This window comes from Poecilia mexicana, unplaced genomic scaffold (assembly GCF_051168715.1).
Source record: "Poecilia mexicana isolate PSO_F unplaced genomic scaffold, ASM5116871v1 scaffold_17, whole genome shotgun sequence".
NCBI classification, from domain to species: domain Eukaryota; kingdom Metazoa; phylum Chordata; class Actinopteri; order Cyprinodontiformes; family Poeciliidae; genus Poecilia; species Poecilia mexicana.
The window spans coordinates 18,732,341-18,837,440 of NW_028263386.1; the positions used below are offsets into that span (position 1 = coordinate 18,732,341).

Here is a 105,100-nt window from a genome sequence, read left to right on the forward strand (position 1 = left end):
TGTTTTGTAGGCAATCACAAGCTTTTATGTGTTTTATTGGCGTTTTACGTGATAGAGCAACAGGAAGCGGAGCATTCAGTGAGAAGTGGAAGGACAAAATGATGCTCGGCTGTCGGATTTTGTCGAAAATAAATCGCATAGCAAATTTCTATCTGGAGTCAGCTGAAAGAGTAAAGTAAGATGAAACCTATATTTGTAGCCAGCGTGCAAAAACATCGTTTGTGGCAGAAAACTAAAACTAAACCATCGTCCTGAGACATGGTAGTGGCAGAGTGATGCTGTGGGAAATGTAAAAAAAAAAAAGTTTAAAGAAAGATGGATGGAAGTAAACACTGCTTGCAAGTTTGAACTATTTTGTAAAGAAACATGGACAACAATTTCAGCTTCCAAATGTGAAAACTCGCTCCCAAAAAAAAAAAAAAAAAAAAAAACCTCAGGCGGGCTGGTTGCCAACGCATCCAGATTATTGCAATGAGGAATTTATAAATGTGGAGAGAAAGAGAAGCCCACAAATGTGATCTTCGCAGTATTTATTAACATCTACTGTGGTCCACTTGGATCACTATTGGGAGAAACACACAAGTTTTAAAAACCATGCATGTTTTCCTTAAAACTTCACACATACTGTCCTGTCACATAAATTTCAAATGCATATGAATATGTTGAAAGTTTGCGGTCAAAACTTGAGAAATTTTTTTGACTTTGCAAGGCACTGTACCTCAAGCTTTCTCCTTTTTAAAAATATATTTCATTATCTTCCATTAGCGGTAAGCTCGACAAGTAAAAATATAGGAATGATTTTACTGCGAAGGAGTGCAAATTCAAGTAGGAAAACACTAGAAGATGACCGTGGCAAAGCTTTCGTCCTTAACATTAAGACGTGGCGTTTAACAGCAGAAGCTCTGAAAACGATGCGCGGGCGTCGAGCAGCGTGTCGAAGAGAAAAACCAAGTCTGCGTAAGGCAAAGGAAAACGTCAAAAAAAACCGCAGGAAAAGACCTGCAGATATGAACGGAAAAATACACCGAACTGAGAGAGAAACATAGAGCTCACGTCCTCTGCGAGCATCTCTTTCGATAAGCCACTGCTGAACCGACACGATGGGGGGGTCGGGGAGGGGGACAGACGTTCAAGAGGGAGCAAAGATGGACGATGAACACGGACGATAGCAAACAGCAAGCAGGACCTATTGTTGACGAGGAACCGCATTACAGGTCCGCTTTCTGGACTCGACGGGCTCTAAATGCGACCCCCACCTCCCCCCCGGGGTCAGCTTTAACCGGGCGCCGACGACTCTGGGGGCCGGTGAACAAGGGGCGTGACTTCTGCTCTGACTGGTCTGTCGTTGTGCTGGGTAACAAATAGGAGCCATGCCTCCTTATAGGCCACAGTTCTCGCTTGCGCTGCGCGGCTTTGTCTTGGCACTGTGCATCTGGTGAACGAGCCACAAAGTCCTCGGGGCTGACGGGTCTTGCGGACGCCCCTCCAAGTCGACTCGCAGACACAAAGAAATGTTCACCTTGTTACTCCTTTAAGTACATCAAACTAATAGATATAAAGTTGAGGATAAAAAGCCCATTTAGGGTGCAGCAAATATCCAGGCTCTGTTTTTTTTTTAATTTTTTTTTATATGTTTTTCTCTTAGATCTTTTTTTTTTTGTATTTTACACACATAGAGTAGCGTAGCTCCTGTTCGGAAACCTTTTGTATTTCACTGGTTCATACTTGAGATAGCTGACCACAACACATGTATTTATACGTCCTTCACACTGGAACACTGAGGTAAGTATATGGATTACACATGGATAGTCTCTTCGCCCGGCGGGGAAAGAGCTGGCGAGCTCGGCCGCTGCTAAGAGAACTCTTGATGCTGTTTTTGTCGCTAGTCGGTGCAGAATTGGTCTTTAAGTCTCGCTTCCAGGAAAAGTTGAATGTTGTCGCCGTTTTTCGGACCACCCCCTCCTCCCCCACTCTCTCGTGTCGTTTGTGGTTTTGTTGAAGCAGAAAGGTGGATGTGTGGTTCTCTCTCTCTTATGTTGCATAGTGGTCAAAGCTACCCAGGTACTCCAGAGCGGCCTGGTAGCAGAACTGGTACTCATCCTGAGGAGCAGACAAAGAAAGCAATCAAACAACTGTGCATTAAAAAAAGACACTGTCTATTATGTTTCTTAAGTATATGTTTGATTTCAAAATCCCACAGCTAATGCCGATAATAATTACCGATCATTCAAATTTTCAGACTTCTAAGTCATTCTTAGTCATTATGTCATTTATTAATTAGAAAACATGGTATCAACAGGCAGTCCAGATCTGCAAGACGCTTTTTTTTTTTTTTTTTTTTTTTTTTAATCTAACCAGATTATCTAGGTTTGGTGACCAAAAAAAAAAAAAAGGCAAAAGAGAAAAAAACACTTTTAAGTGGAAGATACTTTTCACAGTACTAACCCTATTGCACTTAGAAGTTCCCAAGACAGCACTGGTGTTTCAAAAGCTGGACCAGCTGAGATCTTTTTTTTTTTTTTCAATAAAATAACTTGTCCTGCTATAAAACTGTTGAGGATGGAGTTGCTAAACATAGTAAAACTTTACGTTGCCGCTCCGAGTGCGGATTAAACGGGGGGGGGGGGTCACAACTAAAACACGCGACTGCCAAGTCTAGTTTATTCATATTCTGACTCAGAGAAATCCTCTCTCTCCTGCAAATGTATGAAGTGGAGAATAGTTGTCCAATTTCTTGCGAATTTGTTGATTTTATGCTCTGTTTTTAGTTAAACCGATTTATGTGTTTTTTTTTTATGACAAGACGATGTTTTTAAAGCAATTTAACATGAATCTTGTACCAGTTAACTTTCAAAGTTGTGCTTTATCTTCATTGTATATTTAGCAAATAAAGAGTGAATTCCTTTTAATTTGTTTTTCTTTTTAAATCAGCAGCCACAATAAAAGAAAGAAAACCTTTAAAAACTTGCAATATTGTTTAAAAAAAACAAAACAAAAACACAAGCCTTTGCTAAACATAATGTTTCCAGATGTTTTCAAAATGGCATTTGAGTCCAAAGTTTCAGTCGATACATGCTGCTCTCGTAGAGCACCGTCTACATAAATTCACTTTCCAAATCTTACGGTTTGCTCTGAGCGTCACACTCCACTCTCTCAATCATACAGAGCAAAGTAGCTTTTAATTGAGAGGCTCGTCAGATGATTTGATCTTAAAGACCCTTAAAGTCCCTTTTTTTTTTCCCTGCTTCATTTCGGCTGAAGCCCGTGTAATAACCTCGTCCCGAATGCGCCTCCACATACGCTCGGTCTCCGACGATTTCCACTCTGCTCTGGAGCCGACGCGGAGCGTCCGACTCGCGTTAACCTCAGGAAAGCGACTCTGCTGTGCGTTCTGCTATACACATCAGGTCACGACGCCGTCGTGTCCTCGAGCTCACCTCGGTCTGCACCATGGCCGGTCTCTGCGTCCGCAGCATCTTGACAGTTTGGAAGATGTCCACTGCGCCCTCGTAACGCATTCTCTCGAGGACGATGCTCAGCGTGATGAAGACACCTGTCCGCCCCACACCAGCGCTGCAGTCGGAATGGAAAAAAAAAACAAAACAAAACATGCCAGAACAGATTGAAGGGCGCCAGACTCCCCGGCGTGACACTAAAGGAATATATATATATATAAAGGGATATAACGATGAACTTCAGGGAGGACAGCGGCTGGCATACCTGCAGTGAACGGCGATCGGTCCGTCCTGGCCAAACTGCTCCTTGGTTTTGTGCACTTGGCCGATGAAGTCGATGAAGCCCTCCCCGGATTTCGGCACGCCTTGCTCGGGCCAGTCAGTGAACTGGAACTGACGTACCGTTCTGGACTGGCCGTCCTGCGGGAACGGGGCGGATCGGCAACGATAAGAGACGTTTTCACCAGAACACCTGAGTGATTTAAAAAGCCGACGCGGTTTCTCTTTTCAACACACTATGCTTATCGTGAAAGCAAGCAGTCGCTGCCGATTCATGGGGATCATTTCAGAATTACTATTTCCAGACTTTCTTGCTGTATTGACTGAGAAAAGATGCTCTGCCGGGCAACATCCTTTTTTTTTTTTTTTTTCTCCCTTTCTAATCATTACTGTTATCTGACCCGGGATCAGTTAGCTGTGGTTAACTTGAAGCTGTAACGTCAGTACATCTGCTTCTGTCAGCCACTCAGTAGGCAATTACATCTTTTCTCTTCTGCTCAGCCTCTCCGACTCCTCCTTAATGGAGATCAATAGAGCATCTGTCAATGTGGCGTCACTGCAGGACAGGCTTAACTGGAGTTATCTATGACTGGCACGTGCACACGCTCACACACGCACACACACACACACACACGCCCGTGTTGTCAAGATAATCTGGAGACAGCATGGTTGAATGCATGGCCTGCAGCATCTTGTCAATACGCGCAAACAGGCCGTGTCGCACACACACGCACGCTCGCATACAAAACACTCACTGAGCAAACACACACACTCCGGGTCGATAGGACACGCTTCGCGTCGCTGCCCCCCCAAACGACACCGAAGGAATAGACAAAAATCGAGGAGTGCGATATCACGCCGCCTGGACTCAACGTACAGCAGCGAGGAGTGTGTGATCGCAAACCCACCCTGGCGTCTGTAACTTTGAACTCCCGCAGGATGTACTGGGGCATGTTGTACTCCGCCATCGGGTCAACCACAAAGTACTGGTACCTGGCGGAGCGCTCGGCGGGCCAGTACTGGTGACACTTTTCCTGAAAGAGCAAAAAACACAATCGGACTCTGATGAATCGTGAAACACGGGGTGAAGGGGGTCGGGGTGCCGGAAGGTGTGAAGTGTTTATTAATATTCAGCAGTGCCTTGGAGAGGATGCTTATAACGCTCGACTGTCTTTATTTGTGTAAAATATGACAGACCCACACAAGTAGAGCATGAACAAGATGGGAAACGCGGGGTTTTCTTTTTCTACACGTGAAAATCGGAAAACTGAAGCTTCCGTTTTGATTTAGCCCGTCTGAGTTAATAGTTTGTAGAAGAACATTTTGGTGTAGTTACAGCTGTCTGTGTTTTTTTATCGGATGCCTCCAAATGCTTTGCACATCTTGAAACCGGCAAAGCTCAAGCTCAGTCAGACTGAAGCTGCAGTCTTCCTACCCCAACACCTGTTTATGCTTTGATCTGAACCATTTCATTGTTAATCTGGATGTATGTTGAGCATTGTTGACCTGAAAGGTGAGCCTGCCCTTCTGTCTCACTTTCTGCAGCCCCTTAGCATGTTTACACCAGCATTTCACCATATTCACCTTCACCCTTCCTCCCTTAAAACTCTCAACATTTTTCCTGCCCCTGCTGAGGAAAAAGCATCCCAGAGCATGATGCTCTCACCCCCGATGTTTTACTCTGGGGATTGCGTGTTCGGGGCAACGGGAGTTTTTTTTCTTGCCCATCACGTTTCGGCCAAACAGGCCTCAATGTTTATTCTCCGTCTCCTGTGACCGCAGCAGCCAATTAGCTTGCAAAAAGCTGAAACTATGACTTTTTCTTGACACTGTTCTATAAAGTGCCAGATCTGTGAAGAGCGTCACCATCGGTTTTCTTGTTGACAGATTCTCCCACTGGAGCTGTTGGTCTCTGCAGCTCATACAGAGTCACTGGAGGCTCTTGGCTGCTTCTCTGAATACTCCCTCCTCGCCCAGCCTGTCAGTTTAGGAGGACGGTCATCTCTTAATAGGTTTGTGCCGGTGGTGCTGTACTTTTTCCTTTTTCAAATGCCGGTTTGAACGGTTCTCAGTAAGATGTTTAAAGGTTTAAATATAAAACTTTATAACCTCTTCATCTGTCTGCTATGTTCCTTGATCTTCATGGTGTTTGTTCTCCATCAACCCTCTAAGGTTTTTATTATTTATTGCGGTCTGGTTGGACTATATTTTCTAATTAACTAAGTTCTGAAATAAAGAGCTTCCTTTTTCTCTTACCTGTGTGCCACAGAGTAAAAAAGCAGGCAAAAAAAAAACAAAACAAACAAATGCATATATTTCAGAGTTTTGTTTGCAAAAAATTTTTGATGATGATTTGCAGAATTGTAATTCCGTCGTCCTTACCCGTCCCATTTCTCTCAGCTTCGTCAGCATGACCACGATGGTGGAGTTGTGCTCCCACAGCATCCTCCAGAAGTCCTCCGTGGTCTCGGCAAGCGGACCCTGGGTGGCAATGTAGCCTCTTTGCTGCCTGCACACACACACACACACGCACACACACACACACACACAGGAGCACAATATTATTATGAAGCCTCCTCCCTCTGTTCTCTCTCCCCCCCCATTTCTTCATCTGCCAAGCATCTCACTAAAAACTGGGTCAGGCTTCAGGCGAGACACAGGGCAGTCAAAACACGCGCGTAGAGCCACTTGGAACGGCTGAATCATCAGGAAGCCCTCGCTGTCCGTCCCCATCGCGGGGACCGAGGCGAGCGCCGCGCGGCGAGACTAATCGTGGGAGCGCGTACGGAGTAATGACAGATCTGACGCGACATGACAGATGAGAGGGCCTCGGTGAAAAGCCCTCCGATCCGGTCACTTATCAAAGCACGGCGAAACGACAGGAGGGTCGGGTCGGATTAGCGTTCGCGGCAGGACGACGTACCTGTATCCGTCTATGTAGCTGGCGTTGATGTAGTCGGAGCCCTCCAGGCCGCGGATGGGCTGCAGGCAAACGCGAGTGGTTTCGTAGGGCATGATGTTCACCAGTCGGTTCTTGAATTTGTTGCAAGGAAGGTTGGCTGTGACAAACCGCGACGTGTGGGCTTTGGTGTTGGCCAGACGCTGGAATAAGAAGGAAATGAACATCTTGAGTTTAAAAACTTGATTATTTAGCAACTGAAAGGTTTGACTGTTCATTTCTTTTTTTTTTTTTTTTGCTTTTTGGTTTCTATTCTATTTTAAAATCTATCTTAGACTGGGCTTAGTTGTCTGACATTCAATACTTAATCTTTCATTCATAATTAATGATATGATTCACATCAATTTCCATGAAAATACAAAAAGAAGAGACATCAATTATTTATTAGTATCAGTTTAAAAAGCTGATAAAGGAGGGCCAGAAAAAGTGGTGAAATGTACCGTTTTTTTTTTTTTCTTCATTTTTGTCCTCAAACAACAAAACATACTTTGATTTTGATTGAGAAAATCATAGATGCAGGAAACAATCTGAATATAAAATCAGTGCAAAAAGCCTGTTTGTTCACAAACACATCTTGACGATATAAGAAAAAAAAACGTCAGAAAACTCAAGTGTTTTTCTGTCATTTTCCAACAGTTTCACTTAAGCCCTTTGGCATTTTTCTCCCCACCTTGAACTCCAGCTCCATGCCGGTGACGTGCTCGCCGGGCTCCACCTTGGACAGCTTCTGCATGTAGGAGTACAGGCTGCGGGCCGCCACCTCCGTGTTCCCACAGGCCACGGCCTCCAGCAGGGACTCGTGGATGAAGCTGTACTGGTCCTCCGTCTGCACCATGTAGTTCCTCTGCGAGCGCATGAGGGTCACGTGGCCGTAGATGTCCACGGTGCGCTCATGCCGAATGCGCTCCAGCATGGCGTCGATGACGATGAAACAGCCAGTGCGACCCACGCCGGCGCTGACGGAAAGAGACGAGAACAACAACTTTTCATGGTAAAATTGTAGGAGAAAATCGGTGAAAGCCGTGAAACGGACTCGTTTTCTTTCTTGTCATTCTGCATCTTAGTTTTTTGGGGTTTTTTTTGAATGTGTGTGCACACCTGCAGTGAACAATGATGGGTCCGGCATCAGGAGGGTTGCAGGCTTTGACCCTGCGAAGGAAGTTCAGGAAGGGGGTGGGATATTCAGGCACGCCATGATCGGGCCAGGCGGTGAACTGGAACTGACGCACCTCCCTCCGTTCGCTGCTGCCACTCTGATGGGAGAAACACACAGAAAAAAACCCCAAAACAACATCTTTACACGCCTGTATGTGTATTAGAGGTGCCCAGGAAAAGTCCAGTTCATAGTCTCTTATCCAAACTGACTGAACTTTCTTTGTTTTGCAAAAAATGAATGAGAATGATCAATCTGTAGATGTGCAAATGTGGAAGGGACTTGAAGTGAAAGGTGGTTCTTTAAAGAACTGAGTCAAAGTCTGTCAGACAAAAAATACTAATAAAATACAACAAAATTCATAGTCATAATCATGTGACCAAATGTGAAAAAGTTTAGGGGGCTTGGAAACATTTGCAAGGAACTTCAGGAAAGATTTTAACGGATTCACCCAACGACGGCAATCGATAGCAAAAAAAAAAAAAAAAAAAAAAAAATCCCACTGGAACATACAAATCATCTTTTCTTTAAAACAAATCTAAAACTCGTACAAAAAAAAAAAAAGGAGACTTGAATAACGACTGAATTTTTAAATATTTAAATCGTTCACGCTCTGCACTTGGATGTTTCACAAGAAATCACCAAAATATAGAGAAGCCGCGCTGGGAAACTACAGTCGGCCTACTTTCGGTGCTCCTAAGTAGGCCACAGGGACACGGCAGACTGACGGTCCTAGATGAGCCCCGCGTTGAAGAAACCGCTCCACTTCCAGCACTGATTGCATCTCAGCCCCTGACACACGGACCGTGGCCTGGTTTAAGCGCTCCACGACACCCAGACCAATCTATTAGCCTCTGCCTATCCACAAACACCGCCTGCTCGGCGATGACAGTAATTCACCCGAGTCCAGTTTCAACCTGGAGTCCAGACGTCGACCTCGGGGGCGATTAAAGAAGGTTTCGGTGCGAATAATTCAAAATGAAGGACGGGTAAAGTCGAAAGTGAGCAAAAAGCTTTACCTTATGCAGGGAAAAAGTGCGAACGCAGAAGGTGGCAAGCTCCATCGTGTCCAGCAGCGTGACCTGGGTCATCCCGTATGTCTCCGTGCCGCGACTCGGCCAGTACTGATCGCACTTGATCTGTCCGAGGTACAAACACACGAGCGAAAAAATAAGATGGACATTTTGAACGCAGGTAAAGTAGATCAATGTGTTTCAGGGCTTGAGATGAAGCAAATTGTGCATTTAGGTCACTGGGTAACGGCCCGGTTTCCTAACCCGAGATTTCTCCTCCAGCCGCGTCATCATGACGACAGAGGCGGTTCGCTGCTCCCAAACCATCCTCCAGAAGTCCCCGAATGTCTCCGCCAGGGGCCCCTGTGTGGCGATGTAGGCGTTCTGCTTCCTGTACCCGTCGATGAAGTTAGCATTGATGTAGTCACTCCCCAGGATACCTGCAAAACAAAAAACCCCTTTGTGAGGCTCTCGATAAAAGCAGCAATCTGCATAAGCGCCGCGTTAAATTAACCTCCTTGTATGACATCAAGCAATCAAACGAAACGGCTGTCTCTGGCAGCCGCGGCTTTCACGGAGTGACGGCAAAACAAACACAGCGCTCCGCTGCAAATTCATGAGTCTCAGATCAAACCCGTCCGTTCTCCCGCTTCTTGTTTCCGGAGACGGCCGCACTCGAATGCACTCGCCGGTGTTTGTGGGTTTCATGCCAGTGCACACGGCGGGTCTTCAGCAGCGTTTGCAAATTTCAGATTTCACCCATCACCCAGTGGCTCACTCGCCCTCTCCCTCTGAAAACCTCTGCCAGGTTCACGCAGCGAGCTCAGATTTGTTCAGACTCTCTCCCGTCAGACACTTCTTGCCCCCCCCCCCGCCCCACTGCTGCCGTCTTCGGACAAAACTCACCGTCTATGGGAGCCAGAACGACTCGGGTGTGGTCGTACGCGATGACGTTGGCGTAGCGGTTTTTGGGTTTATTCACCTCCAGGTTGGAGTGCTCCCAGGTGAACTGCTGGCTGGGGTCGATGGACTGGAAGAGAAAACGGACATCGCTCGTTAAAAGAGGCAATATGTTGTCACGATTCTACCACAAGCTTTAGCAGATGATGTTGTGGTTTTGTGTAAGCAGCAGCATAAAATCCACTATTTCTGTGCTACTTTCATCCTGTTCTTTTTTTTTCTTTCAGTATTGTCTTTTCGTTTCTCAATTTTGACTTGCTTATAAAACGGTTTTAAAAAGATCACAGAAAAAAACAAACTAAAACTGTATAAAATAAATAAAATCCACTTCACATAACAACCTGCAAAAGCGACTTAGTACATAAACTGATTCCACTTGCGTGTCAGTTTAACTCTATGTAAATCCAGATGTTATGCGAAGTCGCTGTTAGGGAACATTAGAGAACAAAACAGCTCTATTCCTACTGAAAAAAAGCAGAATAAAAAAGGAAAGGAAAGTTGAGGAAAAGTTTAAATCTCACCGTAGGAAATACTTCAGTTCAACGCTCCTAAGAACGGTTGTTAACAGCAAACTTGAGAAAATGTGTTGTGATGACTGTTGAAAAGAGCAGGAGCTTCTTAAAGTGACAGAGGCCAATTTCAAGGCATCTTTTAAGTCAGGTTTGATATGTACAGCATATTTATAACAACTAAAGATAACATAGTTACTTGACTGTGCTATAAAATAGCACTAAATACATAATAAAACCTAATGTTTGTTACTGGTTTCTCAGCTGGTGACTGTATGTTGTGTTTGTGACTTTATTATTGTGGTTTTTATGATGCAAAGCACTTTGAACTGCCTTGCTGCTGAACCTTGATCGATTGATAACACCCCGCAAAACAGGCCATTGTTGAAGAGTGGCAGAATAAAAAAAGAAAACAATAAGAAGTCTCATTTGCAGTTTATCACAAAGAGAACAAGGAAAACACGAGGAAGGTGCTCTGCTCAAATGAGACCAAAGTGTAACATTTGCATACGAAATGCAATGTGTGGCGGAAAACTCAACCTGCACTTTCCCTGTAATCGTGGTGCTTTTTTTCAGTAGGAATAAAGAAAAATTGGCAAAATAACAACAACAACAACAAAAAAAAAAAAAAAAAAGCAGTCTCCAGACGTTCAAAGCTGGTGGAAACAAAAGACAATCAGCGGCAAAAGGTGGCGCTAGAAGGCACTGCTTGATGGACGACCAACACAAGAAACCTAAACTTTCTAGACTTTCATTTGTCATAAGAAATGTATCAACAAATCATCTTCTTTCCACTTGATATTTTTGCTCTACTACATGTTGATCTAACCAAATATAAAAATAACTGCAGTACTTTGTCGCTTTAAAATTCGAAAACAGTTTAAATGGCACGATTTTTTTTTTTTTTTTTTTTTTTTGTCGTTTTTGAACGACACAACGGAAAGTAACAACAATAAATCGTGTCGCTGAATAAATCACGAACGCACAACCTGCAAACAGATGAGCGTTCAATAACATTTGGTGTACGAGGCGCATGAGGCCTCGGCATCTCTAAAGAGCGAGGGACGTCGTCTGCTTATTTATTTATGCGTATGAAACGATGATGTATTACTCACCTCGTACTCTTGGGAGAGTCTCAGGTTGTCGTTGGCTTTCAGCAGCTCGATGTGCTCAGCCAGCTCACTGATGGGGATGGGGGGGTGGCTCATCATTCCTGCGTTACACGGACGGGGGGTCAGAGGTGTGACGCCGCGTTCAACTACACAACCCAAATTACTGAAGATCGGCTTCACTTTTCATGCAACAACGTGAGGATAATTACACAAAGCGGCGACATCACATGCCATTAAGAAGCACGCTGAGGCAGAAAATCAATTATGATCCATGTGCGAGGACAGGGCGAAGTGAGGCGAGTCTTTTGTTTGGGAATTATTATTATCATCATTTTTTTTATTTTTTTTTATTTGTTTTGATAAATTGCTTTTTCCATGTTTGGAGGAGCGGTGACTTGGAGAAAACAAACACAGACAGCGCCCTAATTAGGGGGGTTGAGCGAGCGCACGTAAAGGAAGCTACCTCTGGCTCCTTCGGTAATTTCGTTTCACAGCTGGCGAGGGGAAAGTGAGGCTAGAGCAATCTATCCTCATTTAAAAAACGGCGAGCGGCTACGTCAATGAATCAAGGCAACATTTCCGCCTTCAAAATGAACCCCGAGCCAGAGGCGCCCTGGATGTTTCTCCGGTTTCGAAATGACCGATTTTTTTTTTTTTTTTTTCATTTTACCCCCTCGCAGAGGTTAACCACGACAAACCCTGCTCCCGTCACGACCACGGCGACCCCGGCCCGGACACAGCCGGACGGTTTCTGCTGGAGATGAGTTTTCAGCGGCGCGGAGCGCCGTCTCAAAAGAACAAATCTCCCAGGAGGAGGAGAGGAAGAAGAAGAAGGAGTGGGCGAGGAAGGAGTCTCAAGGTTGCTGCCACACATGGAGGATAAAAAGTCTTGTGATGAAAGCGAAGAGACGAGGCGATGAGGTCTGCGGGGGTTTTCTTTGCCTCCCGACAACATGTAAAAATAGAAGAGTTAAAGCTTTTATCTGTTGATTAAATAAAAGCGAACGCGTCTTTTTTGACCTTTTTTTTTTGTAAGCTGGCAGGTAACCTTTCTCCGGGCTGACAGATCCCGACACCTCCTCAAAACGAGATGCGGTAGCAGCGGCAAGCCGCAGCCATGAACAGAACAAGGACCGTAATTTAACTCCTTTCATGTGACTTGAATGCAAAGCCAAGGAAAGCAGGAGGAAGGGAGCATCCTTGGACACGACTACAGAAAGGTGTTTTTCAGATCTCTCCAGATATGGCAAGCCATTAATTAATTTTTTTTTTCCTCAAATGATCACTAATAACCACTGACACATATTTTATTTTAACTTCAGGAGCTCCGACGCCTCTCTCCGGCAGCCTGGCATGTTGGGACGTGGGCGGACCGACGTGGTGAGATTTTTTGACACAAACGTTGTGACTCAGACGTGACTAATCACTGACTGTACTACCTGGGCAGCGGCCATTTTTGATCTCGAAGCTGCCAGGTACGAGTTGCTCCAATGGGGAGCAACTTTTTTTTTTCTTTTGAAGTCATGTCTGCATAATATTTTTTTTTTTACAGTGGATAAAATTAGCTGCATGAATATTTTATTTATGAATTACACTAAATGAGCCTTTGGAAGTTGAATTCATCATGCAAAAACTAGAGCGCACGTCTGCACAGGCTTCATACCAGGAGTCTGGAAATTGATGCGTCTCATCTCCACGGGGTCCGTCGGGTGATGAGCCATCATCTCCGCGTTGCTCAAAAGGCTCTTGGTTCCTGGTTCAGAGTCTTTGCGCTTGCTGATCAGACACCAGTAAAAGAGGTAAAAGAGAGGGAAAAGAAAAGAGAAATCAGCCATTACACCTAACCAGTCTGACTCAGCATCATTAGCGTTTCCACTCGGGTAAAGTAAAAAAAGCGCAAAAGCTCTCACTGTGTTTTACGGATTTCTTCAATTTCTCTGTACGGCGTACGGTTAGCATGTAATTGCCGCAGGTTAAAAAAGAACAAAAGAGTCCGACATCGGTTTAATCTTACCTGTCAGGTTTGCTGCTTCCCGCGAAACAAAGAGCGAGGGTCGGAATAATTAGAGGCAGAAAAGGAAGGAAACAAGAGAGATGGTTTAGAGAGATAAATCAATATTGCTGCATTAGTATTCAAATGCCTGATGACTTGCAGCACACATCACAGGCGTACGGCGGGGCTCGGGCTTTGACGGCTGTCTGCCGCCTGAACAGACTTCTAGACTGGAACAAATTTGATGGGTTTTGGACGTTTGGATGAAAGAGGCAGAGCGGTAAACACATCTGCTGGTCGGAATGTAAACAAGAGCTGCAAGCAGACAGAGCGCAGTGCAAGATATTTTACAGCGAACCGCAAGTATCAATACAGCACTTTGTCTTTGTTATTGCCACAAACCTCGACTTACTTTATTGAGAATTTATGTGACAGACCGACACAAAACAATTCATAAAACGAATACATGGTTTTCAAAATTTTGTTTCTACAAGCAAAATCTGCAAAGTGTGGTGTGCATTTGTATTCAGACTACCATGACGCCCCTAAATAAAACGCAGTGCGACCTGTTGCACGCTCCAGTTGTGTGCAATCGAATCGTACCGTAGGTACAGATGTTGTGTAAAGTCTGCAGAAGTTTGCCATGGAATATTAATAATCGCAAGCCACCAAATAAGCTTGTGGTAACTATGGAGGAGGTGCAGAGATCCACTCAGCTTCAGCTCAGGTGGGTGAATTTATTTATATTAGTCATTTTACTCCTTTAAAGAAGAAACTAACTGTAGGAAGCAATTGGAAGTCCCATTTGCAACTTGCCCCAAGCCTCCACAGAAAACGTGGAAAGCGGTGAACACTACTACACAGTCGTATTCAGTAGATCACAATATACATCGTGATGATTCTTGTTTGTTGCATTAAAAGTACTTTTTTGACAGTAACAACCTCCAAGAAACGTATGTCTCATTAAGCCGGCATTTCAGTTTTTTTTTATTGGTCTGACTCTATTTTTAAATTGTACGTTTTCATTAGTTGTAAGTGGGAAATAATCACAATTAACAGAAATAGAGGCTTTCAAACATCAATCTGTTTGTTTGTAATGAATCCACATAATGTGTTCCACTTAGTGATAAGCTTCTTACAACAAAACGGATCTTCAATAATATTCTAATTTGTTGAATTAGTTAGTGTGTATTTGTTCAAATGCCAATTCTGCACCTGAACCTGAACACACCATCTACACAAGGATGGAAACATCCCACAAAGGTTATACTTTTTTCTTTTTTTTTGTTTTTAGCAGAGACAGGGATGACAGATGAGACTAACGGCAGACGACCTGACAGAAGCTGTAAATAACTCGGGACTGGAACAAAGCTTGAATTTCCAGCAGAGCAGTGATCATAAACACACAACCAGAACTAAAGACAAACAAAGAACCAGTGAAAGAACCAGTTTGACTGAGGTTGAGGTTTTTTTTTAAACACTAAAAAGACAAAAATGTCTGAAGACTATGACGACACATCTGTTGTCATGTCAACTTTTGCTTCTGCTTTCAAATTATGCACAGTGCTACGTTGATCTATCACATAAACCCCGAGTAAAATATTGAAGTTTATGGCTGTACTGTGACAAAATGTTAAAAAAGTTCAACGGGGAAAAAAAAATAATTGTTGCAGCGCACCGCCTGGTGGCGTTGCTTCTTGTAAAAACACTCTCCTGCTGCCATAAGCCTACTTTGCCACATCGCATGTGCATTTATTCAGCTTAAAAACAGTCACTAGCACAGACATGTTTCTGCACACAGCTCTTGCATAAAATTACTGGGATCGGGTGTTTGATGCAAGTGTGAAAAACAACTGAATGGTGACACACTGGGAGTCAGAAAGCCCACTCAGAGAAGTTTTTTTTTTTTTTTACTACGTAGGAAAAGCGTAGACTAAAGCCAGTCTCATCCTCTAGGAGAAATCAAAGCTGCTTTGGCATTTACTCGGTGCAACCGACGCTATGAGTCATCACTGTGGTTGAAAACTTGACATTTGTCTTTTCATGAAGCTCTGCCACTCACTTTTTGTAAAGGAGGATAGCAATAACGATGCAGATGATGAAGACCACGGCCAGGACGGGTCCGACCACCCAGATCAGTCCGTCGCCCGCATCGAAGGGCTGGGGGTCTGAGTCCGGGGCGATCACTTTGTCTGTGTAAGGGCTGGCCACGTACATCCTCTGCACAGCAATGTCACAGGAACATTGTCAGAAAAATGCAGTTTTGTTTTTGTTGCATTCACCTAAGACCAAAATATAAAAAAACGTAGAAAAAGTAAAATGTAAGAATTAAACTTAACAATAAAGATGTCTTAAAAACCTTTATATCAATCCAACTTTTATTATAATCATATCCTGCAGTTGTTATTAGAAAAATCAAGCTTTTAAATGGGGAAAGAATTATTATTAAACTATTTATTTAGTCTAAATCCAGTTTAGGACCAGGGACTGAGGTGGCAAATATAAATGGTTCATTTTGTGTCAGGTCAAGCATTTCTGTGTTGATTTAGCCATTTATTTTAGATAATTATCCTGCTAAACATTAACATTTTGCTCCTAACAATTTTTTTTCTAGATTTTTATTTAAAATGCTCTGCTGATTTAACCATTTCATGCATGAATTATGATCCTTTGTGTCAGGATTTTATTCCAATTTGTTTTACTTTCTGAAGGCATAAAAAAAGGTAGGACTTTTTTTTTTAGGTGATCAATTGTAATTTTCTCCAAATACAAAGTTCTTATTTGAAAAATACATTAGTAATATTGTTCTTTATGGGCTATCTGATGTCACAATATTTGTTTTTACCTGCAAGAGTCGTCTACAGTAGAAGGAGGGACCGGGTCGGTTGGCATGCTTTTTTGTCTGTCGGCCATATTGGATTTAACAAAAATAATTTTTTGCATTTGCAGCTGATGGTCAGAAGTTGATGGTGTAATTTATGATGCATTAGTGTCCACTTCAGTGGTCTGTGTGCATTTATAACATAAAAAAAATCCACAAGAAGCACAAGAAGATGGCTTTTAGACAGCTATCCACTGTAGTGACCACTATGCATGAAAGGGTTAAAAAGTCAGTTATGTCACACGCTCTATAAAAGCCTGAAGGCTTTCGAAGGGAAACCGTAGTCGCAGCATGATACATTCTCAACCAGTCTAAACAATGAGGATGAGGCACTTTCTCAAAAACAATTTCATTTTGTTGGCGAAAAGTTCAATCTTAGTCTCGTGTAGCTTTAGCGTAGCAAAATTCAGGAAACCTGTCATATTTGCATTCAAATGTCAGAAAAGTGTGGCATGCCTTTCCGTGTAGCAGGTTTTGTCATAATTTCCTCCAGTTCACAAAGAATGAGATTTTTCATATTTGTTACATCTTCTACCTCACTGTGAACGGTAACAAGATAAACTTCATTCTCGTTTTGACTCGGCACATTTTGTTGTCTTTCCCTTTTACATTTTGACATCTGAGTTGCATTGCACTCATGCCACGAAAAAGAGGACATGGAGAATAAATGAAAAAGGTTCTACACTCTAAAAAAAGAGCACTTGAAGAGAGGACGCAGCAAAAAATGTTTCACTTACACACTTTTAATAGTTTTTTTATTTAAGTCAATAATTATGGCACTGCAGATATTGTTAAAGCAGTTATTACTGTGATTTTTTTTTTATTTTTATATATGGACTGGAATCAAAGGGTGGATTTCTCTTTTCTTTTCAGTGTGCGATTATGCTACTGCAAAAAGGGATGGACTAATTTTTAGGCTTTGTATTGTTACAGGACTGTTGCAAAGGATTGCATGGGACAAATCAGACACAACTAATTTAATGTGAGGATGTTACAACACAAAGGGACTGCCTACTCTTTCCAAGCTCTGAACTGCTGCATTTGTATTAGTTCTGAAGAGCTCCTACAAAATATCCTTTGGGCTTTTGTTCAATTTGAAATTCTATTATAATTCATATTACATATGTATGTTTTTTTTTCTAGTTGAAATGCCTAACATGCCAGCAGTGCACAGAGGAAATAATAGCTCCCTCTTTATTAGCAGCAGTGATGGAAGTGTGAGAGGCTTATTGCATTTGCCAACCACACTTTGACTAACGGGAATTGTATAGTTTTAGCAGTGCGGCCGGTATCGATCACGACTCATAGCGATAACCTGCAGGCGAGAAGGAGAGAGGAATGTTTTGTAGGCACGGAGACGACAGGAAGTGGCGTTCGTACCCCTGTTGTGGAGTTGAGTTCGGCCAGGATGAAAAAGACGTACTCCTGGCCCGGCTCTAGAGCACGGTTCTCGAAGCCTCCGTAGTCCAGCTGGTCCCCCAACGAGAAGAAGGCTGGTAGGGTTTCAGGTGTGAAACGGGCTGTGATGTAAGCCCGCCTTAGGTCCACCTGCTTCTGCTGTCGAGAATCCCTCTGCCTTTGACTGATGTCTTTCAAAAGCTTTGCGGAGAAAGACAATGCAGAAAAACTTAACTCTAAGGCTGATACGTTGTTATTAAAATGGGTAATTGTCGCCAGGGGTTCTTGGAGAAGGACTTTTGTCTGTTTTTGGGTCAGTAGGTGCTGTTGTTGTGGGGGTTCTCACCTCCTCCAGGTCCATTTCATCCGGACTCTTCAGGTGTCTGATGACGCCGCGGGCTCTCCGCAATGGAACCACGACGACATAAATGTTCCTGTTGAAACAAAGGGGGAGGGGGGAGAAATCAATATAAGCCCAAGTTGTTCAGCATTATGAAATGATCTCATCATGTATAGTTTGATACAAAGTGCGATCATCTGTTCTGAGCAAAAACTCTGAATAAAACGTACTTGATGGGAGTGCGAGTTTCCAGCAACGGCAGGATGATGGTGACCGTGGCTTCGGTTTCACGGCGGCTCTGGTCGATCTCAGGACGGCGGATGGTGATCGGTGGGGACGTTTTGGCTGTGATGCGGTGGCGAAGGCCTCCCATGTTGCCCTCGGGAGCCGTGATTTTAAAGTCGTAGCTGGTGTCTGGCTGCAAGTTCGGGATGACTGCCTTCTTCAGGCGCGCGTCCACCTCCATCTTCTGACGGTTGTACTCCACCTGGATGTCGGGAGAAGTTCAATATGTAACATTTCCATACAACAGCCTCCACATTTACTGTATTAGTACCCCTGGTAAAGATGTATTAAAAGGCTTGAAAAAAAAAAAGATGATGTAAAAACAGCTGCTGACTTCTAGAACAAAACCTAAAAGGTTTAAAACAACCAGAACGATGAAAAACAAGAGATCCCGTGTTCATCTTGCTTCAACATCTGTTGAACGTATACAGTGGGGCACCAAATCTCCATAAAAAGCTATTTATTATAGGGCTTTTGTCCACATCTTTACCAGTAGCACCAATAACAGCTATGAGGTTTCTATTGACATAACAAGACCAATGAGAGCTTAGGGTTCTAACACTAAATCTGTTTTCTCATTTCTTTGTATTTCTGAGTGATTTTTTGACAATGTGCAGCTTTGTTGGATTTAGTTGCTATGACGCCACTGCTTATGGCTGTAGCTTTAGAACTGTGTCGTGTAAAGTCCTGGAGTAGGACGAAATAGCAAACCTGATTTCAACCAATACCGACAAAACGTTTTCTTAAACCAACTACAAACACATTAATTTTGATAAATCATTAGCAGTTAGTAGCAAAGTTGGCGAACTGAGAATAGGTAAAGCACACGTTGATTTTAGTCAAAGCAGAAAATCAGTAAATCAACAATCAGTAGGAGTGGTGCGAATCGCCCCAAAACAGCTGACTCTGTTTTGTATTCAATAGGATCTGAAGCTACCAATTCTACACAGGCATGAAAGGGCAAATGTGTGTCTTAACCAGCATCCATAGTGAATAGTACAGACCCTCTACGATTATCTGAGCTAATGTGTTTACGGTGCATTGATGCAGAGCACCAGCACCAGGTGGGGACGTACAATGAAGCGGTAGGGATTGCTGGTTTCTGGAAAGTCCCACGTGAGAAGAACGCTGGTCTTGGTGGCCAGATTGACAGAAAAATTTCTCGGCACATCTGAGACGCAAGCAGAAAAAACAAACAAAGACAAACAAAACAAAACAAACAAACAAAAAAAAAAAGAACAATGGTTACTTATCACATATCAACGAGAGGAAATCCGAGGCTCTTCCAGGTTCCCAGCGCAAACCTGCTGAGGTGGAAAATGTTACTAGGAGAGGAGCGCATGACGGTTAAGAAGATGGGCAGGTGATGAGGAGAGTGGATGACATGAAAAAGTAAGTAACGGACAGATCGGCTGCGGTAATGTGACATGCCACACTTGTCAGACTGGATGTTCGTGTTTGGCTCTGCTCAGAATTCAGCATGTCAGCAAGGCTTCGGAGAGAAGGTGGCAGTGAAGGTCTATCAGATAAGAAAAGGCTTACCTGCAGATACGGCACCAGGCGCCACTTTTCACTTCAAATGAGACTAAACACTCACCTCCTCTTGTAGATACTGTACACCCTGGGCTCAGTATTGACTTTTACCTGAGGGTTTGTGATAAGCAGTGCTCTTGAAGCAAACATCCATTAACTATGAGCCTGCTTCCACTGGTGGTGAAGGGTAGGTGATGAAGGTACGAGTGAGTGAGTGAAGGAGATTAAGGGGGTGGGAGCAGTTGTGTTCCTCCGAGACTTGCAGAACTCCTTCTCTCGGGGCGGTGGGGGTGAGTTGGTGAAAGGTGGACCTGTAAAAACCGGCCCAGACTTCATTTTAGTTTAGTGTCTGGAGGTGGACTCCACGATGAGGGGAGAAGTGAAGTAGAACCAGTGCTTAGGAGCTGAAAAGGTGTTTCCCCCGGGCCCATCGGCCAGCCCTACCTGTTTCAAAGGCCAGGGTGAGGTACAACAGAGCAGGGCTGAAAGGGCCTGGCCCTGCCTGGTTGTGGGCTCTGAGCTGCACCTCGTAGGCTGTGCTGTGATTCAGGCCCAAGATGGCATAGCTGGACTCACTTGCAGGAAGTGTGATGAGCCAGGGGGCCGCAGAGGAGGCCGGTAGGGCAGAGGAGCCCGAGTCAAAAGCCTTTCTGTAAGCTACGGTGTACTCTGTGACGGCGCTGCTGCACTCGTCCGGGGCGGGGGGCAGCCAGGACAACTGGAGGGAGCAGCAGGTCGCGTTCACGAAATCGATTAGCTTAGGGTATCCTGAGGGCGGACACGTGGGGACGGCTACTTCCTGTCGCGTCGCATTTCCGTAGCCGGCTCGGCTTTTCGCGGAGAGGACAAAGATGTAGGAGGACCCCGGGGAGAGGTTTCTGACAGTGAAATTTCTCTCTTGAGGCTGGAAATCCACAGTGCCGTTTAAAGAAGCGTTCTTCGGCCCGAACTGGAGGCGGTAGCCCTGGATTTCCACTGGGGCTGCCCGGCCATCAGAACCTGTCTCGGAGCACTCGAGCGGAGGAGACCACCTCACCACCACAGACGAGCCGGATCCCGGACGCACCCACAGGGACGGAGAGCCGGGCACTGCAGACAACAGAGTGGGCAGCATAAAATCGGTTGTAACGTGCACTCTAAAACCATGTATCATGTAAATCTCGCAGAGGAAATTAGCATTGATCTGCTGTTTATTTACGGCACAGCTTGCTGTAAGATCAATTCCTGAATGTGTTACTAAATCCAGAGCGCTATATAGTTGACATGTGCTCACCAATCCCTGTGGTCCGCACCAGCTTAGCTTTGCTGTGTGCTCCATCCCCTTTGGTGGTGTACGCAGCCACTGAGACAGAGTACAGAGTCTCTGCTTTCAAACCTCCTAAAACCAGTTCCTGATGGAGGGGAAACACACCATGAAATACTGAACCTCTTTTCTATGGAAAATGTGATTAGTTGCTAAAAAAATATGATGTGAGTGCACAAGTTATCACTACATTGAAACAAAACAATTGCTGTTTTCAAATACTCCTTTTTTACTTACTAATTAAGTACATTTTAAGGTAATTTAGATGATAGATGAAAGGCTACGATAAAATATAATTCCAACATGCGATAATAAAGCATAAGTTTTGTCGGGAACCACATTTCAACGTGCATTCTTCACTCGTCACACTAACGTCCAAGTTTGTGGACAGAGTTAAGTGCAACGCTTCACAAACAAGGTCCAAAACAAATTACAGAACACATTTTCTTCTTTGCATAAGCAGAAATGTCTGTTGACAGACGTGTGGTCTGCACATACATCGCAATAAATTGATTGCGACCTCGGCTCTTCCTGTTAGTTGCGGCCCAATTTTTGTAGCAACGTTTTTCTTTCACTTAACTTCCCATTATTATGGTGGGATATAGAACTCTGTGTGCACCAAACCTTTTTCACCAGTGACATTTTTTGTGGCTTATCACGATTGAGAAGTGGAGAACTGTTCCACAGTCAGCAGTTCTCTACACGACATGTTAAAAAACAAACTTCTTTAAACTTCTTTTGAAACTATACCTTTCTGAGAATTGTGGGTTTTGCAATAAGTACCACATATTATCACTTGAAATTGTGTGTTGCTGATGCACATCATGCACACAGTATAGTGTCAGTGCGCAGGTTTTCAATATAAATTGCTGAAATAAAATAAACTTTTCAATTAGATTCTAATATATTGTGATGGAGATGTAATAACAAAATGAAGAATTATCAAAAGATTTTATCAGTTTCAGTGTATGAGTACTTTAATGTGCATTTTTTATGTTTTTTTTAATATATGAATTCATATCCAGTCTGATGGAAATAGTGTATGTTTTTGGAAAAATGATAATTAATTACACCATTTTATTTCTTCAAACATAAAACGATCTTTTCTTTTGGGACATGTTCAAAGTAATCAAACAAACAAATATAGAATTAGATAACGGAGGATTTGATTAAATCTGTGCTAAGAATGTGAATTTAAAGTCTGGGACTAATGCCTTTGGATGGATTTGCTTGTGAGCTCATTTATAATTTCCTTGTGGGAAAACGACCGGCAGTCTGCACTCACATACTGAGTCGAATCATCCTCCTCCATCTTGTCACACAGAAGAAGCACGCCCCCGTAGGCAGCCGAGACAGATGAGACGAGGAGTGAGTCAAAAGATTAGACGGGGGTTTGGGGGGAAGGAAAATGTTTACAGATATTAGAGACGAGAATCAGTTTATCTTCGAAATGGCGATTTCACCTGGGATTCGTCCAACAGGAGGTCTTTGATTCGGGGCAGGGTGCGTGATTCACCGCCCTCCGTGCGGCTGAAGTGCACCTGGTACCCCCGTATCTGGCCTTGCCGTAACCGTGGCAACACGGAGCGCCACGTTACCCGGAGAGCCGAGGAGTTGAGCGGCTGAACGTCCACCTGACGGGGAGCGGCGCCGGGAACTGAGCGCACGCAAATGCAGAGTTAATTGAAAAAAGACAGAGCGTCCCCAACTGGTAAATAAACAACTAACCAATCGATACCATTTAAGTCTGATCAGCGACACGCATCCTCACCGTCCTCGTGCGTTCTGCACAGCACGGCCGGGCTCCTGGGTCCGGTCCCCTCTGCTGTGGAGGCTGCCAGCGTGATATTGTACCAGCTCCACTTCTCCAGGCCCTCTAACACAATCTGCCTCTGCTGCGCTGTGATGGGAGGCCCATCCACCTCAAAGCCCTGAGTTTCTCCTCCTCCTCCTTCTTCTTCTTCTTCTCCTGTCCCAGAAACTCTTTGGTATTTGAGCTCATAACCTGCCAACTCGCCATTCTGGGCCTCCGCCCGAGGCGGCCTCCAGCTCACTCCCAGTGAGGTGGAGCTGACACTCTCGCAGGACACACCTTCAGGTGCAGCTGAGGGCTCTTGGATGGATAGAGGTAAGGGAGCAAATTGGCAAAGAGTTTAGGATATGAAAAAACAAAACAATGAAGCAGTAAGAGAGGGGGGAAAAAAATCATAAGCAAAAGGATGGAAAGCAAGGGCAAAAAAAAAAAAAGAGGAAACAATAAGAAATGAAAGTAAACTGAACCTAAATAAAGAACACACACCTTGGAAAAGTATCGATACCCCCAAGATATATATATATATATATATATATATATATATATATATATATTTTTTTTTTTTCCCCTTTAGTCTTAGTTTTAAGTTTTTTGGGCTAAATCCATATGAATTAGGGTCAATGACCTGGTGGCAGGTGAACCTCCTACTCAGGTTTATGTCATCTACAATCTACAAAAGGTTGCCTTCAACATTGCCCTGAAATTTTCCAGCCCAGCCCGGACCCGTAGACATTGTGTCTGAGCCCAATCCGACCTGACTGAATAACTCCAATTAGAAGCCAGAGCCCAAAGTAAATATTTTAAACTGATAGCAGTTTTCAATACTTCCAGTCAGATTTTGCACTCTGCTGGCTTAGCAGTGTAATTTCTCTCGCTTTTAGGTTTTTGGTTAACATCATCCAGCTCCATTTTGATGCTTATTGCAACCGCTGGATGAGTCGATTGCAGAGACTTGGATGTGTGACTGATAGGAGCAGAGCAGAGCAAGCGACACACTCCTCTATTTACACTTGAATAAGTAGGGTAGCATCACTTTTTACATTGAGCGTTCTAGTTTAGTTTTCTCTGTGCTTTGTCTACTATCGGCTTATTAAAAATGCACCAGAAAAGCCTAACCCTAATTTCAAGAAAGTAATGTTGACGCAATCCGGCTCAGGTTTGGATTATAGATCAAAACTCTAATGCACACACCTACACTTAAGGACGATTTAGGAAAACAAATTATTGTACATTAATGATGTCTTTGGACAGTGGGAGGAAGCCGGAATACCCAGAGAGAACCTACGGATGCACAGGGAGAACATGTAAACTCCATGCAGAAAGTTTCCAGGCCGGGATTCGAACTCAGGACCTTCCTGCTGCAAGGCGACAAAACTGCTACCAAATGCAGCCCATGTGAATACATATCAGAGCCACTAAGTTTTTCAAGTTTTCAGTCATAGATAAAACCTTAAAAACCATGTGTCATTTTCCTCCTTCTACGTCTGTGTACATTGTCACATAAAATCCCTACAAATTAAATAAAAGGCTGAAACATGAGGTATGAATACTTTGCAAGGCTTGAAAGTAAAAAAAAAAAAAGAAAAAGAAAAAGGATGCAACAGCATAATGTAAATGCATAATGTTAGGCTTAGAGGATAATGAAATAAACTCGAGACAAGAGTATTGATCCTAAGTGGACAACTTAATTATACGGAAGAAGATTGCACATCCGATAGCCAATAATTATTTTATCATCTGGCTGCAGCTGGTGGCATGGAGGGGTCCGGGTTCATGAATGGGAAAAAAAGAGAATGAAAACTAAAAAATAAAATCTCTCCTGTTGAAGGAGTGACACACAGCTTTCCACCCAGAAGCAGACACACACACACACACACACACACACACACACACACACACACACACACACACACACACACACACACACACATATATATATACACGTATATAGACATTTCCCAACAGCAGCCTCCATGGCAGCGTAATCCCTGAGTCCTTGGGATAATAGAGTGTGGTGAGACTTTCCTGCTCTGACAAGGGGAAGGTCTTAAGCTTTGCAGCAAGGAGATAAAACAATCTTACACAGAGCCAAAATGATTTAGAAGTCAGGTTGGAAAAGAAAGGCACTAAGACAGAAAGTCAGGATGGAAAAAAAAAAATATATATATATATATATATATATATATATATATATATATGTATATATATATATATATAAAGGAAAACATGAAGAACTCACACCTTTCCGCCACTACTACAGACATCACTCACCTTAACGCACATGCAAAGGCTAAAGCATGGGCGAGGTGTCCAGGCTTGTGCTTGATCTCCTGAGGTGTGCAGCTCTGCTCTGTGTGTGTGTGTGTGGGTGTATGCGTGTGTCTGCGTGTGTGTAACAGTCACAGCTGACAGGTTCAAGTATCTATTCACTCAGCCGTACAGCCACTGTTCTGCTGGCCTCGGGGGACAATCTAGATGTGCACCAAAGCTTGGCGATAACAAAGCACACCTAACCTCCCTGGGAAATGAATTCTACTGCATGAAGCAGTCTGCTTATCGAGCACCTTCTTTTCCCTTTATCCGAGACGCCCTCCCCTCCCCTCCCCCCGCCGCCTTCCGCTTTGACACCTCTAGTGTACCACCCGGTTAGGTCACTTCAGAAGGGGAGCGAACAGTCGCCGTTCAGCTGAGTTATTGTTAAACACTTAAAATAACAAAACTTGCCACGTCAGAGACAACCTAGACTACTTTATCACCGCTGCGACTTTGTGAATTCTTCCCTTGGTTCCATTTCTTATCGTTTTTGTCCTCTTAAGGGCAGAGGGGATTTCGAACGCAGAGCGACACGGTGGATCCGTTTTGAGCCTTATCGGCTATCGGTGTTTGTTTAAAAAAAAAAAAAAAAGAGGTGAAAGAAATAGAGACAAGTGAGAGAATCCTAGTGTTGTGTGTGGTAAAATATAAGCTACATGGTACTTACCTGACATCACAGCAGGCCAGTGACCGTCCTTTAACACGCTACTGGTGGCGAGTCAGTAAGTGGAAGAAAGTTTCAGCCTCTCAAAAGTGCATTATACCGTACGCTGACAGAGGAAAGGGAACGAAGAGATAGCCAAGAAATAAAAGTACAAAAACATAATTCTGCTGCTCTGCCGCCATCTGTCGCGTTGTTTCGGCTGTGTGGGGGGAAGAGAGGCCGCTCAGCGGAAGATAGACACAGTTAAAGGTGCAACGGATGGATGGGAGGAGGGAGAGATGGACAGATGGGATGAGAAAGGAGACACATGGAGAGATGCTGAGATGGTTTCCAGGTTTTTTTATCAGGTCAGCAGCTGAGGAAACGGCGACATGTGCGAGCGTGCGATTTGAGAGGCAGAAAATATTTCCCAAGGAGGTAAATATGACACGATTAAAATGCGCAGGAAGGCGCTCGTCGCGGTGCTCGTGTGAGCGCGTTATGTAAAGCTAACGAAACAAGGACGTACTGGCTTGGGACGTCCTCTGCACAAGTTCGTTGGTGAACGCGCCGATGCCTTTGTTGGAGATGGCGGCCAGGGAGAAGGAGTACTCGGTGTTCGCTTTCAGGCCCTCGACGGTGTAAGAGTTCCTCGGCCCGAAGGTCAACTTCTCCTGTGAGAGGAGAACAGAGAGGTGAAGCCATGCCGAGCACCGGGGTTAATCTCTTACATTCCCCCCCGCCCCCCTTTATTCTCACCTCTTTACTTCTGCGACGGTACAAAGTCCACAAAAAAGAAATAAAAAAAAAAAAAAAGTGAGCAAAAAGGGCTTACCAAACTGCCAAACTTGACAGGCTTGTAGAGAAGCTCGTAGTTGACAATTTTCTCCTTGGTGTACGTGGGCTCCCATGTCAGCTCAATGCTGGTGTCTGTCACCTTCCCGACTTTAAACTTTCCTGGTTGACCTGGAACTGAGCAGGACCAGACAACACACCCGGTAAGGCCTCAGCACCTTCCAACAGTGCAAACACAAACTATGATCGTTCTTCTGGTAGCTCAAAGTCCTGAAAAGATTCTTTATCAAATAGTTTTTGCACAACAGGAGACGTAGAGGCCTCCACACTTATCAGCACCCGTGCTAACGATGTGCAAAGAACTTTAAGAAGATTAATTTTCACCTTGCAGAAATGTTGAAGAACGGGAGCTTTTAAATTTCTATCAATTTATTCAGTGGGAAAAAAAATAAATTCTAATAATAATCACGGGTGGTGCAATTATTGGCACTTTTAAGAAAACCTATAATACCTAAACGAAACGAAAGAAAAATCAACTGAGTTTAGTGTTTCATACAAAATGCTCGACTATTTTAAGGCGATCAGAGCATATGAAATGACTGTAAAGGCGTCTTGTGTTTGTTCCGTTATGTTTTGGTTTCTGATGCATTTTGAGTCAAAGTTTCCTCGCATCTCTTGCTTACTGTGCCGTTTTATTTTTGATTCGTCTGATCTTTTAGTTTTTAGATTCGTTACTTCTCCTTTTTATCCTTTTATTTTGATCAGTCTGGTTGTTTATGAAACATTGTATTTTGGTCATACTCATGTTGAGTTGCGTTTTGTTTGGGTTTTTTTTTTTGGCTGTGCTGCAGTTTTTGGTCACTGTGTGTTTAGTTTCTGTCTTGTTGTAGATTCCCTACTTCTGTATTCTCAAGTTTCTCTTCAATAAAGTCTTTGGAAGTTCCTTCTTAGTTTACATTTTTCAGTGTTCTATTATTTTCAGGCTTTCTTCAAAATGGGAAAGACAGTTAGGTAATTGCACAAACTTGTCCACGTGTGGCTAACAAAGCGGGAAAAAGACCCAGGTTTATATGGCTGTCATGCAGCGTGAGCATAATGTTAAGAGACGCAAAAAAAGAATTTCATAGTTTATTGTTAAAGAACGGCATTTCGAGATCACAGAGTTTCCATGGTGACCTTTACATACTCTTTACATGCAAACCAGTTGTTTTGGAGGCATGTTATGGATAAAAAGGCTTTTGTGTCTGACCAGCACGTATGTAAATATGCACAGTTTGCTAAACAATCCTGAGGCTTTAACTTGAACTGATTACTTTGATCGGATGAGACTTGATCTTTTTTTTAAGCTGCAAACACTGCAGGTGTGTCTGGCATGAAACAAATGATGACTGGAGAACGTCTGACAAGCTTCGAGTGCACCACATCATGGAAATACGAAATATCAAAAGATTTTAAATAATAAAAAAATAAATTAAATAAAAAAACTGTTGTCTCTGCCAGAAAGCGGTATATCTGTCAGCAGTGGATATTTCAGTAGTAAAATGATATAGAAAGGATTCACCAGATTCTAAGTTAACCTTCTCCCAGTGGCATGAGCCGAAGGAAAAAAAGCACAAGAGATGATCGGGTACTCTGGATGATTCAGAGATAAGGCGCGAAAAGGAGTGATCAAAGATCCTTCCCTCTCTATTCTCTAACCTTGTAAATGTCATAGAAGCAGAATAAGTCCTCTCCTATTGCCAAAAGTCTGTTTTATGAAGTGTTGACATCAGGGACACCAGTGAAGTGTGCAGAGTGCTAGATGAAATGGACTACACCAGAGTGTGCATGCAGTTTTCATGTTTCCATTATATGTAGATAGCGGTACGTATGACGCTTACACAAAGTCCGGAAAACATTAAATTCTAAAACTATGGCTAAAAATTGTAATAGCAATATTGACTATGCTTCACCAAGGTTTTTCAGACACTGTTCTTTCTTTGCCTTTACACAATTTCACCACCACTGAACATATCAATCAGACTTGCAATATGGACAATAAGGACAATGAGTGTCCATCTTTGCACCTCTATTGACAAACCCAGCTTAGTTCTCGCCTATATCTGCTGGCACCAGTCAGTATATCAACCAATGCATTCTGGGACCTGGGATTGATTGTGTTTTCGAAATTGAGGCACTTACCTCCACGCAAAACTTTCACATGTACAGGATCTGAAAAGGGGCCGTCGCCTACGGAGGTGAAAGCCAGGACCTGGATGGTGTAAGTCTCCGAGGTCACGAGGTTCTGAATGGTAGTGATCACGCTGTCCTGCACGTTGTGTATCTGCCACTCGTTAATGGCTCGGGATGGGTCCATGGTGTAGTACACACGGTAGCCTTTCACCTGGGAAGGAACAGAGAGAGCAGCAACTTTATTACAGCTATAACTGAGGCCTGTGCTTCAGAATCTGATTTTTAGGTTATCAGGGACAACATTTTATTATTTGGTCTAATCCCTCAGTCACTCCACAACGATAATCCATAATACCGTGTTTTAACAGAGCCAGACTTTACGACGGCTGGGGGTCATCTGGTTTGCTTTACAGCGTTTAGTCCAGACGATATGGTGTTTTACTGTGTGCTTAATGCCATTTTTTTTTTTTTTTAACAAAGAAATTTTATACAGCAAAGAGGAAAATTGACAAAATCAATGAGCTGATTCTGGCCTTTAAGATGTAATCACTGCACCTCTAGCCATTTGGGATTTTTGGAAACACAGTAGGTAGGTCAGAGTTTATGTAATCTCTCTGCCATGCCAACTCCCTAAACCTCCAGTTCTCCCACCTCCCTTTTCGCTTACTCTTTATTATCCATAATCCCCATATGCACTCAATTCAGTCTTGTGCTTTTATGAACCCGCTGCTCGGTTAGGTAGGTTTGAAAAAAGGAAATGGGCCTCAAGAGGGAGCACTCTCAACTTAGAGTGGACAGTCCAATTACCCTTTCTTTTTTTAGAGAGCAGGAGAAAGTAGCGAGAGACTTATGGGACCGGAATCTTCGGCAAGACACGGTCCTCGGAAAGCAAGTGAACATGCAAGCTGGACAAAAGTGTCCAATAAAAAAAAATGTGAAATGGGCCTCTTTATTGTTTTAAAATGCAGCTACCTGCAAAACAGCTTCACAGTAAGCAAAAGAAAGACTTTTCTACCAAGACCCACTTCAAATGGTGTAGCATTTTTACCCCTATTTTAATCAGGTCGGTTTTCCTTTGTAAGTGCAGCAAATCAATACCAACAGCACAAAACATTCAGGAAATTGTGAATTAACTTCTATGAAGTTGTCTGCAGGAGTCCCACATGGATCTTTCCTTGGACCATTGTTATTTATGCTTTATCTTCCATCTGTAACAATGCATGCAGATTACACTGTGGTTTCTATGGATGGTGCCAGTAAAATCCAGGTGATGCATGGTCAGATCAGAGCCACTGAGACTTAATGTGGAGCAGTTTGTATGCTGCTGTCTCTTAAAGTCACCATGGTTGGCAGTAGAGCCAAATGATTTTGTGTTTCTGAACTGGAATCAATTCAAAGCTTTAATTTCTTGCTCAACTGGGAAAAAAAAAATTGTAACAGTGTCAGGTTTAATCTCTGTTAGTTCAGGTCCATATAAAAATGACATAACCATGGATGAAATAGACTGTATGCAGTCAATGATTCTGTCACACATCATTTACTCTCTAACCAGCTTGCCACAAGCCAGTGTTATAAATATTAAAGCAGCACTGTTGCTTTTCTACTTCAAGTATTAGAAACAGGAACTTATATGTAATTTTATAGTCATTTTGACATAGATTAAATGCTTTAAATACTTCTCGATTGACATGTTCACACTGAAGTTGCAACACGTTTTAATGGAGACTCAAATACCTTCAGAAATGCAAAAAAAAAAAAAAAAAAAAAAGTTTTGGCCAATTCTGGTGTATTTAATTTGATAATATCAAACAAATAGTTATAAAGTTAAAAAAACAAACAAACCAAAAAAAAACAAAGTGTTTGAAGTGCTTCAAAGTTCAAAATGCCCCACCTGTCCATTGGGCTCCTCCGGTTCCTCCCAGCGCACCATCACCGTGTTCTCAGAGATAACTTGGGCCTGCACGTTCCTCGGGGGGCTCGCGGGGGCTTGCTCTCCGGTGCGAGCCTCCACGCGTGCGGACGGCGGCCCCTGGCCGATGCTGTTGAAGGCCGACACCCGTATTTCGTACTCGGTGTTGGGGTAGAGGCCGCCGATGCTGTAGCGGGTGGTGGTGATGCTGTCCACCGTCTCATACTTGCTGTCCGGCCCTTTGGCCCGGTACTGAATGATGTAGTAGGACACGGGGTCGGGATTGCCCGAGTCCCAGGTGATGGTGACGCTGGTCGGTGTGGTCTCTGTGACGATGGGCGTGCCAGGAGGCTTCGGTAAAGCTGCGGATCACGACATAAGCAGATAGACAGGATTATTAGTTATTGCAAACAATTTACTCCATGCTATGCATTATGTATCCTTATTATCGCCATATCTGAAGGCATGACTTTTTTTTTTTTTTTAGACATTTAGTGTTTACAATATTTTTATATTGGATAATTTTCCAGCCTGCACACAGTTTAGCCTCTTATGTTGTCTTATATTACAGCTGAAGAAAATCTACAAAATATTTTATTGTAAATTGAAATTTGCTGAAATAAGTACTAAAATCAGTTTCTGCAGGTCGAAAAAAAGGTGGAAAAAAAAGAAGTCGAAAGATTGTCACTGCTGTAATTCTAAATGAAATTAAATCCGAGATTCAAATTCAAGCTTCCTTCGATGCTAACAGCAGACAAAGTAGTTTAATGTGTTGACGACACTGAAAATCCAAAAGTCCCACAATTAGAAAACATTATTTATACATAACTTGCTGGTATTTTGGGGGTGTGTGATTTCTGGTGAAATCCTCAGAGAATAATAATGACTCATGCTGCACTCAGGGTTTATACTATTTTTAAGCTCTAATGATACGGTTTCTTAAATTTCTAATTTCAGCAGCATCAACTTGCTCGAGCTTGTAGAGCTGATAAATTAGAGCACATTAATTTTCTTCAGAAAGGCCTCATATAGCTTCAAGAAAAAAAAACAAAAACAAAAACATGAAATTGGCTCGTGCTGCTCTTTGGGATGCAGAAAATCAGAAATCTTTAAATCTGCAGGATGTGTACTCGACAAATAAAACACATTCTAAAACAATACCCGTTTCTCAAAAAATAAATTACAAATGCAAAATGGTGGGATTCTTACTCTTGACTAAAACCTGAGCAGTGGCCTCAATGATGCCCAGGCTGCTCATGGCCACGCAGGTGTAGTTGGCCGACTCCCGGACGCCGTTGAGCTCCAGCACGTTGCGTCCGATGGGCATCTCGTCCTCCGGGGTCAGGTCCTCCATGCCCAACATCCACTTGACGTAAGGCATGGGCGAACCCACGGCCACGCAGGTGATGTTGACGCTCCCCCCGGGCATGATCTCGTGATTGTTGGGTGAGATAGAGAAACGAGGGGGCACGCGGCGCACTGGGAGAGGAAGAGAGCCGGGGTAAAAAGGAAAAAGGGGGTGGGAGGGGTCAGGGGTGGGGAAGGGGGGTACAAAGTGTGAGGCAGAGGAGGAGAAAAGAGGGAAGAGGGGGAGAAAGGAGGGGAAAGGTGGGGGAAAAAGAATGAGAAAGAAAGAGCAAAGCAAAGAGCAGGAGATCAAGAGAAAAAGTGAGGGAAGAAGAGATAAAAAAGGAAGAGAGAGAGAGAGAGAGAGAGAGAGAGAGAGAGAGAGAGAGAGAGAGAGAGGAGAAGTAACAGGAAGGGGGAAAATGAACTTCAGGGATTTACAGAAAATTACAAAGGGATATTTCAAGTTTAGTCCCAATTACTTTATGGCACTGATGATTTCAACAAAAAGACACAAATCTTGTGTTAAGCTCAACCGTTCAGAGTGAGCTGCCTACTCAAAATAATATTGTGACAAACTCTTGAGTTTCATTTCAACCAGGACATGACACCTATAGTCAGTTTCTCTTCTCCTGAATAGAATTTGCGCTTCCTTTTTTTTTTTTCTTTCAGCTGCATTGTTCTCGTTTTATACCCCCCCCCCTCTCCTCGAAGCCATCCTAAACTTTATCCGGAGACTTCAGAGAGAAAACTTTACCTGATTGCAATTTCTGTGCCTCGAGGCACTTGTGCAGCAGATGGGGCTGTTTTTAGATCGAGTATATGCATCACTGAGGGGCCGATCAATAGGGCCCTGACTGCTATTTGTGTCCCCCCTCGCTCCCACCCTGATGTGAGGGAGAACAAGCAAAGTAGCAAAGTTATATGCAACACTACATCTGTCAGAGCTCGCCTGACTACGTATTAGAGGGGAGACGCAGCGAGAGACTGAAGTCATAGGTCACTCGCATGCCTGGGCAACTCAAGAGGAATAAAAAATGGTGGAGGAACACAAAGAAGAGAACGAAGAACTGAAAGAGGAGGACAGAGAGAAGCGAGACAAGACAATATAGAGACAGGTAGAAGCAGAGACACACACAGAGAGAGAGAGAGAGAGAGAGAGAGAGAGAGAGAGAGAGAGAGAGAGAGAGAGAGAGAGAGAGAGAGAGAGAGAAGAGCAGAGGCAGCTCTGCGTCTCTTCCAGACAATGACAGGCAATGTAGCAAAGGACAGCCACATTGTACAACAAGATACTGTACAATACATAGGATCAATAACTGATAACAGTGTGTCGTCAAAATGAGTTGGAAATGTGGACAGAGAGTGGGTCGAAAGGGTCCGAAAAAGGTGCTGTGATCGTTGGAGACATTAAGTAAAGAACACCAAGACAGCATGAAAGAGTGCGAGCAAAAAGAGAGAGAGAGAGAGATATGTGAGGTAGTATGTGCATGTTTATAAGTTAATAAACTTATGTACATGAGTCTGAAGCTCCTACACATCAGGGCGCGGACAGAATGGAGAGGAAGAAGAGAGAAAAGGAGGAGGGGGAAAAAAGACAGGGGGCAGGGGGGGTGGAGATAAAGAGAGGATTAGAGGTGGGGGTTTGCGGGGGGAAGGAGGGAAGAAGGAGGGAAGAAAAGAGGAGCGAGGAAGAAGAAAACACATGGATCTATTTAAAAACACGGCTATATACCAGAGTCAGGCCCATTCAGAAAGCAGATGCTTCTAAAATAAGGAGAAACAAAACAACGAGAAAAAAAAAAGAAAAGATAGAAAAATAAAATGGCTAGAAGAAGAAACTGGATGATGGAGGAACAGAGAAGAAAAAAAAAGGGGGAGGGGGGGAGATACCCGAGGGTCACAGCACAGGAAACAAAACAGAGAGAGAAACAGACAAACGTCTCTGGATGAAAGGAGAGAATGAAAGGGACGAGCAGAAACAATCTAGAAACTCAGCACTACAGGAAGCCAACAGTACCTTGCAAAGAGAAACGTTTTCGCGTTTTGACACACCCTAACAACCACAAACCTCAATGTCCTTGTGAAGGACAGGTCGACACAAAGCAGTGCATAATTTACAGGAAAACGACACGTGGCTTTAAAAATGTTTCACACATGAAAATCTGAAGCATGGCGTGTAGATCGAGAGGATGGATGTTGCGGCCATTTTTGCGAAATTACTCAAACTCAGTCTGAATGGATAAAGAGCGCGTGTGAAAATCAAATTTCAACTTGCCTCAAAAATTCTCACTTATCAATTACATTTACAGGGTGAGGATTAAGCAGTGCGGCTCAAAGCTGTTTCCTTCGATGTCTAACCCTGTTTTAAACTCCTAAACAACTTTCTCTCTGTCCGGTTTCTGTGCTCCTTCATCATGCTGTTTGTTCTCTAAACACTCCTTAGGCTTAAACAGAACATCTTGATTTGTGATATTAAGTACACACAGGCAGACTCTGCTACTTTGTTGAGTGGGTAGCCTCTCAAGACAAGTATCTTATGGATCTTATTTAGGGGCATCCGAGTGAAAGGGACTGAATACATTTTCGCAAGACTTTTTTTTTCAGATTTTAATTTGTGCAATTTTGGAAACCATTTTCCTTCCCCTGCACAAAATCCCAATAAAATGCATTGAAGTCTGTGGTTGCAGTGCGATGAAATGAAATAACATTTGCAAGGTACTGTATGTATTTACGGAAAAAAAATAAAATAAAAAAGAATATATATATATATATATATATATATATATATATATATATATATATATATATATATATATATATATATATATATATATAATTAACAAAACATAAATTAACAGAAAAAATAATCTTCTAAAACTAGGAATTAATTGAAAAAAGTCTAAAATGAAATCCTACAAACTGGCAAAGGAAGAGAGTCTAAGCTTTTTCTGTTTACTGATGGAACATATCACTCAAAATCTAAAATCAAACACATAGAAGGATTAATAAATACTCATAAACTTGCTGCATAACCTCCAGTCCTTAATGAGTAACATCATTACATGGATTCTTCACAGGCCACATCCCCCTACTTCAAAGAAGCTAGAGACAGTTGGGCAAAAGTTAATAGTTTTCCATAATTCCAACAAATTTACAGAGAAAAAAAAAATCGTCAACTCTTGCCGTGAATTCACTACTGTTCCATGAAAAGTAAATGTAATTCAAGTCTTCTTGCAAAAAAAAAAAAAAAAGTAGAAAATAATCAGAAAAAAATACCCAGAATTGGATACAAGTTGAAGAGAAGAAAGAGACAAAGAGACAAAGAACAGATAGATCTGTTAGAAAACAGACATGATTGTGCAGGCATCTCCTCGTCTGAGCATGCTGGAGACAGACAAGCAGACCGACAGACAGGCAGCCCCCGTGCATAACACAAACACAGCAGGTGCAATGCAGCATGACAAAATGAGTTTTGATTTAGAAACGAGGGGGGGAAAAAAACAACAAAAAACGTGTTAAATAAAAACAGCAATTTATTAAGCGTATTGTGAGTTAATTTGGTAATAATGTGAGCAACAGGATGGAGGTAGTGACTCAAGATGATTTTTGAGGAAGTTTTATATATATATTTTTTTTTTCTACATAAAACCTAGATTTCCATTCGGATTCAAAGAGCTCCGACTAAAGAATCAATTGCAGGAACACAGGTGAGTGCTTAAGAATAAAGCAAGCTCATAACCAAGGATAATCCCTCAGTTGCTCACAGCGCCGCTAGCTTTACCTTAATCGAGCCGGGCTCTCGATCCCCCACCCACCCTCCGTTTTCCATACATTTTGTAAGAGCTGCGGACCTTCAGTCTTTATTAGAGGAGCTATCATTAGTCCTGTCCTCTGCTGGGAGTCTGCTGGCAACAGCCTGGGAAGGACTTGGCAGAGGCAGAAGGATTACGGCAGTGTCTCTGTGAGCTATACGGCTGACATTTACAGAGAACCATGCTGTCTGACTCAAGGACACAATTTTCATTAACCACTGTAATAAGAGGGAATCATTATATCCCTGAATATATAAAAATGAGAACGAGTATGATTAATATCAAATGCCACTCAATACAGATTGTATTAGTGACGCTGGTGGAAATGGGAATGGAAAAAGGACAAAACACAAACAGTAGGGAAGAGGGGATGCTTTAAATAAAAGTGTTATTGGGAATAACACAAAACCAAGACAAGTTAAAGTTTTCCTTTTTCTTCACTGCAGTTGTTTTGGGTGTAATGAATTAAAAGTGGCTTAATTCTTATTGCTTATGGATGAAAATTTGATTAATATACCGACACATTTTTTTTTCATACATGAGAACAATATCATTTTACAGCTGGAGAGGCCTGAGTCATCTCCTACCAGGAACAACTTATAGGCTAAATGAAAAGCTCCAATGTACATTTGCTAGAGGTATGAATAAGTTTGAGCTTAATTGTCTGTCAATTAAAAAAAAAAAAAATATATATATATATATATATATATAAAAAACATAATTGAGTTGAAAAACCATGAAATGTTTTCATTTGAGCCATTCTGACTCAAGAAGTGAATTGTAATTATACTTTTTAAACTGTCAAAATATTATTACTGGTGTGAGTGATTAATATTGAAAATTTTAAGTGAAAATACTTTATGTGTTATAATGTAAATGATGTAAGATGCATATTAAATCAGATGGAAGATATTTGCCTAGGAGATTTTTTTTGTGCTAAAACTAATAAGCCAGCTGCAAAAGTTGTTATTGTGCTATCTTGTAAAAAGCTGAATAAACACTTTAACAAATAGTTAAAAGATTTACAAAAATGAAAAAAAAAAAAAAAGTGAAAATGCTTAAAATAAGTAACACATTCAGGTGTATATGCTGTGAAATCCCTTCAAATGTCTCAAAAATATGTGGAATGCCAATAATGTTACATGAAAACAGATGTTTTGTGGCGTGATGGAAATGACATCTTCCATTGAATTGAATTTTGTGTTCATCGTATCCACAGTCAGTAAGCGCTTTCATATGTGGTGAAATAGTACAACCTTCCAAAAACACGGCTGACGAAATGTGAATCACTCATCGACGAACAATTTTCAAAGTCAGCACAAAATCTAGCCCTAGTTTTATAGCACGATTAGCTGCAGCTCAACCACCAGCCGCATGGGGAAAGACTTGAGCATAGCGTTAAACTCGCTAAACTGCAGAACAACTCTTTATGAAAGTGTCTCTGTGTGAATTTGGAACTAGAATCGCACGATATAGCGAATCGCAGTAGATGTAACAACAATGTTCACAATCTCGCAGTGACAAAGGACTTCTTGGTCACAATATCGATAAGTGATAACTTTGCTTCTTACTGACGCATTTCCAATAATGAAAGAGAAAATGAGTCGTGACAAAAATAATGTGAATTGATCAAAATCTATTTCAGAATCGCAATATTCAACAACAACATCACAACGTCCTGCGTTCCTAATACTGTGTAGCACTGACTGGAACCAAAAAGACAACCTGTTATAAGGCAAATATCAACAAGGCATATCAAAACAGAAAAGAACCAAGCTAACATTAACCTGGCCTATACACAGAGATCTTCCGGTGCAAAAGCCTCAGCGGAGAAAAATGCATGCTTTTGCACGCACATGTGCCAAGTAGCACTGTTCTTCAAAAATGAATAATAAAGCTTTTAGAGTAAGTGCTGCTACAACTTTCGAAGCGGATAAAAATGTTCAGAAATGTCAGATGGGAAAAATGTCAGTCACTGTTAAAAATATAAAGAAATAAAAAAAATATCCTGAACAGGATTATGGATGAGTGAGTTTGGTAGAATCACAAAGTTATAGGTAGAGCGGGTAGTTTAGACAAAAAACATTGTGAGAATTTTAATTTGTAACCTATTTCAGTACAGATCGTAATACTTTACAAAATTGATAGGCTTTAAAAAAAACATAAAAATAAGTTTTGTTTCCAATTAATATATACGTCGAGCATATGATTAGATTTGAAATTGTGTTTAGTTTCTAAAAGGTAAATTTTTACAAAATTAAAAATCAAAGTTAGAAAAGAAACAAAATGGATAAATGAATACATTTAATCCAGAGCACCAGATTTAGGCAGGTTAAACGCAGAGAGCGTCTTCATCACACTACACTGCTACTTTATGTATTAAGAATACTGAAAAGATTCACATTACTGACAGCCGTCTAAATCAAATCATTCAAATACCTTCTTGCTTTGAATGTATTTACAATGTGATAAACACATATAGCTAATAAAAAGCAAAGGAAGATATAAAACCACTGCACAAGGTCTGTAAAGCTAAAATAAACACCTTCTTGTAGCTCTCAGAAGTAAATTGGGTAATTAGGAACAGGTCTATAAAATTTATTAGAAAAAGAGCAGAACCGATAAACTGAACAGAGTGCTCGGTTGAACACTTGTTCAAACACTGTGTGGGTGCGCGAGTAAACACGTTGAAAATGTTTTATTTATTTATTTTTTTCTTTTCTCGCAGTACAATTGCAAAGAATTAAGGGGTTTTCACCGTTTAACGTGCGTAACGTTAATAGGTTCAGAGCATCTGGGGAAAATCTCTCTGTCTGCAGGCTGAAAACCAGCACCGATAACAGGCCCTCAGACAGCACCGTACTAAAAAGCAGATGTTATCCTGCTTGTAAAGATTACTGCATGGCTGAAATGGGGGGGAAAAAAATGTTTCAGATGAATCTTAAAATGTATTTATAGCATTTATTTTGAAAATCGCCTCAGGCTATGGAATAGCAGGCCCATCCGGCTTATTATCAGAAGACTGATCAACAATCAGCATCTGATGTCATGGCGAAATGAAAGCATGGCCTTTTTTCAACTGTGTCGGTTTAATGTATCGTTCTAAAGTGAAAACTCGAGGGAACAAAACAAAGGCGCTGCAGATTCACAATGCTATATTTATCTAAACGAAGATAAATCCAAAATGAAGAAGAAAAAAAAAGATTAAGTACAACCCCTAAAGCCCTTTATGCCACATGGTGACTTCCAAAAATATTTATACAAATTGAGGTTTTTATGTTTTGCCACATAATAGCCACAAACTTCAAGGGAGCGTACTTGGATTTGATGTAAAAGACCAACACAAAGTAGTGCAAAGAAGTGAAGAAGAAGAAAAACAAAAAAGGAGATAGCTTTCAGATATTTTTGTTTGTGGTGTGCAATTTGTATGTAGCTTTCCAAACATCTTTGAAGAGCAGCCTTCACTGCAGCACAGCTGCGGCTCTGAGGGTGCGACTCTACCAGCATTTGCACATCTAGAGACTAAAATGTGAGTCTCCTCTTGTTTACAAAATTGCTCCGGCTAAGTCAGACGGGATGGAGAATCTTCGTGAGTATTGATTTTCAAGTCTTGCCACACAACCACAACTGAATTTAGCTTTGGACTTTGACTGGGCCGTTCTCACGCATGAATAAACTTTGAGATAATATATAAAGCCGTTTGCTTCGTGTTGTATTGCTGCTGGAAGGTGAACCTCTGCCACAGTCTCATGTCTTTTTAATTTTTTTTTCCCCAAGATTGCCCAGTATTTAGCACCATCCATCTTTCCCTTGACTTCCTCCCTGATTAAGAAGAAAAGGATGATGCTGCTGACATCATGTTTCATTGAGCATGGTGTGTTCAGGGTGATATGTACTATTCGTTTTTTTTTTATTCAACTCATAAAATTATATTTTGGACTCATTGCTTGTAGCCAACTTTAGACAGGACCTTTAATGGCTTTTTGTCTTATCCATAGAGGTCTGATTTGTGTAACGCCAGATTCTTTGCCAGATTTTCCAACTTGAGTTTTGATGTATCGCATAAAATTCCAACAAAATTCATTTTTTAGAGTGAAAAAAATGTTGAAAAGTTCAGAAATTGTAAATGTTTCTTGGAATGCAATCTAAAAAAAAAAACTAGAATATAAATATGTACTTTCCTTATGCTATGAATTTAAGATCTCCTCAGAATATTTTTTGAAATGTGTGCAGATATTTTTTTTTTCCACTTTTAAAAATATATTTTGTTTTGCTAAGTAGAGCACTCATTAGTAAATCCTGCCATCATGTATATATATTTTTTTATTTTACATAGTTTAAGTATTTTTTTTTAAACCTGTTAGGTAACCAGACCAAGAATGATTCATCGTGAAAACTTCCCACATAGAATACTCTGTACACACAGTTCTGCAGTACAGCAGAGTGGTCAGCAATGTTTAAACTTTACTCTTGCAGCAGTTTCAAATATGCAGTGCTCGAGTTAGGTTTTATTCCCTTGCACATCTTGAGTTCGTGTTATGGACTTAGCCCCAAAGAACCAACTGGTACTGACCGACCAAACAATAAAACTTTGGAACAAAAAGGGGGCATGTAGAAGCTTTACAGCGAGTGCAACATTCCCAGTCAGTGCAACAACTGGAGCAAGATGTGATGACATGGGAGAAGGGACACAAAGGTAAAAAAAAAAAAAAAAAAAAACTCCAGACAAAACAAAAGGGCAAAAAAACAAAACAAAAAAGAGCTGCGATACACGACAAGGCTGCAGGTTCAATAATATCACAATCCGAGCATATCACTAGGCGTGAACACACATTGCGCCATGCTCCTGTGTCAGTCCGTCAGTCAACACCCATGCAAGCGGTGCTCCTTTCTCTTTCTCTCTCACTCCTTCCATGCAAACATTGCCTCTTTTTAATCTTCCAATTCTTGGGTCTCCATGACAACAAGATCATACCATGCAGAAAACATTGATCGGGGAGTGAAGGCAATACCAAGGGTTCTGCACACAAGGCCTCACAATGCAGTCAAGGCACTCTGCTGCATGGGCGGACCGCTTCGTCATCTTCGCAGCAGCTTTGCTCTCCTCATTTTTGGACACACGGTTTAAATGTCTCACTTTTAAAGCTACTTTTTTTTTTTTTTTTTTGTCCTCCTCTTTATTTTGTACTTTTTTTTTGGGTTCCTGCTGTTTCAATAAGTGACGCTTTCTGAAACAAAGGAGTAACAAAAGCAAAGAAAAGAGCGCACCAACCTTCTCGAAGCTCTGAGGGATGGAAGGGGGTTGATGCAGAACACAATGACGTGGGGGGGGGAAGAGAGAGAACGAGGAAACACAGAGAGAATAAAAACGGCCAGCGCAAAGCCACTCTCGCCTCACCACAACGCTCCTGCACGAACCTCACACAGCACATACATACAGTGTTCTGATAAGCCACGTTAACAAAGAACCCGAACGTTCGAATCAGAACGTCGGGCGCCGTTTGTGAGCCTACGTGGGACACCAGCACCCAGGGCAGAGTTTGCATTCGGTTCGTTGAGAGAGATTGCGAAAGTTCAGCCAATCTTTATTGGTTTCGCGATTAAAATCAAAGCACGGTGCCTTGCAAAATTAGCCACGGCTCAAACCTTTTCGCATTGTTCACGTTACAACCACAAACGGAAATGTCAAGAGAAGAAAAACATATTCCCACAGCACTGCGCTGCCATGACTAAGTTTCAGTGATGTAGCAGTGATAGTTTTTGCATGTTGGCCATTTTCTTCCACGTATTTATGACAAAACCTCCTCTGGAACAAGCAGTTCCCCTCCCAAACAGGTGGTGGCAGAAGTGATCATATCAATTTAGACCTACGTTTATTAATACAGCAATATCTTCAATACAAGTATGTTCTGTCCTTATTGAATTATTTTAAAAGCAAATTGGCTCTGGTGCCAATCAGTTGTGGGCTGCCCTGAGCAAACAGTCCCAGCCTCACCAACTTGAAGAAAAAAGTTCTGCCTGATTAATGCTCCCGTTTCTGGCCTGTCCGTTGATGCATTAAAAGGCTATCAATGAGATATTTGAAGCTAAAGTTCTTCGGTCTTTATGATCCTATTTGCCCACTAATGCTCTTTCAGGAAATCTTTGATGCCGTCACAGGTCGGCTAATTTTATCCCGACTTTAAATTAAACCCAGGTGAACTGAATTCTTAACCGACTGCTTAAGGCTGACCTACATTTCTTTCCAGAGGCATCAGGATAAAGCCGGCCGAATACATATAAATGTTTTATATGTTCGTTTGTTAAACATGCATTTAAAAAGCAGGCATTTACAATTACGTGTTGGTTTGCTGGAATAAAATACATCGACGTTTGTGGTTGTAATATGACAAAAATCTGCAAAGGCTCGAGGTATGTGAATGCTTTAGCAAGACGCCGTATTTTCTCTGTAGCTGCCTTCTAGTATTGAAATCAGTTTAGTAGTAAGATCAGAGATGTTTCCATGCAGTTAAACCGAGGCATGGGCTCACTTTGGGTCTCCTTCACTGTACGAGATCACACCAAGGTTTAAGGTGGAATGTGGTTGTGAAAAATACCAAAAAAAGAACAGGGTCAACATATATTATAGACAATGGATGGGTTAGTAATACTCGTTTAACAGCACAGTCATGGAAAAGAGGTAGCTTCGTTAAAAAGAGAACCTTAACCGAGGCTTTTTTTTTGTTTTGTTTTGTTTTTTTTCCTTTTGTCTGTCCACGTGTGTAGAGGTGTTTCGTGTTCGGGTCCTACCTCGCACATAAAGGTTTGCTGGGGAGGAATAGCGCACGCCTTGGGAGTTGTTTGCCACGCACTCGTACTTCCCTTGGTCCGTCTCCTCGCTGTTTTCGATTTGCAGTGCTCCTGCAGGTGGACAAGAGAGGGTTTGCTTGTGTTTGTGCAGAAAAAAATAAAAACATGCGCCTTTTAATTTTTTTTTATTGAGACATCTGTGTGCTAGCTGCATCTTCCTGTTCCAGTTTGACCCCTGGGATAGCCTCACCACCTGTTGCTCCAGCAACCTATACGGTGTTGCTTTGATGTTATTTCTGAGGCTCGGTTTGAATGGATTGCACTCTCCTGATGAATTGTGTGGGTTTTTTTTTTTTTTGGTTTCCTTCACCACTGATCCCCCTCCGATTTTTTTTTTTTAAACAAATAGCATGTTCATAGTTGAAAGACTCCTTGCACAAAAAGTTGGCAAGAGAAAAACAACTGACTTTTTGTAAACTCGGATGACACTTCTGCTCGTGTACCTCTGTTTCAGCTCGTGATTCCTCTCCTGCTGTCATGAAAAAAACACAGCCTTTTTGCTTTCTTGGCAGTAAACTGACAGCAGCTTTACCCCGAGGCAACAACCCAACGACACTCTTTAGCTCTTTACTTCTTCAATCTTCATCCTCCCACCTAAAACCCGCCACGACAAACAGTGACTCCCTAAACGTGCTATAATTACACGCTGCACTCATCAGATATTCTTCGGCTTCAAAGGCTGCTATTCTCACACACACAGTTTTATATATGTATGTATTTTACTATTTTTATTTTTGAGCAGACGGCCTTTTGAATTACCAGTAGAGAGATTTTTTTTGTGTTTTTTTTTTTTTAATTTAGTTTTGCTCCTTCTGTCTGCTCTGTCACATTCATGTCAGTGCAAACTGACTTTGACATGAAGAAGCCTGAGGAGGAAGCACACACCCAACGATGAGACTCTGCAGCTCTGCATGCAGAGGAGAGACGAGGCATTGTAACAGACATGCTTTTTTTTAAAGTGCTGGGGAAAAAAAAAATAAATAAATACTGTACACACCACATGTACCACGCAGCAGATCAGTCCATGTAGTGTCTTTTATTTATATATATATATATATATATATATATATATATATATATATATATATATATATATATATATATATATATATATATATATATATATATATATATATCAGATTGTCTGAGAGTGATAAAAGGCCTCTGGCTTGTAAAGATGTAAAGGGAGATACAGAGACACATATAAGCAGTGCTGGAATAAAAAACACAAACTCATTTTCGCAACAAATCTCGCTCTATTGTGAAAAATGTCCAAGCACAAATCCCTGCAATCGAAAATAAAATAGAAAAGTTGTATCTAGAATGCTTTATTTCCACAAGGAAAAAATATCCTAACATATAAAGTAAGAGAGTGGAAGCTGCTCCCGAAGAGGTCAATATTTCAGAGCAATCATACGTCCAGCACAGCAGAAACACAACGAGGAGACACAACTACCGAAAAGATAATATGATTCTTAAAAACGCTGAGGTCTTGTATGTTAACTGTTCTCTTAGTTTTCCATTTTATCCACGTTTGAACTCATTTTCCGTCTTTAAAGAAGACTTTACGAGCTGTGCTGCCGCAGTATGACTGCGTATCTCCTTCTCTACTGGATCCTGAAAACTCAGTGGGAAATGATCAGCTTTGAATTAAAAACCAGACTGGGCCGCCTCGTGCATTAAAAGTTGAAACGGCTTCAGTGAGAAACTGTTTATCAGCACTTCTGTCATATTAAATCTCTCGCACACGCACCAACGTACTTGGTCCCGTTCAACTGTGATCAGTGTTGCCGTGATGTTTGTGTGCGCAAATTACGGAGAAATATATTCTCGCTGGCACAATGGTGCTACACGGGGTAGAGAGGGAGGTTTGATTCCCCTGACCAATGAGGTAAAATGATGGGATCGAGTGAATTCCTAAGTTTTTATGTATGTTATCTGTATTTATACATGCGATAAACATTTGCTAAATAAACGTTTGCTAAATAATGTCCAATTTGGCAGAATACTGTTTGACTTTTTGAACTGCAGAACTAGACGCTGTGATCCAGCTACTAATTGGTTGCCACTTTTTAGGACAGGTTTGAGAAGAGTTGAATGGTAAGTAGCTGTTGTTTCCTCTGTTAAGCGCGAAGAGCTTAAAATAAGTTAAATATTTTCATTGAAAATGATCTTTTAGTTGCATGTTGTAGCCTCTAGATGCCATAACAAGAAAAAGAATAATATTTGTAAAAAAAAAAAAAAAAAGTCTGCTTCATTTTGCTGTCATGACAATCTCCAGTTTTTGTTTCGTGTGAACAAAGACCCTGAAATGATTTCAATGTATCAAAAAAAAAAAAAAAAACATTTCTACAAACAATTGCTCTATCCAATTATCAGTTCCTTGTTGTTACTTGGATAACAGAAGTTAAACAGAAATGAGAACATTCTTTTTTAATTTTATTTATTTTTCCCAATCTAAAATTCTCTCTGTCTGTGCTGCCAGATTCAGTGGAAGAGCGGGTGCAGCACATGCAGAGGCTATTGTCCTCCATGAGCCTTCGCTTCCCCTCTCTCTCTGCCCTTCATCTTGTCAACCTACTAATGAATAAAGGCCACTAGCGCTACAAGGTCTTCAAAATGTGAAAATCAAAAAAAAAAATTCTCCTAAAATACTGAAGCTATAACTCACCAATGGTAATACATAGCTTTATTCCTAGAGTTGCTGTGAAAAGTGTTTGCTAGGATCTGATTAACTGACAGCTTTGCAACAAAATAGGGTAGATTGCATGTAACAACAGCAGCTCATGTCAAGTTAAGTGTGGTACTGGAATCACTTTGATCAACACGGACTATGGTGTTTTTATAATAAAGTGTTATTAGTAGGCAACAAGACATCGGACTGTATTCCAATCTGCAGGTGAAATGCAGACGGATCGTGTGATATCATTTCCAATTCTGAACAAAGTGTAAGAAGCGCCGGTTCTGTTAGTTACTCAGGATTAAGCAGGAGGTTTCTGCTGTTCGCAGTAAGCTCTCAACAGAAAGAAGGATGCATCCACTTATTCTGCCGCAGCCGTTTTACCACAGTGTCAGATTGGTTTGATGTGATTCAACACCTAAGCGGTGTGAGGCTTTGTTTGCACATGACTGCTGTCTGGAAACTGACGGTATTTTCGGATGTTGTTTGGGGGGGGGTGAGGGTAGGGAAAGCTCCACGTTCAGATGGCACTGCTTCTCCGTTTAGACGAGATCGCCATGAATCCGCTGTAGTCTTCATGCCAGGTCACAATGTGGCGCTGTGATTTTAGCATGTCCTCCTCAGAATTTGTGTACACTGACAAGATATAGCAGAAGCAGCACAATGCTATCCGCCATTTTTTATTTATGTATTTATTTTTTACCGGCGTCAAGCAAATCTTGCAGCCGTGCGTTGTGTGCATGCGCGCTTTCGTACCTGCAGAGTACTTCGCCTCTCCGCGGGGGGGATGCTTCTGCAAAGTTCCGCTCTGAGACCTGGTTTTCACAAAGTGCCGGCGTCAGAGACTCTGATAACTGGTGACATGTGAATGAGCAGCTGGATCCTTTCACAGAAAAACAGCTCCGTGTAAACGGCGCCCAACGCGCACCTTCTTTCATCCAGTCAGAAAGGGCTGTTTCATAGCAGCGTGTGTGCATTAGCGACTTCAATCACGTCGTTATATCAATGAACTGTTTCAGCATTAAGCATGCTCTTTAATCAAAACATTTTCACCTCAGACCTTTCAAAGGTGTTAAAAGCTAGTTTGCTTTGTTTTTCATTTGCATTTACAAACCAATTGGGACGTTAAATACACACTCCCACTGTCCTATTCATACTTTGACCAGGATCTGCTGTGGGGGAGATTTCCATACATTGTTAAGTAATTGGTGTAATGTTTCGGTGAAGCTTCGTAGAAGTCTAAATAATGCCAAGCGTTGTATTTGGGTAACACTTTATTTGAAGGGGTGTGCATAAGACTGACATGACACTGTCATAAACATAAAGTCTTTATGAATGTCTATGACTGTTGTCATGAAGTGTCATTCGGTAAATAATGACACTTTTAATGCAAAGTTGCTCGAAAAGTTGCATTAAAAGTCCATTAAAAATGCCAACTTTGCATTAAATTGTCATTATTTACAAAATCATGCAAAGCTGGCACTTTTAATGGACGTTAAAAAAAGCAAAGCAAATTTTTCAATATTGAAAAATATGAAATATTTTTATAGCAGTTCTTAAACTGACTAGAATCAGCAGGTGGAGGTTCCTACAAAAATTGGCAGATTGGAAATCGGTCCATTTTCATTCATGCATGCAAATACATTACTTAGCCATGACTGGCATATGAGAAATCATAAACATCAAGGTTTTGTCAGATTAAAATAACAAAAGTTTAGTTTGTCTCTCTAATTTCAAACATATGTGTGTGCATTTCGCATCCGAGTGTGTTTAGGGAGCCCAGGCAGTGCTAGCTGAGCCTGTCATCCATCTGCTTCTGTCTTCTGCAGTTACATGAAAGGAAAACAGCTCGTGCTCACCCCTCTCTCTCCCCCCCCTCCCCCTGTTTGCCTTCTCTCATTTCTCTGTGGTACAAGGCAGAGTTGGGAAAGAAACAGGAATAAATTAACCGCTCTACAAACCAAATCTTTTCTCCCAAAAGCACCAGAGACAAGATGAGAAGCAAGAGGATGTCAAGTTGGAGGAGAGGTGCAAATGGACAGGTGAATCTCCGCAAACAAGGCGCCGTCCGACAGCTGGAAGCTGCTCGTACTGTTAGCCATCAGCACACATTTAAAATTGGCAACAGGCGTTTTATTTTATGCAAAACGTGGAATTATGATGCAAAAAAAAAAAAACAAAACCAGGTACTTTTATATGCACACCCAGAAAGGTCAGTAGCGTATAAACAAACACTGCAGACGTGAAGCTGGAAACAAACCTGCTTTAATGACAGTCGGTGTGGAAAAAGCAGGACAAAAAGGGGCGAACGAGGGGAAAGTAAATGACCAGAGAAGAAGAGGGAGAGCAGTTTGTTAGTGAGTCTGGAAGCTGCTGACGGACCTGGAATGAGACGTTACTGAAGTAAACTGAGCTGCTGTGAAATTGTGGACGGTGTATTATGTCTGCTGGGCCCAGAGCTCAGCTAATCAGATAACAACAGATACTGCTAACCTGATAGCTTTCCCAGAACATCCAGGTCAGAGAGATCGACTGGACGCTAATTCCTCCCGCAAGGTGAGAAATTAATTTAAGCCAAGGCTGGGACAGCAAGAAAGAGAAAACCTCATACAAAAAAAAAATAAATAAATAAATAAAAATTAGAAACATCAAAATTGCTAATTAATTCATTTAGATGTCATATGTTGTACATCTACAGTATGTTTACATTTGAAATGTCGTATACTGTATATATAGTCATATTTAATAAATTAGTCATATATTTTAGTAACATAAGTGAAACATATTCACGTTAATTACTTCGATAAGATGACTTGCCACTCAGCTAATGAAAGCAGAGCATTTATTAAAACATTTTTAAAAATAATAATACAGAAATATGGGCTTAATGATTTTTTTTTCCTACTTAAAGTTTGCTATTTAAAAAAAAAAAAGGATTTCTAATGAAACAAACGAGTCTTATCCAAATAATTCATTGACTATGACCAAACACATACCACATTAACTGTAAATTTAAAGTTGTGCTTCCGTATTCTGAATCATAGCCCTTTCGAAGAACAAATAGGACAAATTAAATCACGATAGTTTCATCATATTTGCAGAATTGGATGTATGCAATAACAAATTTGATTTTTCTGTTGTTTACGTGAGTCGAAAAGATTCACAACTTATCAGTGAAAGATCCGTCAAACCGATTACAGATCTTCCTCAAAACATGTAGTTATTTTTTTTTAAATTGCAATGTGTACGGTGTAGTTTCAAGCCAGACATTGAGTCAAATATTGTGACCCACCTTCTTAGTCAGAGAATAGAAAGAAGAGAATATATATTATATATATATATATATATATATATATATATATATATATATATATATATATATATATATATATATAATAAGCTAAACTTAAAAAGCATTCACTTTTACTCAAATCTCACTTGTTTATTAGATCTTTAGTCCTGTGACATAGAAAAATTTAAGAAAAAAAAAAATGAATCAAATCATGGTTGCAAATGTTAAATACCTGTCTGTCTGGATCTTTAACTGCTGTAAGAATTTCCTTTTTGTATTATACACATTTTTGCAGGATATATTTTACTTGGCTGCACAGCTTTGCAGTCTTTTTCGCCAGTATGTTTTCTTATGTCACGCATGAGCAACATTTCTTCTCGCACCTCTATGTTGTCTTATCTGTAGCAAATTAGTCCTGCAGAAACATTCGCCGTTTCCTGACAGTAAAAGCCTCTTTATTCCTAAATACTGAGTTTTGGGAGCCAGTGTGTTTATTTTCCACTTTAATCCTTTGAAATCCGTTGTTGTGATTCGACGCCAACAAACTGCCAGGAAAAGTACCCCCCATGGACACGGGATTAGGCGAAGAAAGAAACAATGTTATTCTACATAGCGTGACTTAAAACTGTTACCAGAGTTATTACTGTAACCCTTGATCAGACCCCAGTTTTCAGCAAGGACAAGGCCGTCCATTTTCCAGTAATCAAACCTTTGGGTCCATATTGCATGCCATCTGTGAGAATGGGTCTTAGAAGGCTGCTAAGTGCTTTGGAAAACTCCAGTTCTTGTTCCCAAATGCCAGTGACAGACTGATAGCTTGTCACGGTTCTCCTCACGCACGTCTAAACCGAAGCAGCAGATGGCCTGGAAAAATAAACCCATGCCTGGTTGAGGTATAAAGATGTCAGGAAAAGTTCAGCAATGCACTGCGCCATATGTTACAGCCCCCCAGGAAGGAAGGAAGTGCATGACCAGCAGGTATCGGATGTGTAAACACAGTGCTGACGGCGGTGGACAGCTACCTGCACGAGAAAAGACCCCCGCAGTTGATGGATACTTAAGGGCTGTGAGAGGAAGGAGAGCCCTCTGTCGTGAGTCTCTCGCTGCATCGTTTTTCATCTTGACCCATATGTGGCATAAAAAAAGCATTTCCAAGACCCAACAGAGACTAGAATTAGCAGGGGGGGGGGACAGAGAAGAAAGCAGTGGTTGTGGCCCAGCGCAGGCCCCCTGGCTCCGGTCCAGGACGATCTGGCAGCTGCCCACCGAATCAGACGCATTGCTCAGCCGGGACCGCCGTTAAACATCTCATCTAGAAGAAGTGTCTCGCCCATAACACATTTTCGGAGCTATTTTCTGCCTACCTCATGTGTAATTGATTTCCTTAAAGTCATTTCAGTGCTCTGTTTGGTTCATTATGCAGCACATTCTGCTCTTTGAGTTTGCGAGGCCTATTGGTGATTTTAAATCCCATTAAAGGCGGCGATGGATCTCGCCGTGCCATTTGTCTTGCTGCTGTTTCACCGATGTGAAATACGGCCCAATACAGTGTGCCGCTGAATCCCTGCTCAGTCTGTGTGACACTTCAGAGCAGACTGGCAGAAGCATCTAAAGATAAATTATTAGAAAATCTATAATACAAGGTCTGGGGAAAAAAAAAAAAAAAAGATGTTTAAAAAGGATTATTAAGTTAGGCACGATGGCTAAACATTTCTAAAGTAGATACTACAGCACTAAAACCTGTACTTATGTTTAAAACATAGAGGTGTTTTGTTTCAGGTTTCATTTTTCCTGTTGGATTCGTGCGGCAGTGAGGTTCTTTTCTCACTGCATTCCACCCACAGTCACAGTGCAGTCTCTTTCTCTCTCTTTTTTTTCCCCCCCTCAAAGTAATTACACTTGTAGGTTCTCCACAGTATATTTCACCATGGCAAGTACCCATTTTTCTACACATCAGTGGACTATTGGGAGGAAATTACACTTAAGATTAGGTCTAGGGGCAAAAATGGGTTTCTCTGCTACTTTACGTGCAAACAGCAGCTCAGTCAAACACGGGGACTCTTCGCACGGCGAAGCATTGTACAGCCGACTCCGAATGGAGAGAAAAATTACGTAAAATTGCACGTTGAGCTACAGGGAAGCAGCGAAATCTGCATCACATAAATCCTGTGGGGGGAAAGAGGCTGAGTGCTTCAATAGAGCCGCTCAATGTCATTTGAAATCAAAATTAAAATAGAAAGACTGTTGATGTTTCTCGTTTGGAGAGACATTTGTCCACAAACTTTAGCATGTCAAGTCATCTATAGTAACTGCAGAGGACGTTGCTTTATTCTCACAATTTCCTCTATACACTGGGTAAAATGATTAGTAAACAGCGTTGTCTTGCTCTAGTGACTTAAAATGTGTCTTAATGTATTAATTGAAATTAAATCAGGGCCGTAGATTTTGATGCACATCAGGGTTTTCTCAAAAGGGATCCGACCGAAATAAACCTAACCGTAATAAACTGTAGCTAAAGGGGCAGTTTTATGTAAAATTAACTTTTTGGAGCTTTATATCGTGTTAGAATGTTATTCCCTCGTTGAAAAGTAAAATGACATATCCATCCATCCACTGTCCATACCCGCTCATCACTGGATCACAAGGATGCTTGTTAACGTGTACGGCAAACTATTAAACCATGAAGGCACACATTACCGACAAGCTGAAAAATCATAGGAGATGATTTAAGCATTTGAACCCAGCGGATAAAAACATCAATAATCAAAACAAAGATACAAAACTGGGGAAAACAGTGTGAAGCCTCACCAATTTCCATCAATGTTTGCACTTTTTTATGCATTATATATATATATATATATATATATATATGTATATATATATATATATATATATATATATATATATATATATATATATATATATATATATATATATATATATATACATATATATATATATATATATGTATATATGTATACATATATATATATGTATATATACATATATATACATATATATATGTATATATATATATGTATGTATATATATATATATGTATATATATATATGTATGTATATATATATATATATATATATATATATATATATATATATATATATATATATATATATATATATATATATATATATGAAGCATCTCTTATCAAGAAGTAAAAGTGTTTCTTAAATGCAGGCAAATAAAATCAGCACATGCCCCATAATAGCTGGGATAATTATTTACAAACTAAAACTAAAAGGAAAAAAATAAATAAAATAAAAATCACAAAAGTAGCATCTAATGTACTTTGTGTTGGCTACATGCCGTGTGGGCAGCTTTCTGGACAGTGAACGCGTTGGCTTTTTTGATGATGGTAACTTTATGCTGACGACTTGCAGCTTTGGGCTCAGAGCTTAAGCCCCACGAATTCTTCCACTCGTCGTGGCTGCGAGTCGGTCGTACAGCTGACAAGGACTGAAAGTGATCAGTGAAACATTTTGTCTGAGAGGAGGGAGATATCAGAACTGGCAGGATGTAAGGGATGGAGAGAATATGGATGAAGCGACAACAAAATGGTTTCGCCTCGCCATCGCTTTCATTACTCCCCCCTTCCAAGGACGCCTGAGTGAAAATGGCTGTGAATAACATGTCGGCTTACTCCGGGAGACACTGTATCATCTATACAGAATAGCATAAACAAAGCCGAATAAACTGTCTTAAGCACAGGATGTGATTTCTCCCTATTCGTTCCAGGACGTGTCAGCTCAGCCTTGTGGATTCGATTCTCTCGCGAGCAGCAGGAAAGAAGAAGATCTCTGGTGGAGCAACCTGACAGTCCTCTTCCAAGCCCAATTAATGCAACTCGAGCATTGATTCATTTGATTTTTAAGAAGTTTTAGATTAGTGTTATTTTATTTTCACTCCTTTCCGGTTAGATTTTCGTTTAATTATGAATAACAAAAAAAAAAAAAACGTACCTCCTCTATGAAACTTTTTTTTTTTTATAATGTTTTCTCCCAAATGTTAATAAAAACCTTTTTTTTTTTTTTTTTCCTGGCCTTAAGGATGCCACAATCAGCCTTTTAATGAAATTGGCTTTAAAAAGGTTTTAAACCCCCCAAAGGATATAGATAAACACAGAGAGCAGCATGTAATCCCCCAATCATAATTAAAACCTGATAATCACCAAATTTAGAGCAACAGGGATTTGCTCTATCACAGAGCAGGGGGGCTTTAGATGCTCTGTTTGTTCACCTCTCTCTCTCACCTGATCGAAGCTTTTTGATGCGACCCTGGCTGAGGCTGGGGTCGACGGGGAGGAAGTCTTTGAACCAGGAGATATCTGGGTCAGGGGTGCCGCTGGCAGCACAGAGCATGGTGGCTGTCTTTGTCCGCTCCACCACCTTCAGCTGGGGACCCATGTCTATGCTCGGGAAGCCAGACGGTAGCACGTCCTCTGGAACGGACAGAAATCAAGAGCAGGCGTCAGTATGAATGCGTACGGAAATGTGCTGCTTTTTCAGGCGATACGTTTAGTTTGAAAGTTGAAAAGTTTGGGGCGTTTTTCCTCTACCATGTTTAGTCAGAATTACTCACACACATTTACCAAACGTGGGACTTTCAGAGTAGTGGAATTATTGTTGAAAATGTAACCTTTAATAGGACTGAATTTATTCAACACTGGGCAAAAAACTCGATATTTTTTTATTTTTTATTTGCCAAAGTTTCACTTATTCGGCGACATTCTGTTTCCCCGGAGAATGAACGTTGCATTTGTCTCGGCCACGACTCAAAATGATAAACGTTGGAAAGCATACCATTCAAGAACAGCAGGTGTGTGTTAATCTTCATTAGTCAGAAAATGGCAACAATAAAATAGCACCTAAAAAACAAGAACAAAAAAGTTGCCTTTGCTACCACCACACATTGTGAAGAGGATGGTGAGGGAGGTAATGTACAGCGTCGGAGAGCCGTAGCAATTTCTTTTAGCACAACTTTTAAGTAGCTGCGGTAAAATGTAACATGCATTTTAAGGCTTTTTGCACATCTTTACCACATGTTTACACCCGTACTTGTGGCGGCGGAGCTTTGGCTTCCGGGCCTTCCTCCCCTTCATTAGCGCTCAAAACTGGTCGCGCTCACCTAAATGCTGGTGTGAGAGACGCCGCTCCTCCCTGAAACATCAGCAAAACCATATAGGTGGAGCACGTGGAGATACTGGTGCAGACCGGAGAACTAGTACAGCCTTCAGGACAAAAAGCCCCAGGCTAATACTCGCAACAAACCAGTCATTAGGTGATACAGCAGGCGGGAGAAAAACAGCCAGAATGTCAGATGTGTCTGACAAGCTGTTTCAAGAAGAATATAAACATACCGCCCAGTCAGCAGGAGTTGCTTCACTGCTGACACGATCCACACACACACACGCACACACGCACACTTGCACATTGCTGTGAAAAAATTATTTGCCCCTTTCTGATTTTTTCTGTTTTGTTTTTCTAGGTTTTTGCTCACACCATCGTTTCAGCTCAACCTCATTTGAAAATCAAACCATGACTTCAGGATGTAAAAAAACCATTAATTTTGAACACCGATTTCACCTGCTGGAGAGGACAGCTATGAGCAAAGTAACTGCCCCATAATACCAATAACTTACTAACCATTTATAATAAGTGGCAATAAGTCTTCTGACATCGTTGAGAAGAAGGTTCGGCCCCTTCTTTGCAGAATTGTTTTAATTTGGCCACATTTTTTTACCCATGAATGACCTGCTTTAGGTCATGCCTCAGCATCTAAATCAGACTAAAATGCTGAATTTGACAAGGCTACTTCAAATTCATTGTCCTACTGCATAACTTTAAATACATTTGGGCTTAAGGTCAGAAACTCAGCAGTAAAAACTTGCCTCTAAGCTCTCCCATTGATGCCATTCATTCCCAATCTGTTCCCTGTTATTCAGTTACGAACACCGACATTAACTGAGGTTAGTGGGTTTGACGCTTTAGCTCCTGTTCTGGGTTTTTTCCGTGATCTGATGGATAAATTACCAACAGGCACCTGGGGAGTCTGGTCACTCTTGGGAAGGTTCACCATTGTTCCATGTTTTCTTCTTCTGTGGAAAAATGTGTGGAATCCCAAAGCCTTAGAAATGATTTTGTGACACTTTCTAAACTGGCTGGTGTCATCTGTTGAACATACTGTCACCAGGCCACGGTGTGTTTCCTAGGCGTAATTATATTTTTGCAGAAGGCATTTTTCGTTTTCCCGAATAAATAAACTTGTTTTTATTGAATTTTCAAATTAAAAATTAGCTCGAAGACCTGAAGCATTTAAGTATGAAAAAAAGCATCGGAAGAAATCTGCGCGGGCAAACGCCTTTCCACGGCACTTTACGTGAATGCCGTGTGCTACAAAGCCAGAGAGCCAGAGCCAGGTGTTTGATTGACTGGCAGTAGCTCAGAGTTTTAAGAGGTGCGGCTCTGTGTCGGCGTCCTGAACTGATTCCTGTCTAATAACTATGCAGAGAGCCGTTCAGAAACAGCAGCAGCAATTAGAAGCTGGGATCAAGAGGAGGGGCAGGGCACTGGGGGTAATAAGGACTTGTTAGCAGTAATTGTTAAAATGTACCAACGATTAGAGAGGCCGTTCTGGGATGTGTTCGCATGCGTCTGGATCTGTCTGATTACGCTGGGGGGCAGCGGGAAGGTGTGTATGTGCGAATCTGCTCCTATAGCCGTGCGCCACAGTAACACCACCGCAGACTCTTCAGCCACGTTCTGGAATAATGCCGCGCGACACATCCCCGCATATGCATGAAAGCGAAGGCGTGCGTTCAGGATAGCAGTTGCTTTCCATCACAAGCGTGGACCGGGCGCACTCGCATGCACTTTCTCTGCTGAATGGGGATTAAGGATCTCGGTGACAGCGGTCCAGATGGCCAGACACGAATTCAGGCATCCATCAGCCCACCTGTTTCCTCTGCTCTATTTGCCCCTTTCTAAACCACACACATTCTCTTTCTCTCTCTCTTTCATTACCGTACACACCAACACCTCCTCCGTACCTGGATGTATCATTATTTCGCCCCGCTGAAGCGATGGTATTTGTTTAGCTAAGCAGCCGAGCTTATGGGGAGCCATCAGGTACGACTCCCTAAAGCCAGGCGCCACTGCAAACCTGCAGCCGCGCACAGACCACGGTGTGGACCATGACCGCATCAACTGTCTGCGTGTTTTCCTTCGCTCCTCTCCTCCTCCGGGCTCCCTGCTACCTAACTGCATGACAGACACACACCATCTGTTCACGTAAGCTCTGAGGTGGGGATGAGAGGCTGAGTGGAGATACGATCTATCGCCCTCTCTCCTTCCTTTTCTACAGCTGGCAGCGTTGGAGAGAGAGAGTGAGAGAGAGAGAGACACTGCCAGATAGACACGTCATTCTGAGGAGGAAGTTGGGGAGAGATGCCACACAAAGTAAACCGGAGCAGAGCCCGACTGGCGAGGGTATCCGCATACCAGCCCTCTGACTTCAGATAGCAGAAACCACCAAAAATCTGAGCCATCCCCTACAGATCAATGCTAATGATGCACCTGGTCAGTGATTTTTGCGTATTGAAGAGGCAGAGAGAGGAAGGAGACGATAGGGATCGATGGGGCAGGTCAGGAGGCTACCTCCCCCGAGGCGAGGACTGTGCTGGGCCTACATCTGTTCCTCTCTGTCCCCCCCCCCAGCCCCCCCACATCCCACCATACCCAACGAGAGTTCAGATGGTCTTTTCATCACACCGCCAGCTACTACTACATAGACTCCCTGGCTGTTAATTAGAGCGCACCACTGCACTGGGTTTGGAGCACAAGCACATATGTGTGTGCGTGTCTATCTGTAGGGGGTCTGGCTCGGTATTCCAGACAGGTCTTTATAAATGCTGCAGAAGATGGCAGCGTGGGCGGACCGGGGACTGAATAATTACACACAAGTTTAAGAAACGGGCAAACAGACACATATGATGGCATGCTTTTAGTTTAGGCGAAAGACAACAGAAGAAGGCAAGATCTCTGAAGTCAATAATTACTTTGACAAGCAATCTATTCAAATAACTGCAATAAAAACACTTTTATTTTATTTTATTGGGAGGTATTGTGAAGATTAATTGGAAATTAACTTTGACAGGAAAGCTTAAAAAATAATTGAATGAATGGATGAGGACACTACTTTAAATTTTTAGCTGAGAATTGATATTCCAAGCAGAATTAAACAGACTGTGCTCAAATTTGAAATCAAAATCTAACAACTTTATAGAATAATTACCATCTTAAAATAATTGTTTTGAAAAATCAATTATTTTAAAAGAATTAAAATATTTGTCTGACTATTGCCTTGCTTTGGAAAACAAGCTGAGAAATTAGATTGCCTCAAATGAAGAAAGAGAGGTGCATGTTTATATTCATGAAAGAATTTAAAAAAATAGCAAATACTAATGTGACTGTGTTAAATGCATATCTGCTTACTTATGGCTTTTTATTTATTATTGTACTGTTATTACGATTGGTCATAATTAAAGTAAAAATAATTACTATTCATGTTATTATGCTAACATTTCACAAAACTACCTCAACTTTTTCTCAAAATACCAACAACCAAAACATGTAATTTACATACAAAGAGTGAATTTTTATGGTTTACATGTGTTGTTTCACAAAGCCCAAGTTGAAATCCTTTCGTTTTCAGAGACAATCCTCTTTTTAATTTTGACTATGAACTGTTTGAAAGAGATTGATCATCGAAACCCTGAGAAGATATTAACTTTGCCAACTGTCTTTCACATTCTGGCAATTATTTTATGAACACGGGCAAGAAAAGTAATTCCAACACACAAGGAAAAACGAGTTGACTTTAACTTTATGTGCTCCAGTAATAACAAATTTGTAAACATGTGGAGAAAAAATGAATTTCTGATTTATATAAACAATGCAAAATAAAAACAAAACACTGTGGTTTTAATTATTTTATATAAATAAAAAACAAAAAATAAAAAATCTGAACGCGCCAATGTCCAACACAAGACCTCACATGCTTTCCACCCCAAGGATAATCTGAAAGAAGATATGGACACTTTGCAAAGGGCAAAGTGTCCATATGTGTTTTGACCAGATATGGAGTCACAACATGGCCAGGTGGTCACAAATCCATTATATCTGCTGTAGCACTGCTGCTTATGTACTGTGGTGGAGCTCAGCCCTTTAAAAAAAAAAGGCTTTGTAAAAGTATTTATAGCCCTTGCTTTTTCTTTTACTTACATTTCGATGAAAAACTTCAAATAATATTTGGGGGAAATGTCGTGTCGTACCAGCACAAAGTAGTTCATAATTGTAAAGTGTAAGGAAAACAATAAGTTGTTGGCAGCGTCAGGAAATTCACAGAATCTGTGAATGTGTCAGATTTAGCTAATATGCAATCTTTTTTTTATATACCACTTAGAGAAATAGGCTTAAAAGGAAGAAAATAAATCAAAGATACGCTGCTCCAAGAGACACACGGACAATATATTTAAGCATGACACAGCGCTTGAAACTCCTCTCTGTTTTTTTTTGTTTTTTTTATGGTTCTAAGAAATTGCTCAAGAACGGCTTCAGTGATGTGGACAAGGGGATATAATCTTAATAATAAATTCCTTGTGACATATAAACCATCGTGTTAAAGAAGTCAGGTCTCCAAAGCAAAGGGCAAAGTGTGGCAGAACAGGCGGACTGCTAATGAATTCAACAGAGCAACAGACAAAAAGGGCAGCCTTGAAGCGCACGGCGGACTCTGTGCTGTTGATGCGCATGAAGCAGCAGACAGAGAGTTGTACTGAACTCTTAAGCACAGTTCACTGGAGATGCGAATCGGGAGCTACAGGTACTCTGTCAGGTTCCTGGATGAGTCAGCGACCGCTTGAAATAGATACTGCGGGCATGGCCTTGATCACACTTTTCGCCAAATGAATCATTTATCAAACGCAAACACCGCGGCACAAAAGTCAAGCTTATTTTCTGCCTCCTGGTTAAATTGATAAAGATGGCCAACGGAAAAATGCGCCCATGTGTACACAAAAACACAAGCGCGAGTGTCAACAGAGCTTTCGGGGAGCACTGGCAAGCTCTGAGCAGCATTGTTCCCTGGAGCTTTGCGTTTTGTGTGCGTGCGTGCGTGCGTGCGCGTGTGTGTGTGTGTGTGTTTGTGTGCGTGGAGAGGTTGAGAGTGTACATTTTGGCCTGGTTATGTTTGCAGAAGGGCAATCAGGCCCGGTGCCCAAAACCAGTCAGCAGAGCCAGCCGGATCTGGGCAAATATACAATTTGTGTGTCCGTGTGCTCGTATACACATACGGTAGTTGTGCTGTGGCAGCACACACTCGAGCGCGCGCGCGTGCACCCAGTGAGTCAAACACATAATGCATATGATGCAAACAAACAAACAGGAATCCAGATTTTATTTCTCTGTGTCGCTTTGTAATCCCACCCTCCTTCTGCCACTCACACGCACACGCACACACGCGCACACACACACACACACACACGCACACACACACGGACGCACGCATACTTACTCTGCTCAGAAACAGGTTGGCTATTCATATTTCAGGTTATTTCAGAGGGAAATGTGCATAAAAGCTGATCTCAGGCTGCCTGATTCAGGATTAATGTGCCAGCACTCAGCAGTCTTCAGAGACAGTAATGCACTGACTCCCAAAGGCTGAACGAGGACTGAGGGGGAGCACTATAAATGCTAATAAACCTTTATGATAATGGATCACAACACAATGCAGATTCTGGACTTCATGGATCTGTCACATGCGAAAAACGCCGGGGCCTGTCCAGGGCCTCCCGCTTTACGAGAGCGAGGAACAAACGCGTACAACGGGGACTTACGGCAAACACAAAGCAGGAAAGAATGGCGGGGGGGAGGAGGGGGAAGAAAGACAGAGAGAGAGAGAGAGAGAGAGAGAGAGAGAGAGAGAGAGAGAGAGAGAGAACAGAAGAAAAGAAAAAGAGTAAAGATGGGGGCATGTGATGAAAGAGACAGCTCTCCTCTCAAGGAGCATAATCCTCTTGCAAGCTGACTTGATACTCTCTGTTGTTTTCAGACTCAAATGCTGTTTGAGCCGCCGGCCTGCCAATGCAGCTGACGCCTGGGGCCTGAGGGGAGGTGGGATGGAGGGTGTGGAGGGGGGGAGAGTCACTGATGTGACTCTGAGAGGGAGGTGACAGAACATCTCTCCTCCCTGTTCCCTTTCTCTCACTCTCTCTCTCTCTTTTTCCCCCTCTTTCCTCACCTCCCGTTCCCCTAAAATGGGACACTGGGAGGTGAGTATAATCAGGATTACCCTTCACCAAACCGGGTAGAAATGTGCACACTCACACACAGACGTGAAGTACGAAGTCCTGCGGACACGTGCGCGCGTGCACGCACCCGCGAAGGCCGTCCGCGCGTGCATGTGCACAAAGCGCCGCAGTAACGAGAATCTCTCGCCCACCAGAGGTTTTTCAAACATGCAGAGCTGCTGATATTTCTGTCTCCCGAAGGCAGAACGACACAAGTGCAGCGTCCATTGAAAAGAGCAGTTAGGGTGGCAGCGGGGGGCCCTGGGGCGGCTTGAAAAATGCAACAGGAGGAGTTTAAAAATAAAAAAAAACCTGAGAGACAGTAAGGGTCTGGAGAAGATGAAAGGATGAATAAAACAAAAGGGGAGAAATTAGGATGGGACATTGCTGTGGGCCAAAGAAAAAGCAGATGATGGAGATGGCACTGAAAAAAAAAAAAAAAAACACCATCACCTAGCATCTCATATCCCTCTCCATTAGGTAACCTACTGTAGAGGAGCAGTAGCAAGCATCCTGTGACCAACAGCAGACCTGTTCCACTGCACGGCTCTGCTGTGGGCCTCAGTCAACAGACATAAAAACGACGAGATGAACTGCATCAGAAGATGAAAAGACGAAGAGTGGAAGGCGTTTCGAGCAGTAATGGAGAGCCTTCTTCCTAACTCGGTGGTTAGTGAGCCTTTCCCACAATGAATCATTTCTTTTAAAGTCTGACCCAAGCAACATTTTTTGCACATTTTCTGCACTTAGCAGCACTTTTGGATGGCGTGATCTATTTCAAAATGTAGTGCTGACTGCAAGGGCATCAGGTACTACCAAATGATCAGACATAAAACCAATAATCACACCCCAGCTGTGAGGAAGAACTTTCCGAGGCGGCAAGTAAAATGTCATTTTTCGCTTTTTATATTAAATCTTTAGCATTTTAAATGAATCAAAATGGATTTATAATTTCAGAGGAAGAAACGGGTCTGACCCCACCGATTACTGGGCTGATGCAGAAATCACTATTGCATTACCCAACTGCAAATATGCACAGCAATCTTATAAATTGTAAACATATTTCAGCAGATGATTTTTTTTTTTTTTTTTTTTTTTTTTTTCCCAATTTGACAGATTACTTACATTTAATCTGGAGCTCCACAATATATTCAGTCGCAATCATCGTTAAAATATAACTGCATACAATATTGCAGTCACAGAGAGATGCTGGATGGAAAATATTTGGCAGATTCAAATATTTCAGCCGTTATGCCAAGATGAATATTTAGCCACTTTTGGTGGATTTTCATCGTGATTTCTACCTGTAGCTGATATTATCTTACTCATCGAGACTACGAAGAGCAGGGAGATTCGTGGGGACACATTGATGATGAGGGAGGAGAGAGGAAAACGTGGGCCAAGACTATGTGAAATCTGTGGGTTGCAATTTTCTGCCCTTCTTCCTATATGAGCTCAAAGGGAAACGCTATTATGGTATATCCGCACAACTGGTTGCCATATTGGAAACATTTGCTTCACATTTCCATTCCCAGACAATATGGGAGTAAGAAGGCGCTTCAGCGGTGGAGGGAAAGCCAACCGGTTCAAAGAAAGCTTCTTCATTTTATTGCGTGAGCTTTCAAACTCTTCCTTAAAGGGATTTGGTGATGTTGGCAGCCTTTTGAAAGACGCTGACACAAAGTGAGAATATTAGTCTAGAAGCTGCTGCTGTAGTTCTTGAACGCCAAAAGTGACGTTAGGTTCCAACACCGCTGTCGAAAGCTTTGCGATCCTTTTCGACGTTTTCTTTGACAGATTCGTTACAATCGTCTTCGGATCGGAGGCATCTTTACACAAACTGACACAGAGAAATGCAGGTAGTAATTCACAAATCCCTTTTTTCTTTATTCAAATTGCAGGAAGGGATCTTCTTGCGTGAGCTTTGAGAAAGGGATCCTATTTCTCCATTAGTATCACGATACGCTGGCTTCCTATTAAATTCAGGATTCAGTGGAAAATTTGATTACACATACAGTCCTCAACAGCATAATACTTTCTGACTGACTTTATGCCTCCCGCCTCACAGGAGCAGTCCTCTCTCGACGTGCAGGAATACGTGTCATTCACAGAATTTCCAAGTCACGAGTAGGAGGCAGAGCTTTTAGTTCCCTGGCCCCTTTCCTGTAGAATCCTTCCCGCCTTCGACATGAAACATGGACACACTCCAAATCTTTTAAAACGGAGCTCAAAAATCTCCTGGGGAAAAATCCCTATCACACACGGCTGTTGTGTTGTGTACCTGTTCTCACTTAAATGTGCTGAATATTTTTGTTGTACTGCCACTGTAGCCCATTTGTTTGGTTTAACAGATTTTACGTTTTAATTTAGCTTCTTATTTTAACTGTTTTATATATCATATTTGTTTTTTTAACCTAACTGACTTTCCATTGCTTAACCTCAATATCTATTTATTTCATGTCGAAGGTTTGCTAGTTCAGCCTGCTTGTGTTGCCTCTTACAAGCACATGAAAAGTGCAAAACGAATAAAGCTGAATTGAAATGAATGTTCTTAATCGCTCGTGTACACACGTAACGTCGTCTCCGCTCATCAATAATTAATGACCCGTTCAAGGCAGAAAGGTTTGTTAAATGACACTGAGTGATTTTCTTGCTGGATGTAGAGGCTTTTTAGTCCATTTTGCTAACACTTTACATACAAATAGAGCCAGGAGGTTGACGGAGGAAGCTTTTCTAAACCGCCGCTACAATCTGAAGACATTAAGACCCGGGCCCCCTCCCTCCCTCCCTCCCTCCCTCAGCGCCCTTCATCTCAGCAGTTTGTAATTTCAAATTTTGCAGCTTTGAAGCCGGGAAGGATATGAATATAGGCATGAGAGGATCCTTCCGAGGTTTATCATGGAAGAATGCAGCTAAACATATTCGCAAGATTCTAGGAGTATGGCTAGCAGACCACAAACAACACAAAATGTTTAAGGAGAGGTCGTGGAACAGAAAAGAAATCAGTGCTATTAGATATTCCCAATGTAGATATGAGGATCCTATCCTCTAGATTGGATCATCTCTACCCTCATAGATGCTTTCAAGGACTCACTCATTGCTCATTAGATCAACTCCTAAATTTAATGGGAGGTTAGCTTTGAATTAAATAACATGAACAACATAGATTTTTTTCAAGTATTTAGTGTGCAAGTTATAAAAAAACAAATATATATATGTTTTTTTACAATGAATAAAAATGCATACTGCTGATTCTTAGTATCATCCCCACTGTTCTAATCAGAGCTCTTGCAGTTTAGTTGGCAGAAAAAGGTGAAATGTTGACAGAGTGACAGACAAATTGAGACCTAGTGCTGGAAATGGCTAACGGTCAGCCACTAGCAGCAGTAAAGTTGTCATGTCCTGCACCTGTCAGCATGAAACCCGTCTGGGTCTGAAACGCAATTGATCATTTGTAGATCAATAAGTAAACCGATCAGAAATGAGTTGCAAAATTTAAACAGGGATTTATGAAGCCTTAAGTACGGTATATATATATATATATATATATATATATATATATATATATGGCAATAGGACAACCTTTGAATAACACAAGAACATAACTGCAATAGTTATATAACAGCAGTTAACTATTGCAATATATTAGATGGTTCCAGCAGTACATCAGCTAATTTCCTGCTGGCTGCGCTGGAGGACATATGGAACAGTGATGACACGACACTTTTACGGGACTGACGCAACCAAACAGGAAGAGCCGCTGGGAAAGAGTCTGTAAGCATGTTCGATTTTACGAGCACATCCGAACAGATTTTCATATTAAAAACTTAAAACGTGTAGCTCTCACCTCGAGTTAAATAACATTTTTAAAATTTCATACCCTGTCGTTAATAACATGCCTCCCCCCCTTTGTTTCACTAAGATGCTTCTCCCTTAAATAAATGTAATCTGTGTATTTCCATGACAACGCCCTCTCAATGTGTGAAATGTTAGATGCTCACTGCAAACACCTAATTGATGCAAATGTGTTGCATGTTTGTGCCGTTTGCTCCAAAGTTACAGCACCTAAACGTCCTACTGTACTGTCTACTACAGCCATGAACTCTCCTGAAGCCTGCATGCAGGTGATTCAGCTTTTACGGTTTACCGGCTCTGAATAAAAGTAAATATTACTTCGCTTAATGATACCCTGCACTCTGGTATCGAAGGCAAGGCATTTTTATAGTCAACGAGAAAATGGGAACGTCGTCCTGACACTAGAGAAGAAGCTAAGAGAAATAAAAGCGCATGCTACCAAAGTAAGAGCCACTCACAGACACACACACGCACACACACGCACATGGGAGGCTGACCCTTGAGGTGCAGTTTCTGTGGTAATGTGCTTTAGATTGGGGCTATGTGTGCAGAGATGATGGGCGCAGTAACAGATGGACAGGAGTCTATTCCCTGGGCTACCAGCCTTCTGCTTACTACACAGCCCTGCCAGCTCCACAGTCCTCATCCATCTTCTGCACCCCTCCTCCCCTCACCCGATCTCCGCTGACATCCCATTTCATTTCTATTGTTTTTCACAATCCTCTTGGTTTGCTCAACTCCCTCCCACCTCCTCGTTCCTCCATTATAACTCCTCTCACCTCTCCTTGACCAGCTCCCCCTCCAATTTTCCTCCACAACTGAATTACTCCTGATAAGAAAGGCTTGCCTGCTAAAGCATTGCCTAATCCAATGACTTCTCTTGTTTGAGCAACCGTTTGAAAAGCCAGCCCTTCTCTTTCCTCACCCAAATCCAGCTGCGCCGGGCGAACGGCCAGCGCTCGGATCGCAGCCTTAAGAGCCGCATGTTGTAACTTAAGCTCACGTCTTGGTTGGGGCAAAACCTTATTAAGGCTTCCCTGCAAGAAGACAGTCAACATTAGATTAACACCCTCACTCTGGCCAGGAAGCGGAATGATTACAGCAAGCTGGAATGCTAAAAAAGCCCCAGAGCCAACAGACCTAGCTGGCCCTCACTTCGGCCAGTTCATGCTCGGTTGCGCTCCGAAGGACTATAAAAAGAACAGCTCGCTGCAGCCTGATGTTCAAGGTGGGGTGTGGCCTTGTTCCACTGTCACATCTACAACCTCCAGCCCCCCCGGCGGCTGCGGGGGGGCCGAAAGAGGACACGCGTGTCGAGCTGAAAGAGAAGTTCATCCGTGTCTAAAAGCGCGCGAGCGTGCGCTTACCTCTGATGATATCCAGCTTTGCAGTGGTGGTGTTGTTTCCTTGGCTGTTGCGCGCCACACACTCGTAGACATTCTCGTCTCGAGGAGCTCTGAGAGGCTGGATCCTCAGCACGGCTCCAGCGCCTCCGTCAAACTCTATGGTCTGGACAGCCACAGGATTTTACAGAGTAGCATATATTAGTCACGGCAGAGTTAGCATTTCAACTCTTAACAGTAGAGAAGGGATCCCTTTCTTTTCTGATCTGCGGGGTGGCCGCATTTGAGAGCGCCGTCTTTTTACAGCACTTTGACGATTACGACAGCAGATGTTTTTTTTTTTTTTTTTGAGACACTTGACTATTTCAGCGAATCATTAAGACACATTGTGTACCTGTAAACACGCTCCAGAGGCTGGCGGTCAGCAGCTTGCACAGACACTGTACTTACCGAGAACAACGTGATCCGGATGCCCTGTCTGAGACGAAGTCTTTAGAATCAGTTAAGTCACATTCCTTCACAGTTAGACCTCGACTTATCTAGAAATGAAAAAAATGCCCTTCACGACTCCCTCGTTTGCAGCATTTAACTTTTTGTTTGACATTATTCCGCGAGTTTCAAATAAAACTGTGCCCATTTGAATTGCTCTCTTCTAATCAATATGTTTGAAATCATGTGCTACCCATTCACACTCGGCCAGAGGTTAGTTGAGGAAACTGACATCACTCTCGTTGGTCTGTCACGCTAGAGTCATTCGTTTACTTTAGCAGCTGGACTACATCGCAAGCCTCATTCTGTTCAAAGTATGAAATAGTGATTATTCCGGATCTGAAAAGGTCACCAATTACCACTCGACAGGTCTGCCTCCTTAACAGAATGTTTTCTACTTCACAATGATAAAAAAAGAAGGCCCAAAGCAGCCCAAGAAATAAACAGTAAGCCTCATTTAAAAACCGGTGACATTATTTTCTCATTGCTGTCGAGCTTTCTGGTATCCTGCTGGCTTTAATGCTGCTGCCTCTTTAAAGAATCCGCTCTCAGGCAGACTCTGGGGGGGGGAATAAACACGGCTAGGCCTGCGTTTGCTTGACCTTCTAATTCTCAAATTGCAAGGAACAGATAATCTGTCCTTAAAATGGTTCTAGCTTATTTATTAATGTAAACTATATCTAGAGCAAATTGATTGGGATTCTGAAAGATAAGCGTTGTCTGTAACGATACCAGCAGTAGGGCAGATTGGAAAGCGGGCACACGATTTTAGCCAATTGCACAAAGCAGAAACTTTTTTTTTTTTTTTTACATTTTTACATCTGAGTGTAAAACCTACAGATTTTTTTCCCCCCACAACAATATAGTATGCATGTGCATTCATGGTGTAACATAAGATCAGTTTAGAAAGAAGCTCCTCGCCGACAGTCAGATGTTGTTCTTTTTTGGGGGCAGGGGAGGGGTCAACAATTTTCTCAGGACCTGCAGCTCTCTGTGGTGTATTTTTCTTCCATGCATGTTTTGCATCTGCTGTGTTACTGGGCATAAGGCAGGACAGCCTGCATCTTAACTCTATTGCAGCGATGAAGCAGACAGTATGTGGGGAAAACATGTAGAAAAACAACTGGAGCAAACTGGTTTGTAAAATATCGATTCTCAGTTTAAAATATATTAAAAAAAACTTTAATTTGGCAAATTATCAGAGTTAGGAATAATGCATAAGACCTACATTAGAATGTAGACGAGAGATTTCTTTCTTTCTTTTTTATTTTTATTTTTGAAAAGCACGGATTGGATAAAAATCAGTCCAGATGCAATGTCAACTGAGCTACTGCAGACCTGTTACTTGCAAAATACATGAGTCATTCAAGGTAAGAGAGAAAAATATTCCTCAGAGTGCTGCCAGATTTTTATTTATTTATATTCTACTTTAGTCAGAGCCATCTTAGAATCCTAATCATGTTTACTGAATAAGCATGAGAGCATCTCCGTGTTTCACTGCGTTAGCTTTTCAATTAGCTTAAGTCTGGATGGAGCATAACAGAAGCTGTGAAACGTCAGACCTGTTGATTTTTTTCTAAACGTTACAGTTCAAGTGCAACTATTCTGAGATAAATTTGACAAATATTGAAGAAATGTCACAATTTACCTTTAAAAGAATGATGAGATAAAGATCCCTCAGTGTGAAGCAAAATACTTTATCCTTTAAAATGATTGATTTTGATAAGACTTTTGAGGTTTAGAACTCTAAAATGATTAAATGCAGATCGTTCACCCCACACAGATGCATACATTCAAGCCTATTTATTCACTGGAGTCAATGTTAGCCCATGTGAGGGCTCATCATTGTGCATTGTGACAACCACCTCGATACGCTGGGAGTTGACCTTCTTGCCCTTCTTGTTCCAGTAGACTACTGGCTTGGGGTTGCCAGTGGCCTGGCACACAAATGATGCCACACCGCCTGACACCCCGATCTGGTCTGTGGGAATTTTGGTGAACTTCGGCGGAGCTGAAAAGCAGGGAAGGAGAGAAGAAAAAGGAAGAGTGAGAAACGGGATGAAGCAAAGGAACAAACAAAAAAACTGAACAAAACCCAGACATGAAAAGTCATATTTGGAGGAAATCAAATCAACCGCGAAGGCAGAAATAGCAACTCCTGCTGATCCACGCCCTGTTTCACTTTCAGGGACTGGCCAGAGTGACTTGTGTCCTGACGGCTGCGCCATTGTGCTTACTTCCTGGGTATCATCTAGAGGACAAGCTGAAGGACTTCCTGTGGGTCATAAATAAAAGATGGGTCTGGGCTTCATAGGAACATCTCTCTCTCTTTACCCCCCCACTCTCTCTGGGCCCACCGTTCTCTCTCTCTCTCTCCCTCCCCTGCAGGACAACACAGAGCTGTATGCAGCAGCACAGGCTGTCATCCCACATGAGCGTTTCACAGGTAGGAGAAGTGTTGGCTGAAGATTCACAGCATGTAATTGGCTTAAATGTATTAATACCAGAGGCATGATTTTTGTGCCTGCAGAGCGCCACACACCTGTGGGGGGATGGGGGGGGGGCGAGGAGGGGGGGAGGGGGACGAGACCTGGAATTGCGGAGCGTGACGATCCTAATTTCCGCCGTTTACTTCCTGCTCGTGGCTTGGTGGAGGAATTCAAGAGGATATTTTCAGGGATTACGGCAGGAATGTGAGACGCTTTAAGGCGCTGCAGTTGCCCTCTGCAAGAAAACAGCAATTTCCAAGTGTGATATTGAACCAACAGTACTGAACCTACACTTTTCGCAGCAGCTGAGTCAGACCGGTAAAACAACCTCACGCATCCACCCCTTGCTATCTGTCTGTGGCCTGTTGCCATGGTGCCCAGCTTAACTCCTCTTCAACCGCCGAATCGCTGCTATCCATCAGGGCGAAGTCAGGATGACCCTTACCATAGCAACCCGGTTCCCTCCTCCCCTGCGTCTAGGTGGGCGAGGTTGCACTGTGTTGATTGAAGACATGGCAGGAATAATAACAATAATATTACTAAAAATGGTGGGGGGAGTAAAAAAAAAACCCACATCTGTCTATCAAATATTAACAGGCAGATAGTAGGTCTAATTCTCTTCCCACTCCTTTCTGTTCTAAATAGCCAGACGAAACACTTTCCATTTTCTCCACAAAGCCTTGACAGGAACCGGAAAAACGCTGTGACAAAACAAAAAAAACAAAAAAAAACCCTTCTCCTTTGCTTGCTACACCGTGTGTTTGGCATGTCAGAAATAACGCGGTTTCGTTTTGTGCTTGCCATAATCCTGAGCAGGAAGGAGCATAAAGCACATAGTGAGTAATCTGACTGAACAAATTTATCCTTCCCATATTTAGACGCCGGAGCAGGTTATTTTATGCCTGTTAGACCCTCAGAAACACACACAACGTCAAGCAAACTGCACCTTCCCCGTGCCAATGACATGAGTGCCATAGAATTTTTTATTTATTTTTTTTAAAAAGGAAGAAAAAAAAAAAAAGTCGTCAGGGCAGAAAGCGCCTTCCTCCTGTCTGTGGGATTACGAAGGAACTCCGTGTTAGTCTCAGGGCTTGAATGTGGGTATTTTTCATTGGCTTTGTGTTGAGTCCGAAATGTTTTCTATGTTCTCTTAAACGCACCAATCCTTGTGCAAAACTGATCCCACTAGCAGAATAACCACTTAAGCCTCTTCTGACAGCCGGGGAAAAGCCCTCGAAGGCTGCGGCTCTGAATGGATTTGCACTCAACAGAAACTTGTTATGATCAGGATGTTCTTGGGAAATAAAGGTCTAATAAAGACCCCTGTCTTTTTTTAATAAAAACAAAAAAAAAGGTGGTTTTTTTTTTTCTCCACTGCCGTGGTCTGCCGCCGCTGACAGACAACCGGTCGGGTTTTAATGGAACACCTTTGTGACTTGTAATCACTCGCCAGAGGGACTGACAACTGCTGAGCTCAGACGTAACAAGGCAAAATGTCTCAGCATTTTTGTCATGCCAAGTGACAAAAAAAAAAAAAAAAAAAAAAAAGCATAATTGGAAGTCAGTAGTTTTCCTCAAGTCTGACTATAATCAGTCCACACAGTTTTCCTGTCAGAAGTGTTCGGTCCGAGTATAACTTCTTATCAAATGTTTCAATTTGTTTTACCTTAAATAACCGTACCAAAAGGCAAATTAAGAGCAGCCAGCTTTGGTCTCACAAGCCCTGCAGCCAGTTTTAATAATATATCTTCTCCTGTTTGTGCCTCACTGCTGTCAAACTTGTTTTCATCTCATGCTCAAAAGTGTAAAAAAAAAAAAAAAAAAAAGCCAGTGATACAAAGATAATAAAATCAACTGGAATTGCTTTTGTTATTTTTTGGGAGAAAGAAAATGACATTACAAGGATCATTTGACACAAGAAAGCAAATAAGGAACAAAAATTACCACGGACCTTTCCAGAATTTATTAGCAAAAACCTGACATTATTTAGTAAGTTGAGTTCTCCCTTTTATTTGGAAAAGGAAATATTTTAGATCAAACTGGGATGACTCATGTTTGAAATGACCCCGATAACTTGCCAAACATTTGGAAAACATTTTTGTCTGGACAAGTACTACAAGCTAATATAATTAGGGTGTAATTATATTAGATATGAGGGTGTGTGCTTTAAGCTGGACACATTTTTAGACCTTTGTTTTTTTCTAATAAGAACAAATGAGAACTACTTCCTAATGAAAAAGGAAGTAGTTGTTTCTTGAGTTGTTTGATTGCCTCGATGGAAACGACAACAAAAGAGTGAGTCCAACTGGTTCACAAAAAAACTGCGAGAATATTACAAGTGGCTAATAAGTAGCTGCTACTGGCACTGTAGTTAACAATTGTTTCCAAGCTTAGTATTAGCACCAAACTAAAGGAATGATCCACAATTTTTATGTTTTCTTAAACCTTTAATTCATTAGTGATTGTTAGCATTGGGAGTTTAATACTTTAATTTCGACTAATTTCAGAAAAACAAAACGACTTTAAAAAATGCACACACTTAAACACACTGTAGGTTGCCGATGTACATCCCATCCGAATTTGTGCTTCAATTAATAAAATGCTCTCTTGTGCGTTTGCAGGATGTTATATGATTAAAAAAAAGTGCTTGACGACGCCGGTCTAACATTTTTGAGAGTGAAACTTTGTCATAAATATCACTCAAGAGCCCATCAATCTAAAACCTAAAGCCAGGTAACATCTGCGACGACATGAAACGTCCCGACAAGATCAGAAAACAAACGCCTGAAAATGTCACGCCAGCATGGTTTTAATCCGGAGCCGTTTTCTGTTTTTTTTTTCCTCCTTGTGTTTCCGTGTCGGTGTAGAACAGATGTGGAATGCCATTAAAAGGACTCTAGAATCTTTGAACATTTATTTAGTTACTTTGACACGACAGCTTTTTAAAAATCCTAGTACGCATTGATACCATGAACTCACCCACGCCTTCGTTAGCATTAGCTAGGTGAAAAACTTTAACATGCAGAGGGGTCAAACAGATTTCTACAAATCTAAACAACAGTTTGTAATTCGTGAGTATTTTTCGGATTTGTAAACCCAAAACAGTGATTCTTAGTTTTACGGAAAATATTTCTAGAAAATCTCAACTTGTGAATCAGATATCATGTCTCATTTTGTGAGCAGGATGCATCATTTCACCCTGAACACACAGTTGGACAGGAGGAAAATTGAAAAAAAAAAAAGAAAAAAAAAGCACTATTTCCAATTTTAAACGCTGAGAGGTGTTAGGTTCCATCTTTAGACTTATATCTTATCTGCCATCCAAAAAAAAAAAAAAAAAAAAAAAAATTCAGCTTGGTGACAATTTCAGATCACTGATAGCCAAAGCCTGGCTGAGAAATTCTTGGTGTGTGTCTGCGTGTGTAAACCACTGAGGCAGGAAATGTGTTGAGATGTTGTAATCAAGAAGATGATGAGAAACATGCTGATGGGACCTCCCGCCTTATCAAAACACATTAACAACGCCGCAGTTCAGAGCTGATGTACTGACAGGACAGGATTCACTCCTCGGATGACACCCACAGAGCGTGCGCATGTACTTACACATTTATATGTAGGCGTGCTCGTATGCATCTCATTTACTGTTTGACTGTCAGATGTTAAAATGACAAAGAAACAATGAAAGAAAAGAAAAAAGAAAAAAAAGAAGGAAGAAGTAGATATATTATTTTACCTAGTGCTTCACACAAGCTGCCCCATGGCCTGGTTAGGAGGATAATCAAAGGCAGCAACAGACACAGGGGAGATGAGAGGAAGCAGGAGCCAAGGATGGTTCGCCTGGACTGTGCCAGAACTCCGTCTGGCTTACACGAAGGCATGGCACCACCGCCGAGTTGGTTGGAGATGACTAATATGCAGGTAGGGCTTCGCTCAACGGGGGTAGGCACTCTGCAAACAGAACGAGATGAAGGTCAGTCACATTTCTGTCGCGTCTGATTCATCGCTCCTCCTGCGTTTTAGAGCTGCTTATCCGCAACTTCGATGCACCACGAGGGGAGAAAGTACATAATGTTGTTTCTTCTGGGGGAAAAAAAAATAAATAAATAAAAGCGAAAAATGTAATCATTATGAAAATCAAAGGCAAATTTATGCAAATATAGGATTAAGTTTTCTGATTTAAGCCTGAGCACTTCTGACTTGTGGGATTAGGAGCTCCAGCAGGCTGACTGTGACGGAACTAATTCCAGAACAATAAAGCCACTGCTCAATAACTACAGCAAGAAACAGAACAAAACAGTTTTCGGCGTACAGCTTCTGTATTAATAAGTCTCCTTCTCTAGTGAGCCATGAAATGAGCTGCAATGATACAGATTTAAGCATCCTTTCCCCCTCCCCCCCATTAAGACACCCTAATAATTTCATTTTGGCTGCAGCCTAATTCCCTCTCAGCACTCAGTATTTCAGCATTCTGCCGACACATAAAAGTGTTAAATATCTACAGTAGGCAACAGTAAAGGAAAACAGTCAAACAAAGAGGATTTGGAGGTTAGTAGGAATGCCACAAAATTCATCTGACAGCACATAAAATACCGCTGCTTTAATACATGTGAACTCCCTTTAGATAACCCCAGAGCCTTTGGGGGAGTTGCCATGGGTACTTTGCTCTCTTCGCTGCTGCAAACACACGCACGCAGAGCGACGCACATCTGGAAGTCCCCACATAAATCAGCTTTGTCTGCTCGCAGAGATTTGGGAAAGCTGCGCCGAAGCTCCGCATCCGCGAGTCAATAACTCCTCAGTCTTATCGCGCTCTCCCGTCCCCCCACCTCTCATCAAAAGATATGTCAGAGCGCAGGTGGAGAGGCCAAATGAGAAAGGAGCCTTTGTTAACCTGTCATACATCAAATGCATATATATCCTTGCCTTCAAGTAGCAATACAAGATAATATATACGCTCCTGAGGAGACATAATGCAGGCGACAGGCCACGCTGTGATTCCCACGTGAATATAGACATGCAGAGACGAACGGGCTTGCAACTGGAATCTGATGATTTTGATCTTGCTTAGTTTAGACCGGTGGGATTTTTTTTTTTTTCCCAATCAATGAAACAGATGTGTTTGCTATTGGATCATCTATTTTACAACATTTCAAGTGTTTTACAGATCAAAAATAAACCTGAGGAGACAAAAAATATGTAAAGAATCAACGTAAAAGAAAATTTTAGTTTTTTTTTACAATGTGTCAGGACATATCTGAGCTTTGTTAAGGCTATGAGAGAGCAAGACTTTTAACATATAACAGAAAGGCCAAACAGAGTCCAGCGAACGAGCTCTATTTTATCCATCAGAACGCTGAACCTCGGTCCACTTATGCTGGATTTGGAAAACTTGGCAGTCTTTGCAAAAACGAGATACAAAAGACAATTCGAGATGAAGGGTTGCCGAGCCTCATAATCATTCCTGTCCAATGCTTAAAATGAAAAGGATGTGTACCACTGTAAACAGGAAACACTTTGCTCCACATTTTTAACATTCAGTTAGTTTTGAAGACTTCATCTCTCTCTAAAACCGAGTGCTATTATTACGCTCACTAATCTAGGCTCCAAAGTCTATTCGTAACTCACAAGCTGTGTCACCTGCAGCCAATTAAAACTGTGTGTAGCTAAGATACATGTCACAACAGTCAAAGATGTTCAGGACCCTTCTGTAGCTCATCAGCCTTGTTTGCGGCAAAAAGCTGAAAGGTTGAGCTTGACCATGGGAATTAGTGAGCTAATCAAACAACATGAAGCCGGAAAAGTAATGGCCTCTTCCTCACTGACTGGCCTTTCAGCTCATGTCACTACAGTCATTTGACTGTCGACGGCAACTCCAGCCATAATTACTTTTACTTTCCAGAAGCCGGTAACTTCATAAAGGCTTCAACTTCTTAATTGTTTTGCCTTAAAGTAGGAACATCCTGTTTTTTAGCCACTACACTCTCTCTCTCACACAATGTGACTTTGCCTCTTGTTAATTAATAATCCACCATGGCAGGATGGTTGGAAGAAATACTTTGAATGCTGCTCTTGTATTAAAGTTCTTTAAAAAAAAAAAAGGAATCGGATCTAGCTAAAACCAGCACAGGCAGATCAAAGATCACGCTTACATTTTTGACTGGTACATATCAAAAATAAAGTCCCTGACTTTCCATACGTACTGTCAGACATAGAAGAGCAGCAATGGTTGCTCTACTTTAATTTAAAAAAAAAAAAAGGCTTTCTAGAGAGCAGGAATTTCAAAGATTCCTCCAACCCCCTTTTGGGGCTAATGACCTGCTCAAACATATTACTGTCTGCCAGCTCCTGAACTAAAAATAGCTCAGCCGAAAATACGTCTATCTGATACAGGCTCTTATTCCTGCCACTCTGCCCTCGCCTTATCTAACGCCGGGTAATAGCAGCTGAATAGAAAAGCTTTCTCCCTCTCAATTGAGCGCGATAAGAAAAATCAGATCACAAGTCATTCACCCGCCATTGGCAGCATGCTAAGTAAATTCTCTGCTTACGGAAACTCAATTTTCCCCGCATTAATCTAAGCGGGGTCACTGTTCTGCACGCGGGCCACATGGCCACTGAAACATTAGGCGCGACCTGTGTGTTCTGGCGTTCTGTGTACGATTCGTCCCTGGTGCCGGATTTGCCGGATCCTCAATGTTTCCCTGAGAGCAAATTCTGACCTTACGGATCATTTTCGGTTGATCCACTCCTCCTCGTTGTCTTTCACATGCTGACAAACCCTCTTTGCACTCCTTCGTCTTTAGTCGCATACCCTCTAAAGTAATCCCTAAATCTTCCTCCCATATCTCACTCTGGCATGAGACTATATTCCTGAAATCTCCTCTTCTCCTACTTTCTTTCATCCCTTTCCGCTGCCCGCCCATCCACTTCCTCCTCGCCCTCCTTGTTAACCTTTTCTCTCTCGACGTTGCCTTCTTCTGAGAGATACCCTATCATTTGGCTTCTTTGCTTTTTATAGACAGTCTAATCCACACTCATATGCAAATCCTCTTCCTCTTCCCCAGCTGTCCTACGCCGGCTGCTCCAGCTGCTGTTGGTCCATTGACACAGTTCAAACAAAAGGGCTTACACCATCCTACAGCTGTGGATGATGAGGGAGGATGCCAAAGCAGACATGCAGATGCAGCAGCAGACCAGGCCAGTCTGGGCATGTCTCTGCTCGTGCTAATGGTATTAAAACACTGCGAGCGCAGCGGGCTCATCCTCTCAGGACACAAAGATAAAGAACAATAACTCACTTGGCTTGCTTACAGGAGCAGAGTTAAAGTGAGTAAGCATTGTGAACATGGAAATCCTCATGACTCAGGTCTACTGGAATCTGTACAGCTCCCCCCCCCCACCGCAGAGATACCACAAACTGCTCCCTGTGATCATCTGGCTCAGCATCCAGAGAGCGGACAGCGGGGGTTGGTCTTATTACCTTTTCAGCGAAGAAACACAGATGGTCAGCCTGACACGTAGATTGATGGGGGCGATACATGCTGCCGTTTATTGTGGGGAACTAGATAATGACACCCCAGCTCAGGTGGTGCAACGTACACCGCTTATTGTTCTCCGCCAGGCTGATGAAATAACAATGTTTAGGTGGCATCCAAGCTGCCCCTGCTCCACTGGGGCTCCCCTCGGAAGATAACATGTTTTGTTTTGTTTTTTTTTTTTTTCCCCACCCCGCGCGTCAGCCACCGACCTTACCCACCGATGCCTCTCGCCACAAGTGGGATGATCTCATAAGGCATGTCGTCATGACAACAAGCCATGAGCACTGAGAGAGAGAGAGAGACCGAACCAGATCGGTATCTCGCAGCACCGTGCTGTCTGTGAGACAGTGCACCTTGTGCTTTTTGAATTGTTTTAGCAGTAAGTTCTGGTGTGTGAGTTACAGTTTGGATTTTACAGGTTTTTAAATGCAAAAAGACATTTTTAAATGATTTGATTAGGACGAAAGTTGTATAAATCAGTCTGGTCCTGTATGACTAAGTAATTGCTCCCTATATACCAACAGGTTGCCCCATCGTTTGGGGGCAACAGCTGGCATCAAGTTATTGTGGAAACTGACCATGTTTTTTTTTTTCCCTTTAACTTCACTGTGAAGGAAAAATGTTCTTCTTCATCCACACTGCAGTATTTTCAAACATGATGTGCATTTTTATGAAGGGTATGTCTCAACATCTCAGTAAGGTTTAAGTTTGGACTTTATCTAGGCCACAAGAAAAACATTTCTAAACGAGATAGCTTGCTATTGCGCTTTGGATGATTGTCCTGCTCAACAAAGTAAGTATGCCAAAGTTCGACAAATAGTCCGAGATTTTCATGCAGGATTTTGTGTTATGGAGCAAAATTTCTGGTTCCTTTAGTTACCTCAAACTTTTGCAATCAGCAAAATATCCCCAGATCATGACACTGCCACCATGTTTTATTGATGATTGATTGATTGATTGATTGATTGATTGATTGATTGATTGATTGATTGATTGATTGATGCATCACGAAAGTGTGGTGGCCAAATGGCTCCGCTGCCTAACAGTGTAGAAGTATGAGGTCATTGTTCTCCTTGTGCTCACTAATTGACCAGAACGAAACGCATCCTGAAAAATCAAACTCAATGGGACAAACCCCAGACGAAGCACTGAGGGAGATGAGAGTCGAGGGGATTTGCAAAGGAAAACAATGGCCAGGCTAATTTAACAAGTGATTTAACAAAAGGGCAGGGGATGTGAGGGCAAACTTTTATTTTTTCCCCAAACACAACCATGCTTGGTTTGGACTTCTTTCTTTTTTTCTTTGGTGTATAAAACTATCACTTGCACTCTAATTACTTGCATTGGTCCAGATATTAATTTGAAACATTTAAGTGTGACGATAAAAAGCAAAAACATAACAAATCTGAAAGAGGGAAAATGGTGCCTCACATCTCTCTCAACTTGGCTTTACATACCATTTTTGGACAGAAGACATTTAGAAAAGGATTCATGTGGGATCCAAGGAAGAGATGGGAGTGATATTACTTTACATTTCTGTGATCCTGGACACTGTAGGCAAATGGCTCTCACAAATGAATGCACACACACAACCATGGCAGATGGCGAAGCATCATGGGGGAGATTGGCACACACTCTCTCACACACTTCTTTCTGCTCTGTCTTAAACACACAGTCACACACACGTGCGCGTGCACGCATACACATGGAGGATCAGAGGCGCAGGATGGAGCGCAGCTTACTGCAAGCATGAGCTACACCGCCCTGGTTACATTTTTAGCAGAGGAAATAAAATATCTGAAGCTCCTCTCCTGACAAGAAAACACACCTGTCACTCAAATGCCGCAGCTCCCTGCCCTGAATTTAAATGAATCAGGAGACCTGGTTCCATCCACTAAATCTCCATCAGTCTTGTTTAATGCTGCAGACGGCATGCTGAAATTAGGGAAGGGGATGCGACATGCATTCAAATAGTGTTATCTGGGGAAATATTGACATATAGCAACAACATTCCTGAACAGCGGCTACGCGTTTTATAGCAGATCCAAAGTTGCACACAGAACTGCAGTGAGAAATTTCAAGGGTAAGCATGTGAAAGTGACCATCTTTAATTTGCTGTCTTATTTTTAGGGTCTAGCAAAAAAAGCAAAAAAATAAATAAATAAATAAAAATAAATCCTGGGATCATAAAGAGATTGTAAAGGATGACGGCTGCAGAGCAAGTAGATCTGAGAACAATCACAAGAACCTGCGCCCGTTCTTGTGATAGAAAATCCACAAACGAACCTCAAGTTTAAGAGCTGGGCAGCACAAGATTCCCATATTGTTCCCATATCCCGCGTTGCTACCAGGGCAGCCATGTGAGGTGCCTATAAAAGCTCGCTCTCACAAAGCACCGCCTATTTCCACACAGCTCCTCCTTGGAGTTGCAGTCTCCGAACCGAGCTCCCGCCTCACAGAGAGTCCTCCCCCGTGACTCGCCCGCTCAGCTCCTCCAGACTAGCGGCAGGAGCAATTAACAAACACCTGGTGGTGCTACGCATTTCCCACTTATTGTCTGCTTTCTTTATGCTAACTGTAAATAAAGGTCATTAGTTCCACAAAATCTTACAAAATAGTCACCTGAAAGAAAAGCAACACCAGAGCACGATGCTGCCCCCACCTCGGTTTCACTCCCCACTGTTAAGCCGAGATATACCTTAAAATGTATAATGCTGTGGATTTTTTTTTTCCAACCTTCAACTGACTGGTACCTTTAGAAGGTGAGATTACTTTGATCTACTGCCTGCAAACGTTGGCTTTCACGAAGGGATCCAATACCAAGAAAATCCTTCAAACACAGCTGAACCTATAACTGGTAACAGATGAGAACTGATGAAGACTAAATGCTGGAATTAAATCAAATTGTGTTTCAACAAGGAATTAGTTTAATGCTGTGCAAATTAATTCAACTAGGCTATTGACCCCTTTGTTTGTTTATTTTTACTGTTTTACTCTTTTATTCTCCTGGACAGATTTGTTTGTTTTTCAGTGTTGACTTTTAGGAGTGTCACATTAAAGGTGGAAGCAGTCTTAAAGGTGCAGTATGTAATTTTTACAAAATGTATGCTTTCTTTTTTTTTTTTTTTTTTCTTTTTTTTTCAAAGTGTCACCATTTTGTAACAGTGTGTAATGAGGCAGATAGTCTGTGAAAAGATCGATCTGCTTCTCCTCCTCCTTGAGCTACTGTTGCCATCTGAAAAAAAATGCACCGCTCCCAGTCAAAAACAACCAATCAGAGCCACGAGGAGGGTCTTAGCGCTGTCAATCAATGTCATGTACTCACTGCTGAATCTGCTAATGGCAGAGAAACAACTTACCGTTACAGGAAAACCATTTATCCGCCATCATGAATTCATGACAGGCTGTGCTAGATGCAGCGCAGCAGAGAGCGAAAAATGGGGGTTGCAGAGCGCCAGACAGAGGGAGACTGACAGAGCTAAGACTCGCCTCCTGACTTTGATTGGTTGTTTCCAGATAGCACTGGGAACCCTGGGAGAAGGCAGAGGAGCTCAATCGTTCTGTCTCATACTATGCTGTCACCACATAATGACAGTTTCAACAAATATGTAAAAAAAAAAAAAAAAAAAAAATGTCTTTTATAAAAGTTACGTACTGCAGCTTACTAACCAGGGTCTCTTTTTTCTTAAGTCTTAAAAACCTAGAATTTTAACTTGCGTGTGTGCACTTTTTTGAGATCCTCCTGGTAGTGAAACAAGAAAGCTCCTCACCAACCACTGAGAGTTTCATCCCAAGTCTAGCTACCTGGAGGCTGGATAGACTGTGCATCAAAGGCACCATCTAAGATGAAACAAGGAAGATTCAAGAGTACATCAGGAAGATGGCCCCCAGCAATGACCTACTAAATGAATGCTTTAGGCAGCAGAAACTTGGCGTGGAACAGGAAGATCCATCTCAGAAGCACAAAACTCAGCATATTGCGCCAGTGGAGGATTGAGGAAGAAGCATTAGATACTGAAAAAATCCCTACAGAGCTGGACCGAAGGACAAAAGACTGGCACCAATTGGTAAGGGCCATTTTTATTCCAAATTAGACAAGCCCAGGGATGCATCTGAAACAAAAATGTTACTTAGTTCAGTTTTGCATTTAAGGCCTTGGAAAGACCAGCAAACACAAGACAGCTCAACTAAACGCAGAGAAAGAAATAGCTAATTTCTTCCACAATAACCTGGGATTCTATCTTGTGAAACTCCCAGATCCAGATGATCAGGATGGTCAACAAGAAGCTAATAGCTATAAACAAAGCAGTCTCAAGAGGAAGAGATTTAGAAGTGCCAATATACACACAGTTTAGGAAATAATAAGAGATCACAGACCATTGTACAGGTGTCCAAAGGAGAAGAAAAACCAAGTGAAACTCCCCCTCCCCCCCACCCTTTGTAGTACTTCCTCCCACTGGAGTTTTAATTTACATTTTTGCAAGATCTACATTTGTACATTTTGTCTTCCCTTTTGATGTGCCTGCAGGTACTTGACTGTGGGTTTTCTCAATGACTCCACTGAGACTAAGAGATGATTCCTTTTAAGCTCTATTACATAATGTTCAAAACACAGCATGTTTTCCTAGTTTTAATGGAAAAGCAACATAGAAAGAAAATTCATCCTACTCCGAACGTTGGGGAAAGTAAAATTAAAAACAGTATCTGACTGCATCTCTCTCTCTCTCTCTCTCTCTCTCTCTCTCTCTCTCTCTCTCTCGCTGGTTGTCTTTTAGAGGATATGAGTTTTGCTCGAGGCAAGGGTTTAATTAATTGATCACCTACAGCTAACAGGGAGAATTATCTTAAAATCTGCAACAACATCCTTGCTGTGCAACACTCCATCTAATCCCAGCATTAAGAGAAAATGCTTACACAGCTGCTGAACATCAATGAAATTGCAAACCGGCATTATATATATATATATATATATATATATATATATATATATATATATATATATATATATATATATATACACATACATTTTTTTTCCCAAATTAGATGTACTTCAGTATTTGTTCATTACATTTATATCTCCAAAACTAAGGCAACACATGCATTCAGGATGATGAACAAAGCGGGAGGCGGAGAAGGACAAGTGATTAACCAAACTAACTTTCTCTTTGACCTCAATCGCTGCAGGACAGAGCAAATCTGCTGTAGCCCAACAATGGCGCAGCAAATGCACACCCACATATAAAGGGGATCCAAGGTCAGAGCGAGACCGACACAGCTACAAAGAGGCATCTCGTAATGGATGGAGCAGGGCTTGGACGAGGCAGCAACAGATGGGCCGAGTCCCGCTAAGCAGAAAATGCATTACCGAGCGGAATGAAAGTACATATAGAGCAGATTATTCAAGGGTTTTGCAGTTGATGACAACAGCAAGGAGGCATTGTTAATAGAATGAGGAGTTAGTGCATGTACAATTGATCAAATTAAATTAAATTAAATGATTTAATGATTTATAAATAGGCATGAGCTATAGTTACCGGTGTCTGGGTGTATGAAGGTTTTAAAATGTTCTGATTACGAAAACCCCAAAACACCGGGCTTTATATTTTAATGTTCTGTTCTGCAGATACACCCGCACAACGGTCTCTGCTCAAAGCACTACAGCATTGTATCTCATGGACATGAACATTTTCAGATTAGGTTGTCCTAAATCACATATGTCAGAGTCAAGGCCCGCGGGCCACATCCGGCCCGCGAGAAGTTTTTTTGCGGCCCCTGGGATGATCTTGATTTATTATTAGAACCTGCCCGCAGACCGCAGCAAGCCGGCACAACGTCTGAAAAAAAATATCTTCCTTATTTGAACTGTAAGTAGTTCTTTAAATGTTCTGTGAGATGATGTACTTACCCATGTATCCATAACAACCGGAACTTTCAATATCCACCAAGTTATTGCCGAAATATACCGTCTATTAAACGAGTGCCCCCCGGATTAATTACATTCTCTGCAGCTGCAGCTGCGAAGTTACCGTATTAACCCGATACTTGCTGGAAAGTGCAACGTCTCCCCTTTCAGAAACCGTTGGAATTTTTCCACTTAGCGCTACGTGTGGCGGAATTACGGTACTGCAAATTTAGATGTGTCGCCAGCGACACATCTAAATTTGCAGTACCGTAATTCGCCGGCGACACATCTAAATGCCTTGACTCTGACATATGTGGATTAATAGATTTTTGCACTTTATTTTATTGTATTTCAATCCAATTATATTTTAAAAATATTTCAGTTGTGTCTGTTGAAAATTAAAGATTACTGACAGAGCCATAAGAAAATATTGCTTTATTTATCTGATCATATTGGAATATATTTGTTAGGTTTTCAGTAGGTTCAATTAGGTTCACTAGACTATATGCGTCATTTAAAAAAATTTCAATGAACATTCGATCAGTCCGGCCCTCGGCTTGTAGCTAAATTTTTTATTTGGCCCTCCGTCCATTTGACTTTGACACCCCTGTCCTAAATCAAATAAAAAATAAATAAATCAGCTAAATTTAACAGGTCCATCCAGTTACCTTTTAGCTCTTCTCCGCTCAAAGAAATTGTTCACTATTCTACAAACTCACTGCAATCTAATATCTGGAATGTATTTCTGAAAATAAGCTCATATCAAAATATCTGCAACCTAGCTTTAGACAGAACATTGTGCTAACGTCTATTTGAAACCTTTGTCCGCCTGACCACCAGGGGCGCCCCAGGAAGTGGCGCCCCAGGAAGTGGGGACATGACCACCCCAGAGAAGATCATGGCGTCCCTTCATAAATAACGCTAAGTTCATACAAACCACGCTCATCTTCTTTGTTTTAAGACATAAATACAACTCTTTATGTACCAGCCTAACATTTCCACTGCCGTCGTGTGACCACCACTATGAAAATGTTCCACTGTTGATCTGTTATTGATGTATATTTCATAACGTACCTGCCTACTGTAGCTCGCTCTGGGTCTCTGCAGACCCAGCTTGCTGTGCATGCTGTCGGGGACAATAACACTCCCAGTTAAAGGGGGTGCTAAACATCCAACAACTGAAGAAAACGACGAGTCACATCGTAACTAAAAATGTTTTTATAGTGCAGATCATTAATCTCTCGGGACCAACAAGAAAATAGTTGGGTAATATTGAGGTAAATCGCTTAATTCTTTCCTTGCTGTCATTTTCTTCTTCTCTTCTCATTAGACACTGCATAAACCAGCGCAATGTCGCCCTCTAGCAGGCTGTACAGAAAACTGCACATCTCTGAGTGGAAGGTGGTTGCTTTGGTAATCTAAAAATAGTATGAACATTGAGTGTGCTTGTCCACACAGACGCAGAGGGGTATGTCAACCTCTTATGAATCGCGTATGCATAAAGCAGCCGACTGCCAGGTTGTTAACCAAGGAGATGGTTCTACTAATTATTCACCTAATTGTGTAACAATCTATTTAATGAACCCTATAAAATTTATCAAATTAACTATGGATAAACTAATTTTTTTTACTGCTTAATGTGTTGCTTTGACAACAATAGAAATAACTGCCTTCATGCTTTAAATTAAAGCATTTAGATCATGTTCTACATCTTACCTCAGTCTTTATGTGTAAATACCGAGATTCAAGGTTATCTCTCATTGTGAGATCCTCACGCTGTCTCAGGCATACCATATTTCTGTTATATCCGGCCATGGTGTTAAGTGGTACATAGTATGCACATCACATATCATGACCTTTAGGTGGTATGACTATATCTACTATTAATCTTGCCTACATTCCTAATTTATTAGCGGCAGTAAATTAGGAATCGAGCCAGAATTTTCTCCCAAGGGAGTTGACTCACAATTTCAGAAAATACATTTCTTAGAGCAAACCGGTGACAAAATCCAAGACCTATTTTAACAGTTCCAAGAAATCTCTGTGACTTGACATGTCCCAAGTGGGATTTAGGAATGGGGTTTATACGTGTCGCGTAGCTGGCTGAAAACCTCGCAGCTTCAATCTGCCTCTTATGCAACAACAGCAGCAACTAAAAAAAAAAAAAATCCCACGTGCATCTTAGCCTGACAGGTGAAAGTTTGTAATCTGACAACGGTGAACGAACAAGACGCATTTGCGTTCGCATACAAACATCAACACAATGTTTAGTCAACTGAAACGAGACTACAGAGCTCCCGAGCACCGGAACGTTTAATGCAGTTTCTCTCTAAGCAACCTCTCACTCTGCTTCCTCCTCCTCAGACGCAGCCGATCATCTGTGCAGCGGCTCATTACGCAGGCTGATGCTTGAATCCTTGTTAACTCCCTGTCCAATTAGCATTGCCGAGACTGGCACAGACAACTTATCCTAGCCGGAGAACGCTGTACATACATACTGATGTCCACTTAATTATGCACTTTCGTGTACATTTTCTAATAGTTAAACAGTTCTGCCGTGCGAAAATGAGGAATCCGTACAATTGTCCAGTTAGGTGACAGGAATAATTTAACTTAGTTGATAGGACTGCTTGTTTAATTAATGCAAAGTTTAAAAAAACAAAAACAAAAAAAAAGAACAACGATATATTTTGAAGACCAGACACACCACACACCTAAGAAACACGCAGTGCCAGTTAAGACGAGGCAGCCAATTAGAGAGCTTCTCATGAAGCTGAACTAAGGGATTCTGACAACAGACAGCACCTTCATCCTCCTGGATGTCATTGTTATAAATTTGACTGTCTCTCCATATCAGCTTGGCCTCATTAACAATACATGGCACCCAGCCTTAACTCTCTTCCCCCAGAATAGCTTCCTTCTTAAATAAATCTCCCAGGCATGAGTCGGTGTGAGGTTTCCATGGCAGGTTCATTGTATTTACATCACAATTGAAAAATAAAAGCAAAGCTGAATTTATCTTTGTTGCTATTTTGATTGTTCCACACATCAAAATAGCTTGAGTAAAAGTACGAGATAGACACCATATACATTTTTGCTCATCTTTGTTTAGTTTTTAAGTCATTTTCCCCCCAGAGTTCAGATCAGGCCTGAAAAAAGAAATCAGATTCAACTCAAGCCAAGGCAGGAGACATTGTGTCCAGCTCAATCAAGCCCGACTAATTAAATGTAATAAGAGGCCCAAGTCCAAAGTACCGTAAGTCGTTGCCAGTTTACTAACAAACCTCTGACTGCACTATGGTGGCCTAGCAGTGTCCCAATTTTAGCTTTTGTTTTTACAACATCTTCCAGCTCCATTTTGTGTCACTCCTTGTAACTGCAGGGTGAATAAAGTGCAAATCTTCTGGGAAGTGTGCAGGGCGAGGCCAACTGCGCATTACTTGTGCAGTGCACTGCGATTAAACTCCTGCACCTTACTTGCTTTTTTCAATAGGGGAGATATCTGCTGCTCTATTTAGACTGCAATAAGTAGATTAACGCAACTTTATATTGTACATTCTGATCCGTTTCATTTTCTCCGTCGTACGTATTGTGGGTGTATTCAAAAAGCATCACAGAAGCCTAAGCCTGACCCTGCCCCAACCATGAAAGCATATAATCTGGGCCCGACGTGGCCCGAACTCGGGGTTCAGGCGTTACTGTTACTGCATAACATGCTGCCACCGCAGTCACCCTGACACTTTCTTTGGCATCTCGTTTCAAAGGCTTTAGCTGCAGTTTAATCCATCGCTTGTTGCATGTGAAAAATTCTATGTGGTGTTTTGTAACTTTCTTTCAGGTGGATTCATTTTACTTTGAAACCTGGTACTGGTGTCCTTTATGCAACAGTAATTTAATAGAAAAGCTGGTGAAGAGAGGAGGAAGAGACGGCAAATGGCCCGAGAACAGGAGCTGTGTCGAGGACCGAAGCCTGGTGCGTCACATGGTGCGTCTGCTCTACCGACTGAGCCGCACAGCGTGCCGGATTCGTTTTAGAATTGGTTTATAAATTGAAAATTACTTCAGAATCAGATGCTAATTAAAATTTCCTTGCACAACATTGTTCTGTCGTCTCTCGCCTTCAGCTTTCTATTCCAAGTTTTCTTGTCCACTGCAGCCTTGAACCATTTATTCTTATGTAGAGATCCCTTCGAGAGAGCATCCTTATTCGTTTCCTGGAGGCATATTATTGTGTTTGCCTAGAAGCCCTCGCTCTCTTTCTCTCTCTCTCTCTCTCTTTCTCTCTCTCTCTCTCTCGCCCTTTCCCTCCTGTGTATTTGTGCTACTATGGTATCACCTGTCTGCCATGATCACATGATAGGCTGTCCACCGAGAGCTCATTAGCTCCACAACCTCAAGGACTGTTCTGCAACAACACAGAGATAGTTTATGAAGAAATTAAAATACGCCGCACACTCGGTTGTGTTGCTAGTTAAGGGTAAAACCGAAGTTGTAAAGCTGGTAAAAATGTAAAGTTTCTCAACATTTCACTACCATCAGGGTATAGGAAAAAATGTTGACTCTCAACATTCTTTTTAAAGACCATAAATAGACAGATTTGTGGTCCATAATCTTTAGTAAATGTAACTTAGTCAATTTAAATTGACTAATTAAAAATACAAAAATTAAACAGAACAACAACAGTGCATCAATTTTAAAATGATATATATTTTTTTATTTTTAAAAAGGTGAAAAACATGTTTTTCTTTTGGGTATTAAAAAATAGACACAACTTACAAACAAGACTGACTCAGAGATTTTTATATATATATATTTTTTTTGAAAGTATGCACGCTGGTGAGCAGACCCCATTTAAGGACTACACACGCGACCAGCCTTAGCGGTTCCTCCATCACTAACCAGCCACTGCATGACTTCCTGATGGAGATGAGATTTGTGACGGCAAATGAATTTCTCCTTGAGGGACGATAAAGTTGTGAATAGAATTGAAAACGGGACTAATGGGCCAGAAAAAGTGCATTTGTCCTCCGTCTCAAAGCCAAAATCAGATGGGGAGTGCGACGAGGTAAGTGAAGAGATGAAATGCATGTCAAGGGTAGCAGACTTGCACCCGGACGCTTCCCACGAATGACTGGCCATTACTCTCGCCTCCGTCAAATACTTCATCCAAACTGGCATCCCCCCTCCTCCCCCAACCCCCCACAGTGTGGTGAGGACAAAGTGATCATGAAATGCCACAAACAGATGTGAGGCTATCCGCACACACTTCAACTCACTTATCACAGTCCATGAAGAGCTGCCGCCGACTCTGAGAGGAGTTTAATCTTCTTGCTTTGAAGTTTTCTCTCCGTGAGCCGCGATGATATAATGGAGCCATAAGTTTCCTTGAAGTAATCCCTGTTCCATTCTGTAAGGTAACACTCCAGAAGCAAGGCTGTTTTCACTGACGCATCGGGACTGTCGGCCGTCGTTTAGAGACGTATCGAAAGCTTTTCAGAGATGAACAATCCAATCCAGGTTTGACTTGTCCATATACAGTACTGCAGTTTTTGGGGTCCCAGTCAGTGGTGCAATCTATTTGCATATAACCAGTTAAGACCAGTAGAGATCTATATCAAGCCCCACAAACACATATGACGTCCGTCCATCCATCCATCCATCCATCCATCTATCCATTTTCTATACACCCTTGTCCCTTAGTGGGGTCGGGAGGGTTGTTGGTGCCTATTTTCCGGCGAGAGGCAGGGTTCACCCTGGACAGGTCGCCAGTCTGTCGCAGACGTCCAGGTTGTTTTATACTGTTTTCAACTTTTGAATGTAAGGGGTCGTAGACGATATCATCGTTGATCCTTGCAAGGCTGCTGGGGAGTTGGTGCCTATGGCCAGCAGTCAACAGATGAAACGCCCTGCACAGGTGGCAGGTTTGCCTCCACGAAGAGTTAAAGGTGACAGCGAGAAAACAGCAGAGAAGACATCCATCCCAGCAGCTCGCTGCGTCGGACTCGGTTTATCGGACATTAGCGAAACATTATTAAGCGTTCAATAACAAGCTAAAGAGTCAAGAGTGTTTGAACGGAGTTGAGGGTGAGAGGATGCATTGAGGTGAGTAATGGGCACAGAGGTAGGGCTAATTTGCATATTTATAGGACTCTGCATATAAAATGGGGCCAAATTGTGGAGCTCTTCTAAAGCAGCACCGTCATTTAGCCTTACACACTTGCAGTTTTTGATTAAAATATTCTCATGCGTCTTACTTTTACAAATATTTTCAGAACTTTAATTAAAGCTGCTGCAAGTGACTGACGAATATTTGAATGCAGAGCGAATGTTAAATTTTATTTAGAGAGACCGGGGGTTCACTATTATTGATCGTTAAGTTTCAAGCTCACTCCCGGTACAACACAGCATAAATGCGTACGTCTGGAATCCTGTCGTGTTCCTTCCTATAGGCAACGCAATAAAAATTGCATAAATGATTTGGAAATAATTGATGTGTGCCATACAGTGACAATTTTGCTGAAAGCTTTACTGTCCACATGGCGTCGTTCCATGAAATAAAGAAAGCCAGGCGAAGTCATATAATTTTATGTTCTGCAAAATCTGAAAGTTGCCAACTTTGGCCTCCTTCCAATGCAAATGGTTTTTGCCCGAACCTCACACTTTGCATGCAGCGAGAAGAGGGCTGAATATACACCTGAGGATATCTGAGGCGCTTTAAGCAGGATGGATATATTCCACCAGTTCTCCATTTATTGGCAGCTAACTGCACCCTTCGAAGCTGACGGTGCTCTCTCTTTTTCCAGGTTCTGATTAGTCGGTTCGCCTTCTGCTTTTTCAGCCCTTTTTGTCCGTCAGTCCCACTCAGCTAATGACCCTCGTCAGTCAGAGATGTAACAGTCAAGCAACGTCAATAGATGCCTCCACCCGTGATTAGGTAATGAACTCGGCGCATCCACGTTTTGGCCCGGCTTTGCTGCAAACAGGGGGTGGGGGGAGCTCAGGACGTGGGGCTCTGGCGTGCTGGCGAGGGCTCCACAATAGTCACTTGTGTGTGGAACAGGATGGGGAAGAATGAGCTAGCTGTTGGGAGGCGAGAGTGAGGGTTGACCAGAGGACAGCAGAGGAAAGCGTCAACACTAGCTTCCTTTTTAGCATGAGACGGGAGATGAGGAAAGGGGTGGGGCAAGAAAAGCAGGATAACAATGTCCTCAGATGTGGCAGAGATGATGAAAGGAGAGGAAAATGGCTGAAGACAAGAGGTGGAGAATAGAGGCAGAGGAGGAGGAGGAGGAGGAGGAGAGGTAGCGGAGCGGCGTGCATTATTCATCCGTGCTGACACATCAGAATTTGTGATTCATCGGGAGAAGGGCAACAGTCAAGTCACAACCTATCTCTTAGCCTTCACTCATATATGCACACACGGAGATGTGATGAGCACACGTGTAATTGCGAATGGCCTTGCGGTGGAAGGAAAAGGTAATAATTGCGGGTCTGGAGCGGCAGAGTGATCCTTTGGAGTGAACAGACTGAGGCTCAGCTACATATTTGCATAAGCAGGCACTGGAACAGGTTTCGACACATATAGAGGGACGTCCAACATGTGTTTAAATACAAATGACTTATCTGCTTATTTGCAATTAGCATTGTGCAGCCTGTGCTACCTCATGTTATGATTTTTTTGTAGTATGAGCCTTTATGTTTCATGTCGTTCCAAGCAGTCGCATCTATGTGGAGTGAAAACATCCATTTTGTTGATTGCAAGGCTTAATCTCGATGTAAATGATTATTACAATGGCTTTCTCATATCCTACATGCACGGTACTCCTACTGCATTTCAGCCATTTTTTATTTTATTTTAATCATCTTTGTGTTATCCCTTTTTTAATCTTTGCTTACATTTAAATCGGTGACTTCAATGTGTAAGTTCCCGATAATAATCTGTTTCACCCCAGCCTTTATCCGGGTTTATCCTAATCATCACCTAGCCTTTTTTGTTCCTCAGCTTAGCAATATGCGTGTTGTTGTACGCATGTCTTTTTAGAAAAATAATTTTTCAGCCTAATTGTATAGGTGTAAATCGACACTGAGGTTACTGTGGGAATGGGAAAGACAAGAAAAGGTGCCATTTAAGAAGGTCTATTAATATAAATCATCAAATTTGTCCACATCTTCAGTCAGAGTAGGGACTAAAAACTTTAAAACTGAAGAGCTACAAATAAGGTTGGACCCCAAACTTGCACAGTGGGGATGGACATCGAAAAATCTCATAAAGTGAGAATTGCAGCATAAAGTGAATCTGTTCACTTTTGATACATTTAGTTTATGCATCCTGGCCTTTTTATGTTGCTCTTTTGCATGCATTGACTAGAAACATTTTTAATCCAACCCATTGCTATCAAGTAGTCTATATAAATGAAGATATTTAATTGTTATGGGTAGCAGTGAAATAAACATGCTCAGTAGTAGTCTGCATGCAGTTTGCAACAGTATATGTGTCTTGTTTCAGTTGCATCTGCATATTAATTAGTCTTGCAGCTCTCAAGGTTCTAATATTGTTTAAAATAATTAGTTGCATAGACAGAAACACCCTATCAGACTGCTATTAAGACACACAGTACACAAATAACCACAAAATAAAAATTTCGTATCAGTAATCCAATGGCTAATCGCCATTTTTTAATTCTGTGTTCTTCATGAGGTGAAAAATGCATGTCCGATCTTCCTGGACGTGAATAATTATGTGTCAAATGCTATGAAGTCTCCTCAGCAGAAACCAGTCCTAAATGTTTTACAGCCAAGTTGCTGCACATCATCTTAGCACTCATGTATGTAATTGGGTGCAAATTACAAATTTTGTCGCCAGAACCTTGTAAAACAGGAAATGGATATTGGGGTTTAAAATACTTAAAACGCATTAAAAGTGAGCCTATTGTCCACCTCTCCTCCAGATAACGTGCCTCGAGAGACTGTGTGGCGATGCAAAGCTTTAACTGAAGCTTAAAATCTCACACTGTATAAGACGAATATCTCCCTCATCGCTCCTCTGCTTTCCTGTTCAAGCTTTGAAACTGAAGGTTTTGTCATTTAGCAGTTCAAATAAAAATGTCTAACAGAGACTACAACATGCGTGACTCAGCTGTTGTTGTCAACGTACACTGAGGTGTTAAATAGTCACACGGTCACTTCCCCTCCAGATAAACTTGGACAGATCATTGTTGCCCCTCCCCCAGTTGTTGCTGTGCACTGCCGGACAGATGGCTGCTGTTTTCACTGGCTTACATACTTACGGTAAAATAATAAACAAATAAATAAAAGACTGTCATTGGACAAGGCCGTTTTAATACAGTTAGCAAGCTATGGGTGATTGTTGAGCAGTCAGAATCAAATTAGCCAACTAATATTGACTTTTTTATACAATGTTACTCTGCAGAATAGGGGTTAAAAAGATAATATACTATTTCATTGGGTCTGAAGATTTTATAGAGATCTACTTTAATTGGAATTTTTTTTAAAAAGGGAAATGATTAATTGTTGTGGTTTGCAGTACCATATAAAATATGTTGAAGCTGCAGTATTTTATTCAAGGCTGTTGTATTTATGGGAATCTCATACAGGCGCCTGACTGGACAACTACGAGGAATAATTTTTTTTTTTCAAACCTTCAAACGAAATTGAGAATAAAAATTACTGCACCGATGTCTTCACCAAAAACCACAAACGGCTGTTGAGCCGATGTTGCCCGAGCATGCTACGGTTTCTGAATGCTGGATGGCTGCGGATTATTTTTCCAGCGAGCCTCGCATCAACAAGACAGGAAGCAGAGAGGAGCCAAAACATTGCTGCTTGGCTGAATTTGAAAAGGTCAATTAATATCAACGCTCTATAGACAACAACAAACTGTCTGTCTGCTTGTAATACAGGTGGCTATGCGCTCGCGGTATCAGAGCTGATGCTCTCCTTCCTGCCGGCTGACTGGTGCAAAGCAAACCCCCTGACTGAGAGCGTCCAAGGTATTCTGACGAAACCCCGAAGACGGAAGGAACGGGTCACACGAGAGGAGAGACGCAGAGCGTGAAGCAGTTAGTGGAAGACTGGAAATGAATCTTCAATGAAGCCTTCGACGTGAAACCCGAGGTGCTTTACTGTACAGATGGGACAGAAAACCACTGAAGCCACAGGGTGGCATGTTTTTTTTTTGTTTTTTTTTATGTGCATACCATCGCAAATCATGCCATCATTTCATAAGGTTCTGCACCTGACAGCTTCAAGATGGAATCCATGTGGCACCAAGCATGTCCAGACTCCTGGACGTAAATATTTAATCCGTCTCCAAATGACAGCCTTTCATTCTGCTTCACTGTGACTTCTCCCTTTCAGAATTATGTAAGCCTGAAGATCTGTGCCTTTCTCTCTGACATCACAGCATCTTGTGCGTCCTTTTTTGTTGGCAAGAGTGAAGGTAGAAGACAAAGTAAAAATCAGCAGGAGATATTGTCCTTAAGACAGGCATCCATGCGTAAAAATGGCTGATTAAAATAATTAGTGATGTGGAAATGGTCTGGAAGAATAACCAGCAAACTTCTTTCTTTTTCTGAGGAAAAAGAAAGAAGAAGAAGAAACGGTCCATTTGTGTGCGAGGAGGAAGACCTCCCTCGGATTCACCACCACAGTGCAATTTTCCACTTTACAGAAAGCCACACAAGCGGAAGCAACAAAAAAACCCTAACCACGCATTAAGAGTTTATACGATTAAACTCCTCCAAAACAAACAGCAGCCCTCGGAAGAATATGTCAGCTCCAATAGATGTGTCATTAAATTACATTTTGCCTTGCACGCTTAAGTGGCTCTGTTAAAAACAAATCCTTCAAAGTGCAATTCCAAACACTAATAAGGAGGTCTCAGAGACAGTACTAGTGGCTATGTATGGAAATGGGTTTAGTTCAAGCATTGCTACAGAGCAGCAGATGCGGCAGCCGCTCTATTGTCTTTCCAAATAAGTCCATCCGCTTCGCCACCTGGTGCCTTCCACACCTAAAGTCCTTCTAATATTAGTTTAATGGCCCATATGCATTCATAATGTGTCTATGATTGCCTCGTGAGAAGAGCACAAAATCACATTATCATAATGGGATTTTTAGTTTGCAGTCAAATATGAATAAAACATAGCAGGATTTCCAGACTTCTTTTTTTAAATGAATATTCAAGCTGTTATACTGGGTATTTTTCTCCTCTTTCTTTCCCCACCCACCCCATTTTCTTCTGCTAAATAACCCCCCCATTATACAGCTGTTAATGAGGCATAAAAGCTAAACTAATTGTCACTCTCCTTTCTTTCAATAGTGCCATCAAAAAAAAAGAAAAAAAAGAAAGCCACTTTAAATGAGAGAGGATGTGGAACAAAGGCTCTGCCAGTCTGCACTGGTCCCTTCACGCTGCTGCCCAGCCAACAATGAGAAGAAGGTGACAGGGGAACACACTCAGACGCGTTTGCCAGTCAGACCCTAATCTTTAATTCAGACTGAGATCAGGGTTTGGAAAGTGGGCTGGAGGGGGGTGGAGAAAAACCACAAAGGACATAGACTGTCAATTTGGAATAAAACAATTTCAGAAAACGCTTCCTTTCTTTAGTTTCTACTCGACAAGTCAGAATAACCAGGCTGGCTGGGTGGGGTGTGCGCCGCTGCCCCGTGTATTAACAGTAAAAAAAACATAAAAAAATACACACACAATGCAGAGTGCCGCTCACCTTGGTCAGGAAGTGCTCCGTTTCTTGACAGTTTGCTAAATTCATGTGGGGATGTTGGCAGCAGGAAGCCTCCTTGGAAACAGCGAGGATGACTGTAATCCAGTGGCAGCAGCGGAGCTCCGCTCAGAAGAAGGTCTGCCTTTGTGGAGGAGGCTGCATGCTCACATCGCCGGTGTCTTTCCTCCCTCCTGGCTGTGCGATGTGATCGGGCTTCTCCGGAGCGCAGCGGGTCACGGGGCTGCCGCTCTCAACCTGTCTGTCGGGGGAGCATTGCTGATCGGGGGGAAGAGAGGGGCCTCAAATAGCTACTGCTGGTTCGATGCTCTGCTCCCTGCTTTCTTGCTTAATGCCCTCTCTCTCTTTCAGTCTCTCCCTCTCTCTCTCTCCTCCCCCTCCCTGCTCCTCCTATCTCTTACCGGAGCTCTCGCCTCCTCCTCCTCCTCCCCCCCCCAACACATGACGTGATGCAGCCAGCATCTCCAATAGCAACCGTATCCCCCATCACCCCTATCACCCCCATTATCAGCTCGCATCCACTCCACCCCTCAGCAGCCCCCCCCCCCCCCCGCGGCTGTCCCCGAATCGCTGACTGGCGCATGGAGGTGGATGCTGAGGCACCTTGCTACTGTGTATCGGTGTGTCGAGCCCCCACTGTGTTCCCGACGGGCCAAACTGAAGATAAGCACCTTCCAACTTCGCAGATTGCCATAATGCTTCGTCTAATTATATCTGCTGGCAACAATAGAGAACCAGAGTGTCCAGCATTAACTCCCACAGAGCAGACGTACAGTATGACCGGACTTTTCATTCCTCTTGGTCAGGAATTTTGCTGTATATCACTGGAAGACGGCAGCACGATAATAATAATAATAATAATAATAATAATAATAATAATAATAATAATAATAATAATGAGCCTATTTTACCACTATACCTCCGTTTGTGAAATAGATATCAGCAGCTTATTTCAATAATGCTTTTAGCTTCTCCTTTTATACCACGCACAGTGCTGTATTGCAAGCATTTATGTCTCTTAAACTCCAAGACTATGTTTTAAACCCAATGAAAATCCACAATTAAGATCCTCAAGAAGATTTGAATTTTCCATAAAAGCAATGAATTAATAGGAGTTTAAAAACAGAAATGTCACTAACAACAATCACTGGGCAAACTGCTGATGTGACAGTTGTCCATTAGACATTGTAGTAATTAGAGGTCACTGACAGTTTCAGAAAGTAGTAGTGTGAGCAAGAACAGTTAATTACTGACAGTCAAGCATGTAATTTAAAATTTAGTGAAAGGAAAAAGTGGGGTAGAGAAAGGTGAACCAGACCACATTCCTTGTGCCTAAAGCTACTCGTGAACCAAAGGTGTCAGAAGCGTCTTACTCGAGCTGGAGAGAAAAGGGACTTCACTGTGGCTCATTTCAAATTAAAGTAAAATTCCATTTTATTCAGAAATGAAGATTAAAGAGACCTGGCCTTCTTCAAGACCAGAGTAACATGGAGGTTGGTCGCCTCTGCACTGATGCAGTAATTCATCCAAAAGATATCTGAACAAAGTTTTGAGTGCAGACACAGTAGTGTGCACTCAGACTTATAAGTACACTCACATTTGTGTGATCAAATAATAATTTTATGCATGGTGTATAATATTCAATGAGAACCTAATTGGTTTTCATCAACATGAACAGAGATGAACTTTTGACAAATAATGTTTGCAATTAATTAAGATCAAATATGCGTCTTAAAACTTTAGAGAATTTCCTGAAACAAATTAGCTTCACTTTGGAATTCAAACTTTAATGAGCTTCACTTGGAGATACAAAAAAATAAAACAAAAGAAAAAATTCAACACTCAATCAGAAATGCTATAAATTATTGAAATATATCTCTTTGTACAAAATAATTAAATTTCTTTTCAATATAAGCAGACATTATTAACTGAGTTCAGACTTAACTTTGAACAGAATTTGAAGAATGTTTTTAACCTTGAAAATGAAATAATGAATGATGAAAAATGAATAAAATTTGTCTTTTTATATGTTTTCCCTATAAATTCACGATAGCATTTCAACAGAACTACATGCCTTATCAAATTTGCCTAACGAACTTTGGTTTATTAATTTTTTTGATTGTCTGCAAAGTTGGCATTTATGTTGTACACGTGCCATCAGGTCCAATTTATAATCACTGATGACCGCTAATTTGTTCACATTCTCTTTCTTATATATAATTTCAGAGTCTTCTTCTGCTTGTGTGTGAGCAGGTGGTGAAAGACAAGGATGATGTCATCACTCATTGTGCTCCTCTAGTCATTAATACTCTGCGCTGCAACCCAACGGGCTTGTAAGTATGGAAACAAAGCTATAACCGAAGCAAACCCACTCAGCTTTTGATAATAAATTACCAGAAATATAAGAACTGACTTGTTTCTTTTTTTTTCTTTTCTTTCTTTTTTTTTTTTTTTATAAAAGGTTTGGTCTTATTTAGGTCACACAACATGACAGCATTAGCAGCCACAAGGGCGAAACCTAAAGGTGTTGTTAGTGTGGAGATGCAGGTCGTTCTGACACAACTAAATTTCTCAACGGAGCTTTTTATTTCTCGCCGCTGACCCCCCTGGCTACCCTCTGCAAACACAATGAGAATCAGCCACTCTCCAGTCAACCAAGATTCATCATCATTTAGCTGCATTACCAGCGCTTATGTACCCCCCCTAGCAGTGTGTTAAAAGCCATTTTCTTTGAATTTGTTGACATGGAAATTGACAAAGTTTGCTAAAAGAAAAAAGGACCTACAAATCAGATAACTGCCATCATCTTTCAGACTAAAAGCAGCAATTTTTCCAGCCTTTCACAAAGCGTTAAAGAGACAAAGGGTTGTGATTTCATTACCTTCCTTTGTTGCTACTGACATCTAGTGGACGCATTCTCTAATAATAGAGTGTTTTGTGGAGATGGGGGATCACAACAGCTTTCAGTTAGTGGAGGGTTTATTTTTTATTTTATTTTTTTTTTGTCATAACTGTGGCACATTGACAAAAGGGAATAAAAAGAAGCTTAATTTAATAACTAAAAATATAGCAAAAAATATATATCTCACCCGAACACACAGACGTGGATTTAAACCCAGCATTAATGTCTTCTGAGAAGTCATAAGTTCAGGGTTCCCTCACATTTTTTCATTTTAAAATTTTATAATTTAACAGATGCAAATATTTTTCTTTCTGAGAATTTGTTTTTTTTTGTTTTGGTTTTTTTTTCAAAAAATGTTTTGGCTTTTGTAATATAAACATTCCTTTTAAAAATGCTTGTTAATTTAGACCACTTCTCAAATTTGGACCGAACTGTTAAAGCAAAGTTTATGATTTCTGATCCCTCTTTTCTGCAAGAAAGGACAAAAAAAAAAAAAAAAAAAAAAAAAAAATAGGTGTATCAAAGCTTTGAATAGTAAATAAGCCACTTCAGATCATGCTCAGTTTAAGAATTGCACGTCAAGCTTAAAAATGTTTAGGAAAAACAGTAAATAAAAGGTAAAACAACTTCCATTCTTTTTGTCAATTTTCCACACCGCGTACGAACAGTAAAGGTTATGGCAGCGGGAAAGCACCTTCTGAAATAAGACGGCCTTCAATTTCAGCTTAATGACAGCTGGTGTGAGTTGCTGCACAGGATGAGCAGTTTGCCATCTGGTATCGTCCAACATCGTGCTTCAGTAAAAGCATGTTAGCAGCTAATAAATATCTGAGGTTGAGTGTCCGGCAGTATATATATATATATATATATAATATTTCAGTGCTGTGTCTGCTTCCTGTAAGGTTAAAGCGACCTGCTGCTGGCTGTGTGTTCTGTCTGCCACTCACTCCGCCCTCCCAGTATTACGTTACCGTATTCCCATTTTCAGGGCTGAAGCTGGGGAAGAAAGAGCCCTAAAATTAGCAAGGTGGGTGCCCTGTCTCCACCGCTGCCCAGCAGCAGTGACGTTAATTGCAACCTATTTATACTCGGGGAGTTCAGGACCCAGAAATATCAGGTTTCTCTTGTGCTTTATTTTGGCATTCTCAGGTTTAAAATGAGCTGCGGAAAGCCTTGAGATGGAGAGCTGAAATGTGAGGTCACAGATCAGTGTTTAGCAACATGCACCCCATTGGGGTGAATAAGACGGCTTATTTTAATTATGACATGAAAACTTTTTTACCAATTGGTGTTATATGATCAACTGGCCATACATTACACGCATTACAATTAGAAATTTAACTGGAATGAACTGTGTTGACATGAAATGAGCTCGTTTGTCAATAGCTGCACACGGCATGAGGTGGACCTGACATTTGCTGCAGCTCGTCACTGGGAGTAAACTGAACTGATGCGACAATCTCCCGATAGAGACATCTATTGCAACTCCTGGAATTGCTACGAATGCAAAATATGACAGTAAAATCAAAGAAATAACCACTTTGTTCTTAAGTGAGCTGATAACACGGACACACACATTATCTTTTCATTCTGAATTTTATTCCGACATCTCCAAGACTCTTTTGCTCTCAGGCCGTCATCAGGTAAAATGAATGAGTTCAGTAAGAAAGGAGCCTGACCGTTCGGATTCCAGAGTTCACAGAGCCGCTTGGCGTGCTTTCAGGTTCACACATCAGCAATAAATACAGGATCAACAACAAAAAAAAAAAAAGTCATCGTCTTGTGTTTGTAAGACTAAGACGCAATTACGGCTGAAGGAGCCATCCGTTTCATTTCTGAGCTGCATTTGAGGTTAAAGGGCAAAGGTGGGACTCTTTCGTGGACACATAAATGTCGGCTGTAAATCCCCGGTAACAGTCTGAAGCGGTCTTATTGACATTCAGCCGAACACATTAGCTGCTGGTGTAATTACAGAAAGAAGATGGATGTAGACATACTTCCAAGCTTTGTAATATTAAACAATTTACTGAGAGAAGATGAGAAAACTCAGAAGGCATTCTTAGCTAATACACTCAGAAGACAGCAATTGACTGTGAGCGAAGCAACCCGAGTCAATTATCTCCGTCTGTGGAATAAGGATGTGCCGTTTGGAACAACAATTCTGCAGATACTTTTAGCTTGGGAAAAAAAGAAAAAGAATACCTCTAATTGAAATAAAACAAACTGCATAGGCTGGAAACACTAATAGAGTTGAGTTTGCTGCTGCCCATTTTGTGCAATCCAATCAATGCCAATTATCCCAAGTCTTTCAAGTAATTGTTCTAGAGGCTGACAAAGAGTACTGCAGTCTTAAATATTAAGACACTGAAGTTACTAGTCCTCTAATACTGTTGAGTTAGTGTCCTTGATTGAAGTTGCACTTTTTTTTTTCTTTTAAATCGGATAAGTCAGTAACAGAATGTTTGGCACAGTAATCTAAATACATTTCCCATATTAAACAGACATCAAGTGGAAAACCTGATAGTTTGAGTTGATATATAAATGAACAAAACAAGAGTTGAACTACCATAACCACACTTCATTTCCATGGATTTTTCTCTGAATATCTTGATCGAATGTCAGAAATCAGAAGCCTTTATTTATTTTTTTTTACAAAAGCCTGATCATGGTGTGATGCTCCTTTTTAGTTGGAGAAACTTCAAAACAGAAGAGGTGGGAGTACGTCATCAATTTGCTAGTCGCAACCAAGTCTCAAGTCTTTTTATTCAAGTTGCAAGAAATAAAGACAAGTCAAAAGTTCAGCTCAAAGTCAAGACAAAGGAGTTCCAAGTCAAGTCTCAAATTGTCAACTTAGACTCATAATCAAATATTACTAGTTTGCAAAAAAAATATTAGCAATTCCAAAATGCATTTATTTGCCAGAATTAAATAGTAAGAAAAATTCTGGTACCTTTGCATTTTACACACAACATAAATAATGTCTGGCCTTTTTCACCGTTTCTTACCCATCTCATTTTGCAGCAAAACCTTTTGAAGAAAGTTTATTTTCTGTCAAACTATTGCTAAAGTGACATTGTGTGCACCCATGTTTTGTCCAAATAAGATAAACGATGTCAACACGGAAAACAATGGATGCTTTTAGAAAAAAGAAAAAAAAAAACATCTGTCTAAAGTTCTTCACCTACAATGCCGGATGAATTAACAATCGATATAGGTAGAGAATGATTTCTAGATTAGAAAATGACCTGGAAATTGGCTTTGGCTTACAAAGTGTAAATATGTTCTATTTTTCAGTTTACTTTCATTTAACAAAGCGTCGACTTTTTCCTAACACGGAGATTTGACCTGTTAAACAAGTTGATACACCACTTTGGACTGGCAAATCAGGATGGTAGCTTTAACAAAATTTAGATTAGTTTTTTTTTTTCAAACCTAAAATTAGAACACCTTTTGACAAGCATGTGAGATAATTTTGAAGTTGTTAAGCTAACTAAAAGTGTTTAAGTTCCAGGTTGTTGACTATTCATCTAATTTTTGATCACTTGTTTGTTGGACAGTACATACCTTTTGGACCATCTTGTAATTTGTTTAAAACCAATTAAATAACCTGAGGAATTATTTTCTATGGTGCCTCTGTGGACCCTTTTATGCAACATAACTGAATGTTGCATTGGATTCTGGGCAGAAAGTTTAAGATAGCAAGAAACTAATAAAGCAAACTCCATTTTAATAGAGGGTCACATTCAAATCAAATTAAAATCTTAATTTAATTCGATTTAAAATCTCAAACAATTTAAATGTAAAAGTCCAAGTGAAGTCAGAGGAACTAGAAAATTGAGTCGAGGTCTTTAGTTTAAAGTCATTACATTTTTTCCATTCCAATGCCACAAACCAAAAAGTTTAAAACAGTCTTTGTGACTTAATCAGAAAATTTATTCCAGAATCGGAAGCAGTGACTACTCCCAGAGGATGTGGGTTTATTGCTATGGTTTGGTCTGACACGTTGCTATTAGAGCCAGAAGTGGAGAAAATGATGAACACAGAATGTCTTGTTAAAGGGGAGTCTCTTCATGGAAGTCAGTGGAGCTCAATGAAAGCCTCCATCTCCTCAGAGATCAGTCCCCTGTAAGGCAGCCTGTGCTTTTCAATCGCACGAGCTGCCAGGCACTGAAGGGTGATGTAGTTCAGCGGGTACAGTGCCGTGTGGCCGCCGCTGTGATCATCCAACAGCTCGTAAGCCGTTTTCCTCTGAGCGTTCGTTGCGTCGAAGTGGGCCCCCGCCTTCACCAGCAGCGCCATTATCTCCGGGCAACCGTTGTTGGCGGCAACGTGCAGCGGGGTGTTGTTCTCACAGTCCCGCGAGTCGACATCTGCGCCGCACTCTAGGAGCAGCGCTGCCACCGCCTGAGAGGGGAAGCGGCCCACTGGGTAGCGGCCCACAGATGTGGTCTCCTTGTCCACGGCCATGTGGAGCGGCGTGAATCCGTTCCGACCTCGAGGGTTGAGCTTGAGCAGCCGGTAGACTGTGTGCTTCTTTTGGTGTTCCTGCTCGGGGTTGCACTCGAGCTTTTCCAGTAAAAAGATGAGGTGGAGGATGATGGAAAGCGCCTTGTTGAACTGAGGGGCTTCTGGGGGGTTGTCTCTCTGTGCCACAGCTCTTTCGACTTCCCTCACGCTTTTCCCCAGCACAGTCATTAGGTCCTGGAAGGTGATGCGAGTTGACAGGGTGCCTTTGGCCCTGTCCTGAAGAACAAAAGAAAAGAGCTCTGCGAAGGAGAGGAAACTGGAGGCCGTCATGGGACTGAGGGGGTCCAAGTTGCTCTGCTGCATGTCTAAGGCATATTTCCACAGACTGATACAGCGCTCAAAGTTGCCCGAGTCAGCGTACACAGCTCCCCTGTACCGAATGTAATAAGATGTGTCCGGGTGGGATGGCCCGAGGATGCGCTCACGAACCAGCAAGGCCTGCATCCTCATTTCATCAGGATCTGTGATTAAAGCTTCAAGCTCCTCTGCAGTGCTCACCTCCTGGGCACATCCGTAGGCAGGGATGGGAGGACCAGGCGGAGGCTTGGACAGCGATCCAGCTTTGTCGCCCGCCTCCCTCAGCTCCATAGCTCTTCTCCAGTACCTCATGGCTCCCAACAGATCACGTTTTTTGTCCACAAACGTTGCTCCCAGTAGCTCCAGTGCATCAATCCGCTCCTCTCTGGAAGTGCGGGGCTGGTGGGCCAGATACTCCACAATGTTAGTGTGACCCGTTACACTGGCAGCCAGCAGGGGGGTCATCCCATACCCATCCCTCTCCATGCGGGCGTTGCACTTCAGCAGCATCTTCATGATGTCCAGACTCCCAGACTCAGCGCAGTCATGGAGGGCCGTGTTCCCTTTCACACTCTTTCGGTTCACGTCAGCCCCACGGTCCAGGAGAAACTTGGCTATCTCTTTGTGGCCCTTGTAGCAGGAGATCATGAGGCAGGTGTGGCCGTGGCGGTTGGCGACCTCCATGTCCGCTCTGTGCTCCACCAGGTAGCGAACGATCTCCAGGTGGCCGTCGAAGCAAGCGGCTCGGAGCGGGGTGGAGTTGGTTAGCGTGGCGTTGTTTACCGAGGCGCCGTGTTTCAGCAGCGTCTTCACCACGGGGAGGTGACCCGCTGCCGAAGCCGCCCACAGCGGTGGAGCCCCCTCGATAGTCTCGCCGTCAAAGTTGACCGAGCCCCCGAGTTCTACATGAGCTTTACAATGTTCGAGCAGGTAGTCTACGACCTCTAAATGTCCATACCGAGAGGCTATGAGAAGCGCGGTGCTGCCCTGGGTTTTCTCCTCCGCTAAAGCCTCCAGCTCCTCTGGAGTTTTGTTGCTCAGCAACTTCTGGATAAGTTTCAGCTTACCATCTCTGGCCGCGTTAAAAACCGCCACGGTTATATCCATTTTACAGGCTCTGTGCTGTAACACCGCACACCAACTCCATGCCCACTTGCTTATAGAATATCTGAAGTACCTGGTTTTAAGCAGTGGAGCGCCGGAATCTTAGTTTGGACCCTGTTTCTGACTCATATCTTTCTGCCATTTTGAGGTTGCTGTCAAGATGGCGTTTGTGCTCTTTGACAGGTCTCTGTTTACAAGTGAAGCATAGCATTCTGGGTATTGTAGTCTTACCTCAGAGTCTTTGCACTTAAAATAGGGAGTGTTATTGGCAGAAAACTACATTTCCCATGAGTCAATGCGAGTTAAATCACCAACAGCTGATGGCTTTCTTTGTTATGGTTTTTGGAATCAACCTGAGGCTTTGTCTCTGACTGACAGCTGACGGCGAACTCGCAAATTGAATAAAATTATTATTATTATTATTATTATTATTATTATTATTATTATTATTATTATTATTATTATTATTGTGTGCTTTAACTGAACTAGACCTACAGCACAAATGAGTTTCAATAAGATTTTTTTTCATAGTTTTACATTGGCTGTTTTCTTTTTTACACACACAAAAAGAATTATAATATAATATAATATAATATAATATAATATAATATAATATAATATAATATAATGAAACATGTTTTCCAATCTACTTTACTTTACCCTCTTTCAATTTAAGTCATAAATTTCAGTGATGGTAAAACAACCTGCATCTACTAAAGTGAGGCTTCATCTGATGTGAGCATACAGTATTGCTTACAGCTCTCAGATGGTTACTGTTACTGCCGTAATTTGACCTTAATGGTAAAAAATAAGGCTTGAGTATTATTTGCCGTCAATGGTTCTGTTAATGGTAAGCAAAATAAATAGAGAGATTCAATATTTTCCCTAGGAGAATGTAAAGTGCTGCAGTCAGTGCTATAAACAACTAAATACTTAGTTCTAGCTCTAATTTACACAACCAGGGCATGATTGCAATACTGTAAGGTGTTGAGATGCCAGTGTATGTCCTTCTGGGAAAATGTTCAATTTCTGAAGATTTCTATAATTCTACCTTGCTTGATTTACAGTCCATGCTCTTTTGAATAAAAATACTGTTGCACACCATGACTCCCTGTATTGCTCTCAGGGACCTGCTCTGTTGAAACTGCGGGATGCTGAATGGCATTGCTTTAAGAGACTGATGGAGTCCTGTTTGCTTTGTAACTTTTATCTGAATGTTTGGACTTGCATAATATAAACCTTTAGTAAAAATACAACAACCATTGGAGATACAAAAAAACAATATATTTTAAAACCTGATAAAAGAAACACATTTTTACTAAAGCTGAAATACTACAGAAAAACTATCACTGCTACATTTGTATACAATTTGTTAATTGTTAAATGTATGTATGTATGTATGTATGTATGTATGTATGTATGTATGTATGTATGTATGTATGTATGTATGTATGTATGTATGTATGTATGTATATATGTATGTATGTATGTATGTATGTATGTATGTATGTCAAATTGTTGCCAGAGCATTTCTGATGTCATGGGGAAGCTTTTCTTCAGCAGGAACAAATTCACAGTTATAGGAATAGGATGATGGATGAAGCAAAAGACAAAACAATACTGGAAGAAAAAGCTTTTCAAGGCAGCAAAACAACTTGAGACTGGGGTGAAGTTTTGCCTTCCAGCATACAGAACGAGAGCTATAAAATGGTCTAAATCAGTGTCTCAATATATGATGCTCACTGACATTTTCCATCTTTTCTGCCTGAGCTGAAGCTGTTTTACAAAGAAGGCAGGGTGAATAGTTTCAGAGACTTTCAGCTGTGGTAGCAACAAAAGCTTGCTCTATAGTATTTACTCAGGTAGAAATTCAAATGAAAGCCACACTTCGCAATATCTAATTTGTTTACAAAATATACAAATTATGTATCCACAGTGCTTTGTGTCAGTCTATTACAGAAAACACAAACAAAAGACGTTGAAATTTGTAACATTTATTTTATTCATGGCGTCCATCATTTTTCCATATCTGTTTGTCCATGAGAGACTGGTTTCTATCCTCAGGTCAGGATTCAAACCCAGGATTTTCTTGCCGCAAGGCAGCAAGTGCTAACTGCTCCTCCAAGTCCTAATTGTTCCAGTATCTATCTATATTCTTTGAACTCCCAGTTGCAGGTGCCATAATGCTCAATAAAAGCAATTTCATTTTTCAAATTATTTTGAGCTGTATCTCTGCAAAGTTTTTACGTTCTTAGTGCACGAGCTCTCTCTCTCGCACTTTACATCACAAAACTTTGAACTACAAAGTGGAAAAGATTGGATTTCTCCCGTTTTATCCTTTTGCTCTCCAGTATGTAGGAAATTAAGCTCCTTCAGAGTCACAGACGAACATGTCCCAAATGGGTGCTTGTTGAGACTTATTTCTGTACTTCAGAAGTTAATGGAGTTGGTGAAACATCACCCCAGGGGCAGAACCCTGAAATGCTCTGAAAGTCAATTTTTACTTTTTTTTTTTAAATGCGATTTCTTTCTCCACTCTGTCCCAGGGTTGTAATGTCTTTGTGGGTCATAAAATATCAAGATGTCCAATTAACCTCAAACAAGGCAAGTAATGTGGCTTGAATTGTTTATTAATATTTCAAAGCTCTCAACGTGTCATTTTGCTCTTTCACCAGCAGAGGACGCATAGCACCCACATTAGCACAATGCTCTGCATGGATTACATGGATTA

General features: G+C 41.7%; 2 protein-coding genes across 2 annotated transcripts; both read right to left on the minus strand.

Moving 5' to 3' along the window:
* Positions 1–1,633: 1,633 nt before the first annotated feature.
* On the minus strand, positions 1,634–94,034 carry LOC106918628 (receptor-type tyrosine-protein phosphatase S-like). The gene is made up of 35 exons (XM_088014929.1): positions 93,525–94,034; positions 72,071–72,285; positions 67,711–67,859; positions 65,384–65,525; positions 53,067–53,255; positions 42,767–42,877; positions 32,028–32,297; positions 30,801–31,180; positions 28,919–29,120; positions 26,778–26,914; positions 26,472–26,616; positions 22,945–23,286; positions 22,637–22,830; positions 22,459–22,485; positions 21,144–21,261; positions 20,315–20,959; positions 19,414–19,508; positions 18,283–18,539; positions 18,059–18,146; positions 17,695–17,913; positions 15,496–15,653; positions 13,455–13,466; positions 13,104–13,216; positions 11,444–11,541; positions 9,766–9,889; positions 9,124–9,299; positions 8,866–8,985; positions 7,792–7,946; positions 7,364–7,649; positions 6,658–6,836; positions 6,117–6,243; positions 4,643–4,768; positions 3,721–3,875; positions 3,438–3,573; positions 1,634–2,100 (listed from the first exon to the last, which is right to left on the minus strand). Exons 2-35 carry the CDS (start codon positions 72,213–72,215, stop codon positions 2,032–2,034), a joined length of 5,889 nt encoding a protein of 1,962 aa, XP_087871055.1. The 5' UTR covers positions 72,216–72,285; positions 93,525–94,034; the 3' UTR covers positions 1,634–2,031.
* Positions 94,035–98,018: 3,984 nt separating this feature from the next.
* fem1a (fem-1 homolog a) lies at positions 98,019–102,575 on the minus strand. Its single transcript, XM_014988519.2, has one exon. The coding sequence runs from the start codon at positions 102,370–102,372 to the stop codon at positions 100,519–100,521; it is 1,854 nt and encodes a 617-aa protein (XP_014844005.2). The 5' UTR covers positions 102,373–102,575; the 3' UTR covers positions 98,019–100,518.
* Between the last annotated feature and the right edge of the window lie 2,525 nt (positions 102,576–105,100).

Bases quoted from the DNA above. Each gene is read 5' to 3' on its own strand.
- LOC106918628 (XM_088014929.1), bottom strand. From the start codon at position 72,215: ATGCCTTCGTGTAAGCCAGACGGAGTTCTGGCACAGTCCAGGCGAACC. The intron at 32,298-42,766 runs GTAGGACCCGAA...TTCCTCTCCCAG, and splicing joins AGCAAACCTTTATGTGCGAG to TGCGCCGCGTGCCCCCTCGT. The intron at 6,244-6,657 runs GTACGTCGTCCT...GTGTGTGTGCAG, and splicing joins AGCTACATAGACGGATACAG to GCAGCAAAGAGGCTACATTG.
- fem1a (XM_014988519.2), bottom strand. From the start codon at position 102,372: ATGGATATAACCGTGGCGGTTTTTAACGCGGCCAGAGATGGTAAGCTG.